Source organism: Phodopus roborovskii, unplaced genomic scaffold (assembly GCF_943737965.1).
Source record: "Phodopus roborovskii unplaced genomic scaffold, PHOROB, whole genome shotgun sequence".
Classification (NCBI taxonomy): Eukaryota; Metazoa; Chordata; class Mammalia; order Rodentia; family Cricetidae; genus Phodopus; species Phodopus roborovskii.
Window position 1 is genome coordinate 139 of NW_026125104.1, and position 144179 is coordinate 144317.

General features: G+C 39.2%; 2 protein-coding genes across 2 annotated transcripts; both read left to right on the forward strand.

The window, feature by feature from the left end:
- Nucleotides 1–4149: 4149 nt before the first annotated feature.
- LOC127225940 (proteasome adapter and scaffold protein ECM29-like) lies at nucleotides 4150–54475 on the forward strand (the record flags this gene model as incomplete). Its single annotated transcript, XM_051189608.1, is given in 34 exon segments — nucleotides 4150–4284; nucleotides 5664–5826; nucleotides 6198–6277; nucleotides 6280–6343; nucleotides 6346–6371; nucleotides 7497–7598; nucleotides 11865–11988; nucleotides 13889–13911; nucleotides 13913–14035; nucleotides 14463–14517; nucleotides 15344–15458; nucleotides 16569–16606; nucleotides 16609–16636; nucleotides 18082–18199; nucleotides 18576–18743; nucleotides 27836–27915; nucleotides 28464–28569; nucleotides 29596–29643; nucleotides 30415–30536; nucleotides 32097–32247; nucleotides 38483–38548; nucleotides 39709–39798; nucleotides 41510–41576; nucleotides 42099–42190; nucleotides 42270–42336; nucleotides 42491–42682; nucleotides 43229–43437; nucleotides 44081–44124; nucleotides 44235–44427; nucleotides 45743–45881; nucleotides 47311–47416; nucleotides 49285–49373; nucleotides 52111–52182; nucleotides 54295–54475. Coding segments are annotated over 34 exon segments (3435 nt in total), but the record flags the coding sequence as incomplete, so codon positions are not given.
- A 19737-nt stretch (nucleotides 54476–74212) lies between these two features.
- Nucleotides 74213–75371, forward strand: LOC127225945 (olfactory receptor 2K2-like). Its single transcript, XM_051189623.1, is given in 2 exon segments — nucleotides 74213–74242; nucleotides 74244–75371. Coding segments are annotated over 2 exon segments (942 nt in total). The 3' UTR covers nucleotides 75156–75371.
- The last annotated feature ends 68808 nt before the right edge of the window (nucleotides 75372–144179 follow it).

Sequence of the window (144179 nt, forward strand, 5' to 3'; positions counted from 1 at the left end):
ATGTAACAAGATATTAGTTTGGGAAAAGGAATTGTAGTTAGGAGGTGGCTTTGTGTGTGTGTGTGTGTGTGTGTGTGTGTGTGTGTGTGTGTGTGCTCGCGGTAATAGAGATGAGAAAATAGAGGATTGTAAGAGTTACACTAATCAGAAAATACTATATACATATATAAAATTGTCAAAAAGCAAATTCAAAAAAAATTAAATTTTTAGACTATACTAAGAATTTACAGAAAATCTATTCCAACTTTCTTGACTTCTGTACCTAAATATTAACCCTTGTTCCTTTGTAAATTTAACGGATTTATCCTGGATAGAGTTTTCATTTCCGGCAGAAATGTTAATTTACATACATATTTTATCTTTGGAAGTACAGATGAAGAGCAGGACTCCTTTTTATAACTGAATTGCATTCTTTATTTACAATTTATTTTCCATTTTTAGGCTAAATTTTTTGTTTAAGCATTACATTTGAGAGGAATTTAGGGATTTCTGTATATTCATTCTTTTTCACTGAAAGTTAAAATGGTTCTGAATTCTTACTTAGGTTTGTGAGTCATGTACTGTCTATTGGAAGCTTTGTGTCAGTGTATCCAGAAAAATTGGCTACCAAATTTGTAGACAAAACAGAATGGATCAAAGGTATGTCCTCATGACATGTTTATTTCTCTAAGAATTAGACATCTCAAACTAATTGAAAGATCTCTTTCTTGCTACCCACTCTTAATATGCCCTTTACTACCTTTAAGTCATTTAAAAAATTTCCCACAACCAAATACTTACTGGAAAACACATGCAGGTCAACATTCTTCATGACCCATCTTGGTGATGCGGAGAATGAATTTAAGAATCATCAATTAAAATTTTTTTTTTGATTCAAAATATTTTATAATGATAGGTGTATATATTTTGAAAACCACATTTACATTGTATATTTGTCAATAAAACACTTATTTTCTGTAATTGTGTCATGCCACCTTAAATTTTCTCAATTTCCCTGACTCTGCTTCTCTTCTGACAAGCATATAAAAGGACAGCAGTAGTTTTATGGGGTGAAACCTTCTATTTTGCTTATGCATATATACATAAAATAATGCATTTAAAATGTTTTCCCTTCTTTATACAAAAGACAGTACACTGTTGACACAATTTTTTATTTCTTTTACCAGATAGTAGAGCTTGTCTTGTAACTATGGAGAAAAGTCTTTAATAGCTTCATCATTTTCTATTGCGTGGTTAATTCTTGATTCTTACTGCTGACCACTTAGGATTCTTTTCTGCTGCAGTGAATTTAATACTATTTTCCATACAAAGAAATACCAGATATTATTTTCATAGCCAACAGGGATTTATTGTATTTCATAGGAGAGATATAAGAATGAGAAGTATATTTTTAGATTTCCCAGACGTGGTAGACACATCTTTAATTTTGATTATCCTTCATGTGGGCAGTACTAAGTTTTGCTACCAGCTTAAGTGAGAGTGTTCTTCTTTCATAATAACACCAAGATGTTATCAAGTCAGCAAATAAAAATGTAAATGAAATTAGAATTTTTAAATTAATCTTTTTAGTAAAAATATGAATCATAGAAGTGTAGATCTCTGCTTTGAAATGCAGTTCTTTCTGGAAACTGTAGCTTGAGTTATGGTAAAATTTTTATCTTTAAATGTTTAAATAGGAATGTAGGTTGTCAAGAGATACTAGTTTTGTATTTTTCTTGAAAAGATTTGGTCTTCTGAAAGTACTTCTTAATTTAAAAAGGGTTTTCATTCTCTTTGTATATATTTTCTAATTTAAAGTAAATCTTGTGAGTTTTGATCTGTTAATAGAAGGTTAATCTTTCTATCATATGAAGAGAAACCAGACTATTCATTTGAGTCTCAGGCCTTCAGGCCTGTTGCTGACCTATGAACTTCTACTTTTTATGATCTATCAGGTAGTAATGGTTTTCTGTTTTTTGCTTTTTGTTGTTGAGTTTTTCTGTTTTTGTTTTTTGTTTTTATTTTTTATTTATTTGAGACAGGGTTTCTCTTTATATCCTTGGCTGTTCTAGAACTTGATGTGTAGATCAGGCTGGCTTTCGAACTACAAGATCCACCTGCCACTGCCTCCTGAGTACTAGAATTATAGGCTTGTGCCCACCACCTGGCTCTGTTTTTTACTTTATTTGAAAAAACAATTATGCTGGAGTTTGAAAACAAAATAGGACTTTGTACATGGTAGGCAGGTATTTTATCTCTCAACCACAACTATAGCCCCTTTATATTTTTAAATAGTGGAAAAAAATAACAAAAGACATTATTCCAGGAGTACAGACTATAGTTCTCATTTTATTGGAACATAGCTGTGTCCAATATCTTAGTATTATCTGTGCCTATTTTTATGAACAGTAGCAGAATGGAGTAGTCCCAAGAGTGACTAGACATCCCACAGAACAGAGTCTTGGTTTTTCATAGAAAAAAAAAAAAAAAATGCTGATCTGTATTTCAAATCAGCTACATTTATTTTACCTGTTATAATAAATGTGCAACTAAGATATTTTTTTTTCTTCTTCTTTTTTTGCTGTTGTTTTTTTGAGACATGGTTTCTCTGTGTATCAGTTCTGGCTGTCCTTGAACTTCCTTTGTAGACCAGGCTAGTGTTGAACTCACAGATTTACCTGATGCTGCCTCCAAGTGCTGGGATTAAATTTCAGCTCATTATTTGTTTTCTTTTTATTTATTTTACATTTTAATAAAAATATAATTATATCACTTATCCATTTTCTTTCCTCCTTTTAAACCTTCACATGTTACTCCTCAATTCTCAAATTGATACCCTCTTTTTCTATTATTATTGCTCTCTTTGTCTCTCATACATACACACATACACACATATATATATGTATATATATGTGTGTATGTGTGTATGTATGTGTGTGCCTGAATGTGCACACACACACACACACACACACACACACACACACACACACACACACAATCTAATGAGTCCATTTTTGTTGTTTGTGTGTATATGATTTCAGGACTGACCACTTTGTATTGGATAACCAGTCAGGAAGCTCATCCCTGGGAGAGGCTAATTCTCCCTCTGCAATCATTAGTTGCCTATAGTTCTTTGTCTAGGGGTGGGACCTGGTAAGATTTCCCTCTGCTGTGTTAGCATGTCTAATGATATTGTCATTGTTTGGGTCTTGTTTATCCAACCATTTTGAAGAGAGGCAGTCTTGGTATTCTGGCCCTTATAACACCTCTACCTCACAACCTTGTTCTGTGATGTTATCTGAGTCATAGAGTCTGGGAGCTGTGCTGCATATGTATTCATTCAGGCTGGGTTGCCTCACAAACCATTGATGTTTGCATTGTGTTCAGTTGTGGATTTTTTAATAATGGTCTCTATTTGTAATAGAGGGAAGCTTTTTTTGATGAGACATGATAACTATACTTACCTCTGCGTATAGGGATAATGTTTAAACTGTAGATGGGAATTATCCTGGCTAAGTGGTGAGAATAGATTCTCTTCTAGACCTCACTAGTCCTGGGTAGTTGGCTAGGTTTCTAGGACCAGGCATGATTTCCCTCCTGTTGAATGGGCTTTGATTCCATTTAGACAGCTTTTGGTTACCACTCATATGTGGAGTGCTGTCATTGCACCTTTATAAATATCTTGCCATGCTGGTCATTGTAGTGCCTCATAGGTGTCATGGCTGAATAGAACTATTAATTATTTCCCTCCCTTGTCAGCTTGCATAGTACTTTCTGGTACTATGGAAGCTAGACTGAAGGAAGGAGGATTTCAGGTTAGATCCAGTTCAAATATTAAGCTTGTTCATTGATAATTTCATACACGAACATAATACATTCTGATAGCTCTCCTCCCCCCCCGCCCCCCGTCATTCTCTTTTATTTTCCTTTTATTTTTTCATGACCATTTAGTTTAACCAAGGCCATATGTCTGACCTTTGTATTGTAACTGTCTATTGGAGCCTGCCAGAGTCATTTTGTTTGGAATATAATAGCTTCTTGCATTATATTTTTCATGGATACTAATAGATTGAATGTTAAATGTATCATTTACTTTTATAACTTTAAATGTCAGGTGTTGTCAGCAGGGAGATGGTTATGAATCATCTCTTTCTTTTCTGTGTTGCTTAGGGTCTGATGAGTAGCAGCAAAGAAGAAATGCGTGAATTGGCAGCTTTGTTCTATTCTGTGGTTGTGTCAACAGTGTCCGGTAGTGAATTAAAGTCAATGATAGAACAACTTATAAAGGCGACAAAAGACAATCATGTATGTAATCAGTTTTATCTTCATTCTTCTTTATTACTTAAATAAAATAACTTTGTATTTTTACAAAATATAGGAACCCATATTTGAAACTTGGGCACGGCCATTAATCCTGGGACAAAGTTTTCTTTTTTTATGCCAACAGATTTATCCTATTTGAGATCAAAGTACTGTTATGACAAGACTCAACCCCTTTGCTAGAAAGGATCATTTTCTCCTTTTGCCTGTAAGACAGTGAAGAAATATGAAATTTTGACATTTTGTTTCTACTCTGTTTTTCTCTCAGTTCTGCAAATAGTTGAATCTTGCAGGACTGTCTTCCTGGACTAGGAAATACACTTATAAGAGTGGACTAACCTGATTTAGTTGGAATTTTTGAGCTTCGGTTTCACTGTGTAGTTCAGGCTTGCTTTCAAACTTTATTCTCTTGCCTTAGCATTTGCTACCATACTCAGATTTGTTGTCATTCTTTTTCAGTAGGTGATAGGGGTTTACAAAGTATCTGATTGTACTTTTTAGTTTTTAGGTTTCCATTTATAAAGTAAACTTACAAATTCTTAGCCTTTTTAAGTAAAAATTGAGATAGATGTGTTGATTCAGTCTAACTCTGTGTTTGAAGAGTACTGTTTTAGGTAATGTGTACATTGTGGTAGGCAATATTTGGGAATCCCTACAACTGCTTGATGTTATTAACACTCCCAAAAACCCTATCTCTGCTGCCACTTAGTACCTGCAAAAATACTTACAAAAAAGCAAACTTGATTAATAATATTGTCTATCTTGTATTTGGAGGTTTTAGCAGGTAGAAAATGACTGCTCAGTGTATTTTTTTGGCAGTATGGAGAGATTATCCTTGAATATTATGATAATTAGCTTCTATAGTGGTATAAACAAGAAGAAAGTATAATGGGTTGGAGTGATGTTCAGTGGTTAAGAGCACTTGTTGCTAGGTTCAATCCCAGTACCTCCAAGGTACTTCACAACCGGACTCCAGTTCCAGGGATCTAATACCCTTATCTGGTTTCTAGGGACACTGTGTGAATATGATGCATAAACATACATTGAGGCAGACACTGATATACATAAAATAAAAATTAAATGAAAAGAAAGTATAAGGTCTATAGATGCATATTTTAAAAGTTACCTGACCCAAAGTTGGAGGTTGTATGAAATTTGATTATCTAAATCTGGACATGAGCTTAACTTTTTAGCATTCTGTGTTATAAACTCTTGTTGCTTAAGATTGATTCATTGGCTTCCAATAGAATCATTTTGTTTTTATAGTCTTAGGTTTTATCAGAGACATTATTTTAACAGCAGTTACTTCAGTATATCTTTTCACATGTGAGGTAGAAACAGTACTGTTGTGTTATTAAATTCAGAGCCCTGAGGTACAGCATGGATCCTTGCTTGCATTGGGATTCACTGTGGGAAGATACTTGGCTAAGAAGAGAATGAGAATGGCAGAGCAGCATGACCTGGAGACAGATGCTGATCTCTTGCCTGAGCAAGAAGATCTCATTCAGAATGCAACAGAGATAATAGGTTAGTATCTGTACTGGCTTGGCTGCTACAGGGTTTGAATTGTGTTATTTTTTAATATGGTATTTATGTTTCCTCTTATAACATTGTTCTTTAAAGGCACAAGCTTTTCCATAAACTAATCTATTTATCCATGCTTTTGTTTGTATTCCAGTGGCATTTATGTTAATATGGAAACACTAACATTCAAGGATACTTAAGTCCTATTGTCATGGTGTCTTACTATAACATAAATAACAATAGTGGTCAGCCAGAAAACATTATAGACCTTGGTTTTGTATTGCTGTTTTGAAAAAGATTAATATATAACTGATTGCTTTAAACCATAAGAATAATTAGTATGCTACTCTCTCTGTGTCTAAATTTGCTTACAGGTTCATTTTTAGACAGTACATCACCTCTGTTGGCAATTGCTGCCTGTACAGCCCTTGGTGAAATTGGCAGAAATGGTCACTCTCCCCCATCCCCAGTGAAGGATCTGGATTTACCAAACTGCATCTGGTAGAAAGCTTACTGAATAGAATCCTTCCACTAAAGAAACTAATAAGGCAAGCCTTTTTTTATTCTTTCCCTTCTAGAATTCTTCTGTGTTTTTATTCCTAGTTGTACAAACTCAAAAAACCAAGTTATTGTGAGTATAGTCATCTGTCCACATTCATCCATGCACACTGCAGCAGAATAAAGTTTTACTAATGTATTTAAAATGATAAAGATGTAATTTTGATAAAGGTATTTCCTTTTTTAAGTTTGCTTTTAAGGGAGACATGTATAAACTGTTTTGCATGTCATCTTTTGACCCAGTTATTCTAATTTAGCTCCTTAACAGTTTTAATTTCAGTAAAATTAAAAGTGCATTTAAGAACCATTTTTTTGTCATGCAAAAGCTGATAATAAAATGCTCAGTTTCACGATTTGTATAATTTTAAGGTAGGGCTAAATCTTACTGTTTAACAGTAAGTTTGGTTTGAAGAAATGTAGGTGTTAGGAAGCAGTGTGAATAATCCGAGGGAAAGAATAGTTGTAGTTTTTTAAGTTGAGATAACTTTTCATAGACTTTAAAACATTCTTTGTAATTAAAGTACTTGATGTTGAAAATTAAGATGCTTTATTGAGTAGAAAAATACCAGTTTACTTAAGTTTTTTAAAAAAACATTGTAGTCTTGTTCTTGGTTTAGCTGCTATTTAAAACCAACATAATTAACACTGTGTAGTTTTCTTTTTAGCAATCATTAGCCAGTTTTTTGTTAGCCAAGGAATATGCTATAGTTTTGTCATGTATTAAAATTAAGTCTTTAAAAAGATAAGGTGTAATAGGCATAGTTGTCATTTTTGTGTGAGATAACAAAGAGTTTCAGAGAGCTGATATAACTTGCCCAAGAGCTACTAAGTTGTATAGATAATTTTGTGGCTTTAAACCACATTTCCAGCCTTGACAGTTTAAATACTAAGCATAAGGCTTTCTTTTTTAATTTTTATTTTTTATAGGTATAGATCCTTAATGGGCTTATTTTTCTGTTTTTAATGTCTTATAATACTGTAATATTGGGCACTTTTGTAATAATGTAGGCATTGGTATATTAGGCATATTGATTGCCTCTTCCTGTCATCTCACTTGGAAATACTGTTTATTTAATTTATTTAAAAATTTAAAAAAAGAATCTGTGTTCTTCCAGATGAAAGAACGAGCAATCCAAACATTGGGCTATTTTCCAGTTGGGGATGGGGGTTTTCCCCACCAGAAACTCCTTTTGCGAGGCCTGATGGATTCTGTGGAGGTATTTATAGTGACTAAAATAAAGTTTTTTTTTTGTTTTGTTTTTTTGTTTGTTTGTTTGTTTTTTAGTTTTGCTTACTCTGGAGATTTTAAAATTTTGTTTTATTGGGGGTTTATTAATTTCTTTTATGTGTATGCCCATTCTTTTTGTGTCCCTCATGCAGTGCCCACAGAGGCCAAAAGAGCACCAGTGTTGGGTCCCCTGAAACTGTAGTTACAGATGGTCTTTAATCGTTACATGGGTGCTGGGAATAGAACCTGAGTTCTCTAGAAGAATAGTCAGTATTAAACACTGAGCCGTCTCTATGGCCCCAACTTTGAGGTTTTATAAAATAAACATTCATTCCTTTATCACGTATTTAATTTTGAGTGGTAGCTTTAGGCTTGTTATTGTGTTAGACATAGCTCTATGAATTTTATGTTTGGGAAAGACTCATTATTTTTGAGTAGAACATGGTATAGTAGAAATAAAAGAAAGAAACCAATTTAGCCCTCTTTGGAGAGTTGGGGCTGGTATTCTAGTTGGCTTTTGAGTTACTGATGCCCATTGTAGTGGGAAAAGACCTATAGTTAATGACTACGAGTATATAGTGATGTGTCTTAGCATGACCTAATCTTGCCTCTGCCTACCTCTTGTTTTGAGTTTTCTGAAAGCCTCAAGTTTCCTTTTCAGATTGTTGCTGTGTTTCTTGAAAACCTTTTTGGCATTTAAACTAGATTAGATTCTTTAGTTAAAATGACTTTGAGCCCTTTCCCCTATGGTGTTTATCACATCTCACTATTCTCTACTGAAGGCAGTGTCTGCTTTGTTCATCATTACACAAGTGTCTAGCAGTGTGATTGCAAAGGTATATTGTCATAAATACTAGTAAAAATACGTGAATAGGAAGGTATTGAAGGCAGGAGAATTTTAAAGGAGTGTGTGATTGTGTCAGAGAATTCTGGTATAATCTGCTTAGATGGGAAGTTACAACTGAGCTTTGATGGGTGGGAGGAAGGAGATACACTTTAGTTAAGGGTAAAGGATTTAAGGATTGGAGATAACTGAGTAAGAGAATTGAAACTGAAATTGAAACCTAGCTTCATTTGTTTCCTCTCTGTGGAAGAGTAAATCCAGGGACTTGCCCATACTAAGAGTGCACTCTACCACTGAGCTGCATCCCCATTCCCATGTAATGTTTTCAAAGTGAATTATACCCTTGCCAGGGTCATCAGATGCCAGTTGTCGTAGTTAATTTTCAATTGCTGTTACAAAACATTATAAGCAAGGCAGCTTATAGAATAGAGAGTTTATTATAGTTCAGAGGGTGAGTCATGACTATCATGGCAGCAGGCAGCCAGACACAGGCACTAGAACAGTAGCTGAGCTCATATCCAGATCCATAAGTGTGAGTTAGAGAAAACTGACTTGGAATAGCCTAGTTCCAAAACCCACTCCTAGCGACACACCTTCTTTAACAAGGCCATACCTCTCAATCCTTCCCAAACAATTCCACCAAACTGGGGACCACCCATTCAAAGACACAAGTGTCACGAGTGGTTTTTTTCCCCAATAGCTGGTCTGGCCGCCATGCCAGCCCCAATTAACACACAGAGATTCTGTATTTGATATAATGCTGTTGGCCAGGTACTAGTTTCTTATTGGCTAGCTCTGTCTTAATTATTAACCCATTTCTATTAATCTAAGTATTTCCACATGGTCTCATCTTACTGGGGAGTGGGGCCAGTGTCTGGTCTCCCCAGTCTCTCCACACTGATCCCTCCTTACTACTTCCTCTTTCCTCCTTGTCTCCTAGTCCCTCCTATCTTGCTTTCCTACAGGCCAACAGTGCTTAATTCATTAACCAGTATGAGAAACATTTACAGAATGACGTCTCCCATCACACAAGCATATATGAGTCATTCTCATTCAAACCACAATGTCAGTTTCATTTCAATCTTCTGGAAAGAAGCTTATGTCTGCTTTTTCATATTTTTCTTTGTAATGTTAATTCTTGTTGTATTTAAGTAAATGAGAACTTATTGGATTCTTAACATATTTTGATGTCATTGTTTTAAAAATTTAGAAATACAAAAATGTTGAATCTGAGGACCAAAATCTGTTCATAGTCAACTAAAATAAAGCCCTAATGTGCTTTTAGGTTTATTTATTTATTTACACATTGTTTCTTTTCTTTTCTTTTTTTCTTTTTTCTTTTTTCTTTTTTTTTTTTTTTTTTTTTTTTTTTTTTTGGTGTTTAGAGATAGGGTTTCTCTGTATTACTTTGGAGCCTGTCCTGGAACTAGCTCTGTTCGAGGCTGGCCTTGAATTCACAGAGATCTGCATGCCTCTGCCTCCTGAGTTGTAGGACTAAAGGCGTGTGCTACCACCGCCCTGCTGCCTTTTGGCTTATTTTAACCTTTTTGTTTTTTGTGGTACTAGGATCACACCTATGAACTTACACATGCTAGACAAGTACTCTACTAGTGAATATCTGGCAAACCCTACCTTAAGCTTCATTATAGAAAAATTCAAACCTGTACAAAAGTAGAATAACAATATAATGATTCCCCATACAAAAGTAGAATAACAATATAGTGATTTCCCATGAACTTGCTTTATTTAATTACTAAGTTTCTTTATTTCCTTGCTACATAATACCCCTAGATATCTTATCATTCCTAAATTAGCTATCTATCGGGTTTTGATTTTGCTTTTTATTCCAGTTATGATGTCAATAATAGGAAACATGTAATTAATAGGTAAACAAATCGACGATTAAATTCCTGGTAAGGATCCTTTCCATTGAAATGTCTTTTCTTAGTTTTAAGGTCTGCCAGAGAAGCTTTTTTTTTTTTTTTTTTTTTTTTTTTTAATTTTTAATTTTTACATTCCAACATAGTTCTCACTCCCACACCACCTCCTGCTTGCCCTCGCTTCCTCCCACTTTCCCTAGCCCACCCCCAAGTCCATTACTCCTCTAGTAAGGGTTCCCATGTGGAGTCCACTTAGTCTGGCACAATAGGTTGGGCCAGGGCCAGGCCCCTCTCCCATGCATTATAGCTGACCATGGCATCTCACCATGGGGAGTGGACTCCAACAAGCTAGCTCAGGTACCAGGTTTGTATCTTCGTCCTACTGCTAGGGGCCCCTCTGATAGTTGAAGCTTTACAACTGTCTCCCACATATGGAGGGCCTAGTTCATTCTCCTGGAGTCTCCACAGTTGTATGTCTAGAGTTCATGAGTTTCCATAAGCTTGGTTCCAGAGGTTCCAGATGCTGTTAAGCTAAAGCCTTCAGCCCTGTTGATCTAGATTAGGAATTCTATGGTATGAGCACTTGGTGCTTCATGAAGATCCTAACACTAAATTAAGAATAACAGTACAAAGTGTTTTTGTGTAATCATTATGCTTACATCCCTCATATGTTTTCCATTCTTTATTGCGTCTTTCTTTTATACTTACTGTTTCACAGTAAACAGAAAATACCAGAGGGTGGTGAAGCAGATCCACTTCCAGTGTGGGGACAGTGATTTCTACTTGTAAAACAGCACCAAAATTTATGAATTAAAATGTAAATATTTGAGTATGTAGCTACATAGAATTTTGTTTGGCCTTTGAAGTTTTAAAAATAATGCATGGAACTCCTGTGTACCCTTTGATCTAGATTTACCAAGTTTTAGCGTTTTATATTTGCCTTTTCATCCTCTACTTTTTTTGGGACCTTTTGAGAGTAGCTTGCAGATATCGTAGACAAGTGTGAAGAGTTTTTATAAAAAAATGTAGTAGCCATTATTCATTCTATAGTTACTGTAGTCAGGCATACTAAATAGTGACAGCTTTGTCTAAATTAACATCATTTAATTCTTATGGTCTGATTAGGGGGAATGATGGGATGGGTGTTCATTTAGCCACCGAACATGGTGAGGCTCAGAAAAATTTAGATGAGGATTTGTAGCTGATGAAAAATTGAGTAGAATATGCATTGAGGTCTCTGTGGCTTTACCTTGAACCACCCAGACCCCTTTCGTAAGCCTATTATGTTTTCAAAGATCAACCACTGCATTTTGATTCTGTGCTGAGGGTGAGAAACCATCTCATGGTGGTGAGAAATGATCTTTAAATCCTTCCTAGTTCTCCAATCCTTTACTCCAACTGCTTTTGAACTGCTGAGTTAGCTTAAATGAGAAAAAAGAGTGAGAAGTAAGGTACAAAGCAGCTCTTTTATAGAAATAGATATTTGTGGGGGGTATGCTCTTATTTGTGGACTTTTTTCCCTTCATTGCAGGCTAAGCAGATCGAACTTCAATTCACCATTGGTGAAGCCATCACCAGTGCTGCAATAGGAACTAACTCTGTGGCTGCCCGAGATGCCTGGGTGGTGACTGAAGAAGAATATACACCTCTTGCTGGTATCAAATACTTACCTAATTGATTTACAGTTATTGATTGACTTCCTTCTGTTCTCTGTCATATTTGAGGCAAAATAATTTTTCCCCAAGTATTGATACAGGACTTCTAATTTGGTCTGTCAAGGAGAATGGTTAATTAAAGAATATTGAACAAGCCAGGTGGTGGTGGTACATGCCCTTAATCCCAGCACTTGGAGGCAGAGGCAGGCATATTGCTGTGAGTTTGAGGCCAGCCTTGTTTACAGAGCTAATTCTAGGATAGCCAGGGCTACATAGAGAAATCCTGTCTTGAAAAACCAAAAAGGGGAAAAAAAAAAAAAAAAAAAAAAAAAAAAAAAAAAAAGATTGAACATGGCTGGGCCTGGTGGTGCCTTTAATCCCAACTTTCAGGAGGCAGAGGCAGGAGTATCTCTGAGTTCAAGGTCAGTCTAGTTCACATATCGAGTTCTAGGCCAGTTAGAGCTACATAGTGAGATCTTGTCTCTGTGTCTCCCCAAAAGATTGAGTATGAAAATGAAAACTCTCCGAGTCTCTTGTATTTAATGACGCTCCACTAGCTCCTACTAGTCCTGGAAGTATGCTAGAATTTAGTGACTACATAATGAGAGTATGTATGTGGTTTCTGAGTATATATTACAGATATTAAGATTTCAGAATAAAATGATGTATTACTGGGTGGTGGTGGCCCACACCTTTAATTCCAGCACTCAGGAGGCAGAGGCAGGTGGATGTCTGGGACAGGCTCCAAAGCCACAGAGAAACCATGTCTTGAAAAAGCGAAAACAAAACAAAAAGATGATGTATGCTTGTAATCCCACCACTTGGGATGCTGAGGCAGGAGGATTGCAACTTGAAGGACATGTGGGCTATATAATGAGATCAAAGCCTGTATGTGTCTCAAAAACAAAACAAAGCAAAACAAAATAAAAATACTACAAAAACAAATTCAAGGGCTAGCAAGTAAAGGTGCTTGCAGTTAAGGTTTGATACCCTGAGTTCTATCAGTAGACCACGTGGTATAGAACCAGTTGTAGCAAAGCTGACCTTCACTTCCTCATGCATGCCCTTTTATTCATGTGTACATAGGTACACTCAAAACACAACAAAGTAAAACAAAAAATCCAAAAACACAAACTTAAATATCTTCTAGTGTTGGGTTGAATTTAGAATTGAAAATATATTTTAATATTGAACCAGGATTATTTTAAATATTTATTTTGAAAGAAAAATCATAAAGTATTTTTATTTTATCTTAGTTGGGAAAATTAAATAGGAATATTTTCATGGTAACAATACCATTGTGAATTATATTCTGTAATGAATATAGTTTTGTGCTTAGTGTTATAGTTAATGTTTATTATTGTAGTATCTTCACCTATTATTATGTAATCTTATCATAGAGAGACTTAAATAAAAAAAGTGTTTTTCTTACAGTATAAGTATGACTGTGGTTGATGGAAGCCACACTAGCTCTCTGAAACTTCTCTTTGAATGCATGTGAGGAAAAGAAAGTTGACATTTGTATAATGGAAGGGAGAAGGGCCATTCATCAAGCTCTAGTGCTTTTAGGATTGTGAACCCCCGAAGTAATGAGGAAGAGACAAATGTGTTAATAGCTGAATGACAAAAGTGAAATGTAAAGATATTCCTTAGTTTGTTTTTAGAAGGAAGTTTAGAAAGATTTAGTAAAGAAAAAAGTTGCTGAGATTGAAGAGAGTGGGATAATTTTTCAATCCAATGAACTAGTTATTTGATACTTTAAAAAGATTAGTTTATGCTAGGCTCTGGACATTCTTGGTCATTTGAATTTTAACATCAGGTTATTGTATGATTTTTGTGGAAATTTTTTTTTTTATAGGAAAAATGTTTTAACTGTGATCTTTCTTCGCTTTTTCCTCAGGTGCCAAAATGAATGATGTTGTTCCCCTGGGTTTTAGAAGTTATTTTAAGTAAGCATATTATCAGTCCCAACCCACATGTGAGGCAAGCAGCCTGCATCTGGCTCCTTTCTCTTGTGAGGAAGCTAAGTACCCATATAGAAGTGAAGGTATGCTTCATAATATGAATTGTATATGTGATGAACTCTATAAGTATTTATAAATTAAAACAGCAAGAAAGTGTATGAGTTTGGAATCATTAACAAATAGCAATAGTTCAGAAATAAGCTCCATGTGAAACAGTAAGGATGATGATATGATTAATACTGACAAGAAAATGACCTAATGTGAAGATGTAAAGTCAGAAGTGCTAGTAATGGGGATACTCATATTGAGACAAAGGTTAGACTGAATGCTTAGACTACCTTTGAGGGTACAACTTCTAATATGGACATCTGTAAATAAAGATGAGGGAATGGAAAGGTGGATGACTGCTTTAATACTGACTCTCTGGCCTCAGTGTATCATAACAGTGAGATCCTTGTTTCTCTGTATCTGTAGGTCTTAAGTGTTCTAAAGCCTTTTCTCTTCTTCCAGTCTCATCTTAAGGAAATTCAGAGTGCATTTGTTTCGGTTCTGTCAGAAAATGATGGTAGGTTGTTGGTAACTACTTGACTTGTTAGCGTCTTTAAACTTATTATTTTAAATTTTAAAAATTGAAATGAAATGTAGCACAAAAACTTGTAAAATAAAACCAGCCATATGCTTTTAATCCCAGCATGTGGGAGGTAAGAGGCAGGAGGGTCATGAAATTCTGTCTCTACCTAGAATTGCAATAATATTAAAAATTAATTTTTTTTAGTATTAAAGGTAATTGTATTAAAGTGAAAGCCAAGATTAACTAGTACCATTTTCCTAGGGTACAGGAAATTGAAATTCTTTTTTATGTATGAATTAAAACAGCTTCTGCAACTTTATATTTTTAAAATGGAGTTGGGGCCTTAACATTAGTGTTAAACTTTTTCTACTTGTGATTATTTGTCCTCTTTGATTAAAGCCAGGGAAGCATAATATGTTAGAAATTTAAATAATAGCTTTAAAAAAAAAAATCTCATTTAAGACGTGTAGACTTACATTCCCTTTATTTTTCTAAAATTGCATATGGGTGTCAGGGTAGTTGTTTTATCTTTAATATAAACCACTTATGTTAATATTATGATACCATAGTTATTACTGTGACACTGTAGTTTATTGGCATTTTATTAGTTTTTTTATCATGATTTCTCATTTTTGTTGACTCATGATATCATGTCTACTGAGTTGATTTAGGAAAATAGAGTGATTCTGCTTTTATATCTCTACTTTTATATAATACATTTTAGAGTAAAGATAAGTACTTGATAGAAAATAATTGGTCAGGAGATAAATTTCTTTTAGAATAGTGTAATTTTGTCTTTTTTTTTTTTTTTTTTTTTAAGAACTCAGTCAAGATGTTGCCTCAAAAGGGCTTGGGTTGGTTTATGAACTGGGCAGTGAACAAGATCAACAAGAATTGGTGTCTACACTTGTAGAAACACTTATGACTGGCAAAAGGTATAGAATTTAAAAATTTCTGGTACGAATACATAGGACATTCATATTATGATATGGAATAAGGAAAAATTCTACCTTATATTTTCTAATTAAGCCATTGCATATGATTGTTACACAGTTTAATTATCCCAGTGTATATACTATTTACATGAACTAGGTCATGTTTTCAAACTTGAATTGTCTCATGACAATTAAAGCTTCAGGTTAGAAAAACACTATAATACCTTTGGCTAAAGAGAGTTAAGATGTGATTAATAAACTTGAATGTCATTTATAATCTGATCTGTGATGAGTACATGGAGGGGGATTGGTTTTGCAATTGCTTGCTGCTTTCTGTTAACCTCCTGTGCTGTTGGTTGTTATTTACTCTTAGCTTTTTTGAGGGCCCACCACCTAGCTCTGAAATAAATACACGGAGACTTACTATTTATAAATGCCTGGCCTTAGCTTGGCTTATTTCTTGCTAGTTTTTCTTTCCTTGTTTTTTTTTTTTTTTTTTTTTTTTTTTTTCTTGGAGACAGGGTTTCTCTGTGAAACAGTCCTGGCTTAAATTATCCCCCCCTACCTTTTGTCTCTGGGCTTTTTCCTTTTCTTATTTTCACTGTTACTCCATGTTTGGCTGGAGGGGCTGGGTGGCTTGCCCCTGACATCCTCCTCTCCTTGTTCTATCTTGTGCCGTCCTCCTTCCTTTTCTTGTTTCTCCTATTTATGCCCCCCCTATCCTTTCTCCTGCCTTGCTATTGGCTATTGCTATTCATTAGACCAATCAGGTGTTTTAGACAGGCAAAGTAGTACAGCTTCACAGAGTTAAACAAATGTAACATAAAGAGTGCAGCTCATCTTGCATCATTAAAACAAATGTTTTTCAGTATAAACAAATATAACACACTTTAAAATAATTTTTTATAACCTTGGTTATAACTCTATACAGAAATCTTTAGTATCTGCAAATTTGTTTGCATTTGAGTTTAGAAAGTTTCCAGTCTGGCAGAAAAAAATAGTTTATATATTTCATACACTAGATACAGATTTTATTAGTTTGAAAATGGATGTATCCATTTGCTTATTGTTTGTATAGAAAATTTGAAGCTAAATTTTTATTTGTTTTAGAGCTAAACATGAAGTTTCTGGAGAGACAGTGGTATTTCAAGGGGAGGCCTTGGCAAAACACCTGATGGGTAAGTGTGCTAAATCTAAAACCAGTGATCAACTAAGACATAGCAGGAATGTTGTTTGTTGATGGATAAATAAACACTCTATTGTTTAGATTGGGTTTCCTTGAAATAGACTCTGAGCTAGAGATTGGTATGCTGGAAGTTTATTGGAGAATACCCTTGGGAATGTCTTTGGGAGGGGTGAGCAAGTAGATAGCTGATGTAGAGGGAAAGTTCCATAGCCTCACTGGACACTAGATTCCTGAGGTGCTATAAGCTAGGATGACATGGCCTTTCAAGGTTGTCCTTCTCTGAGGCACAGAGCCTTGACCTTGGGCCTACTTTTTAGGCATTTATGCCTGTTCAGTGACTAATAACTTGTGGTATGCTGCTTTGTGGGTGACCATGACCGTAAAGACTTAAGATTCTCAGAGACTGACATTAGGTTCAGAACTATCTGTCTACTTCCAGGTGGTTTATCTCTCCTGTTATTCTGTATCTCACTGTTTTCACTTTGAAAGTCCTTTTTATTTCCTTGTTTTTTACGATTCTTTCTGAGCTTTTCTGTCTTGTTTTTTCTTCCTTTCTCTTTTATGGGGATAAGGTCTTATTATATTGTCTAGGTGGTTCCTGAACTAGTTGGCTCAGTTGAATCCTCTGGTATGACTACAGAGGTACAAACTACTGTATCTAGCTTCTTTCTGAATTAAAAAAGTGATGATTTTTTCACAAAATGATATTTAAGCAACTAAAATTTACTTCAAGGAAATTTAATACAAAGAGATTTTCAAATGATTCATGGTTATGAGAGATTGTGTACAATATGATGAGTTGTTGAGTTGTCTTCTGAGGTGCAAAGAGCTTCAGTTCCATGGGAAGTGGAGATGCATTTTAGGTATTGTGCTTGTTACTACCTTATACCTGATAAAAAAGTGACTTAGTGTATGAGGGCTTATTCTGGTTCACAGATGGATGCTGTAAGATCCATCATGAAAGGAAGGAATGCTGGTAGATGACTCTGGTTGTAGGAGTGTTTAGTTGGGCTTCCAACTCCTGACCTCTTGGTGGAATAGAAAGGAGAGATGGGACTGGACTCTAATATCTCAAAGCTTATTCTGAGTAACTCCCTTCCTCCAGACAACAAAGATCAGCCCTTTTAGCGATTCTACAACTTTCCAAAACAGTGCCATGAGCTGGGCACCAAGAATTCAAACACATGAGCCTATGGGAGGCCTTTCACATTCAAATCACAATATTTATTTACCAGCAGAAAGACTGAAGAATTATTGATAATAGAGATATATGAGTTTATATTCTTTTTTCTGTCTCCTCAGTGATGAACATGGTATTAGTAACTCAGGGAAAGGATAGTTTAAAAGAGTCCACCTGTAATATTGGTGGTAAAATTCACATCAACGCAAAGATAGCTAGAAAAATGTTTTTATTTTGTATTTCTTTTTGTTTCAAAGCCAGGGTCTTTCTACTTACAAAGAGCTTTGTTCTCTGGCAAGTGATCTTAGTCAGCCAGATCTGGTATATAAATTTATGAATCTGGCAAATCACCATGCAATGTGGAACTCCAGGAAGGTAAGTTGCTATATTGTTTTGTTTCTTAAATTTTTGCTGGAGGTCAAACCAGGGTGTCATGCATACATGACAAGTGCTCTACTACTGGATGAAATACCCCCAGCTCTCACTGAGTTTTTAGTTTGTATTTTCTCCAAAACCAAACTTGGTATATTAACCATGTAGTGCCAGTTGATATGTAGTTAATTTTGAAAGGTTTATGTCTAAAAGTCAAACTACCATATTAGCCATTATTATTGCTAAAGCTCGAATACTAAATAATGCTCTATTCAAGGACAAATTTTAGAAAGAATATTTTGTGACTTGTTTTTGTATTTTATGTGTTGGTATTTTACTATGGCAGGCACATATAAGTCACTCTTTTTATTATTTATAGGGTGCTGCTTTTGGTTTTAATGTAATTGCTACTAGAGCTGGAGAACAACTGGCTCCTTTTCTGCCTCAACTAGTTCCTCGACTTTATCGTTACCAGTTTGATCCCAATCTTGGAATTCGACAGGCTATGACAAGTATTTGGAATGCATTGGTTACTGACAAGTCAATGGCAAGTATCTTTGAACCTGTGTTAGGAAATCTAGCTTGGCTATGGTACCACATGGACTGAAACCCAGTGTTCCCCTCACCCCCTTCACTTTGTATATTTATTTGCTTTCATTGCTTGTTTATTTTTTCTTTCAAAGATGATGTAACATTTACTGAGATCTCAAAGATGAAAGTGATCTAAATGTTCATTGGGTGGATAGATAGTTTAAAGAATTACAGTATATTCACATAAATGGAATATTATGTGTTAACAGGGATCACTGATGCCATGGGGAATGGGTCCATGCTTACAGAGTTACTTTCATTGGGAAGACAGAGAAAAGAAATAGTCAATTGTTATATATATATATATATATTTTTTTTTTTGGTTCTGTCATCTGACTATTCTATCCTCCTTTCAGATATGACGGTTTCTCAGGAAGTGCTCTGAATACTGTTGTCCTCTTAGCTTTCTTTTTGTTAATTCTTGGGCAAATAAACATTCTGTTTATTGTAATGGTCCTCAGTTCTATTCTGGGTCAGATAGGACATGTACTCCATCCATATTTATGAATTTAACTTCCTGGTTATTGTTTTCACTTTACTGTTGTTCACATGTGCCATAACTGTAACGTGTCCAGTAAAGAGCTGACAAGCAAAAAGACACCTTTCCTTCTTTACTCTTACTGTTCATTGTAAGGGGTACGGTTTTTCCGCCCGCCGCCTGGTATTGTCCTGCCTTGCGCAGCCCCAAATAATACACAGAGACTCTGTATTTGATACAATGCTGTTGGCCCGGTTACTTGTTTCTTATCGGCTAGCTCTGCCTTAATTATTAACCCATTTCTGCTGATCTATGTATTTCTCTTACCGGGGAGCCGGCGGCATACTGCTTTCTTCAGACTCTCCATCTTGACTCCTCCTTACTACTTCCTATTTCCTCCTTGTCTCCTAGTCCCTCCTATCTTCTTACCCTATTGGCTAACAGTGCTTTATTATTAACCAGTATGAGAAACATATATACAGAATGACATCTCCTATCAGTTCATGTATTTGTCCAAGCCAGTAAATTTGCTGTCACCTTTTTTCTGTCTCTGTCTTATAGGTGTTCCCCCCACCCCCAAATCCCACATTGAATTTAGTAGCAGTTTTTCTTGAGTCTGCTCCCTTCTCCCTCCCTCCCTCCCTCCCTCCCTCCCTCCCTGCCTGCCTCCCTCCCTCCCTCCTCCCTCCCTCCCTCCCTCCCTCCCTGCCTCCCTCCCTCTCTCTCTCCTTCCCTCCCTTTTACTCTCCCTTTTACCCTCTCTGCCCTCTCACATGCATTCTAACCACCCTCCCCTCCCATCACCCCCACCCCAATTCCATATGTATGGGAATGCCATCCAGTTGGGGTCATGTAGATCTGTCAGGTCATGTGAAGTAGGGACTAGGGCTTCTCTCCTGTCTCTAGATTAAGGCAGTTATCCCTCCATGGGGGATATGTTTGCAAAGTCCTTATGTGCACCAGGGATACATCCTGGCTCCACTGTCTGAGGTCCATTAGACTGCTCAGTCCTTCTGGCTGAGACCCATATTCAGGGGGGCCTGAGTCAGTCCCATGCTGGCTTCCCAGCTATCAGTCTAGTGGCCATTAGCTCCTCCTTGTTCAGGTAAGCTATCTGTATGTGCTTCTGCCACATGGTCTTGTCCTCTCCATCTGCATCTGGGTTCTAGTTTGACTCAGTGTTTATGTGTGGGTGTTTGATCCTGTTTTCCACAGGCATTAATTGAGGGCTCTATGGAGAAGTTAGTTGTTGATCTCACTTTCCGGGAAGGGCATTTACGATAGCCTTTCCACGGAAGCTCAAATTGTTAGTTGGGAGCAGTCTTGTAGTTCTCTAGACCTTTCTTTGTGTTCAATTTTATCTTCAAACTAATACTAGTTCCCTCTTTTCTGTTCCCCCCCCTCTCTCTCTCTCTCTCTCTCTCTCTCTCTCTCTCTCTCTCTCTCTCTCTCTCTGTCTCATCTTCTATTCCTAACCAGGCTCAATCTTCCTGGTCGCACATTTTCCTTTCCTCCCCCTCATTTTCTCCTACTTCTCTCTCCATTTGCTGCTTCCCCCACTTCACCTGGCTCTGGGGGACTTGTCCCTTCCCAGTTCTGTGAGGGACTGTATATGAATCTCTTAGAATACACCTTGTATCCTAGTTCCTCTGGTGATGTGAATTATAGGCTGGTGATCCTTTGCTCTAGGTCTAAAATCCATATATGAGTGAGTACATACTGTGTTCCTCTTTTTGTGACTGGGTTACCTCATTCAGGATGGTTTCTTCAAGTGCCATCCACTTGCCTGCGAATTTCAAGATACCATTATTTTTTTCTGCAGAGTAGTATTCCATTGTGTAGATTTGCCACATCTTCATTATCCATTCTTCAATTGAGGGGCATCTAGGTTGCTTCCAGGTTCTTGCTATTACAAATAGTGCTGCTATGAACATACTTGAACAGATGTCTTTGTTGCATGGATGTGAATCCTTTGGTTATATGCCTAAGAGGGGGATTGCTGGATCCTGTGGTAAACTAATTCCCATTTTCCTGAGGAACCGCCATACTGATATCCAAAATGGCTGTATGAGTTTGCACTCCCACCAGCAGTGGAAGAGTGTTCCACTTTCCACATCCTCTCCAACATAAGTCATCACTGTTGTTTCTAATTTTAGCCATTCTGGCAGGGGTAAGATGGTATCTCAAAGTTGTTTTGATTTGCATTTCCCTGATAGCTAAGGATGTGGAGCATTTTCTAAAGTGTCTTTCAGCCTTTTTGATTTCCTCTATTGAGAATTCTTTTTTCAGTTCTGTACCCCATTTTTTAAGAGCGTTATTTGGTATTTTGTTGACTAGTTTCTTGAGTTCTTTGTATATTTTGGAGATCAGCCCTTTGTCGGATAGAGGATTGGTGAAAATCTTTTCCCAATCTGTGGGCTGCCGTTTGGTCTTGTCCACTATGTCCTTTGTTTTACGGAAGACTCTAAGTTTGAAGAGGTCCCATTTATTAATTGTTTCTTTCAGTGTCTGTGCCCCTGGAGTTATGTTCAAGAAGCGGTCTCCTATACCAGTTTGTTCCAGGGTACCTCCTACTTTTCTCTTCTAGAGGTAAAATGTGGCTGGATTGATATTGAGGTCTTTGATCCATTTGGACTTGAGTTTGTGCATGGCGACAAACATGGGTCTATCTGCAGTCTTCTACACACCCTCATCCAATTGTCCCAGCACCATTTGTTGAAGATGTTGTCCTCGCCCCATTGTATAATTCTAGCTGTTTTGTTGAAAATCAGGTTTTCATAGGTGTGTGGGTTAATATCAGGATTTTCAATTCAATTCCATTGGTCTACCTGTCTATTTTTGTGCCAATACCAGGCTGTTTTCAGAACTATAGCTCTGTAGTAGAGCTTCAAGTCAGGAATGGTGATGCCTCCTGAAGTTCTTTTATTGTATAGGGTTGTTTTGGCTATCCTGGATCTTTTGTTTTTCCATATAAAGTTGATTATTATCCTTTCAAGGTCGGTGAAGAATTGTGGTGGGATTTTAATGGGGATTGCATTGAATCTGTAGATTGCTTTTGGTAAGATTGCCATTTTTTACTATGTTTCTCCTACCTATCCAAGAGCATGGGATATCTTTCCATTTTCTGGTATCTTCTTTAATTTCTTTCTTTAGAGTAACAAAGTTTTATTATATAGGTCTTTTACTTGTTTGGTAAGCGTTACACCAAGATACTTTATGTTGTTTGTGGCTATTGTAAAGGGTGATGTTTCTCTGATTTCTTTCTCTGTCTCTTTGTCGTCTGAAAAAAGTAGGGCTACTGATTTTTTTGAGTTTTTCTTGTATCCTGCTAGTTTGCTGAAGGTGTTTATCAGCTGTAGGAGTTCCCTGGTAGAGTTTATTGGGTCGCTTATGTAAACTATCATATCATCTGCAAATAGAGACTGTTTGACTTCTTCCTTTCCAATTTGGATCCCCTTGATCTCCTTTTGTTGTCTTATAGCATTAGCTAGAACTTCTAGTCCGATATTGAAGAGATATGGAGAGAGAGGACAGCCTTGTCTTGTTCCTGATTTTAGAGGAATTGGGTTAAGTTTCTCTCCATTCAGTTTGATGTTGGCAGTTGGTTTGCTGTATATTGCTCTTATTATGTTTAGGTATGTTCCTGTTATCCCTGACCTCTCCAAGACCTTTATCATGAAAGGATATTGAATTTTGTCGAAGGCTTTTTCCACATCTAAGGAGATAATCATATGGTTTTTCTTTTTCTGTTTGTTTATATGGTGGATCACGTTGATAGATTTTCGTATGTTTAAACCATCCCTGCATTACAGGTATGAAGCCTACTTTGTCATGGTGGATGATTTCTCTGATGTATTCTTGAATTCGGTTTGCCAGTATTTTATTGAGTATTTTTGCATCAGTGTTCATCAGTGATATTGGTCTGTAGTTTTCTTTCTTACTTTTGTCTTTGTGAGGTTTGAGTACCAAAGTTATTGTGGCCTCATAAAAAGAGTTTGGCAATGAACCTTCTATTTCTATCTTGTGGAACAGTTTGAGGAGTAGTGGTATTAGTTCTTCCTTGAATGTCTGGTAGAATTCTGCACTGAATCCATCTGGCCCTGGACTTTTTTTTGTTGGAAGGCTTTCGATGACTGCTTCTATTTCATTGTGGGTTATAGGTCTATTTAAGTTGTTTGTCTGTTCTTGATTTAATTTTGGTAAGTGATAGTTATCCAGAAATTTGTCCATTTCCTTTGAATTTTCAATTTTTGTGGAATACAGGTTTTCAAAGTATGACCTGAAAATTGTCTGGATTTCCTCTGTGTCTGTTGTTATGTTCCCCGTTTCGTTTCTGATTTTGTTAATTTGCATGTTCTGTCTCTGCTTTTTCGTTAATTTGGATAAAGGTTTGTCTATCTTGTTGATTTTTCTGAAAAAACCAACTCTTCGTTGCATTGATTTTTTTTTTTTTTTTTTTTTTTTTTTTGTATTGTTTTCCTGGTTTCTATTTTGTTGATTTCAGCCCTCAAGTTGATTATTTTCTGGCATCTACTCCTGCAGGGTGAATTTGCTTCTCTCTGTTCTAAGGTTTTCAGTTGGGCTGTTAATTCTCTTATGTGAACATTCTCTGTTTTCTTCATATGGGCACTTAGTGCAATGAACTTCCCTCGTAGCACTGCTTTCATGGTGTCCCATAAGTTCGGTTATGTTGTATCCTCATTCTCGTTGAATATTAGAAAGTCTTTAATTTCTTTCTTTATTTCTTCTTTGACCCAGGAGTGGTACAATTGCACATTGTTCAGTTTCCATGAGTTTGCAGGTTTTCTGCTATTTGTGTTGTTGTTGAATTCCAATTTTAAAGCATGGTGGTCCGATAAGATACAGGAGACTATTCCTATTCTCCTGTATCTGTTGAGGTTTGTTATGTCACCTAGTATGTGGTCGATTTTAGAGAAGGTTCCATGTGGAGCAGAGAAGAAGGTATATTCTTTTGTCTTTGGATGGAATGTTCTATAGATGTCTATTAACCCCAGTTGAGACATAACTTCTGTTAATTCTTTTTTTTCTTTGTGGAGTTTCTGATTTGTGGTCCTGTCTAGTGTTGAGAGTGGTGTATTGAAGTCTCCCACTATAAGTGTGTGAGGTTTTATATGAGCTTTGAGTTTTAGTAGTGTTTCTTTTACGAATGTGGGTGCCTTTGTATTAGGGGCATAGATGTTCAGAACTGAGACTTTGTGTTGATGGATTTCTCCTGCAATGAATATGAAATGACCGTCTTCATCTCTCTTGACTAATTTTGGTTTGAAGTCTAACTTGTTAGATATTAGGATAGCTACGCCTGCTTGCTCTTTGGTTCCATTTGATTGGAAAATCTTTTCCCAACCCTTTACCCTGAGGTAATGTCTATCTTTGAAGCTTAGATGTGTTTCTTGTATGCAGCAGAAGGATGGATTCTGTCTTCGTATCCATTTTGTTAGCCTGTGTCTTTTTATAGGTGAGTTAAGACCATTAATGTTGAGGGTAAGTAAGGACCATTGATTGTTGATTCTTGTTTGATTTAGGTTTGTTGTTGGCAGTGGTATTGTGAATATATTAGTTCTGCTTCACCCTTGGTTTCTAGTGTAGTTGGATTATCTGTTGCCTACATTTTTGTGGGCGTAGTTACCTTCCTTGGGTTGGAGTTTTCCTTCCAATACTTTCTGTATGGCTGGATTTGTAGATACATATTGGGAAAATCTGGTTTTGTCATTAAATATCTTGTTCTCTCCATCTATAGTGATTGAGAGTTTTGCTGGATATAGTAGCCTAGGCTGGCATCCGTGTTCTCTTAATACTTTTAGAACATCTATCCAGGACCTTCTGGCCTTGAGGGTTTCCATGGAGAAGTCGGGTGTAATTTTGATAGGTCTGCCTTTATATGTTACCTGTCCTTTTTCCTTCACTGCTCTTAATATTCTTTCTTTATTCTGTATGCTAGGTGTTTTGCTTATTGTATGTTGAGGGGCTCTTTTTTCTTTGGTCCAGCCTATTTGGGGTTCGGTATGCTTCTTGTACTTTCATGGGCAGATTTGGAAAGTTTTCCTCGATGATTTTGTTGAATATGTTTTCGGCACCTTTGAGCTGGGCTTCCTCACCTTCCTCTATGCCTATTATTCTTAGGTTTGGCCTTTTCATGGTGTCCCACATTTCCTGGATATTTTGTGTTAAGGATTTGTTGGATTTATGATTTTCTTTGTTCGATGAATCTATTTCTTCTAGTTTATCTTCTGTGCCTGAGATTCTCTCTTCCATCTCTTGAATTCTATTGGTTATGCTTGTATCTGTAGTTGCCGATTTTTTGCCCAGCTTTTCAATTTCCAGCATTCCTTCTGTTTGTGTTGCCTTTATTTTCTCTATTTCAGTTTTCAAGTCTTGAACTGAACTGTTTCCTTCACCTGCTTAATTGTTTTTTTGGCTTTCTGTACTTTCCTTAAGGAATTTCTTCATTTCTTCCCCTTTTTTGTTTGTTTTTTTTCCCTCCATTTCTTTAAGGGATTTTCTCAAATCTTCTTTGAGGGCCTCTATCATTTTTATGATGGTAATTTTTAAGTCATACCCTCTGCTTTGTTGTTGTGTTCCGTTCTAGTTGGTGTAGATTCCCTAGATTCTGGTGGTGTCATGCTTGTCTTTCTGTTGTTAGATGTTTTCTTGTATTGCCTTCTTCCCATAGCTTCTTCCAGTAGGTGTTGGTGGGGTCTCCCCCTCTCTCTATGGTATTTCCCCGATGGGCTTATGTGGGTCTGAGATTCAGTATCTTTAGCTCTGTGTGGTCCAAGCTCTCTAGGAGGTTTCTCCATAGACAGGGATCCAGGGATGGGGTCAAGGATGAGGATCCAGAAGAAGATGCCAGCAGGTACTCACATTGGTCCTCTGGCCAATAGCTCTGGCCAATAGTTGGCGGAAGAGGGCAAGGGCTGAGCTGGAACTTGAGAAGGTTTTGCAGGATAGTCGGATCTCACTGGAAACTGGCGCTCTCCAGCTGAGACCTGGTTCTTTGGCAGAGGCCAGGATTTGGGGGTCAAGGATCTTGCCAGCAGGAACTCAGAGTGGACCTCTGGCCAATAGCTGGCGGAAGAGGACAAGGGCTGAGCTGGAACTTGAGAAGGTTTTGCAGGATAGTCAGATCTCACTTGAAACTGGCGCTCTCCAGCTGAGACCTCGTTTTTTGGCAGAGGCCCGGATTTGGGGGTCAAGGATCTTGCCCGCAGGAACACAGAGTCTGGTTAAAATTCTTATATGGATTTTAGTTCATATTTTTTTCTTTCCAATACTGGTGTTTTAGCCCAGGCTCTTAAACATGCTAGGCAAATGCTCTACCACTAATATTTCCCAAGACCTATTTAAAAAGTACTTATTTTGATACAAGATCTTGATCTGATTCATACTCAGCCCTGAACATTTGTACTTCTTGCTCAGCCTCCAGATTAGCTTAGGTTACTTTGAGCTTGCAGTTTACTGTTACAACTGAGTCTACCATCAGTTTGTTATCACCAAAGCTTAGATTAAACTCACTCATCCTTCTTGACCCACACATTACAAGATCTGGGACATGGTACAGTTCTGTTCTTTTTCTTACATATATGACACAGTTTATTCCCATTCATGGTTGTTGGTACTTGAGGATTCGACTTTGAGCGCTCATTGGATTCTAATTGCTCTAGGATAAGATGTGGGTCAACCAAGATTTAATTGGCTAATGGAGTTATAAATATGAGTTCAGTTTACTGGGGTTGGCTCTTGAAATGTGGGCATGTTCTTTGAGTGAAGGACTGTTAAACCACAATTATGATGAGACACCTATGGAGAATACAGGAGGGGATGTGGGAAGCTACCTGCTTATTTAATTTTAGGTGAGTTATTTATTTCTCTGCTTTGATCATCTAACATGTAAATGTGTATAACAAAACTATAAGAGTAAAAGTGAAAAAGTTGAGAATCTTTAGATCTGTTGGTGTGACAACTGAGTCTCCCCATCAATTTATTTTTACCAAAGCTTCGATCAAGCTCACCTAACCTCTGAATCATTGTAATACTTGTTTTTGCACCAAACACTGCAAAGTACAGAGATGCCCTTTGACCACTGAGGTCTCCAGTGTAATGGAGCAGTACAATCATAACTTGTGTGATATGATTTACCTTAGGTATGTGCTGTGGTAACATGGAAGAAATTTGATAGCAGAACTTCTCTGAGTGGTGGCTACTCTGAATCTCCATGGGCCAAAAGTAGTTACTCAAGTTGGACATGGAAAAGGATTGCAGAAGTAGTATGTGCTAAGTTACCGAACTAAGACCAGACAAGGTATCTGTATGACTGGATGAGTCACAGTGGGCTTGTGTCATATAAAGCCCAAGTGATTAGACTTTATTCCATGTACTATGGAAAAGGATCATCTACCTTTACACTTTAGAGTACTTGCAAAGTGCTCAGAGATTTGTAGGCTGAGAGGCCTAGGAACACTTTAATAAAGAAAACTGATCAGTGCTGTTGGGAGGTAAGTAATTTGATTGTTGGATTTTACATTTTTCATTGTATCTTTTGCTTTCATTAGGTGGATAAATATTTGAAGGAAATTCTTCAAGATGTGATTAAAAACCTTACCAGCAACATGTGGCGAGTTCGAGAATCCAGGTACCACTTGGAAAATTAGATTAGCCAAATAGAGCTGGACAGTACCCTTCAAATTTCTAAGGTTTTTTACATGGTGTAACAAAGATTAAGTTAAAACTACCAATAAATATATTTTTAGTTGAGTTAGTTCTTTTTTTTTAACTATTTGAATTCTACTAGATGATTTGCCTCAATTAGCTTATAAAAGTATGAAGTTAATGAATCTGTGGATCTCTGGTTAAACTGGTAGATGACATAGGGTAGAATTTCTTTATATGTGCAGTTTGTACACATTCAGTGCTTCTTACATGCTTGTGAGACATTGAAAGCACATAGGTAAATTAAAAGTGGTGTATTGTTATATCATTCAAAGGGATTGAATTATATGGTTGTAGGGATTGTCACTGATTTGTTTCCTAATGTTTGAGGTAATACTAGAATAATTATGATTATCTTGGGGTGAGAAATAGATATGTAGTCTATATTATTGTTCAGTATAACTTTTTGGTAGTAAAATATTGGACTTGTTTGAACATATTTTTGAAATAAGTTTTTTTTTTTTTTTTTAGCTGTTTAGCTTTGAATGATTTATTGAGAGGAAGACCTTTAGATGACGTCATTGACAAACTTCCAGAAATGTGGGAAACACTTTTTAGAGTACAAGATGATATTAAGGTATTATAGAAATAAATATACATTTATATATAGACTAATTTAAACTGGAATTATTAAAATATGTCATAGAGTTTAAAAATTCATATATTTCAAAATTCTCTGTCTAGACAATTTTAGGAAACCATAGGTTTATCTCCAAATTTGATATATAAAGTTACAAGATTGGGTATCTTCATTAAACTGAACTGACTTAAAGAAGGTGGCCTTTTCTTTTAATAGAAATCTCATGATGCTGTTGGATTAGGAGCAAATACCCATTCTGATGTAATATGTAATGACTAAAGTTTCAAAATGTGGACATTCATTTCTAAATAATGTGATTAATAAAAACATCTGTTTCTTGGGTATTTTTTGCTTTATATTACTATAAGCTTAGATAATTTGTAAACGGAAATGGTTTAGCTATTTCAGAGGTTATTATTTATCATGTTTGGGCCTGTGCAAGGTCAGAGTCTGAGGTAGAAGAAAACACTTACTTGGGTAGAGAACAAAGAGAAGGAAGAGTGTCTGAGGCCCCATAATCTCCTTCAAGGGCTTGTTCTCAATGGTCTTGACTTTTCTCCCCATCTCTGAGGTTCTAGTAGTGCCTTTCTGGGGACCCAGCCTTTAGCACATAAATCTTTTGAGGATAATTAAGATCCAACTAAAGTACTAGATTATCTAATTTTTAAATTATTTTGCCATCCTTAAAGTAGACCACTAGGGTTGTCTTTCTTGTTGCTTTATTCATTAGAAAATGCTAATTAGAATTTTCACAGAGATTTTTATGTATTTATTTTTTATACTACATTTTATTTTTGGACTGTTGTAGTTAATGACTATATTTTTATATGAGCAAAAATAGAGGAGATATATATATATATTCCTCAATGGTCAAAGAGCCTAATGAAATATTATCTACTTAAACCTGTTATTGAAAGTTATGTTTTACTATTTTGTATTAGGATCTATGGTAGTTAACTACCCATTATAGAGATAAGAATGAATGCTGCCTAATATATAATGCCAGACTTTTCTCATTTTTAGGAATCTGTACGGAAAACAGCAGAACTAGTTCTGAAAACTCTGAGTAAGGTGAGAATACTCATCTCACAGTAGGATAGAGTAGGTAGGGCAGGGCAGGACTCACCATGCTTTTTTTGGGGGGGGGGAAGCATCATGTGACATAGTATTGCCTTGTATAGTTTACTGCTCTTACAGTGAATAAGAAAGTGGGTTCTGTAATGCTAAAGGTAATGTATCTTGAGCACAGTATACTTTTGGTTAAATGCTTCTACATGAGCTATTCCTTCCCTTTGACTCTGAAGAATATATTACTCACTTAAATAAAGCAATATGTCTTTCTTTTAATATTTTTCCTAAATTTATGATGGGCAAGCGTTTTAAAACCAAATAGTCTGCCACTTGGACTTACTATTGTAATTTGCATTCTAATTGCATAAACCTTGTCATTGATCACATTACTAAGTAGTTAAGGGTATGTTTTAAATCCTTTCATGTTTAGGTCTGTGTTCTTTACTAGAATATGTTCTGCCTTTTAAAAAGTGCTTTCTTATAGTGTTCATCACATCTTCACCTCCTTTGTTTTTCATTATACAAATCAGAAAGTAAAAGATCAGAGAATAAAATATATTACCAAATCTTCTGTTTAGATATGGCAGATCTTTAGGACCCAGTTCTGGTTATTCCTCTATCTCCCTACACCCCCCCTCCCCCATAATGGCATAGAAAGTAGATTCACTCACTCTTTATTTCTGATAGTGACATAGAAAAGCACTTTGTAAGAGAAATGCTTTAATAGTTGAGAGACCAGCTTCACTAATGTCCATGCTCTTTGTATGTGAGGTTTGTGTGAAAATGTGTGACCCTGCCAAAGGAGCAGCTGGCCAGAGAACCATTGCTGTCCTCCTGCCCTGCCTTCTGGACAAAGGAATGATGAGTCCTGTGACGGAAGTTCGAGCCCTCAGGTGTGGTTTGGTTGAAGTGAATGTATTGGAATTATTTAGTTTATAGCCAGTCTGTAGAAAATGTGTTTTCATGAATGTCAGATTCCTAAAAATATGGAAAATGGGTTGAGGAGAATCTGTGGAGGTAACCCAAGCATTTATGAAAAGATGTGAGTCATAGTATTTTTATAGACCTTGATTTCAATTAGCATTCTGAGTTGCATATTATTCTATTGTCATTGGCCCCTTTCCTTAGCAAGCGCATACTGCTGTTATACCACAGGTCTTCAGGGGCTTGCTTGTTGGGTATAACCAACTGTTTTGCTGTTCATGGTAAACTAATGTATGTGGTGATTGTTAATGGTGTCTATAACTACTGCCTGAAAGACAATGTGGAACTTAATGATGGTTCAGTGATGACCCTAATAGTGTAAAATAACACAATAGGGGATACATCCTGCATACAGCATTGCTTATGACAGAGTTTTGGTTGTATGGGAGGCAGAGTCTACCCATGTAGCTCACTTTGGCCCTATATTTTCTATATGCAACTCAGCCTGGCCTCAAACTTGTGATCCTTCAGGCTTATATGTCAGAATGTTGGCATTACTCGCATAAGCTGTATTTTTAAAATAATTGAACCTTTACTTGGTTAGCCTACATATTTGTACAGGATATATGTTAACACAGCTGGAATATAATCAGTGAGGTCAAATGAGACAGGTTGGGACTGTTAAAAAGTTTCAAGAATCAAGCTGGTATGATGGCCACACCTTTAATTCTGGTACTCGGGAGGTAGAGACCATCAGATCTCTATGAGTTCAAGACCAGCCTGGTTTATATAGCAGATTTCTTGTCAGTCAATGCTTTGCATAAGGAGACTATCTCAGAAAACATCCAAACAAAGAAAACAAACAAAAAATGTTTGAAGATGGTGTTGGGTAGACTTTGACCTCTGAATCTAGATCCCAACAAACTATCATATTTTTAGATAAAAGTTTTGTTATGTAGCCAAGGCTGGCCTTTTGAGCTCTTAGCCACCCATCTTAATCTCCCAGGTACTAGGACTTCTAGGCATTCACCACAATCAACTCTTAAAGAAAATTTCTGGGAAAACCAGAAAACCTTGGATAATAGATGAGATGACGTTTTTGATATTTTTCAAGTATAAAATTGTTCTGTTTGTGGTAAAGTACTTGTCTTATAAGATACATACTGAAATTTATTTAGCTTAAAGTGGTACAACAGTAGGGGAAAATAATGCTTAAATGTATGAAGGAATTACAAATGAAGTAAAATTTGCCATTGTTACTAATTGTTGAAATAGGTAAAGAGGACAAGGAATTTAATCTTGAGCCTCTCTATGTTTTATGTGTGCTTACTTAAAAATATCTGTAATTTTTTTTTAAGTGCCAAGTGACCTGGGTTCATAACCATAAATTCTACTTTGTCATTGCCTAAATCAGGCTTTGAACCATATGAGTATATTCCTAAATGCAATTGCAGGACATCCTCATGATTAGATTGTAGGACTTTTTATATTTGGTGAAAAGACTCAGATTTTGTGTTCTGTGTGTCTAGCATTAACACCCTTGTGAAGATCAGCAAAAGTGCAGGAGTCATGTTGAAGCCACATGCCCCCAAACTCATCCCAGCACTGCTAGAGTCCTTAAGTGTATTGGAGCCTCAAGTTCTCAATTATTTGAGTCTCCGCGCTACAGAACAAGAAAAGGTGAGTTGATAGCAGAATTGTGTTGGTTAGCATTGATGAGGTATGATCACTGTTAGATCCATCCAGTGTCCATAGACACACTCTAACTGATGGTGCTTTCACTCTTAAACACTACATGCAGTGGGTTTGTTTTGTTTTGTTTTTTTGGGGGGGAAGGCCCTGTTCAGCTCATATATGTTTTCATTAATCAGATAAAAATCAATAATTGCACCCTCCTCCCAAGACAGGGTTTTTCTGTGTAGCCTTTGTCCTGGAACTCACTCTTTAGACCAAGCTGGCCACTTACTCAGAGATCACTTGCCTTTGCCTCTGCCTCCTGAGTGCTGGGATTTAAGGCATGCACCACCACCACTTGGCTAAAATTGACAACTTATTAACATAATTTTAAGACTCTAAAATTAGTTTTACATTTTTAGGGGGTGAATCTATACCTAGACTGTGATCTAAAATTGTTCTGCTTTGTCTTTGATCAGTTAGTTTTTAAAAGTTGTCTATGACACCTTTATTAAGGGAAAATGAAATCCACCTGGAAGGGTAGAAAGCAGTCCCCTAGAGGTCTCCACTGTGAACTGTTGGGGATTGTCCTTCTGTCTGCTGTGAATATATGTTTTTCCTATTGGTTGATGAATAAAGCTGTTTCGACCAATGGACAGGCAGTATGTAGCCAGACAGGAAGTATGGGCAGGACTACTAGACTAGGAGAATTCTGGGAAGAGGCATGGAGAGAGGAGCCTCCAGAGAGATACCAGGTAAGTAGGATGCCTGGGCATTCTCCAGTAAGACAAGATGATGCAAAGATACATAGATTAATAGAAATGGGTTAATAATTGGAGAGAGAGAGAGAGAGAGAGAGAGAGAGAGAGAGAGAGAGAGAGAGAGAGAGAGAGAGAGAGAGAGCTAGCCAATAAGAAGCCTAAGCCATTGGCCAAACAGTTTATAATTAATATAAGCCTCCGTGTGTTTATTTGGGACTGAAGGGTGGTGGGACTGGGATGGACAGAAAGCTTTTGTCAACAATGAACAGTTTCTTGAGGCTTCAGAATTATTTTTCATAATAATAAGCTACAAAGCCCCAATTACTCAATTTAAAAACAAAGTCAGAGTTTGGTTATTTTAATAATGTGCATTATGTCTGTATATGTTTTATTTCATTCTTTTCAATTCATTTATACTAAGATCAGGTGGCTATATTTTTGTAGGGAGGTTTTATAATAAAGGTTCTTAAACTTCCCTTATTTCTGTATCTTTGGTAACATTGAATAATTGAATAGCATCAGTCATACAAAGAGCCTTACTGTTGTTTTTGAGTTTTTCCTTTATATACATTGTCAATTATCTTTTTATACTCTCTTAGCTCCAGCCTTCTTACCCGTGCTCCCCCCTCCCCAACTCAGACCTTATGCTTGGAGCACTTTGCCACTCACTGAGCTAAATCCATAACTTTGGGGGCTAGAGAGAGGCCGTAGCAGTTAGCTACTTTGTGGGTATGTACAATCACTCATACTTGCCAGCCCCTATACATAAACAAACAAATGTTTAATCCTTAATTCCCGTTGGCTGTTTATATATTTCTGTGAATTGTGTTTTATTCTATGCCTAGTCTCCCCCCCCCCCTTTTTTTTTTTTTTTTTTTTTTTTTTTTTTGTTAAATGTAATTTCTTTATTGATTCTTTGGGAATTTCACATCATGCACCCTACCTCTCACTTACGTCCTAGTCCCCTCATATCCTTCCCTCACACCCCTGTGGCACCCACAAAAAGAAAATTAAAAGAAAAAAATCAAAACAAGGAAACAAACCAAAGCAAAAATAAAACAGAACCCTCTATAATCTTCCATCTTTTCTATCTCTCCAATACCTCCTTATTCATTCTGCTGTCATTGAGAGTGGTGTGTCACATAATATAGTACCCTTTTGTCCAATCAGCTTTACTATCAAATGTTCATTGCAGTGAGTTTAGGGCCTTTGGTTTCTGGCACACCATCACTACTGGATCTTCACCAAAATTCCTCTGGGGTATCCTGTGGCCACCCCAGTCATGGATATCCTGTGGGTGTTATTCTACATGACTGGTTCCTTCACAAGCTCCAGCAGGTCCTAGGTGGGTGGATGTTAGGATGGGTCAACCCAAGGCCCAGCTGTGGGCCTGTATGTTAGCTGAGCTTGTCATTCTGGGTTACTGGGGCTGCCCACCTCAGACAAGGGGCCAGAGCCAGCTACCTTATACCCATGCTATTGGGATCAGGGTGGGGGTGAGGGCCATCTCTTCTGAGGGTGGGGTGCACAGCTCTCTTGCTGCAGTGTTCAGCGAGAGGCAAGGTCAGCTTTCTTAGAGCCTGCAAGGGAGGCTGACTTAGCATGATCCTTTGATTTTTATCACACATGGTTTCTATGGCCCTCTGAGGTGACACAGGCCTCAGACATGAATACAGACTCTAGCTACAGCTGCACCATGGACCCCAGACATGTCCTTCAGCAGCAGCCTGGGCCCAGACCTCATCATGGTACCTGGTGCAAGCAGGCTTCCCACATCAGACTACCCCTCACCACCTTGTGTTCTGCCTCTTTCCACAGCACACGAACCATTTCATTTCTTTTTATCTCCATGTCTCCACCACCTACTGCTCATGATAATGGGACCCACAGGCCTAGGCTGGTCAATGGGTGGTCAGCACCCACTTGAGCAGAATTGCATTAAATGAACTGTGGACCTTTTTGTTGTTGTTATTTTACATTTATGTTTACTAGGCCTGTTAGGCCTATGCAATATATAATGTCAGTGTTTTCTCTCAGTTCATTATTCACTATTTCATTCTTAATTTGCATAATCTACTCTAATAAATTTATTTTGTTGTTTTCCTCTAAATACTTTTGTGTCCCCTTAAAAAAACTAAACAAAAACAAAACTTTGATTCTTTGTGTATTTCTCAGTATGCATTCCGATATCATCTCCCCATCTCTTTGCATCTGCCCTTTGTCCTTGCAACTTCTCCCCAAATCAAAACCAAATTTAAGAGAAAACCAAACAGAACAAAGAAACAAAAAACAAAAGAAGAATAATATTCTGGAAGTTGTAATGTGTCCTGTGAGACACACAGTTTACCCTTTAGTCTGTTGATGTTTACTTGCAAGTGTTCATTACCATGAATAATTGGTCTGGCTTGAAGTTTACTTTACACCACCGATAATGGTCTCTCATTGGAGCTCCTCATGGATATCCTGTTGTTCTGTGTCATGGAGATCCTGTTGTTTTGGATCTGTAGGTTCATCCCCTTCTCATGCTCCCAACAGTTCATAGATTCAGTGGATGTTGGGCTAGGCCAACTCATAGCCCTGGTTCTGGGCCTGGGTGGTCCTTGGGTTGGTCAGCTTGCTAGCTTTTCTTCATCATTACTACCTGGATGAGCTCTCCAGCACTGCCTCAGCTAGCTCACCCAGTGTACCTACAACAAGGAATAGGGCCAGTTCTCCTACTCTTGGGCCCTGTTACCAGGGCCAGCTTTACTGTTTTATTCAGGCAAGGTGCAACAAGGCCCTCTCTCCCGGTTGCTATAGGGTGCATGGATGGGAGAGGCAGGCAGGCTCAGCTCTCCTGCTCTAGCATCCTTAGGGTTGGCTCAACTATATCCTTGACCACAGGGTCACTTCTAGTGCTTCCAGGTGAGGTGCATATTTATGGTGAGTGGTGAGGGGCAAGCTCTCCTCTGAGGGGTAGGGTCAGTTTGACTGTTGCAGTATCCAATGGAGGGCAAAACCAGCCATCCTCGAGCTAGGGAAATGCTTGTGACCATCTCAGCACAGCATGGTTCCAATGACTCCCATGTTAACTCAGGACATGGATATATCACCACAGACCCAGACATGGCCCTTGGCACCCCTTGGGAATCTGTACACATCACAGCCCCAGTGGCATCACAGGCCCCTCAGATCAGCATGGATCCCCGGCAGTAGCATGTCCCCTAAGTGGCTGGTCAGACCCTGGGCATCCACAGAGCCCTCAGTGGCAACTGGAGCCTTGAACACCACCCCAGACCCTGGCTTCTGCAGGGCCACAGACCCAGAAATGGCCCTAGGCATTGGTCACTGCCAGGATATTTCCATGATTCCAGGTGACAACACTGGCCACCCAGATCATCATGGTCCTGGGTGCAGCACAGTCCTCAGAAACCGATATAGTTTTAGGTGGCTGACCAAATTCTGGTCATCTTACATGACCCTTGATGACAACAAGAGCCCTGGACATTAACTCAGACCTTGCCCAATGTAGGGCTATAGACCCAGACATGGCACTCCGAAGCAGCCCTGGCCCAGATTATGCCTTAGTCCTGGGTGACAGCACAGGCCGCTCAGATCAGGATGTCCCTGGTAGTTGCATAACTCTTGGGCGCCCTTAATGGCCACAGGTTACAGCCAAGACCCTGGGCATCTATGTGACCTTTGGTGGCAACATTGGCATGGACATCAATACAGACCTTGGCTTTGGTAGAACCATGGATTCAGACATGGTCCTAGGTAGCAGCCCAGGCCCAAATGTCACCATGGTCCCAGATGGTAACCTAGGCCCCCACAGGAGCATGGCCCTCAGATTCCAACATGGTCCTAGGTGACATCCTAGACTGCTTAAATCGGCACAGTTTTTTATGGTCTCAGGAGCCACAGACCCTGAATGCAGCTGGGCCATGGACACAGACATGATCCTCAATCATAGCCCTGGTCTGGACTATACTATGGCTCTAGTTGATAGTCTTCTCCACCCAAATCAGCCTGGCCCTGCAGCAACACAACCCTCAGACACCAAAATGGTCAGAGGTTGTGGGCCAGATACTAGGCATCTACCTGAGCCCTTGTGACAACATGGACCAGGGGCATCAACGCAGACCTCGGCTGCAGCAGGATCATGATCTTAGACATGGTTCTTGGCAGCAGCTCAGGTCAGGTTGTTCCCATGGCCCTCACGTGGCTGTATAAGCCACTCGCATTAACATGGCCCCCACAGCAGCTTGGCCATTGAACCCCAATGAGGGCCCCAGTGTCAAGAGGGTCCATAGACATCAAGCACAGGCCCCAATGGCTGCTCCAGGGCTCTTGATCAAGGCCTAGTCCTTGGTCATAGGCCCCTGACATCTCCCTGGACTCAGGTGACCAGCTGGCCATTTACGTAAGACTATTGTTACCACCTTCACCTCTCTCGATCTGCATCTGCCTCTCTTCCCAGCCACAAATCATTCTGCCTATCCTTCTCTTCTACCTCCTCTCCCTGTATTCTCTCACTACAACAGTGCCCAACCACTCAGTGCCAGGTTTTTTGGTTTCATCACAGATGGTACTTGGTTGAATACTGCCTGCCCCAGCCATAAGAGGTGACAGGATGGCATGGAGCTGTTACCTCCCCTCTCTCCCAAGCCTGGGCCTAGAGACCTTGGGCACTACTTGGTGTGAGGATACTCTTGAGCTGGGCAGGCTCCTGGTTGGTTGTGGGCCCCTGTAGACTCAAAAGTCTGCAGTGAGGTGTTGTTTCTTCTTTATTCACCATTCTTTACTATTTCGGTATTAGGTTTGCCACCTCCTATACAATGTTTACTAGGTATTAAGAGTTAGGGGACATAAATTCTGCCCATGCTTTGCAAGCCTTAACAAATCACTTTTGCATGCCTTATATTTCTCTGGGTAGTGTTTTCCCCTCACGTAATTTCTAAATTATCTTTGTAAATGTGAATCCACATTACCAAGTTAAAGAATTAAATGGATTATATACACACGTACTATGTTTGATTGTTCACTCAGACAACTTTTTAAACATTATGTAGAAGTTCAGTGTATTGCCTTTTTAAGTGGGTAGAGAACCTGAGACCCAAGAAGGCTGACTTGATTAGAGCCATAGTTAATTTGTTAACTAATGTGAATGCATTAGTCAATTTTTTTTTGCAATATTAGGAATTGATCCCAGGGCCTTATGCATGCTGAGAATACAGTGTACTATTGAAATGTACCACCAGCCCATATGTTTTGTTTATTTTTAACTGTTGTCTGAATTTCCAACCTTTGGGAGATGTTAATTGTACCATTAAATCATTAAGTGAGGTCAGAAGATACTAGAATTAGACTTTTACCTGCTTTCGTTATTGATTATTTATTTAAAAGTTTTTAGTTTGGAAATAAGACCCTTTATTTGGAGTTTATATGGCTAACTCATAATTAGTTGAATGCCTTAAGTGACTTGAGTTTGTGCTCTTCAGGCTGCAATGGATAGTGCTCGACTCAGTGCTGCCAAGTCCTCTCCCATGATGGAGACAATCAACATGGTGAGTTTCCAAATACAACTTGAAAGCTCATTTGTTTCTCTTTAAGTACAGTTCTTCAAAGACTTCATGTTGTGTAACATGAAACAAACCAAAGGGGGATGCATTGATAAAATACTGTGAATCCAATTTTTTCTTTCAAAAATTTTAAGTTTTTAATGGGTATATAAAAATTGTACATATCTTGGACATTTTTCTTAATTACTAATAGAAGTAAATTTTTTGGATAGCAGAATTACATGGAAAACAACCTTAGTCTTATTATTTTAGTAAGGTTCAGAGGCATGCTATTTGTTTATTTTTATTTTATTTTATTTTATTTTTTATTGTCATTACTTTCTGCCTGCTTCTGAGAAATTTCTTTGGAAAAGACCATGAAATTGTAAGCTTTAGAGGTATTTTAATGAAATTAGTAGTACAGAAGATTGGTGTCAGGAACTGAGCAATAGAGATGTGTTTCAGATGTCAGAAACATTGTGTAGTGAAGCATTCATGGTGCTTTGAGGTTCTGAGTACTGCAGTTCTCAGAGTCTTGGCAGAGCTGCCTTCTGGGTACACTTCTGTAGTTACTAGTAAGAGCTTGTTGCTCCCTGGAGATTGTTTTCTAAGAAGACCACAAACTGGACAAGAATAAGGTTGTTAGTGTCACTGGGGACCATTGCCAGTGTTTAGTCTAAGAATCTTATGTCTTAGTTGTATATTGGAGAAAGTGATAGCAATATTTAGCAAACTTCACTTGGAAATATTCATAAATAATGAATGTCCATAGACATTTTACATTTTAAAAATGATAACAAGCTAAGGTGAAGTCATAAGAAATTGACTTATTTGGAATCAGTTTTAATCTATGCATTTTATATTAGATATAGATTGATAGAGGGAGATTGAAAGAGAGGTTCTTTATTCTTAGGTAACTCTTTCCTCTTTTAATAAACTAATTATGTTTTATTTCAGTTTTAATGTTGAACCATTAGCGAATTTTCTGTTTGCAATACTGTGGTAGTTTAAAATATTCAACTGGAGCAAAAGCAAACTAGTGATTTTTCAACTTTATGTTAAATCCAATGGGTATATATTTGACATGGGTAGTTTTTTAGATGAATATATGATACTAACTTCATTATTTGCTTAGGCTTGCCTTTGTTTTTATTATTTTCTCAAAGTGCCTGCAATATCTTGATGTGTCGGTGCTGGGAGAGCTAGTTCCTAGGTTATGTGAACTGATCAGAAGTGGTGTAGGTCTTGGAACTAAGGTAAGATTGTGTGTTTGTGTGTGTGTAGAGAAAAGTTGTTGTCATGCAGCTAAGGCTGGCCTTCAACTCTATTATATACCGTAGGCTGGTCAATCCTCCTGTCTTAGCCTAATATTGGAAGACGTGTCATACTACACACATTACCACACCCAGTAATGTGTGTCTGTGTGTGTTTATGTATGCCCATGTGTAGATGGAAGTTTCTGTCTGGTCCCACAGTTCCCTTTAGACCCAAATTAACATACAGAGGCTTATATTAATTATAAACTCTTTGGCTTTTTGCTCAGGCTTATTACTAATAAACTCTTACAACTTAAATTAACCCATAATTCTTACCTACTTTTAGCCATGTGGCTTGGTACCTTTTCTCAGTAAGGATTCTCATCTTGCTTCCTCTGCATCTGGCTGGTGACTGTGTCTCTGTCTTTCCTTTTCCCAGAATTCTTCCAGTCTGGTAGCCCCACCTATACTTCCTGCTTGGCTACTGGCCAATCAGCTTTTTATTAATCCAATACTAGTGATAAATCTTTACAGTGAACAAGAACATTATCCCACATTACCTGTGCATGTGGAGCCTACATAATATTTGTTTGTTTATTTTGAAGCAATGTCTCCTATAGCCTCATCTCAGCTCAAACTCCCTATATAGCTGAGGATGGCTTTGAACTTTCGATTCTTCTGTCTATCTTTCCTAGAACTGGGATTATAAGCATCATGCTTGTATGCTATCTTACATGCTATCATGCTCTGCTTGTCTTACAGAACTGGGATTATAAGCATCATGCTTGTATGCTATCTTACATGCTATCATGCTCTGCTTGTCTTACTGTTTTTAGTAAAATTATTTCTGGTTGTCATGTAAGCACTTTTGGATTTTCTATTATTACCAGTCAATGGAGAAACACCCTTATCTGTCAAGGAATATTCATTTTAGATAGTAATTTACTAATTTTCATGTAAGAGCAATAAGTGTTTGGATAGAAAAATATCTTCTTTTTGAGAGTCTAAAAAAGGTCAGATACTACCTTCATCTGCTTACTTTTTCCTACTGTAAAATTTTGTTGTTGTTGTTATTTTAGACCAAATCTAACTCTGGGGTGTCCCCACACAACTGTTCTGCCTCAGAGTTTGCAGTGCTGGGAATGTGTGTGTCATGACATTCAGCTGCATCTCATTTTAAAAGAAATGACTCATTTCTTCTCATGATAAAGTTATTTCACTTATAGTTAGCATTTATAAATCAGGAGAAAGTTAAAAAAAATCATCTGTTTATGTTTCTGAATGTTTCCCTCCTGTGTGTTTTTTTGCATGCATATCTTCCACATTGTGTTTGTTAAAGGGTATGTGATGTTGCTCTGCTTGTGGCAATACATCCTTTATTTTAGTCAAACAAGGGAGATTTGACTTTTCAGCTTTTAAAAAGAAATTAAAGAACCATACATAAATCTGATTTCTTTGGAAATTCCTCAAAATGAAATTGTTACTGCAGTTGTTTGTGATAACGCATCTTATTTGGAGAATTATGCTTTTTTTCTTTCTTATTCATAGTTCTTGCTCTGTATGTTTACAATGCTTTGCTTTTACTATGTTGAATCCCAGAGGAACTATTAGACTTCATATGGTTTATCTTTAAATTGCTGGGGCCTAAAAGAAGTGGCTTGATAGAACATTGTGACATCACACTTAGACCTTTGTTTTTGTAACCTTAAAGGGAGGCTGTGCCAGTGTCATCGTTTCCTTAACTACTCAGTGTCCCCAGGACCTAACACCTTACTCAGGTGAGTTTGTAATATGTAAGGAGATACTTTTTCATGGCTGTGCTGATTTTAGAGTTTTAAAGGGAAAATTATTTGGACATGCTTGTGTGCTTTGCTTTCATTCAAACTTGACACAGTTGTTTTGTTAGCAAGCTTTTATTGTCTTACAAATAAGTTTCTCAGTGTTGTAAAGAGATAAAAGTACCTTTCATTCTGCAGAACTTTACTCCCTCTTTTTTTTTTTTTTCCTGTTTATAACTAACTTTACATGTTTTTTTTTCTCTCTTCTAGAGAAATCCTGGTAGAATTTTTGTATATAGCTCTCAATTTTGTATCATTTCCACAATATTCTAGACATAGGTTTATTTTTAATTTTTAAATCAAATGAAAGAAAGGGAGTAGGTAGAACAAATAATATTCAAAAGATCTAAACTACTATGTAGTAAATCTGATTAATTTCAGGGTTATGGGGTGTTTAGTTCTAACAATGTAACAGACTATTTGGCCAACCACACAAATAGATATTTTTATGTATTCCTATAGGTAAACTTATGAGTGCTTTGCTTAGTGGCCTAACAGATCGGAACAGTGTAATTCAGAAATCCTGTGCATTTGCCATGGGCCATTTAGTTCGGGTGAGTTGAATTTCTTACTCAGTTAAGTACAGCTCTGGGAATTACCAACAGCGAGTGAGTAGAGTTGTTTGTTTTCCAGACGTCACGGGATAGCAGCACTGAAAAACTGCTACAGAAGCTCAATGGCTGGTACATGGAGAAAGAAGGTACCTTTTTTTTCTGTTTTATGTCATTTGTAAGTTTAGGTATTAACCAAATAAACTACTGTTTTTGTAGGAACATTTTTAATTGGTTTATTTAGATCATTTTCCCTGAAAAATAGTAAATGCTTACAAAATTTTGGTTTCTTCTTCTCTTGAGAACCTATCTACAAGACCTCTTGTGCTTTGACTATTCATGCAATTGGAAGATACAGCCCTGATGTATTGAAGAACCATGCCAAAGAAATTCTGCCCTTGGCCTTCCTAGGCATGCATGAAATTGCTGATGAGGAGAAATCTGAAAAAGAAGAATGTAATTTGTGGACTGAAGTGTGGCAGGAAAATGTACCTGGTTAGTAAATGGTAGCTGCAAAGTAAATGTGTTTCTTAAGAACATAGCTGGAATTTTGACTCATATTGTTTCTTCATAATTTTTCAAGGACTTGAACATGTGTCACATTTAATTTTTAGGGCCTCCTAATTTCTAAGTTTTTGAAGTGCCACTCAGAGCTCTTTTCTTTGACTTGTTGCTGTATGTGTGAGAGAATATAAACTTTCTAAACAAAGCAAACCTTACTTAGGTTAGTTGAATATAATTGTGATTTTATGTGGTCTTAGAGTATTATTGTAGAGCTGTATTTTTAACCTTGATACACATTAGTGATGATAAACTTTTTTGAATAATATCTCAGCAGTATGTCATAGTTCATGAATTCCTGCTGTTACATAAAGAAGCTGCACTACTCCCTGTGTCTAACTTTAGCAAGTGGTGTGTATGGTTTATGAGTTGACAGTCATGCTTTAGGTAGATGGCACTGACTTACATTTAAAAATTATTTTTAAAATGTTTTCTTGTCACTTGAGAGGTGTTTTAACTTTTCTTTCCTTTTACATGTAGGCTCCTTTGGAGGTATTCGATTATATATGCAGGAGTTGATTGCTATTACCCAGAAGGCCTTACAATCGCAGTCTTGGAAAATGAAAGCCCAGGGTGCAATTGCTATGGCATCAATTGCAAAACAAACAAGCTCTCTAGTACCTCCATATCTGGGAATGATACTGAGTGCTTTGGTGCAAGGCCTGGCTGGAAGAACATGGGCAGGAAAGGTAAAAGAAACATTCATGTTAAAGAATCAGGACTGTATCTTTCTATAGAGTAGGAATCTGATTTGATGTGACTTTGAATTACTTTTGCAGGTAGGTTTTCTAGCTAGTGAATTTATATCAAAGTATGTCTTATATGTTCTTGAATAAAGCCTAGTAATTTTAGAGATTGGAATATTTTACATATTCAGCTGTAGAAGTTACCTCTTAAACCAGGTCATCATTTTGTGCCCACTGACCTTCAGTAGAGCCAGAATTGGCCATTTGTGAAATTAAGTACATTGAACTACTTCTAATCCTGGCTTGATAATTAGAAACTTCTTATACAACGGGTATAGAAAAAAATATGTATAATGAACATTCCATGGGAAACGTGATTGTGGCAATATTTGCACTGTATTTTGTAAAGTGGCCACCATAGTGTTGTGGTCATAATAATGGATTGCCTGGTGACCTTGGTTACCGGTTCTTGGGCTTTTATGAGTTAGAGATTGGTGGTTTGGGTAGAATTCAGTAATGTGCATAAGTGAATAAATGTTAGTTTTTGTTGTGGTAGTTATAAAATATTCAATGGGGTGATTGTAGTCATAGTGCAAAGAATGTGAAATGTAGGTTTAATAGTATTTCTTCATCTTTAACTTATCAGGAAGAACTACTAAAAGCCATTGCCTGTGTGGTGACAGCTTGCAGGTAAGTATTTTATTAATGAATTTAATGTGAAGCTTAAAGCTATAGTTTTTTTTTTTTTTTTTTTTTTTTTTTTTTTTAACTATTCTGATATTTTTGCATGGATTCCATAGTACAGAGTTAGAGAAGTCTGTGCCCAACCAACCCACCACAAATGAAATTCTTCAGGCTGTCTTGAAGGAGTGTTGCAAAGAGAATCTCAAATATAAGATTGTAGCAATCAGCTGTGCAGCTGATGTTTTGAAAGCCACCAAAGAAGACAGATTCCAGGAGTTTTCTGATATTGTCATACCCCTCATCAAGAAGGTAATGGCTACCTGTATCATCTTAGATTTTCCTGTCCTGGTTATGTATTTTTACTAGGACAAGTTTAGCAGTAAAGTAACAGAAAATCCCCAGAATATTATGGCCTCAAACAAGGTAGAAGTTTGTCTTACTGGATAGTTGGAAGCCCCATTAAGTCTTCAGGGATCCTAGAGACGTATTTCTTATACATTGTCCTCACGGTCTGTGGTTTGTGTTTCAGGCAGATGACCAAGGATATAAAGTTAGGATCATAGTAAAACATTTAATTTCTCTCAAGAAAATTTCTAGAAACAGAAACATATTGCTTTGATTCGCCTTCCATTGCTAGCACATAGCCCCATTTGGCAGCAGATGAGGCTAGGAAAGGTAATTTTTCATATGGGCACTCTTTCTCCACCTGTGGGAGGAGGAAGAGAGTACCTATATAGTGAATAGCTCTTAATAAATTCTACCTTGCCAGCATGTGCACATGCCAAGTAGTCATTTAGTGTGAAGACAAGTATTGTGTGTTGTATAGTACACCTCTGCATTGTCTTGGGGAATTTTGGTTGTAAAGAAAAATGACAAATACTTAATTTGAAACTGAAGTACTCATCTTTTAATAAAGTGGACATTGCAAGGAAAGAGGGATGTAGTTGGTCTGTTTGTTTTGGTTAGTTTTGAGACAGGCTCATTTTATTATGTACTGACGGCCATCCTAGAACTCACCATGTAGCTGTGTAGACCATTGTAGCCTCAAACTCACAGAGAGCTACCTGCCTTTGCCTCCTGAGTCCTGAATAAAAGGCATGCACCACCACTCCTGGCTTGATCTACTTATTTTTAAAGCATCAAACATTATCGCTTGTGTTGCTCCTAATTCATATATCTGTTTTCTTTCAGTAATAAGGCTGTTTTAGGTATTTCTGTGGTAATGTATGGGTTTTGGAGATTGGTATTTTAAATAGATTATGTTGTCTGTGAACTTGTTTAATTACTTCTGGCTTCTTTACCAGTTTTTCAAAAGTTGTGTTTGGGTCATTGCTAAGTTCTCTCCATCTTTAATTCTCTTGATTCAAATGCACATCTTTGTAAGTTACTCTCAGAGTAGTACATATTCGGCATTTTTTTTCACTTTCATTTACAAATTCTTTTAAAGTATTTCTGAAATTTATTAGAAATGTATACTCTTAATACAAACATAAGAACTCATGGTAGAGAACTTTTAGTTCTTGGTCAATATCTCCTGTTCTACACTTTGATTGTTTTAATAGTATAACTGTAATTTGAAGAAGGAAATAATACAATTTTCTTTACCTTTTTTGAAATGTCCTAGAACTCACTTGAAAGCATGGGAGTTCGGAGCACCAAAGGTGAAGATGAAAATGATAAGGAAAGAGAGCTGCAGCTGGAGTCTCTGCTGGGTGCCTTTGAGAGCTTGGGCAAAGCCTGGCCCAGGAACCCAGAAACCCAACGTAAGCATCCCAACACAAACTTGTAGAAGTCCTGTAGCCAGAAGTCACTTGGCAAGAACACAGAGTTTCTTCATGGCTTAGTAATAGTTCTTATGTAGTCTGAGTATTAATAGTGAGAATATCCTATATCTATTTTACTCTTACACCAGCAAATAAGTACGTGATTGGATCACTGTAGTATTAGGGATACTTTAGGAAAGTATCACAGGGGCATGGAGAAATAACTCAGTGGTTAAGCACATTCACTAGCTGCTCTTCTGGAGGACCCAATGAGTTTGAGTCCAAGCATTCACATCCATCTGTAACTCCTGACCCAAGGCATCCAAGAGCACTCATGTGGTGCACAGATAAACATCCTGACAAAACACCCATACACTAAATAAATAAATAAATAAATAAATAAATAAATAAGAAAGATAAAGGTAAAAAATATATCTTTAAAACAAAAGTATCACAGACTGGATGGTTCAAGCAACATATTTTTTTTTTTTTTTTCCTTCTTGATTTTGATGGGTAGAAGTAAGTACAAGATCAAGTAGACTTGGCTTCTTCTGAGACTTTTCTACTTACTTTGTGAATGGTTGCCTTTCTTGTCTTTACATGGCTTCCTTCTGTGCTGCTGTGTCCTGATCTCTAGTAAAGGGATTAGATTCGGATTCAGCCAGATAATTCCTTTAAGTATTGTATCTTTTAGTATAATGTAAGAATGTTGGGTAATAACAATGATGATGCATTTTATGTAGCTATTTGACTATAAAAGAAGTTTTGTTACTCTTGTTTATGTTCATAGCTCTTTTCTTAGAAGCCTACAATATTAGTAGAATTCCTTCCTTTCAAAATTGCTGGCCTTGCTATCAAGTCTTCAGTAAGCAAGTGATAGTTATTTTATTGAGAAACTCATGGCATAGATTTTCAGAATTAAATATATATTAACAAAGGATTAAAAATAGTAAACCTTGATTAATGGTTCAAGTTGTAGTTACAGCCGGCCCATTGACAAGGCCTTATATTTGAACAGATGCTAAATATTTTGTCTTGTTCTAGGAACTACAGTCTGTCCCAATGAATTATCTCTGTATTTATTATTTGTATATGTATATTTTCTTTGTATAGTATATTTTCTTTGAGCCCATCATTCTTTGTGTAGCATATGAAGAATTTCTCAAAAAAAATTATCAATTTGTGAGTGGTTATGAACTATAGTGGAAATTGGATTGCTTGATTAACTTGCCTCATAGCTAGAGAAGGGTATAAAATACTGCTAAGAGTTTGGGAGAAATTCCATGTCCACAATTAAAGGCATTTTTTTTGTGCCTTTCCTCCACTTTTGTCTGTTTTTAATGCTGCATATTCTTTTTCTCTGTCCCTCCTTTGTTATCTCTCACTTTTTACATATTCCCTCCTCTGTCCCTCTTCATCTTCTTCCCAGGTTGTTATCGTCAGGAGCTGTGCAAACTGATGTGTGAACGACTAAGACTCAGCACATGGAAAGTGCAGCTAGGTGTCCTCCAGTCGATGAACGCCTTTTTCCAGGGGTAATTTGCTTCATGATTCAGGTTTTTATTTTATTTCCCTATTGAATGGAATTCTTAACATTTGCACATTTTTAAAATAGAAAATAGATTCTTTTCTCACACAGTATATCCTAATTATAGTTTCTCCTCCTTCTACTCCTCCCCACTTCCCTCCCTTCTGGTTCTACTCCCTCTGTCTCTCATTAGAAAAGAACAGATTTTCTAAGAGATAACAACCAAAAGTGACAAAACAAAAACTATCGTATCAAAGTTGTACATGCAACCTAGCAGGAAGAAAAGTCTCGAAGAGCTATCACTAAAGTCAGAGACCCACTCATTCTTGGTCAGGAGTCCCATAAAATATTAAGCTAAGAGCTATAATGTGTACTCAGAGGTCCAGGTGTAGACCCATGTAGATATGGTACTTGCTGCTTCCATCTCTGTGAGCTCATATGTGCCTTGCTTAGTTGATTCAAAGGGCTTTTTCTCCTGGTGTTCTTAATCTCTGGCTCTTATAATCTTTCTGCCTCTTATTCAGAGGAATTCTCTGACCTCTGATTTGATGTAGATCTCTCATTTAGACTCTCTCTCTACATAATGTCTGGCTGTGGGTCTCTGCATCTGTTTCCATCCTCTTCTGGAGGAAGCCACTTTGATGATGACTGGATAAGGCACTGATGCATGAGTACGGCAGAATATCATTAAGAGCCATTTTATTGATACCCATTCTTTTTAGATCAATAGTGTTTGGTTTTACCCTAGATCTCTGGGCTACATAGTTTCTGGTTCTTGGTCACCTAAGCTGTGTCAGGTGTGGATTCCTTCTCAAGGAGTGGGTGGCCCTTAAGTCAAAATAGGTATTGGTTGGATGCTCACACAAATTCTGTGCCAACATTGCCCTAGTGTATTTTATAATCAGGACAGATGATAGGTCAAAGGTTTTGTGGCTGAGTTAGTGGCCCCCCTTTTTTTTGTTTTGTTTTTCTGGTAGACTGCAGAGGACTTTTCCACACCAAAGAGACTAAAATGTAGCGGTAAAGGCTCCCTGTAGACACTAGTTCAACATCTCCATGTTCAGTGAATTGTGTGGGTGTTGTCCTGGGCAATGGGACTCCACTATCAGTTTTTAGAGAGCAACCTTTTGTCTTAGCAATAGCCTGAGTTTTTTGAGGATTTCTGTGAGACCCCCTCCCCCTGCCTGACCAACATCTCAGTTGAATGCAGCCCAGTCCCATAAGCCTCACCTGGCTACAAAAGATGGCCAGTTGAGACTCGGTACCCGTCATTATTCACCTTCATAGATTCCAGGAAGTTTTCACTGCACTATGCTTCCATACCACCCTGCAAATGCCCCCAGCTCCAGCCATCTCTGCCTTCTTTTCCTCACCCCATGTCCTCCACAGCTTGTAGTTTCTTGCCCCCTCCCTCCCTCCTACCAGCCTGCCTTTAAAATCTATATTCCCCTCCCAGGAAAATTCATGCATTCCCCCTAGACCCTTTCTCTTTATCTAACCTCTCTGGGTCTATGGATTGTGGCTTAGTTATCATTTATTTAACAGCTAATATCCACAGATAATTGAATACATACCATATTTATCTTTCTGGGTCTGGGTTCCTTACTCAGGATGTTTTTTTTTGTTTTGGTTTGTTTTTTGTTTTTATGTATTTTTGTTTTGTAGTTCCATCCCTTTGCCTGCAAATTTCATGATGTCATTTTTAAACAGCAAAATAATACCGTATTGTGTACATTTACACAGTCTTATAATTAATTTAGATACTACTAGTATATGAAATATCATGATAAGTGATATGTACAGATAGAAGTTATGCTAGGAAGGTTTTAAACTGTTAGTGTTGAGTGACATTGTATGTCACTTTTATGTTTATAGGTTAATGCTTTTGGAGGAAGAACATGCAGATTCTGAAGCTCTGGCTGAAATTCTTCTTGAAACTTGTAAATCAATTACTTACTCTTTAGGTGAGTGTAACTAGAATTTGAATAGTTTTTTGTTGCTGTTATTTATTTTGTTTTTGATGCTGGTGCTGGTGATCAGGCACAGTCCTTCATGCGTGCTCTTAGGCAGGCACTCTACCACTCAACTATATATCTTCACCCCTTCTTTGTTTTGAGTCAGGGTCTCTTTTAAGATATTTGTTGCTGTGAAGAGACACAATGACCATAGTAACTCCTACAAAGGAAAACATTTAATTGGGGCTGACATAACAGTTTCAGAGGTTTAGTCCATTATCATTATAATGGAAAATGGCAGTGTTCTGGCCAGGCATAATGCTGGAGAGGTAGCTGAGAGTTTTGTATCTTTATTCACAGGCAGCAGAAGACTGAGTGCCACACTGGGCTTAGCTTGAGCGTATGAGATCTCAGTGCTGGCCCTATAGTGACACACTTTCTCTAACAAGGTTATATCTACTCCAACTAGGCCATATCCTCAATAGCACCACTCCCTATGGGCCAAGTATTTAAACACATGAGTCTATGGGGTCCATTTCTATTCAAACCACCACAGTCATCATACTCGGCTCAAGTAAACCTGATTTTAAAACTAAGGAGCTGAGTCTTAGGATCTAGCTGTCTGGATCATTGCTGACTGTTCTATTTATATACCATATGTACCCTGACAAGGGTGTTTTATCCGGAATTACAGTAGAATTTTAGATTTACCTTTACGTCAGCATTAAACATTTTTTAAAAATAGTTTCCAGTTTTATAAAACTGTTAAAATAGCTCAGTTAGTACCTATATATACTTAACAGGAGTTATCAGCTAACACTGTTGTCCCCTTTATCTTTTGGACTTCTTTATCTTTATCCTGAGCCCTTCAAAAGTGTATTGATTATAACATGTTCCTTTATTTCTTAAGTTCTTGAGAGTATATTTTTTTTAATTAAAACTGTAGTTATCAAATTTATACAATATTGCATGAATGCAGGTTTTACCAGTTTTTTTTTTTTTTTCTCATTCATATTGTAATTTCTCAAGTAATTTTTTGGTTGGATCTCACATCCCCTTCAACTCTCCATTAAAACATACAGCCCAGGACCAAATATTAAATACAATTATCATAATTTTATAGTTTATCACACACACTCTCTCTCTCTCTCTCTCTCGCTCTCATTTCCCTTAGACAGGGCTTCTCTGTATAGCCTTGGCTATTCTTGAACTTGCTCTGTTGTCCAGGCCGACCTCTGCCTCCAGAGTGTTGGGATTAAAGTGGTGCACCATCCTTCACTCCTGGCCTTTATAGTCACTTCTCATTTGGCACATTCCTTTGGCCTCTCTTTCTCTTATATTATACTCATGATTTTGAAGGATAAAGCCTTTCCCTCCTTTTTTTGAAAAAATAACAATTCTCATTTGTTGTTTGTTTGGCATTTCGTCAGGCTTGGATATAGCTTATGAATTCCGATGTTAATGTGTTTTTCCTCACATCAAGAGGTATGCAATGTTCACAGCTTTCCTAATTTTTCATTGTTAACTTTGTTTACCTAGTCGAGGTACTGTGGATTTTGTCTCTAATATCATTCTTATTTTTCCTTGTATTTAATAGCATACTTTATTATTATTATTATTATTATTATTCAATTAATCTCCTCTTCAATCTATTAAACAGTTTGTGAGAAGACACTATAAGACCATGACTTACATGTATTACTCTTTGAAGTTTATCCTTTAGATTTTGTATGCATTGATGATTCTTCTCTAAGCCAGTTCTTTTCTATGGTGTTATTTTTTTTTTTTTTTTTTTTTTTTTGTCAACTCTAGGCCTTTCTCCACATTAACTATTTGGTAGTTGCCATTTTAATTTGAACAAGATTCTTCTCTTCTTCCTATTTCTTTATTTATGCATCATTAGTCATTATTAATTCATAACTCCCCACACACACCAATCTCTCAATGTTTTATAACTAATTATTTTTAGGAGTTAATTTTAATTATGTGTACTTACACTAGTGTCCTCACAGTCCAGAGGTGTGAGGTTCTCATGAAACTGAAGTTACAGACTATTGTGAGCTGCCAGTGTGGGTGCTACGACTTCAACTCTGGGCCTCTGAGCTGCATGAGGATTACATGGTGCTGATCCATCTCTCTAGCTCCTGATTATTGTCATTAATTAATTTGTTATTTAATTGTCTTAGATATTACTAATGAAAGTCTCTGCAAGCTGATTCCCCTGTCCCTTTGAGGGGGGGGGTCACTATCATTTTTTGTAGTACTTCACTTCCCTGGACTTAGATGCATAGTAATTTTGGTTAGACAATTCTCCAAAAACTCAGTGCCTTTTGTGAATGAGTATGTACCAACAAAGCTTGTTTTGTTTGTAATTCTTGGAAGTAGCATGCTTTTGTGGCTATAGAGCTGTAAGCTAAATGAGGATCATGCAGATCAAAGCCCTGTTTTATGTATGACATAATTATGACATGTGTTTGGGATAGTGTGTTTTGATCTCCTGTGTCTAAGATGAGTCTTTCAAATATTAAATATATTAGGGCTAATATATTTGGCTGTCAACAGTGCCTCAAAATAATGAATGTGGACATAGAGCATAATTTAAATATTTGATAATAATTACCAAATAGAAGTTTTCTTCAAAAATGAATCCACAGAGTTTTAACTTTTTATGTTTCGGTAACACTAATTTACTCTTGGGAGTTCTGTTTTTAAAACATACTTATGAATTGCCTATTTTCCTCCTTAGAAAATAAGACCTACTCATCTGTGAGAACAGAAGCTTTATCTGTGGTAGAATTGCTGCTTAAAAAACTTGAAGGTGAGTTCTGATTAGAGTACCAAAAATCCAGGATACTTTGTGACATACACTTTCAGGATATTTTTTATTTGTTTTTGCTAATGGTGTAAAATACACATTAATGTATGTGCACATACAAGTAGACTATAGAGAACTAAAGTCATTAAATTTTAAAGATTTCAGATTTTTTTTTGCATGTTCTTCTTTTTTAATGTAAAAGTATCATTCTCATATGAATACAAAATGGAAACATATCAGTGATTCCAATAGCTTATGATAACAGAGTCAGTCAATGTGACAAGAAAACTATTCTGGACTTCAAAGCTCAGGTGGATTTCCCTGGCTGGCAGTACCACAGATAAATTGTCACACATGATTGTTTGGGGACAAGTAAGCAATATATATGGAAGAAAACAACAGAAGCCTATGAAAGATTTCAGTTTTGTTCCCTATATTTATACATTTCTAATGAATTATTAAGCTATAGTTATCTTGAGAAGTAATTGAAGTTTTTTCATCGTGAACTTTTATATAATCTTGGTTATCACAAGAAATGGTTAGTTATGATAGAGCAGAGCTTGTGGGGTGTATGTTTAATAACAGGCTGTTTTATCAGAGACCCAAAAAGCATGTTTTTGTCCTACTTTCTCTGTCTTTAAGAAACCTTACAAATGCTGTGTTGTGTTAATGGGAGAAGAAAAACAGCTTCTTTTTTTCCCCCCTGTTACATATCTGTGTCTATTCCTCGTTCCTCCTCCCCTTCCTTCTCCTTTTCCTAGTCTCCTATTCCATGAATTAGTAGTGCAGAGATGAAATGGTTTTCATCATAAACTTGTGAGTTTGACATTTGTACTTTCCCTCTTTTTGCTTAGCAACACCTATCCTAGGTATCTGCAAAATGGGCCTTTTAGACTCAGGATAACTAAATATCACCTAGTGTATTTTTTTTTTTTTTTTTGTCTTAAAATAAAAAAGCTTAGCCATATGGTTGAATTCCAAGTTTTCTAGGTAGATATTAGATGTTCAAGATGACAAAAGTAAGCTCAAACAACTTGCTTAAAGCTGGACATGGTAGTATAGGCTTATAATCCCAGCCTCGAGAGGTAGAGACAAAAGGATCAGGAGTTTAAAGCCAGTGTGAACTACATGAGATCTTGATGCAACAATAATTACTTACTTTAAGGCACATCACTAAAAGTGACAATGTTATAAATGGAGTTAAGATTTGCTTTCTTATTTTTTTTTTTTTAAGTATCACAGTGTTTATTGATAGATACAGCTATATAAATAAAATCAGGGCATGAACATGATAAATTAAGTAGACGTAATTTCAATACTGTAATAAGAGGGACCAATCCAAATTCTCACCATTTGTTTCACACTCTCAAAAACCACTTCAGGGCATTAAAGATCTCTCAAAACTGATCAGTTTTGTGTAGGTAAGCCATCTTTCTTTTAAAAAGACTTGTGCACTTGCCCAGGCTCAAGGATATTCAAATCTAGCACATAAAGCCCATTACTAGAGGTAGAAATACAGGCAATATACTATTTTGGCAACAACCATCAATTATAGTTAAAAATTTCTCTGTAACAACCAAATGGATAATCAAATACTGCAGCAACTCAAGTGTTACTGAGCAAAGTGCATCTCTACAGTATTCAGTATTGCTATTCAGTTTTCTAACTTAAAACAGCTTATCTTATTTTTTTTTTTAATTTCAGTATATATATGGTTCTCCAGGGCTTTTTAAAGGAAGGGTAATAAAGTGTTAGCTACTTAAACTGTACAGTTTTGAAACTTCCCTTTTTTTGCATGTGATGTGGCTGGGATGACTACTTTGCCCCTGTGCTTTGATGCTTCGTTCTTCCCAGTTTGCTGCTATATAAGCTTATCTTCCTTGTCTCATTCTTACTGGGGAAGGGGTGAAACTCCTGACATGCTTTCAGGCTGTTGTCAGGGATTGGGTTTGAGACTTCTATCCAACCTGTGATTGTTATATACCATTCTCTTAATTATAGAGTTGCTGTGTGATTGTTTCGGGGATAGGATATATTGAAGAAAGGGTTAAGTTTTCTTTTTTTTCTTCCTTGATTGTTCTGTAATGATTTTCTTCCTGTTTTCTCCCCATTTAGAAGCTAAACAGTGGGAAAGTTTGACGGCGGAATGCAGAAGACTTTTGGTTGAGTCTTTAGCTACTATGGAGACAGACAACAGACCTGAGCTGCAGGAGAAAGCCACAGTATTGAAGAAAACACTTGAAAGTCTGGAATGAATGAGAATGGGAAAAAACAAACAAGTGCCATGTTCTTTTGGGATTGGAAGTTTGGAAATGGTGGTATTCTTTAAAAACCAAGGTGGGGGGGTGGGGAGTAAAGATTACTCTGTAGCATGCATCATTCCTTGGCTGAAATAAAAAAAAAAAAAAAAAAAAAAAAGCCTTAAATTTTGCTCCTTTTAGCTTTATTTTACTTGTCTTTAAAGTATGTGGGCTAAATGAGCTTAATAGAACTTGGGTTTTCAAAAGGTAGTTGTAAATAAGTATGCCAGCCATCATTGCTAAAAAGAACTGAAAATATTATAAATGAACTACAGGGTAAGCTGAATTAAAATCTTAGCACTACATCCATGCTAAAATTATTTCAGGAAGGGACCCTGTAAATCACTTGACTTATAACCCCATTTCTTGCACACCTGAAGTAATAGGAGTGGGGATGACAGCTTCCTTTCTAAGGCTGGAGTCAAGGCCATACCCAGAATTTAATGTCCTGTCCTGGAAACTTTTCTCAACCAGTTACCAAGCCAATGTTTCCTTGCCCTGCCCTAGAAATTCCCAAAGGGAGCTAAACCCTTATTTATCACTTTTGAAAGTCAGATTATGCACATTGCCTGTGATAGGTAATCAATTTTTAGGGAATGGTTGTTCAGCATTTTTATAGGTTGAGAATAATTTGGGTTCCATAAAATTCTGGTCAAAGTCCTTATACCTGAAGATGAAAATAGATGGGAACAAGATATTTTCTACTTCTTATTGTGATGCATACAGTGTGACATGGTTGGATAGATGGAAAGCCTTTCATTTAACTGTCTAAGAATTTCTCTTCCTTAAATGCCCTTTCTCAAATTGGCATACCACTCCAGGAAAACTGTCGTTGCCAGGGTCTCGTGCAAAGTTAGTTTTACTTAAGTGTTTATGGTAAGCTAAAAATTCTATACCCTGTCTTGGGTTCTGGAGCACAAAATAGATTTATACATTCAGTACTGTCCCCTTGATGACATCAACACCTGAAATTTCTGTGGTCAATATTTTTGGTGGAAACTCCATTTTTATTAGTTTGGTATTCTCCAGATCAGTGTATTTAAAATATTTTGAACTGTGACTCACAATAAAAATAACCTTTTACATCATGACCCAGAATGTGTGTGTGTGTGTGTGTGTGTGTGTGTGTGTGTGTGTGTGTGTGTGTGTGTGTGTATTTATGCATGTTTGAATGTAAAAATCTTTAACTGAAATAAATACTTCAAGAAGAAATAGTTGCAAAGTTTGATATACTTTCATCTGAGGTGTGTGTCTTATAAATGTTCTTCAGACTCACTGAATTCATTTCCTAACTCATAACTAGGTTGCTATTCCAGTTTGAACAACATTGAGAGTACCTAAATTTCTACTAGGGTTTGAAATTGTTTCTGGTTGAAAAACGGTTTACAACTAAAACCTTCAGTGCTCACTTAATTATCATCTTTGCTGATTCAGGACTGTACTAGTGACTTTTTAGAATGTGATGAATTTTAAGCAATCTGGTGTAGATTGTGTTTAAGAATGACTTTTGCATTAGAGAAAAACGAATGGCTTCAAATGTTCTTCAGAAAACTGATCTCTCAGGACTTGTGGTTTTGGATCAGCATTGAATGCACTAAGGATGTATCTGATTTACATGTGTAGTAACCAGGGTACTTCCTGGGCAAGAAGAATACAATGCAGGTCAGGTGTGCTGAAGGTGAGCATGTAAGGGCAAGAATGATATACTTGGTCTGTAGCACATATTGAAACCTCATCAAATTTTATGCTTTTAAAGCATTTTGTTATTTAATATTGGGACTTTCCCTTGGTGCTGAGAGTGGTGCTAAGACACCTTAAACTTAGTGCTATTGAACTGCATTTCTTTTTCTTCCTGAGTACATTTCTAATTTATATACTTAATGCCTTCATGTTTGCTAGCCAACATTTTCACAGCTAGTAATTCTATGTTACTGTTTCAAGTGTGGTTTGTAGTTGGCATACATATGTTTATTTTAAAAGGTTAATAATCAGGACTTTGTAATTGTGGAATGTTGGTACTGGTGAAAAAGTGGTAAAGGTACCTGTACATTAATCATCAGCCTTTATTTGCAAAAGCAATCTTGAAAAGGTTTGATTTTTCTCTATATATTCACTTCTGTTTGCCATGCAGGTAACTCATTTGTAGGATCTGTTCCTTATTCCTGCCATTAGTTCACTAACTATATCTTTATTGATAACATGAAAAGGAGATGTTGAAAATGTGGCATTTGGATTAAACATGAAAATGGTCTAGTTTTGATGGTCAAGAGAAGCTATTTATTTAATGTTTGTGCCCAATTTATAATTCCTAGGGGATCTTGTCTGTAACACAGTCCACCTACATAAGGAGGCTACCAAATCCCCATTGCTTTGCCCTTCCATTTTTTTTTTTTAAACTCATGTATTAACCAACAAGAAAAAGAGTAAAGATATGACCTCACTGGTTGGTGCTCCATGAGCAATTGTGCTGTGTGAGCACTGGCTGTCCTTGTGGAACATTTCTACCTGCTGCTGTCACAGTATATTCATGCTGCTTGTTAAGTTCAGGGAGTTATTTTGACATTGGCACTTACTGAACTGTGCAATCTGTCATTAAATGGATGTATATGTAACAGATTTTTGTATTTTATATGCAACTTCTTCTTAGAGCCTCTGCAATATGTACTTAGCTACCTAAGCATGAAATAGACTTATTTGAAAGGAAAACCTCACCTACACCCCAAAGATATTAAATGGTAAATAAAAGCTGCATGACTTGGTGTTTTGAAGTAGTGCTTTTAGTTTTTATTAGTTCTGTTGGAAAGTAATCTGACTGCTAACACTTTGACTAGTTGTATTTTAGGAAGGGTGGGAGGAGAGAGATCTTATGCCATATTCCCCATATGTCTAATTAATAGAAACTTCTGGCTGGGAGTTCCAGACATCATGAACTGCTTTCATGATAGAATTTCCTGATAAAAGTGACTACATGAGCATATGGGAACAGCAGGCATCTGGGATTAAAACATTGTTTACTCCCAAGTGAGATTACCAGCCTGAGCTGTTACAATGCTTTTAGTAATCTTGTTCTATTGGTTTCAAATTGATGAGAAAGAATGTTACAAAACATGAAAATGAGTCTTTCAAATGATGTTTATGGAAAGATTTAACAGTTTATTTTCCTTTAAAAATGGTATGGAGGGAGGGTAAGATGGTAGATGAAATGTTTTCTTCAGGTGACTCGGTAAATGAGAAGAGTCAATAGTAAAGGAGAAACTAGGCTATTCTGAGGAAAGAGAAGATGACTGACCATCAGTAATAAAGAAGATGAGAAGCATGGAAAATCTGGAATGTTTTGAAGAAAATTAACAGCTCACAACTCCAGCCCTTGCTTTTTTTTTGCCAGGAAGGGGGACCTAAGGCCACAACTAGATGGTAAGTCAGGCAGCCCTGATGATGGCATATTGATAGCCCTATAGGAGATGCCTATAGTCTTCAAACACCTTAAATACAGTCTGACAGTGACTCCTATACTGCAGGCTAGCCTAGAGTAGAAATACATTAATTTATTTCTCTTTACATCTTAGATTCCTTTATAAATAGCCAGGCATCTTTACCTTGAGGGGGAGCCTAGTTGAGGTTGAGCAACTTTGGAGATGTGAGGAAGAAAAATCTCAAGGAACAGAAGGATACCCTGAATGATATCTTAGTGGGAAAGGGTTTTGAGAGGCAGCTGTGCAGGTCAAACTTTAAGTAGTCGTGAGCTCATTGAGGGGGTGGTGGTTGGCGATCTGTAATCTGTTACTGCAGAGACCTCAGTTGCTTGCCTCAGAGTTGCCTCCATTCTGTGTATATGGTTGGCTGTTAGGTGAAATGGTTCTGGGAATGACTAGGATTTCACAGCCTTCTTTCTACCACAGGGTTATTTATAGCTAGGGAATGTAATCCCAGCCATTAGCCAGCATTTAGAAAACTTAAAATGAATAGGGAGATCCAGAAGAAGTGAATAAACTAGATGTGATCTGTCAAAATTCAACTGTAGAGCAAAAACAATAATAGTTCCCTGACAAAGAATGGCTCAGTACTAGATGGATTCACAACTGAATTGTACCAACACTTAGACTGTCCCATAAAACTTGAAAAAGAATGTGTCCCAACTGACTCTACAAATTTGGTATTATTCTAATAGCAAAATCTGTAATGAACACAACAAAAACTGTAGGCAATTTTCTTAATACTGATGCAAAGATTTTAATATTGTAAATAAAATTTAACATAATTAAGATCATATACCAACATTAGTTTCATCTCATGTAAGGGTGATACATTAATGGCAAACCAATAAATAGAAAATAGCATATAAATAAAATACAAAAATCACGTCACTTGATGAAGAAAATAGTTTTGATAAAACCCAACATTTCTTCATGGTAAATCCCTTAAAGAAACTAAGAATAGAACTGATGGGAGATGTCATTCTGTATATGTTTCTCATACTGGTTAATGAATAAAGCACTGTTGGCCAATAGGAAAGTTAGGTAGGCGGGACTAGGAGATGAGGAGGAAAGAGGAAGTAGATAGGAGGAGTCAAGATGGAGAGTCTGGAGAAGGTAGAACCCCCAGCCACCTCTCCCTGGTAAGACCACTTGGAAATACATAGAAATGGGCTAATAATTAAGACAGAGCTAGCTGATAAGAAACTAGTACCTGGCCAATAGCATAATATCAAATACAGAGTCTGTGTGCATTAATTGGGGCTGGCGCGGCGGGGTGGCAGGACAAGACAAGAGACAGTGGGCAGAAAAACCGTACTCCTTACAAATGGCACCCACTTGGCTTATAAGAACTTCCACTTAAAATTTAACAAAAGCTTAAAGAGTTTTAGAAACAAAAGAACAGAGACAAGCAAGGTTTCTTGGTAGCAGCATTTTTCTCAGTTGGACTCTGACTTGCGAGAGACAAGCAGATTATGCGGCTCCTTTAAGAGAGGTTTCCTGACTCAGCATAAGCGGCAAAAAACCGCACGGCTTTTAAAAAAGTACTGCTAACAATTTATTGGTGTGTATCAGAGCTGGCAATGGCAGTGACCACATCTCCAAGCTGGCAACCTGCTGCTTGCTGCCCATAGACCAAGGCAGTGACCATAGCTCTCACTGCTGGCAGTAAAATAGCCGCCACCATCTTGGATAGACCGAGGCAGAAACAACAAAGACTTTCATTTTAGCAATATTGTTGTTTACCTGATAAAAGACTCGTGGCTACAAAAAGATAAAGATTTACAGTAAAGACAGATTCACATTAAGAAAACCTCTAAAGGCTTACAGTGTGTTCTAAAATATATGTAGGTTTGGGAGAGAAAAGGAATAAAATAGTTTTAAATAGAGAGGAGCTGGGTGTGGTAGCACATGACTTTAATCCCAGCACTCGGGAGACAGAGGCAAGCAGATCTCTGTAATTGCAAAGTGAATTCCAGGACAGATCAAAGTTACACAGAGAAACTCTGCCTCAAAAAATGAAAAAATAGAAGAGAGTAATAATAAAGCCACATAAAAATGAAAAGCTCAGAGAGAATCTGTATACTATATGGCATTATATTGCCTTTATATTGTTTAACTACTGAGGAAACAACTGTCAAAGGAAATACTGCTGGATTAATTCAATTTATATATTTTAAAAATGCTTTGACTACAAAATTTAAGTTCAAGGACAAGTTAACTGGGGAAAAGGATTTCTATTTTTGTTTCCACAGAAAATGAAAAGCTGTGGATTCCTTCCAGACTAATGTGGTTTGATCAAGCCAGGCCCCCCTGAAACAGAGTTGCTGGTGATCCAACATTCAAAACAGCTTGGACAGAGTAGCCTTGCAGACTACAACCAGGATTTCTGAGTCTTCTTAGGATTCCCCCATGACAGCACCCTTTACCAGCAGGAAGTAGTTTGGAAAGAACGACGCCCAAATTTCCAAATATTGTTTATAAATGTTAGTTTTCATTTAAATGGGGTTGGTTATAAATGGTTAATGATCACAGCCAAATCTTTTTAAAGGTATAAAGGGGATTATGGTATAGATATGAATACTTTGTTTTGGAATGGATTTTCATTTATTGATGCAATTTAAGGTCAATCTTATGATGTGTATATTTCTCCTTTTGTTTAGGTATTGTGTTTATATAGCTCATTTAGAAATGTAATGTATAATTAAATACAGATTATAGATAGTACCTATGATAGTCAGATATTATAGTTAAGTTAGTTAAGATTTCTAGATATACAGACATGTATTTGAGATGGATAGGAATTCTTCAAACCTTTCAAAGACCTACAGAATATGGCATTTAAAATGTTTAAGGGTTTTTCTCAACAATGAGACATAACTGCTCCTGGCAACACCACCTGCGTCAGAAAGGAAGATGGACATTGAAGAAACAAACTCCTTATGAAGCTTACTTTCAATATGGCAAGACTAGCCATTTGGACAAGATACTGATCTTGTCTGGACTGTTTGACGTTATTCTGTATAAACTGGACATGCAGGACCCACAGAAAAGTGTTTGCTTATTCAGGATGGACATTGTTACAGAGTTCCTGCTTCATGGAAGAGTCTGCCAGACAGTCTGCAGGACACAGAGAAAAGTGACTGACAAACTGCCAATACAAGAAGACAGTTTAAAACTGCTTTGTGGAAGAGTCTTCCAGACACACTATGGCCTATGGGCTGAAGATGGATGATTACAAAAGAACTTCAGGTGACTGACCAGGCAGTGAGTTGTCTCTGTCATTTCTAGAGTTTATATACTATCCTTCTGTGGTCTTTGAAGGAGTTGAAGACAGATAGTTATGGTTATAGTTTTCCTTAGTTAAGCTTAAAGATAAGTTATATATAGGACTTTAGACTCATAAATATAGGATAGATGATAGAATAGTTTCTTTAAATCTTGCTAAATGTTAATGGACTAAATATTGTTAACTGTTATTCTTACTAGATAACTGTTGTGTGATATATTTTGCTATGTTAAGGTTAAAACCCTTTTATTTAGACAGAAAAGTGGAGATGATGGGAGATGTCATTCTGTAAATATGTTTCTCATACTGGTTAATGAATAAAGCACTGTTGGCCAATAGGAAAGTTAGGTAGGCGGGACTAGGAGATGAGGAGGAAAGAGAAAGTAGTAAGGAGGAGTCAAGATGGAGAGACTGGGGAGATGAGATGCTGGCCCCTTTCCCCGGTAAGAAGACCACGTGGAAATATTAGATTAACAGAAATGGGTTAATACTTAAGACAGAGCTAGCCGATAAGAAACAAGCAATGGGCCAACAGTATTGTATCTAATACAGAGTCTCTGTGCGTTATTTGGGGCTGGCGCAGCGGCAGGGCAAGATCAGGCGGCGGGAGGAAAAACCATACTTCTTACATAGAACCTCAATATAATAAGGCTAGATATACAATAGTCATATAGTCAACATTATACAAAATGGGAAATGCTGTAAACATCTCTAAAAATCAGGGATGACATAACATGTCCCCACTTCACTCAATATAATACTGGAGTTCTTGGCCACAGCCATAGGCAGAGGAGAGGAACGATTTTATTCCTGTCTGTAGATGATATTACTACTGGGGAAATTAAGTGGCCTTTCAAGAATCTTAATGTTGTTAATACAAGAATTAAGAACAGATTCAGAAAAGTTCCAGGAAAATATTAATAGAGTTTAAGAAAAAAAAAAAATCTCAGTACAGGAAAGTAAATCTCTGGAGCTCCCCGGAGCAGGTTGATGGACAAGAAAAGACAAGGTTGATCTTTTTGAATTATTTTAAGGTGTGTTACATTTGCTTATGTTGTAGAACATTTGTTTTAATAATGTAAAGATGTGTTGCATTCTTTTATGTTTCATTTGCTTAACTCTCTGAAATCACATTACGTTGCCTTTATAAAACACTTGATGGTCTAATAAAGAGGCAGGAGAAAAGATAGGCAGGGCTGGCAGGCAGAGAGAATAAATAGGAGAAATCTAGGAAGAAAGGAAGGAACAAGATAGAACAAGTTGAGGAGGACTTCGGGGGCTATTTACTCGTCTAGCCAGCCAGCCAGCCACGGAGTCAGAGTGGAAAGAAGATATAAAAAAGTAAGAGAAAGATAAAAGCCTAGAGGCAAAAGGTACACAGGCTAATTTAAAAAAAGCTGGCAAGAAACAAAGCAAGCTAAGGCCGGGTATTTATAATTAAGAATAAGCCTCCTGTGATTTATGTGGGAGTTTTTAAGCAAATGATACTGGCATTGGATGTCTACCTGCAAATGTGTGGAGTTAGACTTCTTTTCATCAGGCAAAAATCCCAAAATGTGTTAGATATTAATATTGTAAAAATTAGAACTATCCAATTCTATTAGAGATAATGAAGGCAGTTCTTAGAGAAAAGCTTATATCACTAAATGCCTACAAAATCTTGATAACTTAATATCTTTAAATTTTACTGTAGTTTCTAACTAGTTCCAAGAGGCTTTTTTAGCTGCTTCTTTCTAATTTTCTGTATAAACTATTGTCTTATTGTCAATTGTCTTATAAAAAAAATACTGTTTGATTGCCCTATTTGGGAGAAATGGGGGTCACTGGTCTTTAGGAGAACGTTCAAGATTAATGTTAAAACATGAAATCATGAGGTTTCCTAAGTTTTGCAATAAAGCCAGCATACTGGCAGGTATACCTATTTCAAACTTATCCTATATTGGCCTCTGTAGCCCATTATCCCCCAAATATTATACTACTTAATTGTACTCATTTCAATCCTTAGATTATTTAATCTAGTTATTATTTCTCTTCCTAAAAAGAAGAAACACATTTTATTGTTTATGTGGCTATCAAAGTTTTCTATTAACCTCTGACTACAGCATCTCAGTGATTTAAAATAAACCTTCATAAGAATGAAAAAACTGGGCCCAGTGCTACATGTCTATGATCCCAGACCTTGGAACCTGAGGCAGGAGGATCACAAGTTCAGGACCAGTTTGGGATACATAGTGAGATCCCATGGGAAAAAGAAAAGAGAGATGAACTGCATGGCCACAACTGACAAAAGGGGTGAATTCATAAATTCACCATCTTCTCAGTTTTAAAAACCCTTTAATGAAGTAGCTAAGAACAAATTGAAGAGATTTTGCTTTTTTATATTATCACATAGTAACTGCACAAAATATTTGTCTGCTTGCTTATTTCTTGTCTTAATACTTTGAAAGGGATAAACCTAATTTTAAAGAATATCCCCAAATGTTGGCGTGCTTGTTTCCTCATGATTGGATCCCGATGATTTATTTTTGAGGGTCATACCGCAGAAATGATCCAATAGCTGCAGTACATCTCAGTAGCACACTGAGTCACTGTGTCCTCATGTTGATGATGTAAAGTTATTATCAATGCAGCTTTTTTTTTCTTTTTCCCTTTTCTTAATTTAAATTTGAAACAAGGTTGTTTTACATGTCAATCCCAGTTCCCTTACCCTCCCATCTTCTCCTATCACCCCCACCAAACCCAAGCCCCCTTTCTGCTCCCCAGGGAGGGTGAGGCCTTCCATGGGGAGTCTTCAAAGTCTGGCACATCATTTGGAGCAGGGCCTAGGCCCTCCCCTGTAAGGAGTACAGTTTTTCTGCCTGCCACCTGGTCTTGTCCTGCCGCCGCGCCTGCCCCAAATAACACACAGAGACTCTGTATTTGATATAAATGCTGTCGGCCAGTTACTTGTTTCTTATCGGCTAGCTCTGTCTTAAGTATTAACCCATTTCTATGTATTTCCACGTGGTTTCATCTACCAGGGAGTGGGGCAGGCGTCTAGTCTCCACCTGTCTCTCCATGCTGACTCTTCCTTACTCCTTCCTCTTTCCTCCTTATCTTCTAGTCCCTCCTATTTTCCTTTCCTATTGGCCAACAGTGCTTTACTCATTAACCAGTATGAGAAACATATTTACAGAATGACATCTCCCATCATCTCCTCTTTTCTGTCTAAAATAAAAGAAGGGTTTTAACTTTAACATAGCAAAATATATCACACAACAGTTATCAAATAAGAATCACAGTTAACAATATTTAGTCCATTAACATTTAGCAAGATTTAAAGAAACTATTCTATCATCTATCCTATATTTTTGAGTCTAAAGTCCTATATGTAACTTATCTTTAAGCTTAACTAAGGAAAACTATAACCATAACTATCTGTCTTCAACTCCTTCAAAGACCACAGAAGGATAGTATATAAACTCTAGAAATGACAGAGACAACTCACTGCCTGGTCAGTCACCTGAAGTTCTTTTGTAATCTTCCATCTTCAGCCCATAGGCCACAGTGTGTCTGGCAGACTCTTCAGCAAAGCAGGAAACTTTAAACTGTCTTTCTGTATTAGCAGTTTGTCAGTCATTTTTCTCTGTGTCCTGCAGAATGTCTGGCAGACTCTTCCATGAAGCAGGAACCCTGTAGCAATGTCCATCTTGTATCAGCAGTCACTTTTCTGTGGGTTCTGCATGTCCAGTTTATATCTCATAAAGTTAAATAGTCCAGCCAAGATCAGTATCTTGTCCAAATGGCTAGTCTTGCCATATTGGAAGTAAACTTCATAACGTGTTTCTTTGATGTCCATCTTCCTTTCTGACACAGGTGGTGTTGCCAGGAGCAGTTATGTCTCACTGTAAAAAAAAACCCTAAACCATTTTAAATGCCATATTCTGTAGGTTCTTTGCAATGTTTGAAGAATGCCTATCTATCTCAAATACATCTCTGTGTATCTTGAAAACTTAACTAACTAAACTCTAAGTTTTGATTATCATAGGTAATTATTTATAATCTGTACTCCATTATACATTACATTTCTAAATGAGCTATATAAACACAATACCTAAATAAGAGAAATATAGATATCACAAAATTGACCTTAAATTGCATCAATAAATGAAAATCCATTCCAAAGCAAAGTATTCTATACCATAATACCCTTTTTACCTTTAAAAAGAATTGGCTGTGATCATTAACCATTTATAACCAACCCCATTTAAATGAAAACAAACATTTATAGACAATATTTGGGAAATTGGGTGTAGTTCTTTCTGAACGGTTTCCTGCTGGTAGGGGGCACTGTCATGGGGACCCTAAGAAGATGCAGAAATCCTGGCTGTAGTCTGCATGGCTGCCTTGTTCAGGCTGTTTTGAATGTTGGATCACCAGGAATGCTGTTTCACGGGGTCTGGTTTGCTCAAACCACATTAGTCTGGAAGGAATCCACAGCTTTTATTTCTGTGGAAACAAAACTAGCAATCCTTTTCCCCAGTAACTTGTCCTTGAACTTAAATTTTGGAGTCAAAGTATTTTTAAAATATATAAATTGAATTAATCCAGCAGTATTTCCTTTAACAGTTGTTTCCTCAGCAGTCAAATGATAGAAGGATAACAGAATAGCATATAATATCCACATTCTTTTTGTGCTTCCCATCTTTATGTGGCCTTTTTGTTACTCTGTTTTTTCTACTTCTATTTTTTGAGACAGGGTTTCTCTGTGTAATTCTTATCTGTTCTGGAATTTACTCTGCATACCAGGTTAACTTTGAAATCACAGAGATCTGCTTACCTCTGTCTCCCGAGTGCTGGGATTAAAGGGATTAAAGTTGGGTGCACCACACCCAACTCCTCCCTCTATTTTTAAAACCATTTTATTTCTTTTCTCTCCCAAGCCTACATATATTTTAGAACACATTGTAAACCTTTAGAGGTTTTCTTAATGTGAATCTGTCTTTACTGTAAATCTTTATCTTTTTCTGGCCACGAGTCTTTTATCTGGTAAATAACAACATTGCTAAAATGAAAGTCATAGCTGTTTCTGCCACAGTTTATCAAAGATGGCGGCGGCTATTTTACAGCTAACACTGAGAGCTGTGGTCACCACCTTGGTCTACGCAGCAGTAAGCAGCATGTTGCTGGCTTGGAGATATGGTCACTGCTATTGCCAGCTCTCGTACACACCAATAAATTGTTAGCAGTGCTTTTTTAAAGCCGTGCAGTTTTTTTTGCCGCTTATGCCACGGAAATTTTTGCTGGTTTCACACAAAGCAGAGTGCAACCCAGAATAATGCTGTTACCAAGAAACCTTGCTTGTCTCTGTTCTTTTGTTTGTAAAACCCTTTTTAAAGCTTTTGTTAAATTTTAAGTGGAAGTTCTTATTAGCCACATAGGTGCCATATGTAAGGAGGAAGGTTTTTCCGCCCGCCAGTGGCCTTGTCTCGCTGCCACACCAGCCCCAATTAACGCACTGAGACTCTGATTTGATATAATGCTGTTGGCCAGTTACTTGTTTCTTATTGGCTAGCTCTGTCTTAATTAATAACCCATTTCTATGTATTTCCACGTGGTCTTCTTACTGGGCAGTGGGGCTGGAGTCTCGTCTCCCCAGCCTCTCCATGTTGACTCCTCCTTCTTACTTCCTCTTTCCTCCTCATCTCCTAGTCCCACCTATCTTGCTTTCCTATTGGCCAACAGTGCTTTATTCATTAACCAGTATGAGAAACATATATACAGAATGACATCTCCCATCATCCCCCATGTGTCTAGGCTAAGAAAACATACCTCTATGTGGGATGGACTCCCAAAGTCCATTCATGTAGTAGGGATAAATGCTGATCCATCACTAGAGGCTCCATAGACTGCCCAGTCCTCCTAACTGACACCCACCCACATTCAGGGGGGTCTGGTTTCCCAGCTATCAGTCTGGGGTGCATGAGCTCCCCCTAGTTCAGGTCAGCTGATTCTCCAGGTTTCTCCAGCCTGATCTTGTCCCCTTTGCTCATCACCCCTCCCTCTCTGTAACTGGATTCCAGAAATTTGGCTCAGTGTTTAGCTGTGGGTGTCTGCTTCTGTTTCCATCAGCTCTAGATGAAGGCTCTAGGATGGCATTTAAGGTAGTCATCAATCTCATTGTTGTGGAAGGGCATTTAAGGTAGCCTCTTCACTATTGCTTAGATTGCTAGTTGGGTTCATCCTTGTAGATCTCTGGGCATTTCCCTAGTGCCAGATTTCTCCTTAAATCTATAATGGCTCCCTCTATTATGGTATCTCTTTACTTGTTCTCCTCAATTCTTTCCCTGTCTCAATCTTCCTGTTCCTTCATGCCCAACTTTCCCCTCCTCTTCTCCCTTTCTTTTTCTCCCAAATCCCTCTCCCCTCCCTCCATGCTCCCAATTTGCTCCAGAGATCTTGTCTCTTTCCCCTTTTCCAGGGGATCTTGTATGTCTCTCTTACGGGCATCCTCGTTTCCTAGCTTTTCTGGTGGTATGAATTGTAGGCTGGTAATCCTTTGCTCTATGTCTATAATCCATATATGAGTGAGTACATACCATGTTTGTCTTTTTGTGACTGTGTTACCTCACTCGGGATGGTTTCTTCTAGTTCTATCCATTTCCCTGAGAATTTCAGGATTCCATTGTGTTTTTGCGCTGAGTGCTATTGTACCACGTTTTCTCCCTCCATTCTTCAGTTGAAGGGCATCTATGTTGCTTCCATATTCTGGCTATTACAAATAATGCTGTTATGAACATAGTTGAACAGATGTCCTTATTGTATGAATGTGCATCTGTTGGGTATATGCCAAGAGTGGATTTGCTGGATCTTGTGGTAGACTGATTCCCATTTTCTGAGGAACCGCCATACTGAATTCCAAAGTGACTGTACGAGTTTGCATTCCCACCATCAGTGGAGGAGTGTTCCCCTTTCTTCACACCCTCTCCAGCATAAACTGTGATTAGTGGTTTTGATTTTAGATATTCTGACAGGAATAATATGGTATCTCAGAGTTGTTTTGATATGCATTTCCCTGATAGCTAAGGATGTTGAACCCTTTCTTAAGTTTCTTTCAGACATTTTAGATTCCTTCATTAAGAATTCACTATTTAGTTCTGTACCCCACTTTTTAATTGGGTTATTTGGTGTTTTGGTAACTAACTTCTTGAGTTCTTTGTATATTTTGGAAATCACTCCTCTGTCAGATATGGGGTTGGTGAATATTTTTTCCCATTCTGTGGGCTGCTGTGTTGTCCTGTTGAATGTGTCCCTTGCCTTACAGAAGTTTCTCAGTTTTCAGGAGGTCCCATTTATTAATTGTTGATCTCGGTGTCTGTGTTACTGGTGTTATATTCAGGAAGCAGTCTCCTGTACCAATTCATTCAAGGGTACCTCCCACTTTCCCCTTCTAAGAGGTTCAGTGTGGCTGGGTTTATGTTGAGGTCTTTGATCCACTTGGACTTCAGTTTTATGTATGATGATAGATATGGATCTATCTGCAGTCTTCTACACACCAATATCCAGTTATACCAGTACCATTTGTTGAAGATGCTTTCTTTTTTCCATTGTATACTTTTAGCTTCTTTGTCAAAAATCATGTGTTTGTAGGTATGTCAGGGTTTTCAATTTGATTCCATTGGTCTACCTATCTCTTTGTGTGCTGATATCAAGCTGTTTTCAGGACTATAACACTATAATAGAGTTTGAAGTCAGGGATGGTGATGCCCCCTGAAGTTTCTTTATTGTACAGTTATTTTGGCTATCCCAGGTCTTTTGTTTTTCCATATAAAGTTGAGGATTGTTCTTTCAAGTTCTGTGAAGAATTGTTCTGGGATTTTGATGGGGATTGCATTGAATCTGTAGATTGCTTTTGGCAAGATTGCCATTTTTACTATGTATATCCTACCTATCCAAGAGCATGGGAGATCTTTCCATTTTCTGGTATCTTCTTTAATTTCTTTCTTTAAAGACTCAAAGTTCTTATTATATAGGTCTTTGACTTGTTTGGTAAGCATTATCCCCCCCAAGATATTTTATGTTGTTTGTGGCTATTGTAAAGTTTGATGTTTCTCTGATTTCTTTCTCAGCCCCTTTATCATCTGTATATATTAGGGCTACAGATTTATTTTTTTTTCATTAATCTTGTATCCTGCCACTTTGCTGAAGGTGTTTATCAGCTCTAGGAGTTCCCTGGGTCACTTATGTAAACTTATCATATCATCTGCAAATAGTGAAAGTTTGACTTCTTCCTTTCCAATTTGTATCTCCTTGATCTCCTTTTGTTGTCTTATTGCTTTAGCTAGAACTTCAAGTACAATATTGAAGAGATATGGAGAGAGAGAGCAGCCTTGTCTTGTTTCTAATTTTAGAGGAATCTCATTGACTTTCTCTCCATTTAGTTGATGTGTGGCTTGGGTACCAAGGTAATTGTAGCTTCATAAAAAGTTTGGCAATAGCCCTTCTGCTTCAATTGTATGGAACACTTTGAGGAGTTTTAGTATTAGCTGTTCTTCAAATTTCTGGTAGAATTCTGCACTGAAACTATCTGACCCTGGGCTTTGTTTTTGGTTGGGAGACTTTTGATGACTGCTTCAATTTCATTAGGGGTTACAGGTCTATTTAAATTGCTTATTTGGTCTTGATTTAATTTTGGTAAGTGATATCTATTCAGAAAATTGTTCATTTTCATTAAATTTTTGAATTTTATGGAGTGCAGGTTTTCAAAGTATGATCTGAAGATTCTCTGTTTTTCCTCTGTGTCCGTTGTTATGTTTCCCTTTTTTATTTCTGATTTTGTTAATTTGCATGTTCTCTCTCTGTTGGTTAGTTTGGATAAAGATTTGTCTATCTTGTTGATTTTCTGGAAGAACCAACTCTTTGTTACATTGATTCTTTGTATTGTTTTCCTAGTTTGTACATTATTTATTTCAGCCCTCAAACTGATTATTTCCTGGTGTCTACTCCTCTGGGATGAGTTTGCTTCTTTTTGTTCTAGAGCTTTCAATTGTCCTGTTAATTCTCTAGTGTGACTATTCTCCCATTTCTTCATTTGGGCCCTTAGGGCTATGAGCATCTTTTCTTAGCACTGCTTTTAAAGTGTCCCGTAAGTTTGGGTTTGTTGTATCTTCATTCTCATTGAATTCTAAGAAATCTTTAATTTCTTTCTTTATTTTTTCCTTGTGCATTGTTCAATTTCCATGAGTTTATAGGTTTTCTGAAGTTTGTATTGTTAAATTCTAACTTTAAAGCATGGTGATCTGATAAGATACAGGGGTTAGTTACTTCAATTTTTTTTGTACCTATTGAGATTTACTATATTGTCAAATATGTGGTTGATTTTAGAGAAGGCTCCATGTGGCCCTGAGAAGAAGGTATATTCTTTTGTGTTTGGATGGAATGTTCTACAAATGTCTGTAGTTCCTGATCATTTGCCTAACTTCTCTATTTCCAGCATTCTCTCAGACTGTGTTTTTCTTGTCTCTATTTCAGCTTTCAAACCTTGCACTGTTTGAATTGTTTCTTGTAATTTTTGGTTTGTCTTTTCCTCCATTTCTTGAATTTTTTCTTCCATTCCTTTAAGGGATTTTCTCATTACCTCTTTGAGGGTCTCTATCATTGTCATAAAGTTGTTTTTTAGGGTTGTTCTCTTCTGCTTCATCTGTATTGGGATGTTCAGGTCTTGCTCATGTGGAGTCCCTAGACTCTGGTAGTGTCATATTGATCATTCAGTTGTTGACTGTGTTCCTATACTGTCATATACCCATCTCTTCTTCCAGTGTGTCTCTTTCTCTTCTAGTAGGTACGGGACCAAAGTTCTCTTCTGGTGGGTGCAAGCAGTTTCAATACTCTGATGGCTCTCCTACTTCAGGGGGTGGTGTTGGGACTCCTCCCGTGGTTAGAGGCTGTTCCAGGATGCTGACAGACTCCAGGTGGGCTGGTCTGCTAGGGCAGTGGGCTCCCCTGCATGTAGTCTCCTCAGGATGCTCCTAGCAGCTATTATCTTATCTTTGAAATTAAGTAGTTTGCCATGAGATATTTTGACATGATTTAACTGACGTAACTTTTTGTGATACCTATTCCCTAAAATACCCTCAATTAGGACTGTTCTAACTGACATTTTTTTCCTGTGTTTATGATTTTGGGCAGCTTGTGGGGTGAGGGTGGGGGGAAAGAGATTTTCATCCTTGTTTATAGCACAATGAACTGATGCATTTTAAGTTTATTGTATGCATTATTATATCTATTAATTTGTAGGTTTTTAAAAATTGATGCCAAAAATAAGCTTTCCTGGATTTGACAAGTATGATTCATCAAGTTAATGTCTGTGAAATATTCCTGTCATTCTTTGCATATTCTTGCATTCTAGCATGATAACGAGTTAATCTTTTCTCTGTTCATTTTTATATCCACTACTTTTCCAAAAAAAATTAATTTACTTTTGAGTCACAATTCTGTTCATAAGCCAACACCTAGATCTTGGATGTTCTATCGCTATAATAAGGTCCTGTCATCAGTAGTGCATTGAATAGAATTTCTGATTACTCATTGAGACATTCAGAGAGCTTTTTGTGCTTTAAAAGACAAATACCCTTAATTTATGAAAACTAGGAAGTAATTTCACAAATGGAAAAAACATGTATTTTAGAACTCTTAGAATATATTTCTGTTGAATATTATATATTACAGCCATTTACAAAGAAAATCTTTGACATACTTGACATACTAGGATTGAGGGAGAAAGAGGAATAAAAATCTTCATTTTTATGAGATCTTTGAAAATATTTTGAAGGACATGTTATTTGCTTTTGAAGTCTTTAAAAGTTTGATATAATTGCATCTTTGGGACATTATCCCTGAAGAATGAGAAGTTTCAAACCTCTGCATATTATTGCTGCTGAACTTTAAATTGTTCAGGGATCAAAAGTATTCCCCCCAAACAACAAGTGATTTAAACTTACATAGTACTGCAGTTCTGATCCTTTGGTAGTTTTGGTTATGTTGGTAACAGCTGGTCATTTTGAAAAAAATTAATTGCATAACTGATTTTTCTGTAACATTTCACATTTTAAACATGGATACATTCATTCTTCTTTGCACACAACTTACCATAACTAATTGATGGAGTATATCATAAAATGTTTTTACTTGGAGTTTATAGGATGGAATTCAGGTGGCAGAACCATTTTCCATTGTTTTCCATTGGCTACTATTTCTGTGCAGAATAAAAAGATCAAATTCTGAGCACCCAAGTTATTGTTGGTCTTAACAGCCATACACATTTTTTTTCTTTAAAGTAACTTTTTATAATAATTTACTTGATAGGGAGTTTGTAGAAAAATCCACAAGAAATAATTTGTTAACCAATGCAATAATCAAGTATTATTGATGGAAGATAATATTAAGAAGAGAAGCAAAAACTATGTTTGGTTAGCATAAAAAGGAGAAATTCTGAAGCTTTTTGTTTGTTTGTTTTTGTTTGTTCTGGGATACTAAAGCTACATTCAGTGTTACTGACAGTGTTTTGACCTTCAGTGTACGCTGCTTAGGAATTAATTAGTAAAACAGAAAAGTAAATGGAAGCACTTGTTAATTGGATAGAAATGAGTAGCAGTGGAGGGAGAAGGCAGAGGTCATGTAATGTGATGGAACACTGTACCTCTCTGTCATCAATACAATAAGACATTGTCGTGTTGTTACTGTGTTCACCGTCTCTGTTGATGTCAACTTTCTAAAGGTGGAGAATGAGCAGAAGACTCCAGTGACTGAAACCACAAAACAAGGAAAAGAAATGAAGCCTGAATAATTGCATCATTAACCATCTGATGGGTGGATTTTTCTGTGAAAGAAAGTGAAGAGATAGCAGTATGCATATACCAGGATATCAGTGAAGGGAACATTTAAGAGCATGTCTGTTTGAAGAAAGATTGAAAAGAATCAGAAGGGAAAGAAAAAGTTTGGATGTGATAATGAGCAATGTAAGTGCAAAAGCAAGATTTTTTTTTGTAATAATTTTTGATAACATGGAAAAAATAAAATACAAAGTCTCCTTTTTTTTAACTGTATCATCTTTAATCCTATTTTCAAAGAACTTTTAAATACATTTTCTAAAGGACTTTAATTTCTATATTTCCTAGAAATTCATGGATTTTAATACATAGTAAGAGAATTACCTATGAAAATTCTTACAACTTTTTAAATATGAGGTATGGGGCTCAATACTGGAGGAAACTGTAATGGATATGTCAGTATTTAAATGAGGTGGGATATTTTTATTTCACTTATAAAATGGTTCTCAAATGTAACCACAATGCTTTAAACAATGTCATCCTTTTGAAGCACATTTTATAAGTTGTTAACTAGACAGAGTTCTTTCTCCATTCCTCTCCTCATCGCCTCTCTTTCCCTCCCCTTCCCTTCTCTTCCTCCTCTTCCTCATAGAGTTTGTTTTAAATTTCATTCGTTCCTGTCAACATTCCTTTGTTCATCCCTGGTTTTTAGTATGAGCTGTCACTTCTTCAAGTCTGTCAACTACTTTTCTAAATTGTGTTCAATCTGTAAAGTTCAAAATGGACTTATCCAATGTCCATTTACATTTTTCTTCATTTTGTCACTTTGACACCTTTATTGAAAACCTACTGTTCCAAGGACAGGATTATGGGCTGACAAAATATTTAATTGGCTTTTTGCTTTCTGATTGTTTTCTAAATCTTATTGTGGAGTAATCAAATTGATCCTGTCCTTCTCCCTTAGATTAAAAAAAAAAAATACACTGTCCTGAAATTGTGTGTGTGTGTTTGTGTGTGTGTGTGTGTCGGGGGTGAAGTTGTGTTTATAACTAAGTCTGAAAGCACTTTCTTAGCTAAATGAACATACTTTTATTTACATTCCTCAGATGAAATGAAGAGACTCTTACTAGAATAACTATTGGTGGCTGTCGTGCTAGGAAGGAAATGCAAGGAGAAAATTCCACTGTTTGGAGTTTTTTTTTTCCTGGAGGGATTTTCCCGGTACCCACGGTTAGAGATTGTTCTGTTTGTCTTCAGCCTTGTAATGTATTTGGTTACCATCCTGGGTAATAGTACCCTTATTTTAATCACTGTCCTGGATTCGCACCTTCAAACCCCCATGTACTTGTTTCTTGGAAACCTCTCTTTCATGGATATCTGTTACACATCTGCTTCCATTCCTACTTTGCTTGTGAACTTGCTGTCATCCAAGAAAACCATTATCTTTTCTGGGTGTGTGGTACAGATGTACCTGTCCCTTTCCATGGGATCCACAGAGTGCATACTTCTGGCTGTGATGGCCTATGACCGTTATGTGGCCATCTGCAATCCTCTGAGGTACCCTATCATCATGAACAGGCAAGTCTGTGTGCAGATGGCCACTGTCTCCTGGGTGACAGGCTGTCTGACTGCCCTCCTGGAAACAAGTTTTGCCCTGAAGGTTCCCCTGTGTGGGAATGTCATTGATCACTTCACATGTGAAATTCTTGCAGTGTTAAAATTAGCTTGCATGAGTTCGGTACTCATGGACATGATTATGCTGGTGGTCAGTATTCTCCTTCTGCCCATCCCAATGCTCTTGATTTGCATTTCTTATGGCTTCATCCTTTCCACAATTCTGAGAATCAGTTCAACAGAGGGAAGAAACAAAGCTTTTTCAACTTGTGGTGCACACTTGACTGTGGTAATCTTATATTATGGGGCTGCTCTCTCCATGTACCTGAAGCCTTCTTCATCAAACTCACAACAAATAGACAAAATCATCTCATTGCTTTATGGAGTGCTTACCCCTATGTTGAACCCAATAATTTATAGCTTAAGAAACAAAGAAGTAAAAGATGCTGTGAAAAAACTACTGGGCAAAGTGCCATTGGCACCAAGCATATGACTATCTTTGATTGGGTCCCTGTGACCTTCCCAAGGATGTGCCATTGTCAGAACTCAGCAGAGAAATTCTAAACACCATTCAGCTCTTTCAGACTCTGGCCTGAATATTAGCTCTGCAATTTCACAGTCATGAGGTATTTGTTCACAGAGAAATTTATTATGGATGTAGGAGGTCCCAAGGTTCACTTACTAATATTTCTTGTCTTTGGTATGACATCAATTCAGTCACTGAGCACTTTCTCCAAAAGCAAACTTAGATAAATGTTGTCAGTGAATCTGAGTACCAGAAGAAATATCTTCTTTATTTGAATTCCTAGGGTAGGAGCCTAAAGATATAAACCAAAGAATTAAAGGAATATTAAAAAATATTGGCATTGATGACGGAAGCAAGGAAATGAACTCAAGGGGGGGGGAAAAAAAGGCTTGGTCAATACCATATTTTGCAGGCTTTAATGACAGTGTTCTTTTGACTTTTTGTCAGAGCTTATTCTCTTCCATGGTGGTAGCTTCTTAAATGCTGATTAAAACTCCCTGTCTTCCTGAGTAAGGATCTCATAAGGCCTGCTTTACACCCACCCACCAACTTTGCTTTTTCTAAGCACTTCTATTCCTGTGACATCATACTTTTTATATGTTAAGTCTTTTTCACTCATTCATTGCATGTTTCCTTCTTTCGATGACTGACTTCACAATGGCTGACAATGAAGCATTTGTTCTAGAAATAATAACATTTTTTTCTTTACCTCATCCACTCCAGTCTAATTGTACAAACACTCCCTGGTGCCTTAAATGGCATTTTTGAAGTGGAATTTTAGAGTAGGCTTTCATTAGACTGGTGCTGAATTTACCTTTAGGATAAAACCGAATTGTCTGCTCTCTGGGACTTGTTGCAATTGTGCTAACTATAAACAGTAATAAAGACACAGGGACAGATGAAATCTCAACTGAAAGCATGATCCTGAAGAACCCAGAGGTGCAGTGGTGGAGTAGCCCCAAGTAATGCATGTGTTTCGCTCCAAGGAGGTGAGCACATTGACATGGAACCAGGCCTTCCGGATGGCATATAACCAGAAGAGGGACCATGGGAGAAACCTGGCAGGAGTCTCTTTAGCAGAGCTCACCTAAGGCGTTGGTGATTCTAGCCCCATGTTTCATAAAGTTGCTGTGAATAATAAATAAAATACAGGCATACTTTACAGGTTGTATGTGTTACTGATGTTAACTATTGGCAAATGGTACATTCTTTCCTTGGGTTAGGTTCTATCCCAGCAACACTAGTTCAACTGTTGCTTTTATGGAGTCTTGGGTAAGGGATGTCTTCAAGCATTGTAAAAAGAGAGAAATATTTGGCAGAGAGAGGGTAGAATGACCTCTAATAGAGTCAATGCTTTCATGAGTGATGACGTCCAGATTTATGCTTTAGAAAATTCTGGTCATGTCCCTTCTCTACCCATTGACTTAATACTAGAAATCCTTATGATGACATGCAAAGGTTTCCATAACTGATTGCTTACCATTCACATCCTTTCCTTCAGGAATACTCAAACTCTCTTAGTGTAACCTGTGTATATTTTCTCCTGGTTAAGGCCCAGTTGCCACAACACTTGCCATGCAAACACAAAGAAATGAACATAGTCTCCAGGGCTTATGCGGAAAAGGAAGTCTTACAGTCTCAGAATGTCTCTTTGATGGCTATTAGTAGTTGAGTGGTGATAAGAAGGGTATCTAGCTAGACTTTTAAAAATAAAGTTGCTATCATTTTTTACCATGGATTTATTTATTTATTTATTTTATATAACCAAGTCCATTTAAATGAAAACAAACATTTATAGACAATATTTGGGAATTTGGGCGTCGTTCCTTCCAAACTACTTCCTGCTGGTAATGGGCGCTGTCATCAGGGATTCTAAGAAGATGCAGAAATCCTGGCTGTAGTCTGTAGGGTTGCTTTGTCCAGCTGTTTTGAATGTAGGATCACCTAGTACTCTGTTTCAGGCGGTCTGGCTTGATCAAACCACATTATTCTGGAAGGAATCCACAGCTATTCATTTTCTGTGGAAGCAAAAATAGAAATCCTTTTCCCCAGTAACTTGTCCTTGAACTTAAATTATGGAGTCAAAGCATTTTTTATTTAATTTATTATATTACATGTCGATCCCAGTTCCCTCTCCCTCCCTCTCACCCTCCTTCCCTCCCTTTAACCCTCTCTGCCCTCTCACATGCACCCTAACCACCCTCCCCCTCCCATCACCCCACCCCAATTCCATATGTAGGGGAATGCCATCCAGTTGGGGTCATGTAGATCTGACAGGTCATGTGAAGTAGGGACTAGGGCTTCTCTCCTGTCTCTAGATTAAGGCAGTTATCCCTCCATGGGGGATGTGTTCACAAGGTCCTTTTGTGCACCAGGGATACAGCCTGGCTCCACTGTCTGAGGTCCCTTAGACTGCTCAGTCCTTCTGGCTGAGACCCATATTCGGGGGGGGGGCTGAGTCAGTCCCATGCTGGATTCCCAGCTATCAGTCTGGGGTCCGTTAGTTCCTCCTTGTTCAGGTCAGCTGTCTCAATGTGTTTCTGCAGCCTGGTCTTGTCCACTTCATCTGCATCTGGGTTCTAGTTTGACTCAGTGTTTATGTATGGGTGTTTGCTCCTGTTTCCAACAGGTATTAGATGAGGGCTCCATGGATAAGTTAGTTGTTGATCTCACTCTCCGGAAAGGGCATTTATGGTAGCCTTTCCACGGATGCTCAAATTGTTAGTTGGGAGCAGTCTTGTAGTTCTCTAGACCTTCCTTTGTGTTCACTTTTATCTTCAAACCTGATGGGAGATGCCATTATGTATATATGTTTCTCATACTGGTTAATAATAAAGCACTGTTGGCCAATAGGAAAGGAAGATAGGAGGGACTAGGAGACAAGGAGGAAATAGGAAGTAGGAAGGAGGAGTCAAGATGGAGAGTCTGGAGAAAGCAGTATGCCTCCGGCTCCCCGGTAAGAGAAATACATAGATCAGCAGAAATGGGTTAATAATTAAGGCAGAGCTAGCCGATAAGAAACAAGTAACAGGGCCAACAGCATTGTATCAAATACAGAGTCTCTGTGTATTATTTGGGGCCGGCGTGGCGGCGGGACAAGACCAGCGGCGGCAGGCGGAAAAACCGTACGCCTTACACAAACCAATATTGGTTCCCTCTTTTATGTCTCTCTCTCTCTCTCTCTCTCTCTCTCTCTCTCTCTCTCTCTCTCTCTCTCTCTCTCTCTCTCCTGTCTTTTATTCCTAACCAGGCTCAAACTTCCTAGTTGCACATGTTTTCCTTTTCTCCCCCTCGTTTTCTCCTACTTCTATCTCCATTCATTGCTCCCCCCACTTCCCCTGTGCTCTGGGGGACTTGTCCCTTCCCGGTTGTGTGAGGGACTTTATATGAATCTCTTAGAATACACCTTGTATCCTAGTTCTTCTGGTGGTGTGAATTATAGGCTGGTGATCCTTTGCTCTAGGTCTAAAATCCATATATGAGTGAGTACATACTATGTTCCTCTTTTTGTGACTGGGTTACCTCATTCAGGATGGTTTCTTCAAGTGCCATCCACTTGCCTGCGAATTTCAAGATACCATTATTTTTTTCTGCAGAGTAGTAGTCCATTGTGTAGATGTGCCACATCTTCATTATCCATTCTTCAGTTGAGGGGCATCTAGGTTGCTTCCAGATTCTTGCTATTACAAATAATGCTGCTATGAACATAGTTGAGCACATGTCTTTGTTGCATGGATGTGGATCACTTGGGTATATGCCTAAGAGGGGGATTGCCGGGTCCTGTGGTAAACTAATTCCTATTATCCTGAGGAACTGCCATACTGATCTCCAAAATGGCTGTACGAGTTTGCACTCCCACCAGCAGTGGAGGAGTGTTCCCCTTTCTCCACATCCTCTCTAGCATGAGTCCTCATTGGTGTTTCTAATTTTAGCCATTCTGGCAGGAGTAAGATGGTATCTCAAAGTTGTTTTGATTTGCATTTCCCTGATAGCTAAGGATGTGGAGCACTTTCTTAAGTGTCTTTCAGCTTTTTGCTTTCCTCTATTGAGAATTTTCTCTTCAGTTCTGTACCCCATTTTTTAAGAGCGTTATTTGGTGTTTTGTTGACTAGTTTCTTGAGTTCTTTGTATATTTTGGAGATTAGCCCTTTGTCAGACATAGGATTGATGAAAATCTTTTCCCAGTCTGTGGTCTGCCATTTGGTCTTCTCCACTTTGTCATTTGCCTTACAGAAACTTCTAAGTTTGAGGACGTCCCATTTATTAATTGTTACTCTCAGTGTCTGTGCCTCTGGAGTTATGTTCAGGAAGCAATCTCCTATACCAATTTGTTCAAGGGTACCTCCTACTTTCTGTTCTAAGAGGTTCAATGTGGCTGGATTGATGTTGAGGTCTTTGATCCATTTGGACTTGAGTTTTGTGCATGGCAACAGACATGGGTCTATCTTCAGTCTTCTACACACCCTCATCCAATTGTGCCAGCACCATTTGTTGAAGATGTTGTCCTTGCCCCATTGTATAATTCTAGCTGTTTTGTCGAAAATCAGGTTTTCATAGGTGTGTGGGTTAATATCAGGATTTTCAATTCAATTCCATTGGTCTACCTGTCTATTTTTGTGCCAATACCAGGCTGTTTTCAGAACTATAGCTCTGTAGTAGAGCTTCAAGTCAGGAATGGTGATGCCTCCTGAAGTTCTTTTATTGCATAGGGTTGTTTTGGCTATCCTGGGTCTTTTGTTTTTCCATATAAAGTTGAGGATTGTTCTTTCAAGGTCTGTGAAGAATTGTGATGGGATTTTAATGGGGATTGCATTGAATCTATAGATTGGTTTTGGCAAGATTGCCATTTTTACTGTTTATCCTACCTATCCTAGAGCATGGGAGATCTTTCCATTTTCTGGTATCTTCTTTAATTTCTTTCTTTAGAGCCACAAAGTTCTTATTATATAGGTCTTTTACTTGTTTGGTAAGCGTTACACCAAGATACTTTATGTTGCTTGTGGCTATTGTAAAGGGTGATGTTTCTCTGATTTCTTTCTCTGTCTCTTTGTCGTCTGAAAAAAGTAGGGCTACTGATTTTTTTGAGTTTATCTTGTATCCTGCTAGTTTGCTGAAGGTGTTTATCAGCTGTAGGAGTTCCCTGGTAGAGTTTATTGGGTCGCTTATGTAAACTATCATATCATCTGCAAATAGAGACAGTTTGACTTCTTCCTTTCCAATTTGGATCCCCTTGATCTCCCTTTGTTGTCCTATAGCTTTAGCTAGAACTTCTAGTACGATATTGAGGAGTTATGGAGAGAGAGAGCAGCCTCGTCTTGTTCCTGATTTTAGAGGAATTGGCTTAAGTTTCTTTCCATTCAGTTTGATGTTGGCAGTTGGTTTGCTGTATATTGCTCTTATTATGTTTAGGTATGTTCCTGTTATCCTTGACCTCTCCAAGACCTTTATCATGAAAGGGTGTTGAATTTTGTTGAAGGCTTTTTCAGCATCTAGGGAGATAATCATATGGTTTTTCTTTTTCAGTTTGTTTATATGGTGGATCACGTTGATAGATTTTCATATGTTAAACCATCCCTGCATTCCAGGTATAAAGCCTACTTGGTCATGGTGGATGATTTCTCTGATGTATTCTTGAATTCGGTTTGCTAGATTTTATTGAGTATTTTTGCATCAGTGTTCATCAGGGATATTGGTCTGTAGTTTTCTTTCTTAGTTGTGTCTTTGTGAGGCTTGGGTACCAAGGTTATTGTGGCCTCATAAAAAGAGTTTGGCAATGAACCTTCTGTTTCTATTTTGTGGAACAGTTTGAGGAGTAGTGGTATTAGTTCTTCCTTGAATGTCTGGTAGAATTCTGCACTGAATCCATCTGGCCCTGAACTTTTTTTTGTTGGAAGGCTTTCGATGACTGCTTCTATTTCATTGTGGGTTATAGGTCTATTTAAGTTGTTTGTCTGTTCTTGATTTAATTTTGGTAAGTGATAGTTATCCAGAAATTTGTCCATTTCCTTTGAATTTTCAATTTTTGTGGAATACAGGTTTTCAAAGTATGACCTGAAAATTGTCCGGATTTCCTCTGTGTCCATTGTTATGTTCCCCTTTTCGTTTCTGATTTTGTTAATTTGCATGTTCTGTCTGCTTTTTCGTTAATTTGGATAAAGGTTTGTCTATCTTGTTGATTTTCTGAAAAAACCAACTCTTCATTGCATTGATGTTTTTTATTGTTTTCCTGGTTTCTATTTTGTTGATTTCAGCCTTCAAGTTGATTATTTCCTGGCGTCTACTCCTACGGGGTGAGTTTGCTTCTCTCTGTTCTAAGGCTTTCAGTTGGGCTGTTAATTCTCTTATGTAACTATCTCTGTTTTCTTCATATGGGCAGTTTGTGCAATGAACTTCCCTCGTAGCACTGCTTTCAAGGTGTCCCATAAGTTCAGGTATGTTGTGTCCTCATTCTTGTTATATATTAGAAAGTTTTTAATTTCTTTCTTTATTTCTTCTTTGACCCAGGTGTGGTGCAATTGCAGATTGTACTTTCATGGGCATGTCCTTCTTCTGATTTGGAAAGTTTTCCTCGATGATTTTGTTGAATATGTTTTTGGTACCTTTGAGCTGGGCTTTCTCACCTTCCTCTATGTCTATTATTCTTAGGTTTTGCCTTTTCTTGGTGTCCCACATTTTCTGGATGTTTTGTGTTAAGGATTTGTTGGATTTATGATTTTCTTTGGTCGATGAATGTATTTCTTCTAGTTTATCTTCTGCGCCTGAGATTCTTTCTTTGATCTCTTGAATTCTGTTGGTTATGCTTGCTCTGTAGTTCCCAATTTTTTTTGCCCAGTTTTTCTATTTCCAGCATTCTTTTGGATTGTGTTGCCTTTATTTTCTCTATTTCAGTTATCAAGTCTTGAACCATTTCCTTCACCTGCTTAATTGTTTTTTCTTGGCTTTCTGTACTTTCTTTACTTTCCTTACGGAGTTTGTTAATTTCTTCCACTTTCTTCTTTGTTTTTTCCTTCATTTCTTTAAGGGATTTTCTCACATCTTCTTTGAGGGCCTTTATCATTTTTATGATGATAATTTTTAAGTCGTTCCCTTCTGCTTCCTCTACTTTGTTGTTGTGTTCCATTCTAGTTGGTGTAGGTTCCCTAGATTCTGATGGTGTCATGCTTGTCTTTCTGTTGTTAGGTGTTTTCTTGTATTGTCGTCTTTCCATAGCTTCTTCCAGTACGTGTTGGTGGGGGTCTCCATCTCTCTCTATGGTACTTCCCTGTGGGCTTATGTGGGTCAGAGATTCAATATCTGTAACTCTGGGTGGTCCGAGCTCTATAGGAGTCTCTCCGCAAACAGGGACCCAAGGATGGGGTCAGGGATGAGGATCTAGTAGAAGATGCCTCTAGCCCATGGCTCTAGCCAATGGCTGGCAGAAGAGGACAAAGGCTGAGCTGAAACTTGGGAAGTTTCTGCAGGACAGTGGGATCTCACTGGAAACTGGCACTCTCCAGCTGAGGCCTCTTCCTTTAACAGAGCCCCTGCTTTGGGGGTCAAGGATCTTGCTGGCCAGCCTCTATCATTTTTATGATGGTAATTTTTAAGTTGTTCCCTTCTGCTTCCTCTGCTTTGTTGCTGTGTTCCGTTCTAGTTGGTGTAGATTCCCTAGATTCTGATGGTGTCATGCTTGTCTTTCTGTTGTTTGGTGTTTTCTTGTATTGCTGTCTTCCCATAGCTTCTTCCAGTAGGTGTTGGTGGGGTTTCCCCCTCTCTCTATGGTACTTCCCTGTGGGCTTATATGGGTCAGAGATTCAATATCTGTGACTCTGTGTGGCCCAAGCTCTATAGGAGATCTCTTCGCAGACAGGGACCCAGGGATGGGGTCAGGGATGAGGATCCAGTAGAAGATGCCTCTAGCCAATTGCTCTAGCCAATGGCTGGCAGAAGAGGACAGAGGCTGAGCTGATACTTGGGAAGTTTCTGCAGGACAGTGGGATCTCACTGGAAACTGGCACTCTCCAGCTGAGTCCTCTTTCTTTAGCAGAGGCCCTGATTTGGGGGTCAAGGATCTTGCCAGCAGCAGAAACTCAGAGTGGACCTGCAGAGATAGGCGGATCTCTGGGAGGGGCCCGGGACTCCAGCAGAGGACTGGGGTGGGGTCAGAGACCAAGCAGGTGGAAATTACGGGTGGTCCCGTGTGGATAGTCAGGTCTCCTTTGTTCAGAGTTGCTCTGAGAAGTCTCCGAAGTAGGGTGGACTGTTGGCTCCACCCTCTGTGCCAGTGCTCAACCAGAGCGGCAGGACCGTGGTCAGGGTAGGGCACAGGGTAGGGGGGGCAGGCTCACGGTGGGGATGGGTGGGGGTGTATCAGAGCTCCAAGGGTGCTCTTGATGGGGACAGGACACAGGAGCAGCAGGATCAGGGGCCAACCCAGGGAGTTCGGGGGTGGGGTGGGGTGGGAGAGATTGTAGGGGAGAGGCTGCTCCAATTGGTCCCAGACTCACCTCTAGCCAATGGCTGGTGGAAGAGGGCAAAGGCTGAGCTGATACTTGGGAAGTTTCTGCAAGATAGTTGGATCTCACTGGAAACTGGCACTCTCCAGCTGAGGCCTGTTTCTTTAGCAGAGGACCTGCTTTGGGGGGGGGGGTCAAGGATCTTGCCAGAGGGAACTCCATGAATTTTTTTTTAAATGGTGTGTATGTGTGTGTGTGTGTGCGCGCGCGTTTGCATGCACATGTGTCCAGTAGCCTCCAGAAGTCAAAAAGAGGGTATCAGATACTCTGGAGTTGCAGGTGGTTATAAGTCATCCAATGTGGGTGCTGGGACCAAACTCCCGGGGGCATGGGAGGGAGTGAGGGAGAGAGAGGGAACTGGGATCGACATGTAAAATAAGAAAAAGTAATAAAGAGGAAAAAAAAGGGGGGGGAGAGGAGTAGCAAATGCCCTTAACCACTAAACCAATCTCTAGTCCTGTTAGCATGGAATTTAAATTTTTCTTAATTTTGAGATTTCATATATGTGCACAATGGAATATGATCATATATATTCCCATTTCCCCTTCCAAGTCCTCTCTTAATTCTTCCAACATCTCCTCCATACTTCAAATCCTATTTGTTTTTGATAATCCACTAAGTCCAGTTAGTGCTGCCTATATGTGCAAGAATGTGGGCCATTTACTGTAGCATTGGAACCTAGCAGTGGCCACATCCTCAATGAAAGAATGAGTTCTCCTTCTACCTACTACCTACTGTCAATAGCTCTGTATAAGGAGTGGGGTCCGGAGATCCTCTGCTCCATATACTCCAGTAATTAGGCTGGCTTGATCTTGTGTGGGTTCACAGCTGCTGGGAGATGAGATTGTAATGCCCACACCATGTCTGGAAGACAGCATTTCACAGCATGCATCCCATCCTTTATCTTTTGTATTCTTTACCCCTTCTCCTCTACAATGTTCTCTGAATCTTGGAGGTGGTGGGAATAAATTGCTTCTTTTTGAGGAGCCCTGGCTCTGCTTTCCTCTAGCAAACAGAGCCCACCTCAGAACATGTTGTTACCAAGAAGCCATGCTTGATTCTCTTCATTTGTGTTCAGAATCACTTTTAAAACTTTTGTCAAGTTTTACATGGAAATTCTTGCCAAACTTTTGGGTACCACATGTAGAGGGAAGTTTCTGTCACACCTGGTCCCCCAGCCATTTAATCTCAAATAAACATACAAAGGCTTATATTAATTATAAATTGTTTGGCCAATGGATCAGGCTTCTTATTGGATAGCTCTCTCTCTCTCTCTCTCTCTCTCTCTCTCTCTCTCTCTCTCTCTCTCTCATTAACTCATTTCTATTAATCTGTGTATCTCCATGTGGTTGGCTTACTGGTGATGCCCATGTCTCTTGCTTTTGTGGCAGCTACATAGCTTCTCTCTTTGATTTTGCCTACTACTTTTCTCTGTCTCTGTTTGGATTTCCCACCTGGCTAAATCCTGCCTCTCCATTGGCTGAAATAGCTTTATTCATTAGCCAATAAGAGAAACATATATTCACAGCATACAGAAGGACATCTCTCATCACCCTCCCCCATCAATCACTAGCTAAGAAAATGCTTTACAGCCAGATCTTACAGAGGTATTTTCTCAATTAAGGTTCCCTTCTTTTAGACGACTCTAGTTTGTGTCAAGTTGATAAGACAAGCCAGCACACATAGCTAGCCTTAACTAGAGAAAGTGAAGACTGTTTAAGCGGAACCTAGGTGGATACTAATATTTAAGGCTAATTAGTAGGAGAAACTAACTGTGGAATACTTGAAAGGAACAATTCTTGAAGGAGAGAAAGGATAATAATTAAGAGACAGCTCCTTGTTTGGATGAAGATGAGATAAATACATTCCATTCTACCTCTTTCCCTGGTAGTGATTAAAAACCCTAGATGGAGTGCATTGAGCAGCTTCAAAGCACGTGTGTGTGTGTGTGTGTGTGTGTGTGCATGTGTCAGGGTCTGTCACAGTTAGCTTGCTAACTGGCAAGACTGCATGGTCAGAAAGTGTGGGGGATCCTCCTGATTCCACCTTCTGAGTGCAGGGGTTAGGCATCTGACTTTTTATATGGGTGCTAGGGATCTGAACTTAGATCCCCATACTTGAACAGAAAGTTCTTTCCTGATTGCCAAATATCCCCAAATAGTAACATTACACAGATTAGGACATGGACATCTTTGATTGTTTTTCTTGCCCTACTTTAATTTCACAGTAAACACTCTACGAAGTAAAAACTCTAGGAATGACTGGATTTTTTAGACATTGACTCAAGCATACTTCCATTCCTAGATGCCCAAAATGACTACAGATATATACACATAGATGAAAAAGTCTGATTTTAATATAAAGGGAGTAACTGATGTTTTTTTTTCTAAAGTCCACTTCATACTCTGAAAACATTCCATGATTACACATATGTAGTTTGTATGTAATGTTTGGACTACATCATCAACAGCTAGTGGGCCCCTACATTGGTTCTGTGAACTGTAAAGTGAAGACCTTTACTGTAGGGAAATCCAAGCTGAGGTATTTAAAAAAATATTTTATTATTCATCTGTCTGTCTGTCTAACTAGCTATTTACTTATTTATTTTTGAGACAGGTTCTCAACTATGTAGCCCCAGTTGACTTGGAACTAATAGAGATCAAACTGCCTCTTCCTCCAGAGTATTGGAGTAAAGGTATATACCACCACAACTGGCTTTAAATTATTTTTTAATTTGTGTGTATGGGTATCAGCAAAGACTAAAAAAAGAGGGGGAGGACATTGAAGCCCCTGGAGTTGGAATTACAGGCATGTGTGAACCATCCGATGTCAGTGCTGGAAACCAAACTCCAGTGCTCCTAAATCACAGTGAGTATCCTTTTTCAGAATTCATTTCTCATGCAATACATTCTGACCACAGTTTCCCCTCCCTTTACTCTTCCCAATCTCACCTGCTACCTCCCTCAGATCCACCGCTCCTCTGTTTCCCTTCAGAAAAGAGCTGTCCTCCCAGGGATATCAACTGAACAAAGCATAACAAGATACAATAAGGCTAGACACAAACCCTCATATCAAGGCTGGGCAAGGCAACCCAGTAGAGGGAAAGGGTCCCAAGAGCAGGCCAACAGTCAGAGACACCTCCTCTGCCACTGTTAGGAGTCCACAAAAACACCAAGCTAACAAACATAACATATGCGCAGAGGACCTAATGCAGACCCATGCAGCCTCGTGATTGCTGCTTCAGTCTCTGTGGGCCCCTGTGAGCTCTGCTTAGTAGATTCTGAGGGCTGTGTTCTCATGGTGGTACTCAACCCATCTGGTTCCTACAATTCTTTCCTCCCCTCTACTGTGGGCTTCCTTGGGCTCCAATGAGCACAGTGAGTGTTCTTAATTGCTGAGCCATCTCGTCAGCTTACCCTAGTCATTCATAGGATGGCCCTTTCCCATTAAATTACAACTGTATAGGCCATCCCATATTCTTGGTAGAACCTTAGAACTTAATTCACTGTTAGAAGATTGAAAAATGAAAAAAAATTACACCATATACTTTACAAATACTCTGTGAGTACAGATAAGTACTCACAAGGACTGCTAGGTCTGTGAGAACAAGAGTGGATGGTCACATTCTTAGCGCTGTGCTTCTCCTAATTGTTCTGTCTCCAGATGTGGTCTTCTCACTGGAGCAGCTGGTGACTGGTCTTGTGTTTTTTTCTTTGTATTTCAATAACAAGAAGAGAAACCTTTGGCTTTTCCTGGATGGGATTGGAATTTTGCTCTTATCCTTTCACAGCAGGTGTAGAACAATTCTTTGGTTCTGCTCTATAGTACAAGTTCTGGGTGACTAGCCTTTAGTTTTCTTGTGATTTCTGTATTTGACTTTGGTGTCGGTGTAATGAGATGTCACAAAACTGGAAGGGTTTGCTCATTTTCTGTTTTTTGGAACAGTTTAAGAGGGTTGGCTGTAGCTTTTAAAACATTTTGTAGAATTCACTGGTAAAGCCACTGGCTTTGGGATTTTCCTTCTTGGGGCATTTTGATGTCTGATTCAGTATCTTTAATATTAGTTTCAGATCACTACATATTTCCTGCTCTTCTTAAGTCATATTTGGTAGTATGGGTTTCCAAACTGGAAAGGAGGAAGTAAAGTTATCTCTCTTGGTATATGACTTGATGCTGTAGACAGAAAATTCCTAATAACTAGAAAATTCACCAAATATATCATCTTCAATGATAAAATAATTGGAAACAATTTTTTCCAAATATAGGTCTTTAAATTTAATTTTTTTTTGAGAACTTCATACATGAACAGTTTATCTACATGAGTTCTACCTCTCCCTTCTCTTGAAACTCCCTCTTGTCCTCTACTCCAAGATTCATGGATGTTCTCTTCTTGAATTATTATTGGCATATTTACATATACATTTATTATATACATACATTATATCTGTACACATTATACACATAGTCCACTGAGTCCATCTAGTTGCTCTTATGTACAAGTATCCATGCCTGACCACTTGAGACTGGACAACCTAGAGAAAACTAGTTATCTATCTCTCAGCAGCCACTGATCACCTGAAGCTCTCCATTTAGGAGTGGGACCATGTGGAATTCCCCCTGTCCACATTGGTGTGCCAACTATTGTGCTCAATCATATCAGTCTTGTTCAGGCAATCAATTTCATAGGTGCATCGTCCCTGTCAAGCCTTGGGAACATTATCTAGCAACAGATGTCTGAGCCTCTAGCTCTTAGAATCTAGTGCCCCCATTTATGATTTACCCTGAGCCTTAGGTATAGGTTGTATGAGTTGGTGTTGGGCACCAGTAGTCAATTGGGAATAAATTTGATTCCTAATTTCAAAATTATAAGACCTCAGGGTTAAAAACTACAGACCTTGAAATTAAAGAAGGCCTGGAAGTGATATTCTGTGTTTAAGCACTATGTGTGAGTGTGTACATGTGTGTGTTTATGCACGCATGTGTACACTTCCAGAAGCCAATGCCTCTTGATCACTCCCTGTCTTGCAATAATAATAAATTAATAAATGAATAATAAAATTATTTTGACTAAGAAAGTTTCTTACTAAACCTAGAATTCACTTACTGGCCAGCCAATCCTCATGGCCCTCTTGTGTTAGGGTTAATGGTGTGTAATTCCTCACTGGACTTTCCAAACACAGGTCCTCATGCTTGCACAGCAAGCCCTTTATTAATTGAACTATCTCCTTACCCACAATATAAAAGAGGAAGCCATTATAGGTTTCAAGAGAAAACTGACTCTAGAGAAATGTCCAGAGACCTACAAGACTGACCCCAACTAACAATTTGAGCAACAGTAGAAAGGCTACCATAAATGCCCTTCCCTGATAATGAGATCAACGACTAACTTATCCACCATCATAGAGCCCTCATCTAGTAGCTGATGGAAACAGAAGCAGACACCCACAGTTAAACACTGAGCCAAACTGGAATACAGATGCAGAGAGGGAGGACAAGACCAGGTTGCAGAAACACATAGAGACAGCTGACCTGAACAAGGGGGAGCTAATGGGTCCCCCAGACTGAAAGCTGGGAATCCAGCATGGGACTGACTCAGACCCCCTGAATATGGGTCTCAGTTATAGGCCTAAGCAGTCTAAGGGACCTCTGACAGTGGAACCAGGATGTATCACTGGTGCACAAAAGAACTTTGGGAGGACACTCCCCATGGAGGGATACTCCCTTAACCTAGAGACAGGAGAGAAGGCCTAGTCCCTACTTTAAATAACTTGACAGAATTAGATGACCCCTTCTGGAAGGCATCACCCTACATGTGGAGTGGGGGTGGGGGGATGGTTGGGAGCATGGGAGGATGGGAGGGAGATGTGTAAAATAATAAAAATAAATAATAGAAAAGCAGGAAAAAGATATAATATTTCTTAAAGTGACCAGCAGATCTTAATTCATGTAAAAATTCTAATGTATTTTTTCCATATCAAGTTCTAAGGTACTCCAAATAACCAAAAATATCTTGCAAAAGAACAAAGTTGGAGTACTTAATGCTTTTTGTTCTAGGACTATAGCAACTAAAACACTATTAATGGCACAAAGTTGGGTGTGCAAAATAATGGGCTAGAACTCATAGTTAGAAATAAATCCAGACATCTGTTGTCTGTGGCCCAGGATGAGGACAAGGGCAAAGACCAACCTATTTACAACAGAATATCTTCATACCAAAGAATGAATTTGGACTTTATCTTACAAGCATATAATTTGTGGAAGCCATAAGTATAGAAGAAACAGAGAAGTAAATGTCCATGACAAAAATCCAGTTCTTTCTTAGATGTGACATAGAAACAAACTGGATTTGATCAAAATTTAAAACATTTGAGCATCAAATAACACTATGAAGAAAGCAAAAAGTCAGCTCACAGAATATAACAACATACTTTCTAGTGGTAAATTGAATTAATATCTCATTTATAGCAGTTCTATAACAAAAAGACACCTGATTAGCAAGTAGTGGGGAGGCCTGAATAGAGCTACTGAGGGAGGGTTACCTGTGGCCAACAAGCACATGAGAAGATGTTCATATTATTATATTATTATATTAGTCAGAGAAATGAAACTCCAAACTATAATGAGATACCACTTCCCTCCCACGGGGATAGCTATAACAAGTGGAAAATATCAAGTGTCGTCAAGGAATTGGAGAGGTTGAAATTCATGTATTGCTGATGTAAAAATATGTAGCTGCTGTAGAAAATAACTCATTAGGTTCTTAAGCTGTTCTATGCCCCCCAAATCCTATTTTGAGGTATTTATCCAAGCAAATAACACAAACGAAGCCTCATTTGAGCACTAACTGTTCAAGTAATTTAAAATATAGAACAATTCATATGTTTGTCTGATGGCTGATGGCTAAGCAAATGTGTCACTCTTTATGATAGAAGATTACTCAGCCTTTAAAGTGAAGTACTGATTCATGTGACATGTACAAACCTTGAAGACATTATGCTAAATGAAATAAGCCATTCGCAAACATCACCTGTAGAGACTGTCCTGATCAGATACATTCATAGGGACCAGAGCAGTTTCCTGGCTGTCTTGGGCCTCCTTCTGGAGTGAGTGCACAACACTGCACGTGAGTTAAAATGATGACTTTTATGCTATTTAAAAATTACTTCAATTAGGAAATGCATATTCTTTATAGTAAAAGGTTTGAAAAGTTAGATGAAGTAGAGAAAATTGCTAAGAAAATAGGTAATTCAATAATACATAGAATACATGAGAGACTTACTTGACAGTTAAAAACATTTTTCACCAAACAACTTATATGTTTTACCAACGTATAAGGGACTTAGGAACTCTAAATTTGGAACAGAAATAGGAAAATTCCAAGCTCATTTTATGAATGTTGCATATATATTGGTGAGTATAAACTGACTCAAATATGCAGGCTTAATTTCATTAGTCCCAAAGAAATAAATTCATTTCACAGTTTCACAGTGTTCTTCAGGTAGAAATAACATTTTATTAAAACTTGCATTCTTTTCTAAATTATTCATGAGTGACTGGCTAGACTGCAGACTATCCAGCCCACATATGCTCTAAAACCTATAAAGATGAGGTCATGCTGTAAAGCAATCCAAGGGACAGCGGCACAAGACTATGAACTGGCATTCCTGATGCTTGGAAGCCAGCGAATCTAGATTTGTATACTAACTTTTGCAAACCCTCCCCAAATCTCCTTCCACCACCATGAAGGGAATGCGGGGGGGGGGGGGTGGGGGTGGGGGTGGGGGTGGGGGGTGGGGGGTGGGGGTGGGGAGGGGGTTGAAGGCAGATTCTGCCAGAGAGAGAATGAAAGCCTGTCTGGGAGCCAATCTAATAACTCAGCTGTAAGTGAGCCGGGCTACCCAGAGACATACTCAATGTCTCAGTGTGTGTGCAATATCCTCAGACTAGCAGACCCCTCTTTGTTGATTTGAGCTAGGTTTTAGTATGCCATTATGCAATGTACAACAAAACAAAACAAAAACAACAAAAAGCCACCAAGAGAGGCAGAGTTTCTTTTACCTAGGTGCCCCCAAGATGAATAAATATGTACTTTATGCTGGAACGGTAATCCCGTCACTGCCCATGTAGAGGAAGGCAGAAGGAGGAACCTATGATAGTTCAGTCCCCTTGTTATATCGTGATTGTTTCTGTCCTAGAAAAGGAGTGGAGCTGCCAGCCCTGTGAAGTGAATTTGGGACTGACTGAAGGAGAAAGAACAGAAGTCTGCCTACGGGGAGGCATGTGGGTGCTTGTCTAAGAATGGCAGAAGTAATCACCGAGTAGAAGGACTACATCATTTATTTATTTATTTGTTATTTAATTTTTGTGGGTTACCTGTGCCCAGACACTTATCTGCTTTTTCTGCTTTTGTGTAGATGACAATGACCTGTGAAATTTGTTATAAGCGAAAGTCCGTGGGCCTTAATCTCAGTAATTCTGACTCAGTAGACCTAGCCTGGAACCCAGAAACTCAGCCTTTCTTTTGTAAACAGTCCTGGTGACTCTCGTGCGAGGCGATCAAGGGCCGTAGATTTTAATTGAGACTATCTTTAGTCATTACCGTTTTCTGAAACTTCACAACTCTGTAATATTAAATAGAGCAAATCTCCCTATTTCTCAGACCCTGTAGTAAGGACTTTGAGCCTCTCCATCTTCTACATTTCACTGTCACTCGAAGGGGAGATCAATTTCTCTTTCACCTAAACCCTGTCCCCATACCTTAGGAAAGTTTCTGAAATGAAAAGTTCTCTTACGCGTTGTCTTAATTGTATTTTCATTAGCTCGCTCCTCACCCGGCTCACCCACGGGGCTAAGTCCCCCTGGCCCTTTACTTAACATGTGAGTACTGCCAGAGGGGCACTCTGTAATGAAGCCTCCTGAAACCCAGCTCCCTCCAGAGAAGCGAGGAATAGCCCGTGACTTGTACTTGGCCCATAGGGAATAGTGTTATAATGAGGAACGGAGGATCCGTAGAAAAAAGTGTGACTTGTGTGTTGAGTTAACAAAGGCATTCTCTTGTGCTGCATGAAGAGCTAAGGAAGTGACTGTTTCTCCCAGAGGACGTGGGAAGGTTTTCTTGGAGGGAGAATCTCTAATGAGATGCAGTGCTAGGTGTACCTTCAATACTTTTTTCAGCTTCCTAAGCAAAGAAGCCCTTCTCCGTGTGATGCCAGCCTCTCTCCTCTTCACCCACTTCTGTGTCTCTAACGGGCTTACTCATAGATTAGTCAAGCATGTCACTGTCTTTATATTCTGTTTCCTGCCCCTAGGGAAGAAGAGCCCCTCAACATTGCACTAACAGCTCGGGCCCTGTACACGGCAAGTGTTATTTCCATGTTGACTCTGCCTGGAGCAGAACCATGTCCACAGCATGTGCTGACTTTCAGCATCACCTTCCCTTGTGATTATTCTGGACGGTCCTGGTTCACAAAATGCTAATTCCAATATCAGATGGCCTGTAGCTGTGCTTCCAGAAGAGTTTTTATCCAAATCCTTTCCCATTTCCCTTATAGTAGCTATCTTTAAGCCACAGGCAAAAAGTATCTTTTTCCATTTTGGGAAACAACATTCCAATGTAAGAGCTGCACTGATAAACAAGAGTTGATAGCATATTTCATGCAAATGTCTTCCAAGGACACAACTAAAAATGACTTCATTTTTATGGTTTATTTTCAACTGAACAATTAATATATTCCTATAAAACCGAGTGATGTGACTTCCCACTTGACCAGTCTCCTACACTTTCCAGTCAGTTAATATCTCTATCCTATCCCCTTATACCAAGAACAGTGCTGTCTGAGATGTGGTATGTGACTGCATTGGTTGATAAGGTTATCACAGAGGGAATTCAGTTAATTTGAACCATTGGAATGCATCTAATTTAATCTGACTGGGATTAGACTACAAATAGTACCTAGAAACTATAAATTGAAATACAAATATGAAAATGTAATAATGAACTATTCTACACAATTTGTACTTATTAATAAGGATTACAAACTGAATGTGAATGCCAGAAGGCTGGATTGGTATCTTACAGAGTTTCTTATTGCCTATAGTTGGAAGATAGGGGAAAGAAAAGGCCCAAAGAAGCAAGGTCAAGAAAGAGGAGGAATTGATCTAAATCGACAAGTCTTTGAGAACAAGGTTGGAGAAAATGAGGTCCTGATGACCTGGGATGGAGATATCAGTCCTGATATCTCCAAGTTTCAAGCACTGAAATTTCCTGGTCCTTTGACCTTGCTGAAGTGACTCGTCTTCTTACTAGGGACAAAAGCCCCTCTTTGCTTGAAGACCTGGCCTAAATGATCATTGTAGACAGATGGTTTCTGTCCCTCCTGGTCCCACAGCTGTTTAGTCCCCAATCAACACACAGAGGCTTATATTAATTATAAGCTGTTTGGCCTATTGCTCAGATTTCTTACTGACTAGCTCTCTCTTAATTATTAAGCCATTTCTATTAATCTGTATATCTCCATGTGCTTATCAGTTATGCCCAGACCTCCTGCTTCCTTGGCAGCTACATAGCATCTCTCTTGCTCTCTGCATTTCTCTTCCCAGAATTATAGTCTGGTAGCCCCCCTGTACTTCCTGCCTGGCTACATACTACCTGTCCATTGGCCAAAACAGCTTTATTCATCAGCCAATAAGAGAAACATATATTCATAGCATACAGAAGGACAGCTCTCATCAGAAAATTTTCTCTTCAAGTCAACTTGTCCATTCACCAAGATCTGCCCTTTTATCTTTCCTGATCAGGGGGGTTGTGGAACTAAAGGGTGAAGAAGGAAGGGCTTATTATTTGAGAACCCTCTCTTAGGAATAGAATGGTATACAATGTTTCACATAGAATTGCTTTGTCTTTTCACATATCATGATGTTTCTCCATTTGAATAAATATGGAACTGCATACTTTTTATTATTTGTATTATTTTTTAGACAAGGTCTTACTATGTAACCCAAGCTGGCTTTGAACTCATGATCCTCCTGCTTTAGCCTCTCAAATTCTGGGATTATAAGCATGTGCCAGCATGGCACTCCACCATTGCTTTACTCCAGAAAATGGCAATATGCCATTCCCTATGACAATAAATCAATGTTAATACTGCTTTGGAATGTACACTGCTTCCTCCTTGCTTAAGCCTATTTTGCCCAATAGTTGACCTGTGATGCTTTCTTACTCAGTATTTTCATGTTTGGTTGACATTTACATGACTTTTTTTTTTTCAGCTTTGTTCTTTCTGTCTAGAATCAATTCGTATGTTTACTTCAGTGGAACAGAAACAAAGCACTAATTCTTGTTGCTTTGCTAAACCCAGTCCTGAAAGCAAAGCAGCTTCAAGAAGTCTTGTTTATTCAAAACATTCAGGATTTTGTTTGGTTTTCCTTTTGCTTGTTTTCTTGAGACAAGGTCTCATACTGTGGCTCAGGCTTGATACTTATGTTTGCTACATAGGTCAAGCAAGCTTTACAGCAAAGTGATCCTCTTGCCTCAACCTCTGAGTGGTGGGTGTAGCATGAACAATAAACAGATCTGACGGTATATTGCTGGAGTTTGCTTTCCAGCCTGATCCTGCCACCCTTGAGCCCCAAATAAACATGTGGATGCTATATTGATTATTAAACTATTGACTTCTTATTGGTTAGCTCTGTCTTAGTTATTAACCCATTTCTATAAATCTATGTATTTCCACATGGCCTTGGCTTACCTCTAGAGAATGCTGGGACCTGTTTCTCCTGTGGCGATTGCATAGCATTCTTGTCTCCCTCTGCTTACCTTTCCCAGAATTCTCCTAGTTCCACCTATCTTCCTGCCTCGATTGACCAAAGAGTGTTTTATATATAGAAGAACATCCTCCATCAGGGGTTCTAGCTTCAAGCTGAAGATCAGAGAAATAAAGCAGCCAAGCCAGTAGCTCTTACCTCTACCAAGCTAAAATGGCAATCCTATCTCCATGAATCCTCAGACGCAAAAGCTCTGAGTTCCTGTCTCCTCCTGCCTTATACTCCTTTCTCTGCCCAGCCATATCACTCCTGTCTCCACTTCCCTAGTGCTAGGATTAAGGGCTTGTGATCCCAAGTGCCGGGATCAAAGGTGTAAGCTCTATTACTCTTGTGTAGGCCAGGGCGGCCTTGGACTCAGAGAGATCCATCTTCCTGTATCCTGAGTCCTGGGATTAAAACTGTGTGCCACCATTGCCTGACCTCTATGGCTTTTGGCTAGCTTTGCTTTCTGAACTCTCAGACAAGCTTTAATAAATCACAAATAATGTATCTGGTGAGAATATTTTTATTTAAAAAATAAGATATTTGTGTTGATGGGGGGGTGTCCTTATGTATAAATGTATCTCCTATTGGTTGATAAATAAAATACTGATTATCCAGTAGCCTGGGGAAATATAGGTGGGGCTTCCAGACCAGGAGAAAAGTGTGGAGAGGAAGGCAGAGAGGAGCTACCAGGAAGAAGCCATGCAGCAGAGGAAGAAGTAACAGGTCTGGGCCCCTCTCCAGTAAGATAAGACCACTTAGGAGAATAGAAATGGGTTAATAATTAAGAAAGAGCTAGCCAATAAGAAGCCCTAGCCATGAGCTAAAAAGTTTACAAATTAATATAAGTCTTTATGTGTGTATTTGGAGCAAGCCAGCTATGAGACCAGGCAGGACAAGAAACTTCATCAGCATTATATTGGCTTGAGAAATATTGAATGTCTTTCAGTGTTATGCCTTATAGTCTTTATATAGGGAGCATATATACATAAAAGAACTAATTCTATTAAGGTAGAATATTTTATCAAATGAAACATTGCATACACTTATATAATCAAGTGTGGTTGGGTCTTTTAAAAAGCCAGAATATAAAAGGAGTCATCAAACTTTTCAGTTGAGATAGTTTCTCACTATGTAGGTCTGTTTTTGAATTCATGATTCTCCTGCTGAAGCTTTTCCAGTGCTGTGAATATAGGTATATGACATCATCCTTGGCTTCAATTTTTGAGGATACCAAAGTATGAAAAGAAGTGTAAACAATCAGTTACGTAATCTAAGAATTAATTCTTAGAAATAGACGGACTCTAGTATCCAGTGGGGTCATGGCAGTAATTTATAGCTGTTGCAAATGATGAGTTCCTTTATTTTATCAGAGCCAGATTTCTCTTCTCACATAAATGAGGTTCTATTGGTCTTTCATCTAAGAATCATGGTGAAATTCAGGACAACTGGGGACCATTCTAATCATTCTCTAGCCTGGGGCTGTGAGTGTTGAGAACAGAGATAAGATGTATAATAAATAAGTTCTTGGTGAATCAAGAAAAGAACAATGGCAAGGGAGCAGAAATGCATGATGGACACTCCATCTTGGGACCAGCTAGGGGACTCTTTTAAGCAGAATACACACCCATGTTGCTACTTGGTCCCTTGCTTTTGCTGAGTTCCTGCATTCACAGTAGGTCCCTGGATTCACAGTAGGGTCCCTGATACTATGAATTCTTAGCAGTCAGAGCAAAGAAGAAAAGTCCCAATTTCAGGGACATTAGGGAAGAAAGCAGCACCATGAAGTGTGCAGACCGCGGAAGAGCGTGGTTTGTGGTCAGCACTTTAGGCAGTCAACTTTGATGATAGGAGCTCTCCTGGAAGAAAACTTGCAGAACTGGCTCAGGGAAAACTTCCACGCTAACATTTCCTGAATTTTTGGGAAGTTCTTTTTGTTCCTTTTTCTGTAAAGCAGGCATGCTGCAGAGGACCTAGGTGTTTATTTCCGGACTGGAGATGTAGCTCAGTTGGCACAGCTCTTGCTTTAACATGAACAAGGCTCTGCGTTTGGTTCCCAACACTGTAAAAAACAACTCAGCACTCAGGAGGTGGAGGCAGGAAGATCCACGGTTCATGGTCAGCCTTACCTACATGCTGAGTTTCAGGCCAGCTGGGTTATATAAAAAATGAGAAGAACCATGTATTTCCGTCTCCTCCTTACTTCCTTACGTTCCCGCCTTGTTTCTCTTTTGGAATGTGTATTTGTTCTTTGGATTATCTTATTCTTCATACTTAATATTATTTCTTCTCGTTTGACTCTGATCACCTACCCAATGGGAAGTTTTATATGGATTAAATATAACGTTTTGCATGAACTGAATGACCCCCTAAAATAAACTTTCTGATAGTTTAAAACAGCAGATGGGCTCTGGGGACATGGCCCCACCTTTAAGAGTACTTGCTTTCTTGCAGAGGGCGGTTGCTCTGAACACAGTACCAACGCAGGGTGGCTCATACCCACAAAGTAACCGTACCGGGGGATCTGACATCCACTTCAAACCTCTTTGGGTACTCAGTCACACATATCATACACTCACATAGACACATAAATACACATGAATAAAAATAAAAAGAACTCAGTAAATTTTTATTTACTTGGCTTTCTCAAGCCTGACCTGCTTTAGACGGTGATCTCATGCTAAGTTTTATATCCACACTAGAGGGCACTGTGTAGTTATTAACTAACGTCCTCAACAGTTTGCTGTTTTATACTAATGCTGAGTTTTCAACTCCTTTCATTTATGTATTTTACCTTCTGTGCTAACAGTAGGATATGGAAAAGATGTGTGGTTTTTCTTCTATAAGAGGAAAAACAACACATTAAGAAAGTGCCTGTTGTAAGTTGGAGGGAAATGGGAAATGCACATTTATGAAAGAGGATAGATTTCTTTTTCTTTTGGATATATATATATATATATATATATATATATATATATATATATATTTATAAATTCAAATTAGTTGATACAGCCAATATAAAAACCTCAGTTGTAGCAACCAGAGAAAGAAACAGGATATGGCCCCTTTTGTAAGATTCTGGTATGATCCCTAAGGATGCAGGGTAAAACTCCATCCTGCTATGGCTCAGTTAGAATGTGCTGTTGGAGCCTAGTCGTTTTGGAATAGCTTTAGCCGACTGAACGATGGCTTCATAGCTAGACATCACCTGTTTTTTCACAAAACAAGTTCTCCGGGATCAAGTATGGCCCGCCGGAGCACTGCCCAGCCCTCTGACCCCAGCCTTGCTGGGGCAAAATCTCCTTTGGGACGAAGGAAGAATTCGTGTTCCAAGTCCTTCCTGCTCTTTCTCTCAAGTTTGTGACTGCTGTGACAGAGTCCCTTTTCCTCTACACAAAAAAGCAGATGTCAAAACCCAAATCTGTTCACCAGAGAATTCGATGTCCAGATTTGTCATAAAATAAGCCACAAGGATCTATAGAAAATTTAAAATATGGATTAGGAAGATTTGAATTATCTCATTGGGCAATGCTAATCCAGCATTTAAACTGCTTTCAAGATTATTTAAACTATACCTCAAAATATTCTTAAACTTTTTATTTTTATCCACACTTCATACAATTGTAACACTTAAGTAATATCTTAGAAATGATGTGTCCTCATTAATTTCCATTTACAATATTCATTTAAAACACACTGTTTATATGGTTGCCATGCACAACTAGTTATTTGTGACCCTTGATGCAAGGTCCACCCACCCTGCACTGAAGGCCAGATATACCAGGGGTAGCAGGGGCTTGCACCCACTCCAGAGTTTGCCAGTCCCGGGGTTGTCTTGATTTTCCCAGTTTCACTGATGGGGATAATACTACCTTCACTGTAGTCACTCTCTACAGATTAAATACACTAAAACAAAGTGACAGAGTTGGCATAGTGTTCTGTGGAACATCCTGTGCTCCCTTTTGTATCCAATTTCATACCAGCAATGATGCAACACACAAAAGCAGCAATAAAAACTATGTGGTCACGTGTTCCAGATCACCTTGGAAAAGTGTCACATGCAGAATACTAAAAAGGGGGAAACATATTTCCTGCATGATGGTAACAAAGGAAAAGTGTATTTACTTATTCAGAGTCCAAAATAAATCCAAATGATTTATAATACATGTTACATGCTAGGATATTTTTTTTAACTTAAAAAACTTGGTGCTGGGAGTTGAACACGGGAGCCTGTGCAAGCTCACTGTGCACTTTACCACTGAACTAGACAGATCTCAAGATTCCAGAGGAGTATTTTGGTTTGTTTTGTGAATGATCTGAACAAAGGGAATGAGCCAAATAACAGAAGTATGACCTATATTTTCCTAGTACTTTAAATTCATGATTAGAATATGTTGCTTAAAAATATTATTATGTGAAGTACAGCCATTTTAGAGGACTATAATGACGTTCCTCAAAAGAATGAAAATATAATTACTGTAACCCAGCAACCCCATTTCTGAACATATTTCCAAAATATTTTAAACCAGTTTGTTGTAGGGATGCCTGATCACCAAAATTTACTATAACACCACTTACTACAGCCCAGGCATGGAATCAACCCAGATGTCCTATGCTATGTACAAGATGGTACTACTTAGTCTTCAAAAAGCAGGGGATTCATTGTTTAACCACAAAGAAAAGGGAGATTATGTCATTGGTTAGAAAATGGGTCAACTGGAGATCATCATATTAAACAAACTAAGTCAAACTCAGAGAGACAAATATTGCTTGTTTTTTCTCATTTTTGGATCACACACACTCAGATGCATGTGCGTGTGCACGTGCACGCACACACGCACACGCACACACACACACACACAATTTTACTTACTTATGTTGTGTGAGAAGGGTATTCAAGTGTGGTCAGAGGACAACTTGCAGGATTAAATTCTCTCCTTCCGTGTAATTCCTTGGGATAGAATTCAGGTCACCAGGCTAGGCAGCTAGTGCCTCTGCCTTCTGGCATCTCATCAGACTTTGATATTAGATGTTATATGATGCTGATATTCTCACTCTACTCCCTGTTTAATCGTGTTGACTCACATTTTCATTTGAAGATGTGAGAGCTCTGCTTCCTGAAGCTCCTGATGCCCAGCCTCCCCACTGTGAGAGACTGCTAGCCCTCTGGAACCATAAACCCAAATACTCTTATTCCAAGTTGGTTTGGCCATGACATTTTATTATAGCAGCAGAAAAATAAGGAATACATTGTTAATCCAGGCTATGTATATCTCCTTCTATATTCCCTCTCCTATTCTCTCTCTTTCTCTCTCTAAAAGCAAGCAAAAACGGCCATTTCCATTTTTGACTGTGAGTGATGGCCTGTCAATATTTTTAACCCACTTTTTGTTTAACTCAGTATGTTTCTGTGTTTAAGTTTTGCTAAAATATGCTAGGAAAATAAGACCTTTACAATGTTGGCTGTGAATAATCCTCCCATATAAAACACTTACCCTTTAGCTGTTTAGTGTGTTTTAGTAGGCAAGCATCTTAATCTTTTATGTAATCCAATCATTCTACATTCATAAAAACAGACTTTTGCACATGCTGAATTACTGTGTGCTTTGATGCATTTAGTGTTTAGAACACTGTCTTTAAAAGATTTCTTTCTTTTCTAGTCTTAAGGAATTATTTTCCCAGTCTGGATTTAGATGTGTATTGTACTCAGTAATGTATAGTATTTGCTCATTTGTACTCTTGAAGGGCTTGCTGATGTATCCCTCTGGTCCTTAAGACAATTTTAGTTCCAGGGTTAACCTCTGTAGGTTCCTCTGAAGCTGACTTTGAAGATATCTCATTTGCATGATTGATTATTTCTTGTTTGTTTGTTGAGGCAGAGTCTCATTATGTAGCTCTGACTGTGGTGGAACTCACTATGTAGACTAGGCTGGCCTCAAGTTAATGGAGATCCTCCTGCCTTTGCCTCTTCCTTCTCTGTATTGGGATTAATGGTGTGTACCACTACATCCATTATTTTTAATGTCCTAAACACGTGTTTTATATAAGCGTGTCTAGCCCTGTTCAACAGTTAAAAGTTATACTTTTTATATAAAGTCAGATAAATGCTTTATTAATCATCTTACAGTATTTATATATGTGTGTATGAGCACACACACACACACACACACACACACACACACACACACACACTTATACAGAATCTACCTATATTTCACCATGCATCTCTCATCTATCTTTCTCTATAGGATAATACTGAACACCAGTAAGCAACTTCTAAAACTAATACTTTTTGGAAGATAGGAGTGGGGTTTATGACATGGTCTCACATTGCAGCCCAGGTTAGCCTGGATTGTAGCCCAGACTGGTCTTGAACTTGCAGCAATCCTCTTGCCATAGCCTCCCAAGTATTGTTATTACAGGTGCAAATGATTGTATCTTACTCTAAAACATTTCTGAAAAATCAGTAGAGTGGACCGTGACAAGCAAAGCCTCAAATCATCACGGTGTTTTAAATGTTAAAGCTGTGTTGCTGGCGAAGCTTTGGTTTACAGAAACTTGTAGCAATGCGTCTGGGAACCATTTATATAAACGTTGAGTTTCCCAGTGATTATAGGTGGTTAAAGAAGGGAGATGAGTGTGTCTATACTGGTTCCTTCTCCCACCCCCAAGTTTCTGGCTTTGATTACTGACTCACTAACCCTACAGGTTGATTTAACATTGTAACTCAACACTGTCAGGGTTGGTTTCATTTGAGTGTGGGCTGCCGTTCTTTTCCCAATAAATACAGAGGCTAATTTTTTTTCATGTTAACCAGACAAAGATCCTCTTTGAGACATGGAGTCTGAACGCAAAACACAGGCCCTATTATCTATGAAACATTAAGGGCCACATTCAGTCTTTAGAAATGGCCAGGGATTTGCTCATATTCCAGTGCCATAGAATTTTCACACATCTAGAAAGTGATGCCAAACAGGGTTTTGAATAGTGCTGTGTACATGAGTGCTCTTAACCCTGGATGCTTGCAGGATTGCACACTGATGGCTACACACCATGTACGGACTTCTTCAGCCTGTGTACCATGAATTATTTATTGTTTACAGACAAATAAAGCCCAAGAGCTTCAAATGAAAACAGGGAGAGATTCCCAAACATATTCAATGTTGTGTGTGAGTGTGAAGAAATAAGATTTCTTGTACATCTGGATATATCGATCCATTCGAAATAAGAGATTCCCTCAACATGGAGTTGAAAATTTTTTTTCACAAATGACATTATTTTAGAGTTACCTAGATAGACAGGTAAGCTGGTTTCTGAGAGGGGGGTAAATCCATCCGAGGGTATAATTTTAGGCATATTTGTAGCCTTGGCTGAATCACACACAGAGATGATGAGATTACATTACAGCTTATAAGGTGCCCCAGGTCCAGACAAGAGGTTGCTTTGAAGATCTAGACATGGGAGAGATTTCCTAAGGGTTTCAAACCAGCAGATGATTTAATTCATGTGCAGGTGACAGCAAGGCTCTTGTGACTGAACAGTCCTCTGAAGGTACAGTAAGGGACTCCTGAGTCAAAGGCAGAAAAAGCTGGGGATGGATATAGGAGTGCTAAGAACCAGTAGCAATGAACTGGGTGTGGTGGTGCATGCCCTTAATCCTTGTACTGGGCAGAGGCAGGCGAATCTCTGTGATTTCAAGGTTCACCTGGTCTACAGAGTGAGTTCCAAGACAGCCAGGGCTATACAGAGAAACTCTGTCTCGAAAAACAAAACAAAAAACAAAGAAAAGAAATGGCAGCGAGGTTTTAGAGGATTCAGGTTGAGAGCAAACATTGCTTGCTGTAGGAATGACTGATTAATTTTGATCAAATCTTTAGGGATTAAAACTTTCTTTTTCCTTCCTTCTTTTCTCCGTCCTTGATCACACATGTTGAATAATCATATTTTGAATTTATTAGATTATTATTAAAATTAATTTTGTCCTTTTAAATATTAACATTTTAGGTTAGCATACGAAGTAGTGAGTTTTTTTACCCCGACATCTGGGGGCTTTACCATGGCATCAACTTGACACAAATTAGGAGTCATGTGGGAAGTGGGAACTTTAGCTGAGAAGATGTCTCTTGCCTGTAGCAAGTCTGTGGGGCATTCTCTTGGTAAATGTAGCTATGGGAGGGCCCAGCACACCGTGGTCAATACCATCTCTAAGCAGGTAGTCCTGTATTTTAAAAAAGCTAAGCAGGGAAAGCCAGTAAGCAGGCTTCTCCATGGGCTCTACTTCTGTACCTGCCTTCAGGTTCAAGCCTGACATGATAGATTGTAACATGTAAGTCAAATAAACCCTCTTCTCCTCAAATTACCTTTGTCAGGGTTTTACCACAGCAACAGAGTAGCACACTGGATAGTGTCTTCACAGGAAGACTTGGTTTTCATTCCTTCTGCTATTCTGGCATGCCTCCTTTGGTCAGTTTTCTTTCTGCCTCTAGTTCAGTGGTTCTCAACCTTCCTAATGTTGTGACCCTTTAATAGAGGTCCTCATGTTGTGGTTATTATAATTATAAAAAAAAAAAAGTGACTAGAGAGAGAGAGACACCACACACTAGAGTTCAAGTGGAGGTTTCTTTTTTTTTTCTTTCTTTCTTTTTTAATTAAGGGAAAAGGATGATAAAAAGGGGAAAGGGAAAGGGATAGGGGGAGATCAGCCTCTTAAAAGGGAACATAATGAATAGGTACAGGTGGTGTTCTTAGTGGCAGTAGCTGAGGGTGTATCTTGTCAGAACCCAAGGGCAGGCCAGTGCAAATGCCTAAATCCTAACAGTGGTGAACCCTAGGCATTACATTATTTTTGTTTTTGCTTCATAACTGCAATTTTGCTACGATTATAAATCATAATGTAAATATCTGATATGCAGGATATCTGATATGTGACCCGTGTGAAAGGGTTGTTTGACACCCAAAAGGGGTCACAATCCACAGGTTGAGAACCACTGCTCTAGCTGTATCCCTCTTTTGTGTGTGTATGTGTGTGTTTGTGCTTGTGTGAGCCCATGTGCACATATGTGCAGGACTGTGGAGACCAGGGCTCAATGTCTGGTGTCTTCTTCCGTCATTTTCTACCGTGGCTTCTGAGTTAGGCTCTCACAGAACCTAGAGCTTGCCAATTCAGCTAGACTGAACATACCACAAGGACCCTTCCTCCTCTACCTCCCCATCACTCGGGTTACAGGATTGGCTGTTACAGCACCAGGCTTTCTTTCTGCTTACCCACCCACCTCCAACAAAAACAAAAATGAAAAACACTTATTGCATTTCTCACTAATTTTTTGCTTTGAAAATTGTGGTTAGCAGAACACTTAAATTTATATGCTGTTCATATCATATCCTTTAAAATGGTTTTAACAGCCAGGTGTGGTGGTGAGCTGAGCACCTTTAATCCCAGTACCCTGGTAGCAGAGCCCAAGTTCAAGGCCAGCCTGGTCTACAAAGTGAGTTCCTGGACAGCCAGTGCTACACAGAGTAACCCTGTCTCAACAGCCACACCCCCCAAATATAATAAATAAAAATAAAAAATAGCTTTTACATTTTAAAAATGCTGATTGTGTGTGAGTTGCCCGTGTGTCACAGCATATGAGTGGAAGGCAGAGGGCAGGTCCTGGGAATCAGGTTGTCAAGCTTAGTAGCAAGCGCCTTTACCTATCTTGCGAGCTCCTCATACTACATTTTTTATTTGACATCTCCCTTGCAGTTTTTAAAACAATGGCCTGGCAATGGCAAATTATTCATTTTCATTTAGTATGTAGTCATTTTTATTTTGTGTACTTGATCTTGATTTTTTTTTTTCTTTTAATTCTAGGCATTGATTGAACCCAGGGCCTCATGCATGCCTACTACATTTGCAAGTGCTCTCCCCGCTGAGCTACATACACCCCCTCTTCTGGCCCCTTCAGGCACCAGCCATGCTTGCAGTGCACTTATATACATGCAGGCAAAACACTCATACACATAAGATAAAAATAAATAAATAAATAAATATCCTGTAAATAGCAGGATGTTTATGCTTACTTGTTTATTTATGTATTATTATAGATAGGGTCTCATACCTAGGCCTTGCTGGGCTCACACTCAGTATGCTCTCCGTCTCGCTTCTATCTTACAATCTTTCTGATGATGCAGCCTGCCACGCGTAAGATTCCAGGCATGTACCCCAACTGGTGCCCAAAGCTACTTCGAATGAAGTTCTAAAATTATACTCGTGGAACGCAGCTACTTTCCACGTCACATTGCACTGACACTCCTGCGTCTTTATCCTGACCTCCAGCTTTTTTCCCTCTTTCAATAGCTCTTTAGAGTAAGTTCCCGACATTTCAATGATGAATCCATCAGGGTGTCCTGGCTGTCTGTTAGGGGGGTCTTCTGGCTGTATCCTTGCAGGAAGCTTCTTTTTTGTTTTTCCCTTGGTAAAACTTTCTTCTTCTTCCATCATGTATACTTTATTTATCCACATAACTAAAATAGCTTGCCCTTTTATGTCTAGAAATGGTCTGTCTCAATAACTCAGTAACTTTTCCTGGAACGTGGAGAACCTTGCTTTTCATAGCTTCTGGATTTCTACTTTCTCCTCTGTGTCTTTCTTGCTTGTTTGCTTTTGAGTTCTATTATTTCTGATGTTTTCTTAAAAAAAAACCATATAATTCTTAGACTGTATGGTTATTGGTGCTGTTCTGAAATAACTTCTCCTGTAATAATCTAAATTTTTATTTTCGTGTCCTCTCAGGGTAGTGACAGCTTTTCAGGTTAGATTCAGTGTCATTCCTTCTCTTTGTCCTTCAGTGGATATTTTGTTGTCCTGAAGATTAAATTCAGGGTCTTGCATGCACCAGACGTATGCTCTACCACACAACTACCTCCCCAACCCAGCAGAGATTTTAGTTTTAGTATACTATGTTGAATTTTCACCTTTCTCTTACTTCATCTCATTCCTTTGTATCTCTTTCTCAGTTTAACTAAAGTCACTGTTTTTCTTTTACAAAGGTTGTATCTTCTTGTTTCTTTGGGAACAATGGACAATTAGTCAGATTTATATCCTGATTTTTCTAGGCAATGTTCATATTTTTTAAATCTACTTCTTTCAGTTTTCATGTCTTGGATTGGCTCCCTTCCCTAGTTCTAAGTCAATGTTTTTTGGTTATTAAATTGAATATCTAGATCTATCCAGGGATGGCAGGATTACAAATCAGAGTTATCTATCTATCTATCTATCTATCTATCTATCTATCTATCTATCTATCTATCTATCTATCATCTGTCTGTCTATCTTCTCTCATCCCCAAGTTTCTTTTTGTCAGGATTTTTATCACAGCAACAGAAGTGAAAGTAGGACATCTAATAAAATGAGTTAAAGTCGGACACGGTAGCACATATCTTTAATCCTAGTATTCAAAAGGCAGAGATGTTGCAGGCTGTTTTGAACTGCCAGCCCCCAAATCATGACACAGAGACTTATTATTAATTGTGAAAGCTCAGCCTTAGCTTAGTCATAAAAGGTTGTTTCTAACTAGCTCTTATAACTTAAATGAGCTCATTCTATTAATCTATGTGGTGTTACATGGCTCATGGCTTTTACCTCTCCTCCTGCATGCCTGGCTTGTTCTGTGTCCAGCAAGCAACCCAGTCTTTCTTCTTCCTGAGACCTCTCTGTCCCAGAAGTCCTGTCTAACATCTTCCTGCCTAGCCTATAGAATATGGCATTTTAATGTTTTAATAACGTAAGGTTTTTCATAACAGTGAGACATGTCTGCTCCTGGCAGCACCAATTTACTCCAGAAGATGATGGGCATGGAAGAATACCATATGGAGTTTGCCTCCATTTTAACAAAGTTAATCACTATTCAAAGAGACTGCCCTCGCCTCGACTGCTGACAGTATGCTATCCAAATTGGACAAGCAGGACACAAAAGAAGACAACTGTAGGTCTCTGGTATTTGAAGACCATCTATATATTTAAAATATGTCTCTGATTTACATGAAATATAGCTAATATGACTATACATTTGATTGTTATGAGTGACTAATTATTAACCCGTGTTTCTTTACTATCCTAAATAGCTTTCAAGGATTAGAACTTTGCATTACATTTTTAACTGAACTGCATAGGTACCATACCTTAAACAAGAAATAGAAACATAATATAGTATAACAAAAATAACCTTAAATTTGTATCAATATACAGAAATCCTTACCAATGTAAAATATTTGAGATTAATAGTTGCTTTTTAGTTTGAAAGTAGATATAATAACATACCCTTTTATACTACCATTTATATATCCCCTCTTTTCTTTTCAGAATTAAATTCCTGAATCTAATTTCCTTTGCTTAGTTTCTTCCCTGACCATGACCGATAGCAGCTTGTGGCCAATCCCCTAAATGATGACAAACATCCATTGAATGACCAAAACTGCCCACCTATCCCATCTCTTGGGGATGTAGGTGTCATGTTCTCTAGACTGCTTCTTATTGTCTGGGAGTTATGGCATCTTTGGGGGACGCAGAGAAAATTAGGATAATGTTCAAGTCCTGGGAAAGTTAGCTGTAACATTTGTGGTCTAGTCTTGTGCAAAGGGAGCACAAGGTTTTTTTTTTTTTTTTTTTACAGTCCTGCTTAGAATAGTCTGTGAGGCTGGAGTGTCTCAGCCAGCAGCCTTGAAGCTGTTCTGGATGCAGAACTCTGAGGAAACTGCAACAGAGGTACTCTGAGAGTGTCTATCACCTTGGCCACCCATTTTCATTGGTGCCTGGTCCTCTTGCTCTGAAAATACACAAACTTTCAAAGGTAATATCCATATCTGCATTAACACAAGTATGGAATGTGCAGCATGTACAAGTAGCTAAATATGACTTTACTGTTCCATGTTTGAGAAGGTAAATGACATCTGTCAACTTTAAAAGTCCATTCTGACTGCAAATTCAAACTGTAACCAAAGAGATTTATCATGTTTCATCTAGCATCAGCTGTTTCCATGCAAGCTAGGTCTCCTGTCCTATATTCTTTCCTGTCTTCCTCCCTCATGTCTGTAGCCAAGATCCTCAGGTCTCTCTGGTCAAATCGGATCTTTATTGATTTTGAAGGAATCCATAGCAATCTCCCCCCCCCCCCCAACATAACACATTGTCTGGCTTCCATTTTGAAGCCAAGACATCCCCAAAGTATATAGGCTGGTTTAATCTAGCAGTTCCTTCCACAAGTCTTTTAGCAGCTGTCATTTGCTCATCAGCAATCAAAAAACTCAAAGTCAACAAGACACCATATAGGACCCAGACACCCTGTGTATTTTCTATCTTTACATGGATTAGCCTTCTTATATTATTTCAGTCTCTCTTTTCAAGACTGTTGTTTACAAACTACTTATGCTTTTTTTCTATGACTGTCTATAACCATTTCCTTTTCAACACACTGTAATCTGTTCAGAGGTTTTCTTCTGTCTGGATCTGTTTCACTGAGCACTTGCAGCATTTTCTGACCATGTGAGATAAATCTTAAACTGCTATGCCAGCCGCAGTGTGACTCAGCTTAGCTCATAGCACTGGCAGCCAGCCTCAGCCTGCGGCAGCCACCACTAGCTGTATCTCTGTACACCTTTCCAAGAGGCCATGGTCATCTGGAAGCCACATTTGACTCTTTTTTTTTTTTAAAAAGCTTTCTCAGGCCTTAAGTGGCTCTGCCTGGTGAGACATTGGGCTCCTTGTGTAACAGGCTTGTTTGGGCTGCCAGCCCCCAAATCGTGACACAGAGACTTATTAATTATGAAAGCTTACCCATAGCTTAGGCTTATTTCTAACTCGCTCCTTTCACTAGCTTAACTAGCTATCTTAAATTAACTCATTTCTATTCATCTACATGGTGTTATGTGGCTTGTGGCTTTTACCTCTCCTCCTGCACATCTGGCTTGTTCGGTGTCCAGCTAGCAACCCTGCCTTTCTTTTCCCTGATACCCCTCTGTCCACAAAAATCCTCCTTAACCTCTTCCAGCCTAGCTATTGGATCCTCAGCTCCTTATTAAACCAATCACAGTGACACATTTTCACGTGTTGTAAAAGAATATTCCACAACACAGAAACAGGTAGACCTCTATGAAGTTGATGTCAGTCGGTCTCATAGAGAGTTCCAGGCCTGACAAGACTACAGACCTTGTCTCAAACAAACAAACAAACAAACAAACAAGCAAACAAGCAAAAAAATAAACAAAATAAAACAAACAAAAAACCCTGAATAATAAAGAGTTTATAATGGATACTTTCCTTTCAATATTTTGGAATTACTTGCAACCTTTATGGTAAATTATTTTTTAAAGATTTGTTAAAATAAGCAGTTAAGCCATTTGGCCTTGGCCTTCTGTTAGGAGACTTTATTACTGACCTGGTCTTATTGTTATTGACCTGTTTGTTATTGATCTGTTAAAGTTTTTCTTTGTCCCGATGGCTCATGTGTCTTTTCAGCACCCAGAAGCAGATAGAGCTGTTTAATTTAGGCCTTCCAAGTGGTTGGTAACTAGTTGTTTACATTGGTTTGTATTGACCATGTGTATTGCCATGGTATCAACTATAATGTCTCATTTTACACTTTTGATTTGTGTGTGTGTGTGTGTGTGTGTGTGTGTGTGTGTGTGTGTGTGTGTGGTATTTTGAGACAGAGTTTCTCTGTGTAGCCCTGCCTGTCCTGAAACTCATTCTGTACACCAGGCTGACCTTGAACTCAGAGATCCACCTGCCTCTGGCTCCCTAGTACTGGGATTAAAGGCATGTACTACCACACCTGACACTCAAACCTATTTTATGTTTTTCAGTCTGTTTCATTTGTGTTTGTTGTGACTTGCCCATCTCCTGGATTCGATTTCAGCCTTCATGGTTTCCAGTGCCCCAGACAGGAAAAGCTGTGTTTTGGGTGGCATTTGGGGTGGAATATGACTTCCCCTGGTTTTTTGCTGATTTACTGTGAGGATACTGGTGTTTCCTCCCATGCCAGATGAGTACTAAGAATCCGAGCAATGGGCACCAGTTTCAGAACCCTGTAGGCTCAGCATTTAGTTGGGGTCAGAGGGAAGGGCACTTTCACATCCTCTTAGTTTGTCACCCTTGACGGCAAACAACTCCTCCCAGGTGCGTAAACTGTGCTCTCTCCTCAGCGAAAGGGTGAGAGACAGTGTTATTTATTTCAGATTATGATCTAGAGATACTTTCTCTGGTGTTAGACTATGTGTGCACGGGGGTCCTTTTTGCTTTGTCTCATTTGGGTTCTGTAATAATGGTAACACTATATGGGCGTTTTTATTTTAACCCAGTTGTTATAACTTAAATAAGTCATCTGCACACCTAAAATTAATGAAAGCAAGGCACAAATGCAACTCAAAACGTTAAAAAACAATACACACATACACATATACAATAGGTTTTGGTTGTGGAATATGAGTTTAAGATGGGTTACATTTGTTTATGATGTGGAATATTTGTTTAATGATGCAAAGACGTGTTGCATTCCTTTATGCTGCAGTTGTTTAACTCGGTGAAGCTGTGTTATTGTGCCTGTCTAAACACCTGATCTCTCTAATAAAGAGTTGAATGACCAATAGCTAAGCAAGAGAAAGACAGGCAAGGCTGCCAGGCAGACAAACTAAATAGGAGGAGAAATCTGGCTTGAGAGAAGAGCTAGGAGTGAGACAAGGATGTGAGGAGGCAAGAGGGACCAGCCACCCAGCCATACAACCCACCATGGAGTAAGAAGGGAAGAAAGACATAGAATAAAGAAGGGTAAAAAGCCCAGAGGCAAAACACAGAAGAAGAGAAATGGGATAATTTAAGTTAGAAAAGCTGGCAAGAACAAGCCAAACTAAGGTGGGGACATTCACAAGTAAGAATAGGACTCTGTGTATTTATTTGGGAGCTGGGTGGTTGGTGGGCTCCCAAAGAGAAAAAAAAAAAATCTTTTTTTTTTTTCTTTTCTTGTGGGATGGGGAAAGGGTTTTATGTACACTTTAAAACACAGGTATTCAAAGGCCTTCCTTCTTGTCTAATGTTGACCTCTTCATAGTTGCTGCTGTGTCTGTCATTTCTTTCTTTCCAACCCATCTGCCTGTTGTTTCTTATCCATCTTGTGCCTCTGCAGGTCTTGACCAGCACATCCTATTCAAGCATCGTTCAAGAGAAAGCCAGATGGAAACCTAGAAGTCAAATGAAAATCTGCTCAGCACTAACTATCCTCCCAGTGGGTACTTTATGATGACTCCTCCTGTGAGACCCACAGCACAGGGGGAGAGAGCACACTGACCCAGGACTCAGAAGAAAGACCTCGGCTACTAGCAGGTGGCGTGGCTTCCATGGACATATTTAATTACACTTTCTATCTTCCAGGTTCTAAAATGAGACTCTTTGATAAGGCTGTTAGAAAGCAAGCATCATTCATGTGTAACTGGAAAGTAGTTTAGGAGCTGAGAACCGCACATTTGAGAATAAGAACGTGGTAGTGAAGGTGGGTTCTTAGCTATGTCTATTCTCATCCTTAACAATGGGGAAATTAAAACTCAGAAAGTGGTGTGACTCAGCCAAGGTCACACAGGCAGGTACAATCATAAGCAGAATAGCATTGATCTCCCCAATAATATTAGAGTCTAGAGCTTGAATGAGTTTTCAACAGTTTGAGAATCAACTAAATATAAAGTGGTCATCCAGCTCTCAATGCTGGAAGGGATTTTAGCAGAGCAAAAGTGAGATGGAGGAACAGAGGCTGCCATGTTGTGGACTGGAAACAGAGAAAGCCTGAAGGCAGGTGTTCCTGTTGGTAGGAGGGATGAGCAGTTTAAGGACTATGGAGTGTCAGCCTCATGGGTCATCCTACCTATCCTGAAGTGAGACACTCAGAGATGAGCTTCGTTCTGAGTACCATTTAGTTTGAATGATTAACGATGGATTATCCCCTCAACTTCGCTGCCTAGTTTCCAGTCTTAATTATGGCTCAACAGCAGCTGTGGATATTTGTTGAAATTCATTTACTGGAAAGAGAAAATTTCCCCTGCCCACCAGTCATGAGAATCTTCTTGTCCCTGGAGTTTTATTTTGATGGAGCCAGTGATTATGCAATTGGTAATCATTTGGATCACGATGTCCATGGTCTCACAGTCTGTTCACATACATTGCTATCATCTCGAGTTATGTATACTTGGGTGACTATAACTCAGATAAGGCAGAAGTCAAAGCACTCTTTCTTGATAATAATAGGTGATGCTGTGTGAGACCTGGCAACTAATGGTGATTAGGTGAGGAATGGACGATCTTCAGATGGGAGGGATGATGATGCTGTAACTCTGCCCCATTGGCTTTGTTCTTGTTTTGCCCATCCAAATGTTCCATGCTGTGTGCTCTGAGAACTTTCTCCATTATCAAGTTTACTGTTTTTCTTAAGCAATTTCTTCAGGGGAAGTTTCATTACCTCTTTTGTTTTTGAAATGACAGTCTCCATCTGTTTTTGTTGGCAACACAAAGAACTAATTCCAGTACCCAATTAAAATTATGCAGGATGACATTCAATAACATGTCATCAAGCATTTCTTATGAGTGTGCGCTATTTGCATAGGGAGTTAAAAAACTCAAGGTCTTTTGACAGTCACTTTCTGGAGTTAACGGGAATGCATTCCATGCTGCCTTTAAACAATGGTTTTTAATGTGAGGGATAATTCATTGAAGAATTCTGCTTAATAGGCAAGAGGAATAAATTCAAGTCCTTGCTATGTGCAGTGGAAAATAGTATCAGCTCATAGTGCTAACATGCATTCACAGGCTAGCTTACGTCCCTGTACAAGTTTGAAATTCTCTGTGTGTACCTGAGATAGTCTCATGTGGCCCAGGATGGCTTTGAAATACCGATTTGTTAGCCTATATCCTCCAAGTCCCTACTGGGCTACTGTCATGAGCTATCATACCTAGCTTCCATCTTTCTTTCCCCTCACCTGTCTCTCCCTCTTTTTCTTCTTTATCTAGATAGAGTCTCACTCTACAGTTCAGGCTGGCCTCCAATTTAAAAATTTTCCCATCTCTTCCTTCTATGTACAGGGACTATGGAGTTGTGCCACCATACCTGGCTCAGTTTTGAAATTGTCATATGTCAAACTTGAGATGCTCTGTCCTGAAGGGGAAGCATAAGACTAGCCTGGGTCACACAATGACCTTGAGGCTTCTCCCCCCAATCACAATGGCTGTTTTATGTCATTGACTGCTAATGCTTGGAAACAGCCACTGTACCACAATAGATCCCCTTTAAAGCTTAGAAAGAGAAAGGCTGCCTTCCAGTCATGCAGAATGCTTATGTTTTCATTATCATGTATGAGCTAGAATATAGAAAAGTCTCCTAAAAGGGAAAACTATTAATATGCAGATAGCAAATCATGCAAAGATGGGCAGAGCTTATGCTAACAGCTCATTCAGCAGCCTCTGCTCTGTGCAGAGGTTGATGCCAGTGTCTTCCTTTGTTTCTTTCACTTTATTATTATTATTATTATTATTATTATTATTACTATTATTATTATTAATTATTATTACTGAGATCCTCTCAGAGAACCTGGCAGTTGCCATGCCAGCTATACTGGTAAGCTAATGAGCCCTTAGAATCCATTTATATTCATCCCTCTCTCCTCCAGCCACGTACAGAGGTACACTGCTATATCTATCTCTTAAGTGGAAACTGGAGATCCAAAGCCAGGGCATCATGCTTGCACAGTGAGCACCCTAAACACTGTGCATCTTCCCAGGCTGCAGAATGTAAGTTTGTTCTTTTTCCATCCATTTGGACCATGTCTCATTACACCAATTCAGCCCTTTTATTATAGGTCCATTTACCATCCTTGGGGCTCCAGCACAGGCCCATAGGAGAATGGGTCATGATGAAGGAAACTTCAATGGAATAATCCATGCTACAACACATTGACATCTTCCTGTATTCATTACTCAGCATGTGGTTTACTCCAGTGCACTGTGTGTTCCCTTTTACATGATGGGATTTCAAAGCTTCTCCTCCTCCTCCTTATAAATAGTCCTGGTTGGGTCACTCTACCAGACATGCAGTCATGCCCAGACCCATCTGATGTTACAGTGCACAGCTCTAAACACAATTTTACTGATGCTGCTCTCACTCACACAAACCATTGGGAGGTAAACTTCATGGTATATACTGAAAGTTTTGAATAGACTATTTTAAAAATTCTTTACACATTTTCCCCTGACACTCATTGGTAATTTCCAGAATAGTTTTCAGTAGGATATGTGTGTATGTGTGTATATTATTTTTCTCTGTACAAGGAACTCAACATTCTACTACCAAATAGCTTCATGAGTTCTCAGATAATTCTTCAATTTTGAATCCCAAACTTGTGCGTAAAACAAAACAAAACAAGGAACTAACTGGTAACGTTTCTGAGGCTTTCATCATGCAATGCTGAGGTGTCCTGATTAAAGCCAGATTAAAACTCTTGCTAGGGGTCTTTTATCTTCCTGTGGACCCCCAGGGACACCACCTATGCTCCTTATCCCATCCCACTGGGTTGAACAACACAGATATTCCTAGTGAGGGCTTTGCTATTTTCCAATCTCCTTCTCCTTCTTCTTCCTTCTCCTCCTTCTCCTCCTCCTCCTTCTTTTCCCGACAGGAAGAAATGATGTCTTTATGAGGAAACAAGTGGGGTGTAACCCAAGTAATGGTTCCAGAATACTTAATGATGACCATAGTTTTGTGTTTTGTCTTCATCTCCCAATTTCTTCTTTTACACACATTGGAAATGCCTCCTAGGTTGTGCTCCAAGTAGATGACTGTGTTTCAAAATAAACTTATAAGAGGGACTAGGAGAACTAGGTCTGTGGTGTTCTCAGATATTCTTTCATTATTAAATCCACCCATCCATCTGTTTGATATCCGAATCCCACAGTTGGTCAGAGATGCTTATGACCCAGATTCTGCTCTCTATGAATGTACTGGCCCAGTGGAGGAAGAACACAGGTAAAGGAGAAAAACAACATACATATAAACGTGAGGAAAACTTTCAGAGAGAAGATGGGGTCTAAGATAAGTTTTAAGAAAATACTTTCCCCCATAGGAAGATACAGGAGTGCAAAGAAATGCCATGTAGAGGAGACGATATTTGCAAAGACACAAAAAGTATGAAAGTGTGTCATGTCAGTGCCACAGCAAGAGATCAGCTGAGAGGCTTGGGGTCACATCAGGAAGAGCTTTGAGTGTCTTCTTAAAGAGCTTGGGTTTGGTCTTCCTAGAGAAGGCCATTGAGGTTTCTATGCAGAGGTAGGTGGTCTTATCTGTGCCTAGGATGATGATTGACATGGACAAGGCTGAAAGTCAGAGAAGCAAACATGAAGCCATCCAGGCAGGAGAGGATGGGTATAGGCATTGTTGGTTAGAAAGAGAGCAAAGAGACTCGCAGACTCACAAAGAGAAAGCCATTGATACCAAAGGAAAAGTCTTACTCTGGCTCATAGCTTTGGCCTGTTGCTCTGGGGCTGGGGGGGAGGGGGAGCCAGTGCTTCACAGAGGGATAGGTGATGGAGAAAACCACACTTTACCATTAGAGAGCAAAAGGGAAAGGCGGAGGCCCAGACTGTGCTTCAAAGACATAGAGACCACCGGCTCCTGTCTCTGTAAGATTCTTCACGTCCCAACACCACAAATATGCTGAGTACTGGGGTCTTTGCAGGGCCCTAAAGACCTGAAGTGGAGCAGATGGCTGTCTTTTCAAGGAGCTGGTGGGGGGTGGGGACTGGGATAGAGTGGCGTTTTCTGCATGTGTGTGGAGGCCCAAGTGCCTATTGCCTGACTACCTGGAAATGCCCTGCATATTTAAAGTCTATAGTTTAGAGACCAGGAGAGAGGGCTGAAGAGAGGAATTTGGATTCAGGGCATCAGCTTTCTTTATTCTCCCTGCATTGCTGAGGTTACTAATTTCCCACAAATATCTGTTTTCTCCATTTTCCCCATCAGTAGCGGGAGCTGCACAGGGGCAGTGTCTACTCAGCTACAACCCCCACTGACCTGCCTTCCTTATCCGGTGTTTCTGTGTGACAAAGGAATGGTTATTTAATGAAAAACACTTAAAAAAAAATCCTGAGCTCTTAAATGGAAAAAGGAGAGAGAGCCAGGTCAGGACCACAGAGCAGTAGGGAAGGAGCGAATGCTGGCAGCTCAAAGCCTTGCCTGGTTTGGCACAATGCTCCCAAATTTTACATTGAAATTACTTTTCTTCAGCCTTCTTTGTTCTTTTCCTGACCAGCAGATCGAGACAGTGTTAGAGCCCCAGCTTCTAATTCCCATTTGACCAAAAACAGGGCTTTTTTGTATGAAGCCCATTCTTTAATTTAATATGTCACCTAAAAATTAACCTTGTTCTTTTCATGTATGCCAGAGTGTCCACCCTGACATCGCAAGCCCCCACACCTTGTTCATTCTTTTCATCCATTTTTTTTCTTCTTGTACGTTCAGAATATGTAACTTAAAGTGGGTAAAATCAGTGTCATCAGTCACCATCAACTGCCCAGAAGCACAGTTCTCCCTACCCATCTTTCCCTCCTTTCCTCTCCATTCTGGTCATGAGATGACTTGTAAAGAGATATTTAAAAGACCAAGAGAGGGCAGAAAGCTACATAAGAAATGCAACAGTGGAAAGGCTACCTTAAATGCCCTTCCCTGATAATGAGATTGATGACTGCCTTATATGCCATCCTAGAGTCCTCATCTAGTAGCTGATGGAAGCAGAAGCAGACACCCACAGCTAAAACACTGAGACGAACTCCTGGAATCCAGTTGCAGAGAGGGAGGAGTAATAAGAAAAGGGGTCAAGACCAAGCTACAGAAACCCATAGAGTCAAGGGGGAGCTCATGGACCCCTAGACTGATAGCTGGGAAACCAGCATTGGACTGACTCAGACTCCCTGAACACAGGTCTCAGAGTGTCTGGGCAGTCTAGGGACCTCTGACATTAGAACCAGGATGTATCCCTGGTTCATGAAAGGACTTTGGGAGTACATTCCCCATGGAGGGATATTCCCCTAGCCTAGAGGCGGGAGGGAGGGCCTAGACCCTACTCCAAATGACTTGGTAGATTTTGATGATCCCTCCTGGAAGGCCTCACCCTCCTGTGGAGTGGGTGGGGGATAGGATAGGACAGAGGTGGATCCATATGTAAAATAAGAAAAAAATAATTTAAAAAACATATTTTACATATGGAGAGAAAAAAAAATTGGTTTGAGTCCATAGGAGGGAAGCATGGGAGGAGATGAGCTGACCGGTGTGTGAACCACATGATAAATGCAGTAAACTCCCAGCAGGCAGGACAGTAAGGCCCTCTGTGTGGGTTAACTGGTGCCCTGCCTACACTCCACTCAGGAGAGAATAAATTTTCAGCCACATCAAAGTCTTTCTCAGAAAAAAAAAAAAAAAAAAAAAAAAAAAAGAATGTACCCAGAAAACAAAACAAAAATCTTATGAAGAGTGCCATTTCTAGGAACCCTGGCAGCTAGACCATAAGAAACCTGAAAATAATCGCCTCTGTTTTACCTGATGCTCTCTCAGACACTAACTGAACTGTTTGCTGTGGGAAGAGCAAAGAATGGAGGCAATATATTTAAATTCAGTTTCTTAGAAAATGAACCCATTTAGCAAGAGTTGGCTTCAGTCAACCAGATACCTCCAAATGCTTCAAAATGCATTATGTGAGAATCTGTGAAATCCTTCCTTTAGTGAAGTTTCTATCCAACCCCACAGAGATACTCCCAGAATCCTTCACAGGTGCTTCAAACATGACACTTGTGATGGGGACAAGTGCTGAGAAAGGGCCACTTATGTCAGCTTCTCATTTGTCCTAGAATTGTGGCCACAGTAAAAACAGAATGCCAGAGAAACCACTTTATTCATTTTGGAAATCTTGTTTGGGTATAGTTTTATGTTTATGGGGAAATGATAAAGACATTAAGTACAGTTCTCATTCACCCTTCACTCAGATTCCCCTGTTAGATTTTAACATAACTATGAGACATGTAAATGCTGAAGCTAAGCATCTGCGTCAGTACCACACTATTAACTGAACTATAGACGTTTCACATTTCCTACTGGCGGCCTTTCCGTGGTTTCAGAACTCAAGTGTGGATATCGCACCACGTTTAGATCTCACTGTACTTCTGGTACTAAGGACAATGCCTGACAGGGTCTCAGTATCTCCCCTCCCAGGGAACAACCCGGAGAAGCCTAGTGGAACCCAACAGCCAGATACCTGGAGAGACTGGGATGGCAATGTTGGAGGGGGCAGGTCTGCATCCCGCTCCTGAAGACTACTGCTGACTTTACCACAGCAGCTCCAGAGCAGCTGTGAGGCCACAGACGGCTTCAGCGGCCGAAGAAAGAGAGACTTTGAGCAGTCTGTTTTGACAGCAAAGACAGAGGGGCAGTCAGAGAGAGTGAAGCCATGGAAGGGTTTTTGGAAAGGGAATGAATGGTGAACTGATTTGTAGTCTGAGAAGGAGGAAACTGTAAGGGAGGCACAGGTGAGCTGAAAGATCTCAGTGAAAGCAGAAGAAAGGAGGGATAGGTGGGGGCGAATGCCACTTATGTTTTCCCTCAGTTCCGTCTGCTCTTCGTTCAGACTTGATGGTCATTGACTTTTCAAGAGAGGCAGAAAGAGAGCAGGAGAGAAGTGGGGTTGGGCTGTAATGTGGCTGGCAGAGATGGATAAGGGTTCTTGGGAGATGTGCTATGGGTTAAGCATGCAGAAATTAACCAAACCCGGAAGAATGGCTGTTATTGAGAGCCCATTGAGAGCCCAGAGATAATCAGGTTATTAGATTTGGGGGTTTGGAGTGAATAACACATTGGTGCCTCTCTCAGGCTGCCAGACTCTCTGAGGACAGGTGAGCTTTTAAAGATTAACTTTTCCATTTCTGGTCCTATTACAGTATCATTGGTGAAATTATTTATCTTGTCTCAGAATTAAATAATGGGCTTCACTGAACTTAATTGTAACTCTTCATTGGGAATTCATGGAGTAACCTGGATGTCTTAATAATGGAAAAATTTCAACTTTGCATATAATGAGTGATTTCAACAATATGTATCCCCCAAAAACAATAGCTAGAATTGGAATCTTTATGTATAGCCAAACCCCGGGTATATATACCAGGCGAGTACTCTACCAATGAACTGTACTCCCACATCTTTTAAAAACTTGAGTTTCCAAGGATCTGTGATATAGTCCTCTGCCAGACCCTTTGTACATGTCTATGAGACTCCTCAGTTTCAGATGTAGGAGCTGAGTCTTAGAGAGATTCGTTCTTTCAACAAATATTAAGCATCCTGCATGTGCCAAGTTTCATCTGCAGCAACTGTGGTATGTCAGTGTGTAAACAAGGCCAAGTTCTCTGAACCCTGCAGTCAAATTTCAGCAGGAAATGTTTAAGTGCTTAAGTGATCTGCTGAACACACCCAGACGACACTCATCATAGAGACCTTTCTTTACTCGTTTTCAGCTACCTTGAATCCATTCCATCTCTTACTGCAATTTGTTTTATTTTTGACAGGGGTGAAAATTTCTACTTTCTGTATTTGGTCCAGCTTTGTAGGGCTGTTTGTCAATGTGTCCTGATTTTGCAAAGCAGGACTAAACACATGCCTGGTCCTGATGAGATTTATTGCCCCTGTCCTGAAATCTGAAACCAGAAGGTCATTGAAACTCATTCATCCTTTCGGTTTCCTAAAGATGGTCTTAGGTGAGACCCTCTGGTGAATTACACGTTTTATCTTGTGAAGTGTGGTTGTCCAGCCCTTCCTTTTTAATTCCGAGAGTCCCTCTACAAACATTTTATCACCAATGCACCATCACCATCAACATCATATCATCATCACCACTACCATTCTCACAACTGCTTTTTGCTTACCGTAGCTTTATTCTTCCTGACGAACCAAAAACCTGTATTTGTCAGATCCTAAAGTCTATCCTCCAATTACTCTAACATCTGTCCCACAACACATAGGCATTACTGAGAGGCAGTTTCAAGATTTTTGGTTTTGTTTTTGTTTTGTTTTACTTACCATATACATCCTGACTTGATGGTTTCTTATATGTAAAGAACTCTCTGCAAACTTCTGTGTTCTTGATTTGAACATTACTTAGAGAGGATAAATCCAGATTTATTTCTCTGGGGATATGGAACAGATTAGACAGAATATCAAGATATCTTTTTCCCAGTTGGTCATCCTATTATTGTGAAGTACTGTGAGGATTTACCAGTTATCTCATGACAAGTACATGTGGTTGACATGACATTATTTAAGCTCCATGAATCAGCTGGCCATTCTTACCATGGCTGGGGTCCTGTACTAACAGGCTATTACTATTCAGCTGACATTTCTGTCATGTGCAGGGCTTATCCTTTATTTGTGGAAATATAGAAACATTGTTTTTAGCTCCTTGCAGGGCTATGGCATTGTATAAACATGAGGACACTACTCATATGATAAGTATCATGAATGGCACTCTCAGGGTCAGAAAGAGAACTTTGACTCTTTGTAAGAGATTGACTTCTTGCCTACTTCTTCCTCTTTGATGAATACTCCTAGATGCCACCGAGACTTTAGCCTAGGCTTCTCCTCATGCTCCTTTCCTCAAGTCTTTTCTAAGAGTTTCAGACCCAGAACTTGCTCTATACTCTAGGTTTTATTTTTCTTTCCAATATGCCATGAGCTAAGTTCTGGATATGCCTAATATTACTGGATTTCCTTTTCCCTGCCATGTCCCTCTGCTGCTTCAGCCTCAGATAAACACACAAAGACTTACATTAATCATAAAACTGTTGGTTGATGGCTAGGGCTTCTTATTGGCTAGCTCTGTCTTACTTATTAATCCATTTCTATGAATCTATGTGCTTCCATGTATTCTTGGCTTACCAGAGAATGTTGAGGCCTGTTTCCCCTTTGGTAGCTACACGGCATCTATTTTCCATGCCTTTCTGCCTACCTTTCCCAGAATTCTCCCCACCTCCCAGCCCTGCCTATCTCCTTGTCTCTATTGGCCAAACGGTGTTTTATTCATCAATCAATAAGAGAAACATATACAGAAGGACAGCCCCATCAGCCTAATGTGAACAGGGGTCACTTTGAGTCTTCATGTCTTTCTTGACCAATATTTCACAATGCGCTCTCTCTCTGTCTCTCTCTCTATCTCTCTCTCAGAAGCCACCAAGGACCTGCTCTGTTACTTTGCTTGACCATTCTCTGTAGGTCAGGTATACTTTTAAATTGGTGGAGTTCAGTCCAAGGATGCAAATGGGTAAATACTTACTCTATTGTTCAAATGCTGCCAAGTTATGCTTCACGTTAACACATTATAAAAAAATCTCTAGTCTGCTTGCCTTGATTACTATACCCTTCATGTAGCTCTTTTAGATGTTCATGCAATAGAACCAGTCCTCACCCGCTTTTCTGACTTCTTTGCTCTTCTCATTCTTTCCCGTACAAAATGTGGGCTCTCAGACATGTTTTTGGGTATATACAGATTGCTCCCACATTTCTACAAGTGTCTCCCCCTTGGCCATTATTGGGATTAAGGGTATTCACTTCACACATTTCATTGGTTTTTAGGAGGAAGGGTTCATGTGAGAGGTCTCCTCTGGATAAAGAGATGTGACCTTGACTACATAAGTTTTGAGACAGAATTTACATGCAAGCTGAGGATCCAGATTCAGGTCCTCACACTTGTGTGCTATACCAGACCCTCTAACGTAGATCTTCAAAGTGGAGTATTTACATTTGTGTATTTAAATGGTAACTGGAAACATTTATGTCTACCAAGAGTAAAATGGGTGTTAGTAATAATAACATAATAATGTACTTACTGTAAGTTAACCATATATTTAAATATGGTGAATATATGTCAAAGGTATCTCAAAGGAATATACAGAAACTTAAAAGCTGTTTACAAAGGGCTAGGGATGGAGCTCAGTGGTGGTAGAGAGCACACATAGGGTGCTGGCTTTAGTTTCCAATACCATGCAGGACATTTTAAAATATCAAAATGCCACAACTAAACCTGGACAATAGCAACAGTAGATTGGAGGCAATTTGGCTGATATGGAGTTGAGTTTGGTATCTTTACTGCAGAGAGTAAGTCATGTAAAAGCTGTCATCTGATGAAGGAAGAGGTGGCCAGCACATTATGCTACATAATTCCTGCAACTTTCTGCTCTCTCTCTCTTTCTCCTTTGATGGTGGGCAGGAGCAGGGGCGTGTGAGAGATGACCCCAGTATATTTCCTGTGCTGTAGGTTGTAGTGTAAGGCACCAATTGTCTTTTCTTACTCGACTTTCCTTCAGAGCCAAAAAATTCTTTTTTTGTTTTTCCTTTGTAAAGTGACAATTTGATGTCTCTCCTTCTCAGAACCCAAAGCATTTAAAAATAAAATGACTGGATACAGAATCTCACCCCCCCTTTTTTTAAACCTTTTTGACAGCAAAACACTGGAACAAAAGACTTGTGTCTCCTGAACAGCCCTGAGCTGTTATGGAGTCATTGATAAAGAGATTGTACTGTCCCTTGGCTCAGGATGAGTTTTTCCAGCCATTTTAGATAAAGCCAGTATTTTAATCAGGCCATTGAAATTCTGTGAAAGCAAAACTTCCAAAATATTTTAAAGTAAGAAAAATCAAGGGGTTTGATGTTTTCAAGGTTCAAAGTCTAAAATATTGATGGCCAGAGCAAGAGTCAGTAGGGCTTTCCAAGGTGCTGCCCCTGGGGGGTAATTTGACAGAGTGACACAGATAGAACCAAGCTTCACTGAGATAATTTTCTCAAAAGAAAACATAGAGCATGTTAGTGCAGCCTGCAGAGTCCAGTATATAGGTTTAATCACAGGTGTGGACTCTGGATAGTGATGACATAGACAGGGACAAGAGCTGATGCTCCAAGTCAGGTCATTCACACATCATTGCCACTAGTGAAGCATCATGTAGGATCCTTGTTCCAGTTCCATCTCCTGGTAATTATGTGGCAATCATTCTTAAAAGTTGAAAAGTCCTGATTGCTAGCCAGCCTGGGATTCCCCTCTCTTGTGTTTCTCTGTGTCTTCAGTGAAATGAGTCCTGTTTGTCTCACAGATTCTATGAGGATTTACACAAAGCATAAAGTTCTCTGCAGAATCTCACAGTTAACATTCCTTGTGCAGTTTTGATTCTTTTCAATTTGTCCTGTAACATGTTCAATGTCGCTGTCACCCGAGTACCCCATCCTGATCTAAATTCTCTCTGTGGGCTCTTTGCTCCCCTCATCTCACAATAGTACTTCCTATGAGAATAGAAATCATGGGGCCAACAGGTCCCACCAGAGAGTGCTCAAACCCCTAAGGCTGAGACCCATGTCATCAATGTTTCTTTGAAGCTTCAAGCAATTCTAACCTGTGAGCTGGCTGTGAGAAACACTATTCTGGATCGAAGGGAGAGTTTTTTCCTTTGCTTTATCTCATGATAACCATCAAACACCTGTCTAAGCAGTTCATGAGAGGATCCATCAGCCTGTGTCACACAGGAGGGTCAGCAGTATCAGGGATGGAGAGCCTTCTATTGACCTTCTCTTCCTAATTGCTTGCTGATATTCATGGAGTCAGAGGGATAGATGGCTTCTCTTTGGACAGACAGACTTCTCATTTTATTCTAAGCCTTGGATTTCTGAGGCTGAGGCAAGAAGATCACAAGTTCCAAGCCAGTCTGGGCAACATAATAAGTTTCAGGCTAGCCTATATTATATAATGAAATTTTATCCAAAATAAATTAATAAATATTTAAAATACAAGATAAAACTAGGTTTCCATGATGAATTAAGGTTTGTGGTTTTCTGAGATACAATAGTTTCTCTGTTTCCTATTTCTCTAATCCTTGTATTGAAGGAACTGTATCACTTGCTGTCTCCACCCTCTGATAGGTTAGAGTAGACACTAAGCTGCCTCCTAGGTTCATGCTTGATTTACATTGCTCGGAAGCTTCTTCAGGTTGTAGTATATCTTCCTTATAAGATCAGAGGCTGAACTGGGGACCAGGGTCCTATCTGAGATCAAGGTGTATACCCAGGGTTGGCCATAGAAACAAAAAGATAGTATGAGTCTAGAATTTTACAGCCAATATTTGAATCTAACCCTGTTCCTGATACCATCCAAGGGCAATTAACTTCAAAAAATGAGAGGCACATAGATCTGAATGTCTGTAGAGTGACTTAAAGAGTTCTCAAATATAAGTTGGTGATTCTAACCTTCCACATCATCAGAATGGATGTGTGTGTGTGTGTGTGTGTGTGTGTGTGTGTTATAGGTGTATATTTGTTTTTGTGTGTGCATGTGTGGTTGCCAATCATGTATGTGCACACAGGTGTGGAGGCCAGAGTTGACTTCAGCTTCTCTTTCTTAATCACTCTTTTTCTTCTTTGTTCAGTCTCTCACTGAACTTGGAGACCTCTATTGTGGCTAGACTGGCTGGCCAGCAAGCCCCTGGGATTTGTGCTGTCTGCCCCCCTGGAGGTCCTGGAGGTACAAATGTCCACCTTTTACAAGGGTGCTACAGATATGAACTCAGATCTTCATGCATACACAGCTTGCTTTACCTATTAAGTCATCTTCCCAGTCTCAGAATGGTTTTATCCTTAAAGTTTTTAAAAATTAGTTAATTGTGTGTACATGTGCATACAGATGTGTGCTAATCTGCAGGGATGAGAGGTCAGCTTGTGAGAGTCTGTTCTCTGCTTCCACCATGTAGGCTCATGAAATTGAACTCAGCTCATCAGTTTTAGAGGCAAGTATCTTACCTACTGAGCTATTTTCCTGGCCCCAGAGCAGATAATATCTTATATACGGAGTATTACTTCTTAGTGGCTGAGATAGATGGGCACAAAAAAAAAAAATCCCAGAGCTATTTTGTTGGAATGGTTAGTTATAGTGATACTGCTTAGGCAAAAATAATTTTTCCTGATTCAGTTATAATTTATTTACAATGAATAGTAGAAATATTGATATTTTATCCATGTATAATAGTTTATAACTGTTGCCTAGGTAAGCCCATTAACTTACTTCATTTCTTCATGTAACAAACATTGGACACCTAGGCTAGTCCATATATATATATATATATTGATTAATTTGTGATATATACCCAGCAAGTGGTATTTTGTTTCTCATCTCTTTTACTGGGGTTTTCTATGTATTTTTTCCCTGTGTAGCTTTGGAGCCTGTTCCGGAACTAGCTCTTGTAGAACAGGCTGGTCTCGAACTCACAGAGATCTGCCTGCCTCAGCCTCTCAAGTGCTGGGATTAAAGACATGAGCCACTGCTGCCCAGGTATGTGTTTGGTTTTTTTTCCACTCAATTATTGTTTACTGCCAAATGACAATCCATTACATAGGCATTTTTCATTTCATATACAATTTATCTGCTGAATATCAAGTATGTTTCAGAAGGCTTATGCATTGGGTTAGTCTCCACCTGGTGGATCCAATCAATCATTAGGAGGTTCTTAGCTCTCTAGTGAATGACTGTTGATCTATTATTTGGTGGCATTACATGGTTGAAGCTTTTAGGGTTGAGGGGGGAGTTGGAAAAGGTTGGGATGTGTCTTTGGGGCATGTCTGCACTGTCTTTGTTTCTCCCTTGCTTGCTAGCCTCCATGAAGTGACCAGCCTCCTTCACATGCTCTCACCACCACAATGTTCATCATTATCTCAGCAGACCCAGTGGACCATGAACCGAAGCTGTTGAGGCAAAATAAATATTTCCTCTTCTAAGCTTTCTTGGGTATTTTGACACAGAAACAAAAATATAAAGATCACAACAACCAGTTGGACTGCTTCTAGTTTTTATTCCCACATCACTATGGGCATTTAAAATATGTTCAAGTTTCTCTATGTTGAGCCATGCAGTACCCTATGATTAAACTCTGTGTTGAAGTATGACCTAACTATGTATGAAAGGGGAAGTATCCATTTATATTTTTACCAATCACATACGAGGATTCTCAATTTCCCACCTCCTTGACAACATTATGGCATGTGACAGATGTTTACTTTATGTTTGATGATAAGTGTATGGTGTTTATGACTCTTTGTATTTCCACATCAAGATTGTATGTAATAATACAAAACTCAAACTGCTTTCAATTTGTGTTCTTTCACTAGAATATTCTACACTGTGGTTCTACAGTGTGGTATGTGAGTCCCTGCAGCAAAACAAGGTAAATTGTCAGACATCTCAACTTTGAATGAACTCCATGAATGAAAAATGAATTCATTCTCTAACAGGAAACCTCTGGCACAGTGAAGTCTCAGGACTGTGAGAACTGGGGCTGTTTGGGGAAGTTCTGGCCAGATCCTGGCGATTGTTTGCTTTATCACTATGGGAGCAAAGACGAGATCAACACGGCCTCTCAAAAGGCTTCCTCTTGCAAGATGAAAAACATGATTGGCAGGAGTGAGGAAAACCGCCAAGGCTCCCTGTTCTAAGACCAAATAATGACCTCCAGACCAGGACATGAAAACAACGGAGCTCTGTGTGGCCGCTGTTGGCTCTCGTGGGCATGCTTTGTCCTTGGTTAATACACTTTTACTGCAGGTAACATCTGGAGGAGGGCAAAGGAGACAAATGCGCTGACCTCAGCAGGCAGTTTACTGTGTGCCTGCCCAGAAGAGCACTGAAAGCCCCCTTCTAACTCCTACCAGGCCTTTCATTCTTGGCAACCGTGCCTACCCTCCGAATGGCAAGCCCCTTTCCATCACATATCCCTTTCCATTGCTTGCCCTTCCACAACGCACTGTGCTCTCCTAGTCCCTGGCCAGATCTCAGCGGCATGTTCTTTAACTTTTGAGCTGCGAGACAACACACACTTTTTTAAAATTGAAAATTGATTTTCTTTCAGATGTTATACTCTGATAACAGTCTCCCTTCCCTCAACTTCTCCCAGATTCTCTCCACACTTCCTCCTGCCAAAATCTACACTCCTTCTTTTACTCTCTTATTAGAAGACAGACAGGCATCTAAACAACAATAAAATAAGTTCAAACCAAACCAAACCAGAATAGAGCAAAAGAAAAATAAACAACAAGAAGAGCAAAAGAAAAAGCACAGGAAATGGATTCAGAGGCGGAGACACACATTTCCACACGCAGAAGACCCACAAAGACAAAATTGTAAAGTATAATATACATAAGCAAAAGATCTGTAAGTTCAAAAGACAAAAAGCCCAGACCAAATGTTATGAGACAAAAACTCTTCCAAAACACCATGGAGTTCATTTTGGGTTGGCTGTTTACTACTGGGCATGTGGCTTGACTGTAAATGTGGCTTATGTATACCTGGTAGGACTTGGTTGGAGAAGACTAACTTGTTCTTTGTGAGGAATTACCCATTGGAGATAGCTTCTGGGTTAGGGATGGTCGTTTACATCTATTTTCCCTGTCATTACTGGGACCCCATCTGGTGTAGACCTTTGCAGGCTCTGTGCATGCTGCCCGGTATCTGTAAGTTCACGTGTGCATCCATCCTGTTGACTTAGAGGGCCTTGTTTCCTTGGTGTCCTCCACTCCCTCCAGATCTTAGTCTTTCTGCCTCCTCTTCCATAGGGGAGGCATTTGATGGAGACGTCTCACTTAGGACGCAGTCTTCTAAAGTCTCTCACTCTCTGCACATTGTCCACTTCTGGATCTCTATTTTGTTCTCATCTACCACAGGAAGATGCTTCTCTAAGAATGGCCAAACAAGACACTGCTCTATGACTACAGCAGGATGTCATTAGGAGTCATTTTATTGCTATGTTCCTTTAGCAGAGCAATAAAACACAGTTTTCCCCTAGGTCTGTGGCCTATCTAGTTTCAGGTTCTTTGTCACCCAGGCAGTGTTGGGCATGGGTTTTATCTCATGGAGTGGAGTTAATTTCAGTCAGATAGTGGTTGGTTACTGCCACAATGTTTGTGTCATTATTGTAATAGTATATCTTGTGTGCAGGTCTCAATTGTAGATAAAGGGTTTGTAGCTTGGATGATATTTACCTTTTTCCTCTGATATCCTGGAGAGTAACTTCTAGTATTATGAATATTAGTCAGTAGGGATGAAGGCTCTAGGTAGGCACCAGTTCAACTTCTGTATTTAGTGAGTTATGTCAGTGTTATCTTCAACAATAGGGTCTTACCACCAATTTGTGGAGAGCAACCAGTAGCCTTGGCAATAACCTGGGTAGTTTCCGGGTTCCCATGAGGCCCCTTTAGCTGACAACCGGGTTGGATATAGCCCATTCCTGGGAATGGATGTTTCATTGATGGCGACAGCTATCTAGTTGGGGCTTTGTCTCCCTGATTATTTGGTGATTCCACTTAGATTTCTTTCATATATGTATATACTCTAAAGTGTATTAGGTTTCTGCATGACCCTCAAATGGCCCTTAGTTTAGCTGTCTTTCCTCCCTTTCCCACCCCTTTCCTTTCCATTTGATCCATCTGTTCCAGTCTTCATACTTAGTTCATCTCTATTTCCCCTTCTTAGGGAAAGCCACCCGCACCAAGTTTCACTCATATAGCACATAGTTAATGAGTTTAAAAAATAAGCTGGGAGGCAATGGCACACACCTTTAATCCCAGCACTCAGAAGACAGAGGCAGGCTGATTTCTATGAGTTCACTCTACAGAGTGAGTTCTAGGACAGCTAGTGCTACACTAGGACAGCTAGTGCTACACAGAGAAAACCCTGTTTCAACAACAACAACAACAGTAACAACAACAAAAAACAAAATGATATGCAAATGGCAAAGCAATGGTACTGTTCATTTAACTTGTTTCCATTTTACAGACCAGGAAACTGAAGAACGAATGAAATATCTGAATGTCTTTCTTTTTTCTCTTGTTTCTATGATCTAGTCCAAGGATGGACCATGACTTATGCTGTGGATCATCAGAAAGATTAGAGAGGTTGTGGCACTGACAAGTGAGCCAATGAGTGGAAGGAAGGTCGTATTCAAGTTCTGCACTGGGATAAAGGGTGTTTCTATTTTAAGAAAAGTACCTTCTTTTATGTCTCCATCAGTGTCCCCATCTGGCAGACACAATGGGCAGGGCAGACTCATCCAATAGGGACTCAGGGCAGGAAATGGTCTTCAGTTGTTAACACAAGAAAAGAGAAAAAGCGAAAGGGAACGTAAGCTGCTCTTATCCCCTAATCACTTCCATACTTGCAGGCATTCTGGTACTTTTTGTGGTCCTTTCCTTACAACAAAATATACACTATTCCTTCATTTCCAAACATTTCTTATGTGTATTTTGAAACAGTTATTTCAGAATAAGCAAACTTGGTCATCTTTAAACTCCCTTTTGAATGAGTCTGTCTCCCACTTCTTGCCTTCATTGAATTGGTGCTATCACTGGAAGACCCACCTCTGCCCCTGTGGTCTTCCAATACATCTGACTCCAGGGTCTTCTCTTACCTCTTCCCACATGGCCTTGGCTGCACATTCAATACTCCAGGTACTGTACTAGCACATCAATACCCCTCCTGACATTAGCACGTCTATATCTTTGTCTTCCAGTACCACGGGAAAACTTCCCCTTTATGAAGTTCGTCTTTTCAACTAAAGTATCTCCAAGTCCAGCCATCCATGACTGCTGGTCATATGATCATATCCATGAACTGGATTGGTGTTTGGTTCAGTGATCTTTGTATTCAGACTCTGTGTGTTGCCTGAGTGAATGGTACGCCCACACGAATGGTATGCCCACACGATACTATTGTATTCATATTTCTGTGATAAAATATCTGACAGAAACAACTCAGGAGGAGGAAAAACTAATGACTTCAGAGAATTTCCATCCATCAGGGTATGGAAGGCACGGTGATGGGGTTGGGGGGTAGGGCACCTCTGTTCTTTGGTGGTGGGAGAGTGCAATGAATCTCCTCACATGGTGGCCAGGCCACAAAACAGAGAGCAGGACAGGAAGTTATAGAATAAGACACACCCCATGTGACACATCCACCTATATTCTACCTTCTAAAGGTTTCATGACCTCCCAAATACAGCAGCCCTCCCCTGCTCCCCAGTTGGGAACAAAGAGCTCAGACACTTGAGCCTGTAAAGGTCAGTTCAGACTGAAGCCATAGCAACTATGCCATGTTAAACTAGTGACTGAGCCACCTGCTTTTGGGACTATAGCGTAGTCTTTATTATCACACAGGAAGTATCGACTCTTGACCCTTATAGTCTGGTAACTCTTTGTATACCATAATCCCACCCCCCTCTCATTCTATATTCTCACACAGTTCTGGGTCCACTTTCAGCTTAAAATGTGTATAGTGGGAAAAAAGTAGGCCCTTGGTTACATTTACATTTGTTGGGTTTAAGCTATGTTTGTTTCTTACTAATAACTATCATTATTTTTAAGTTATTCAGAGTTTTTTTTTTTTTAAGGAAAGATGAGCTGGGGCCTTTGCACACTGAGAATGTTTTTCTGTTGCTTTCACATGTTATAATCCCTGCTGTGTAATAGTTTCCTCTGAGATTGAAACATTCTATGTTGCAGAGAGGCTCCTTAAGCAGGAAGGTAAACAACTCAAAAGAGCATCAGGAAGTCCCTAAAACTGACTAAATTCATTATGCTCCTCCCTGCCTGAGTAAGCAATAAAAGATGACAGTCTCTCCAAAAGAACAGAGGTAACCTTCAAGGAAGACTATGACACCAGATCAGGTGCCTGGAAGAAGTAGATACTAGCCGAGGTGTCTGGTAGAGGTATAGACCAACCAAGTCTTTAATTGGGAGGTCATGAAATGTTTAGAAAGTAGGCTTCAGCTAAAAGAAGTGTGTCAGAGTATGTGGGGTATGTCTTATTAATTTCCTGTCCTGCTCCTAGTGTCTCTGGCCACCATGTGAAGAACTTCACTATACTTGCCCACCAACAAACCATAGTAACTATCTTCACAGGACCTTGGCATGTGGAAAGGACACTCTCCATCCTGTTCAACTGCCTGTGGGCTGTGTAGTGAGCTTCAGGTTCCCAGCTTTTGTGATCTGTTACCCATTATGGGGAGGGCCTTGGTGATACAGCTGTCTTTGAGTCATTTCTTCTTCTGTAAATAACCCCTTAACCCTATTCCTATAAGTAACCCTGATAAAACTCATAGTTCCCCAAGTTGGACTTTGGTGTAATTCTTACTTTGGTCTTTTTGGGCTCCCTATCTGGGATGAGTGGATGTATGTGTTACATCTCCCCAGGCAAAGTTCTGTCACATAACACCTGTATGCAGAAAAGCATTTTGCACAGTATGCATTATAGGGGAAATATCTGTGTTTAGGTTGACTTTTCTTACCCTGAACCCTGCTGGATAGTGGTTGTTAGTTTTTCCTACAACCAATTCTTGTGGCTCCTTTGGGAATAACCACAAGCCCGGCTGGTAGAGCCTGTGGATAATGATGCTGTACAGGCCCCACCATGGTGACTGTGAGGTAACTTCACCATGGAAACTTGATTCAGTCAAGATCAATCAGAACCTCTTGTCTGTTGGAACAAGAAGTCTGGTGAAATAATTGCTTCCAGTAGGTTTGGTTGAGTGAGGGAATGCCAGTGGGAAGGAAGGGTGAGAGGAAGGGAGAAGGATGAGAGGGAGGGAGGGAGGGGAAGGAAGAAAAGAAAAGAAGGGAGGGAGGGAGGAGAGACCACAGTTTAAATTCACGAGGGTTCAACCCTTGGGACCTAATCATCGTTTTAAATCTCTCTTTTCAAATACTATGACACTGAGGATTAGGTTACAACATTTTGTATATAGCACCATCCACAGTTACAACCTGAGTGAGCAGAGTGCCTCTTTCATTCCCAGCCCATCCCAGCCCTGCTCTTCTACACCAGCTTGGGCTCTCCAGGATCCCTCTGTGCTTAATGGCTCATAAATGCCGGTCCAAGACTTTCTCTTTCTGATTTCAGCATATCTGATTTCATTGGAAGCCTGTAAACCTGTAGAAGCAAGTCCCTATCTCAGTGGGGAGGGAGGAAGGAACTGGGATTGATGTGTAAAATAAGCTTGTTTCAAATTTAAATTTAAAAAAAAAGGTGGGCGGGGGAGAAAGAAGAAAGCTGAAAATTGACATTAAAGGCAATTAACTTACAGCTGAAACCATTTTAAAAACTGACTGTGGCAGTGCGTGGTAGAAGAAGGGAGGGGGATAAGCTCATTAGGGAAAGAAAAAGATCAAGAAGAAAACAGAAGAAGTTCTGTTGAGCCCACCAGCAACTACAGATGGAAAATACAGAAACAGTCGTCTTAATCCACACATGGAAGCTACAAAGAATTAGGAGAAACAAGGTCACTACGAAAGGTATTGTAGTCTGGTGATATGAATTTTAAAGTCATGGCTCCTTAGGGGGTGGAAAACAGGAGAAAAGTTAAATGTAAAATAAAAGTTTAGTAATTATAAAAATTAAAATAAAGTTAATTTAAAATACACTTAAAATGCAGTGTGTGTGTGTGTGTGTGTGTGTGTGTGTGTGTGTCTGTGTCTCTGCAGGTCTGCATTTGTTTATGTGTCCTACATTTATTCAGTAGCACACAGAGGCCGGAAGAGGCATCAGATCCTTAAAATTTGAATTACAGGTGGTCGTGAGCTGACATTGCAGGTGCTGGGAACTGAGCCTTGGTCCTTTGCAATAGCAGCAAGCACTCTGAACCACTGAGCCAGCTCTCCAGCTCTCCATCTTGATTTTCATCTCCTTTGCCAACCTATTCTTTCCGTCACACCCTATTATCTCACTGACCATCTCTAACTTCTCATCCCATGAATATTCTCCTGGCCCTTTTGGGGGCTGACTTCCTAGGGTTGGCACTTGGTTGATTCAATTTTTGGCTTCTTGGAAATACTTTACAGTATTAGAATTGTGTTTCAATTGAAGAAATCTGAAAATGCTTTTACTGTAGCTTACAGAGAAGTCCAAGTGTGGCCAGGTCAGGACTGGGAGGGCAACTCAACAATGCTACCAAACTCAGGCTCCGTCTTCCTCCCTCCTTTTCTCTTCGGTGATGTCTGCCGCACCCTCCACACCACTTACAAGGTTCCAGGAGGGAGGAAGGAGAAGATCAAGGCATTTTTCCTCACACTTGTGTGGCTGGGAATATGTCACAGCTGTGCCCAGTGATGGGAGTCAGAGAAATCAAGCCTTTCACAGATGCCCATTTAAATCTTGTTCAACTATAAGGTTCTGAGTTCCTATTCTGGATGTTGAATGCTGCTTTTACATAGAAGAGAGAGGGAGGGAGAGAGAGGGAGGGAGGAGGGGGAGAGAGGGAGAAGGAGAGAGAGAAAGAGGGAAGGAAGGAGAGAGGGAGGAGGAGGAGAGAGAGAGAGAGAGAGAGAGAGAGAGAGAGAGAGAGAGAGAGAGAGAGAAGAGAGGAGTGGCTCCCAAGTGGATAGCTCTCAATTTTCCCTGATCTACTCATCTCTAGATCTGTCTTTCCACATGAAATGTTTCTCTTTAAATTTCCTCCATGCTAGTCACCATACAGCACAGTAGTATAGTGGCTAAGGCAGGAATGCTTCTTTGGGTTGTATAGGCATCCTTTGTGTTCAATAACCTTGCTTGCTTCTCCTTCTTCCTTTCTTATAGTCTGTTTTAGGTAGGGGGAGATTTATGAGCAAGTATTGGTGTCTCTAGATTTCCAGAGTGCCCCTGTATCTCTGTGACCCTGTATCCTTGTCTCTATATCCCTGTAAGCTTTTGTGGCCCTCAGGTCTTCAGGGCTTGCTGTCCTTGTTTCTACCAGGCCCGTGGAGCTTCCTCGCTTGTTCCTTGGTCTTTCCTCATGTGCTTAGAACTGTTCCTTGGCATTTGGGGCCACTCCAGAGTTTAGTGGCTTTTTCCATTTCTTTTGTGTGTCTCAATGGCCACAGCAGGTTCACAGTCACAGCACTGCTGTGGAGAAGGTCACTGAATGCTAATGGGACATTTAGCTGTCAGTGTTCCTGTGTGGCTTTTTGTTGAAAATAAAATTGAATTGACAGAGGGAGAAAATGCGATTCTAACTTAATGTAGAAAGAGCCTTATGTTAGGGGATTTGTGTGACTCATTAACAGTATTACTGATAGATAGAGTCTCTCCCATTTAAACATTGCCTCATGAATGAAGTTTGCCCATTAAGATGTGAATCACAGACATTATCTACTACTTTTGTAACACAGAAGATAGATTTTTGAATATACTCAATAAATAAATAATAGAATGTATACATTAGAATTTGTTGAAATTGAACTATAGACTAAGTGGATAAATGGAGTTTATACTACTATAGTTATAATTCAAAGACTTTATCTATTTGTCTATAGAAACATCACTTCTTTTAATTACAGTATTGCTTATTTTTGCTCTATCCTTTAGGCATTAAGGCAAGAATGAAAGGTCATGTGACAGGGTAGAAAGCAAACACACACACCCTTGTAAATCGACTTTTTATGTAATGAAGCTATAATACACTTAAATTGGATCATATATTCTATTGTATGGATGAAGCAAATATTTGTTTTTAATCTCATTGAAATACTGTTGCAAGGATTAGCTTTATAGGTAACTTTTGCTCCTATATATTACTGGAATGTTTATTTAATTTTGTTTTATCATGTATACTTACATGATTTTATTCTTGTTTATTCATAAAAATCATGTTTATTATAAAGAATTTACAAAAAAAAAATCACACAACTAGATTACCATAGCCACTCAAACAAGCACTTGCCCAGACCCAAACTCTACACATCTCAATGAAGCACTTATACAACTCTCACACAAACACACACACCAAACTCAGAGTTCCATGACATAGTTTCAGAGTAGACAATTAGCTTTGTATCCTCTTTCCTGACTCATGTGCCCTTTACCTGCTTTCCTTCCTTCCTTATCATCTAATATTGAGCTCTCTTGTTCTCCTTTCTGCCTGTTATACTGCATATTCACATGTATTTGTTTACATATGTACACACATACATTATTGCTTTTAATTAGTGAGGTGGCTATTTTTGGTGTCAAGTTGATTACATCTGGAATTAACTGAAAACTAAGTGGCTGGGTACATCTGTGAGGTGTTTTTTTTTTTTTTTTTTAATTAAATCATTTGAAGTTAGAAAACTCACCTTTAATCTAGTTCTTTTGAGGTGGGAAGAGCCGCTTTTAACCTGGGCCACACCACCTGGCAGAAGCCTATACAAAAGCCATGGAAGAAGGAAGCTTTGCTCTCGGTCTGCTTGTCATCACTCTGACTCATTCCTTCACTGGCATTGGAGATTCCGTGTACACTGAAGACCAGCTGAGACATCCAGCCCTGGGAACTCAACAACTACTGGATTTCTTGGACTTTCCGTTTGTAGACAACCATTTTTTGTACTACTGGACCACAGCCACTCTAATAAGTCTAATAAATCCCTTCATATACATACACGTGTAGACACACACACACACGTGTACACTCATTCTGTAAGTTCTGTGTCTCTAGAGAACCTTGACTAATATAGTTAGTACACACCATTTCATTATGACATTTTTATCATGTTTGTTTTGATTGCTTCCCCCTCTCCTCTGGTTCCCATCCCCCACACTCTTCTTGTACCCCCCCCAGTAGTCCCTCCCTCTCCTTTCATGTAATATGCGTTCATTACCCCCTTTTTTCTTCTTCTCTACCTTTCACAGTCCCCTTTGTACTTCTATAACTCATACCCTCACCCATACTATACCTATAAAGGTTGAAAGTATATAGTTCGTCTATGAAGGAACATGCAATATTTCTAAGTCTCAGGTCACTTGATATAATAATTTCAGATCCATCCATTTCCTTACAGAATTCGTTTTCTTTCCTGCTGAGTAAGATTTCTTTGTGTACATGTACCACGATTCCTTGTGTTGATGGATAATATAGATGTATATAATAAATCAACTTTTATCTATCAATTTAAAAACAATAAATAAATTTGAAAAATAGTAAGAAAGGTGAATTAGAAGAATAATGAACTAGTAAAATTAAAAAGAGAAAGGGAACCAGAGGAGTGTGCTAAGTGTCAGGTATCAGGAGGACAAAGTTCAGTGTGACAATTCAACTCAAAAGGAAAGAAGGCTCTGAGTCACAGAAGGGTTTCATGGTCCAAGGTCAGAGGTCAAGGGGGGGTTGTAATTCCCAGGGCAGGGAATCCTCACAACACATACCACTCTGGTTCACATGGAAGGTTCTGGGCTTGCAGGCCCCTTGGACCTTTGCCCAGTAGGCTTTCCTGTGTGCGGATGGATCTCTGGAAATTTGCTGAAATGCATTTGTCATCTGTATCTGCACGCATAAAGACCAGACAGAAGAGCTGCTAAGATCTGAGTGATGCCTGGAAGGGAAAGGTTTCTCTTTTTAAAAAGTTAAGTTTCTTAGGCATTTAGCACTGAGTTTTATTCCTTTGATTCAATAAAAAGGGCTTGAAAGTTTAATAAGCGATTTCGTCACAGGAGGGGTCTGGTGAGATGGTACCCCTAAGCACTGTCTGTCTCAACCCCACGAAGACCCAGCTGCAGCAACGCTTTGCAGTCTTGCCTTGCTAGGAATGCTTTCTTCTCAGACAGCTCGAATTTATCTTCTAGATGAGCTTGATTACTAAACTCCAAAGGGAGCTGACCATCAGGGGTCCTGTCACTTGGTATAGGTAAATCCACTCTGAGGGCTGTAAACCAGTTTGGATCTGGGTGGGGCCTGGGAAGACGGGACTTCACTCATTTTACCTCTTGAGTAGTTTTGACACTGGAGCCGCCTCTGTCAGTTGCCATGTGTGCATCTCTAACTGTCTTCCCAGATACACGACGTGAAATTTTTTTTCTTGCCAGAGCAGCCTCCAGATCTCCTTCCTAGTGTTTTTCCTTGTTGGCTCTCCCTGCTGTTATCAAGAGCTTCAAGTTCTCATCGGTTTTCCTGTGGCTTTTGTGGAATGTGCTGGTGGGAACTGCAGCTGTTCCTTCTTCAAAACAGCACAGGTTTGCTTCCCTGAAGGATTAGTAGGGAGGCAAACTATTTGCAGTTGCCTTTCTCTCTGACAGCTCTTCTACCCCGAGAAGGAAACGTTCCAGAGTTTCTTGTCCTTTCCCACTTTCATATCTGACTTTCCTGCCTTCTCTCTTTCAGTTTTCAGGAAAAATTAAAACAAAACAAAACAAACAACAACAAGAGAAACCATTTCTGTCAAGGCACATGAGGAAAGGGAAATGCACTGTTCCAGGAGAGGAGCACTTGACAGGAAAACAGAATAAACAAGATTGTTTTTCAGGTGCATTAGATGAAGTGAAAAAGTAGTACAGGGGCAGCCAAGTCTTTAAAGAAGAGTGACCAGTTCAAGTTGAGAACTTTCCATTTAGCCAGGAACAGGTCCGGAATGGCCTGGGAGCGGCTATGTACAATGCAGGCTATGTAGCTATGCCAGGGATCCAGGAGAGTTGGTGGGATTAAGAGTTGTTACTGGGAAGGTCAGAACATCTTGATGGGAAATTATTTCTTAGTAAAATTAAAATAGGAGCACACAGATTTCTAATGTAAACACACACACACACACACACACACACACACACACACACACACACAGGGAAATAATGGTCCAATGTGGTTTTATTGTTAGGTCAAGAAACTGGGAAGAGGTAGAAAAACAGAGACCATAAAAGGTAAGGAGTGCATTTGGGTCTAAACCCAAGAGATGTCAAAGAGAAAGCTGCCGCCCCCCCCCCAAAGACTGACAGATGTCCTAGTCACCTAGAATGGCACCTGACACATAGTACATGACTGCTAAATGGTTATTAACTTAAAGAAAGAACCTAGGAGGAGAAGGCACTGAGTCAGGAAGGCTATGATAGAGGACTGTGTTAAAGTTTTTATGCAAACACTTTGTGGTACTGTGTCTTAGACCCTTTGCTGGCTATGTGATCTGGCCCTGGGGAAAGTCATTCAGCCTTCTTGTATTTAATCAGGTTTTTGGAAAAACAAACATTAAGATTAGACAGTGTTGTCAGGTGGTACTTGAGACTTTTGCTATATGAATCTATTTAATGGTTATGTTTGGAACATTTTAAAAGATGGGGCAGGAGAGGAGAAGAAATGAGAAGAGAGAAGAAGGGAAAAAGGAGGCAAGAGTTGAGGGGTAATAAGGCTTTTTGTTTATTTTGCTGGTGCTGGGATCAACTGTAGACTCTCATGCCATAGACAAGCACTCTACCAACTGAGCTGTATTCCCTAGCCTTGAAACTTTTCACAGTAAATAAAAAGAAACTAAGAAAAACAATAAAATGGTTAATTACTGAGATTATTGGGCCCAGCTAGGCCTCTTTGCCCTATATAGTCACTGGGGCTAATGCTGTCAAGACACTATACTAGACTGGTTTTGGAGGCCAGCGGCAGAAGGTGAGTTCACTCCTAGGCTGTCTCAGAAGGATGACCCAGCATGATGGAATTACGGATGCAGCCAGGAGATAATTAATCATATTAGTGTTGACGGAATGCTTACAGAAGTACTTGAAGAACAGTGATGGTTTGCTCCTTATAGAGTTGGGGTTCCCAAGGGCACAGTGGAGAGACCTTAGGAGGCATGGAAGAAATGGGAAGCAGAGCCTGGCAGGAGAAAGGGGCGGCAGGAGCAGGGCTGAGGGCTTTGCTTTGCGTGTTCAATGGTGAAAGAGGAGGAGGCTTGGATGGAAGCCCAGATCGTGGGTGTGGCAAAGAAGAGAACAGCTGAACTGGTTGACTTGCCCAGCCCTAGCACTCCTTCCCCTTGGAATGTTGGCTTGTTGGCCTCTGCAGAGTTCTTTTTCCTCCCAGGTGCTGAGCCCAGTTGTTTAGGGCAGCCTCAGTGGGGGGTAGGTCACAGACCCCCAGAGGAAGGTCAGAGGGAGGAGACACACACACACACACACACACACACACACACACACACACACACAGAGACAGAGAGACAGAGAGAGAGACAGAGAGCCCTCTCTACAAAGTACACTTATTTTTCTTGCCATTTGGCAGGTAAACTAGAGGAAATGTAATCAAAAGCCCAGGCAAGACAAGGTGCAAATTCCAGCAATGACTCCCACTACCCACAACGTCCTCCGTTGTGTAAGGCATTTCTTCCTCACATTTCTTCATTGAATGGACATTCTACTTCAGTGCTTTCTAGACAACTGACATTCAAAAAAAAAAAAAAAAAAAAAAAAAAAGAAAGAAAGAAAAAAAAAGAAAGAAAAAAGGGAAAGAAGCATCAGATGATCAGATTATCAGATTCAGAGATATCTTAAAGTTTTTTTTTTTATAGAGAAATACAATTTTAATCAAACAGAAAGGTAAACTCTAAACTCTAGGCATCTATTATTACCTTTCTGCCTAAAACTTAGCAGTGGGGACAAACGGTTGAAGCAAGGCAGTTTCCCCACACGTGTGACACCGCTCCAGTTACAAAAATACCTTTAATGAAATTGTTAACCATGAAAATAGAAGTCTGAGTCATAAAAAGTGTAGAAAAGTCCCCCAAATGTGTCAAGGTTGTCCTTTTTCTACAAAACAGCACCAGTGATTAGAGTACAAGGTGTTAAAAACCACTGCGACAGCATTTCTGAAATGCAGCTTCCCTCATCTCCAGTGATGCCCCTTAAAAAGACAACATATCATAGTGTAAAAAGGGGTTAAAAATCTCCAGAAGATCCAAATTTCTCACTGTGGTTTCTCCATCATCTCTTAGGTAGGGGGAAATAATGTGCTTCCTGCCCTAGCTTCTCATAAAGCATTAGAGGACCACACTTTTCTGGGGACCTGAGCTGATGGAGAAGGGGGGCACTTCCATCATTTGGAAAGAGCGCATGGCAAATGGGTTAGCTAAACTCCTTCCTTCATGCCCCTCACACATGGAAAAGGGGTCAATCGTCCCTCTTCCTGAGCTCAAAACATTCTATCTATTCCAGTCTTCGTTAGGAGTAGCTACATAGGCCCCTGCCCAGGAAATCTTGGGGGGAAATATCCCTGCATGTGATGATGACATATCCCTGCTGACATCATCATCATCATCGTGGGAAATGCTACAAGACCAACAGGACTCCGGCCCTTGTACCACACAAGGGGAAGGTGCCAGTAAGAATTACGTCATAAACTTCACCTTTTCATCTTCTACTCTCCCTAGGGAAAAGTTAAAAAGAAAAATTCTGGTCCCTTGACCTTTTTGATCTGACCCCACATTGACACTAGCATCCTCTAGCAAATGTGGAGACAGGTTACTTAAAAACAAAATCAAGTGATTTTGGGAGAGCCTTTGTTTTGGTATCTTAGCCATCACTTCCCCAGGAGGGGAAAAAAGCCATCTTAATATCTACTTCAAGTTTTAAAGTTTCAGGATAAGAAAACATGAGCACCATTATCAGGCTACTCTAAGCAGCCAGTTCTGAGTTGTGCACATGGTGGGAGCACCTTGGCTCCCCTGCAAGGGCCAGGAGGCTCTGCTCCCACAGAGCAGGAGAAAGCTGAGGTACACAGCGAAGGTGTGGCCCCAAACAGGTGAGCTAAGAAAGGGGAGAAGTGAGATGCCTTCAGGGAGGGGTGGCTTTGGGGACCTGGCTCAGAGTAAAAGTACCCCAGTCCTGGGTAGAACTATTCACTTGCAAAGTAGTCCTTTAAGGGGGCAAAGAGGTGTCTGCTGACTGGCACACTCCAGGACCTTCCCAGCACCACGGCCCAAGTTGGACACATCTGTGTAGCATGCAGGAAAGCCGAAGATCCTGTTCATCCCAGGTAGGTTGCCCCAGAAATATCGGGCCCTGTGAGCAGCAGAAACCTTGATGGAATCGGGAGACGTCTTTCTTGTTGTTAACCTTCATGGCCACCACATTCTCAAACATCCAGAAGAACGGACGGTTTGTCGCCCTCCCTGGGGTGGGTGTAATTCAGCAAGTGATAGAACTCAAAGAAGAGTCTGCCGGTACCCTCATACAGACCTTTCCTGGCCGGATTGACATTGGAGAGGTCATTGCATGGACTTCTGCCAATCACCAAGTCAAAAGGGCCCCACTCATCATTATTTTTCTTTGTGATTTTCCTGACGTCATTCACATATTTGATTTGGCCTTCATGCTTAACAGTTCCCACAGTGATGGACTCTGTATACACTTCATAGGCAACATACTTTTCCACTTTGATACCCAGCTCTTTGAGCAACAAGTACCCTGTCACAATTCCATCAAACAGGGACAGGACTCTAATGGGCCTTCCCCTGGCTGCAGGAATTGCTGGGTACAACTTGGGTGGCTCGAATTCTTTGAGATCAGGATCTGTAGTGAAGAAGTCTTGCAGGCGCACGTTCCAATCCTTCTTGCGCCTGAGGACCCATGGCAGCGCTGTGGAAGGCACATATAGCAGCTCCAGGGTTCCTGCAGCTTGGCATCCTCAGCTGTCCCTGTACCCACCAGCACCTCCAGACACACCATACAGAAGCACCTGCAGCAGCTCGTGTTGCTGCACAGAAGCAGCTCTCGGCCCTTGCAGCACACGGTGCAGTAGGACTGATAGCCATCCCTTATCATACATGTATTTTTTTAATGCCAAAGTTTACTTGGTCAAAGAACAATTTGTGTTATTATCAGTGCCTGCTATTTAGCACTAAGTTTAGATCTTGACTGTGCCCAGCTCAGGCTGCTGAGACAGCTCAGTGGGCTGGAGCACTGCACTTCAAGCATAAGGACCTGACTTTGAATGCTTAATATCCACATTATAGAGCTGGACATGGGCACATGCCCCTGTGACTTTAGCATTGGGCAGTGAGTCCTGGTCTCAGGACTCACTGGCCAGCCAATCTACCTAAAATAGTGAGGTTCAGGGTAAGTGAAAGATTTTGTCTTGAGGAGATAAGTGGGAGAATACAGCAGGAAGCTTGATATCTTCCTGTAGTTTTGGGGCCCACATCAGAGAAAGGTATTTTAATTCCAGAATTTGCAAAGCAAATTTTTGCTTTGATGTAGATGATAAATGCAATTATTACTTATGGGCATCATAGTTCTATGATATGAGTGAGAAACTACATCAGCATGATATTTATGTAGATGTTAATAGAGTTCTTAATTAGTCTAGATAATAAAAACCTGGAGTCAGATACAGAGGAAAATGCTGAGAGATCAGAGGGAAGAAGGAGCAAGCCACCACCACACCTTACCTCCTTGGCATCTCAGCAGACAAGAGAGCAAGTTCCTGTTTCTCCCTACTTATATTCTGTTTCTGCCCAGCTACCTCACTTCCTGTCTATACAGACCACCACACCTCTATGGTTAGCTAGTGTTAAGCTCCATTCTCTGATCTCCAGACAGGCTTTATGTGTACAAGCAAGATTATCACCACATGCAAACATTAACATTATATGCTAAAGTATTTCTTTACTTGGTTAAAAACACACAACTTTTTTTTTTTTTTTTTTTTTTTTTGAGACAGCGTTCTTTGTGTAGCCCTGGCTCTGCTGGAACTAGCTCTTTAGATTAGGCTGGCCTGTAATTCACAGAGATATGCCTATCTCTGCCTCTTGAGTGCTGGGATTAAAGGTGGTGTACCAATAACACCTGGCAAGAGACACCATCTTAAAACCAGGGGTGGAGGGTGGAGTGATGTATGTCTGAGGCACTAATAATTCTAAGGTCCCACCCACTGTAAGGCCAGTAAGCCTCATGTTGTGGTGGTTTGAATGTGCTGTACCCATAGTCTTAGGCATTTGGATGTCTGGTCCCCAGTCAGTAGCCCTGCTTGAGGAGGTATAGGAGGTGTGGCCTTGCTGGAGGAAGTGTGTCACTGGGGCTGGTTTTAAGAGCTTACTTAGTCTGCTCTCTGTTTCCTGTTTGTGGTTGAAGATGTGAGCTCCCAGCTGCTACAGTTGCCATGACTTCCTGCCTGTGGTGATGGTGAAGGACTCTGGTCCCTCTGGAGCTGTAAGCCCAAAATAAACTCTTTCTTCCCCAAGTTGTGTCAGTCATGATGTCTGATCACTGGCAGTAGAAAAGTAACTAAGATACTTACTAGCTTGAAATACTGCAACAGAGTAGCTGAAGGTTATATTTGGATGTTGGAAGCCAAAGGTCATCTGCTTTCCTTTCTTTGCCTTGCCTCTTATAACATTCTAAAGTTCCAATATTTTTTTTTTTGCATCCAGGTTATTAACAGTACTGATTCCTTAAACTCATCTTGTAGCTTCTTTAGTATCAGTTGCATCCAAACATAATGTGTTTGCAAAATGATAGGGAGGACGGCTTAACACTAAAAGAGAGGTAAAGTTCGTAAGCTTGGTATAGTGGGCGACACCTGCAACCCCAGCAGTAGACAAAGGCGGGGGGGGGGGGGAGGGAGGGGCAAGCTTGAATTCATGATTGTGTAGTGACGCCTTGGTGAGGAAACAAAGTTGAACTTTATTAACATCCTGCATTATCCTAAGCACAGTAGAGGAGTTCCCATTCTTCTTTCCTATAACAGCCCTCCCTGTAAGGTGTGATCATTGTCAGTCCTGCATATTTTATAAGTGGGGAAATAGTGGTTGAACGCAGTTGTCGTCTGCTGTGGCTGCTCATTAGAGTAACCGGGCACTTTTAAAAAGCCCATGTGCTCAGGCCACCA